The sequence below is a fragment of the Nylanderia fulva genome, unplaced genomic scaffold (assembly GCF_048542155.1).
Source record: "Nylanderia fulva isolate GAGA-0341 unplaced genomic scaffold, ASM4854215v1 Scaffold13, whole genome shotgun sequence".
Taxonomy (NCBI): domain Eukaryota; kingdom Metazoa; phylum Arthropoda; class Insecta; order Hymenoptera; family Formicidae; genus Nylanderia; species Nylanderia fulva.
This window is the reverse complement of record NW_028189518.1, coordinates 5,582,600-5,726,340: the sequence shown is the minus strand read 5'-3', so window position 1 is coordinate 5,726,340 and position 143,741 is coordinate 5,582,600. Positions and strand designations below refer to the sequence as shown.

The 143,741-nt window shown below is 29.7% G+C and overlaps 16 protein-coding genes and 2 non-coding genes across 28 annotated transcripts; 10 read left to right on the top strand and 8 right to left on the bottom strand.

Moving 5' to 3' along the window:
• Positions 1-44,006: 44,006 nt before the first annotated feature.
• On the bottom strand, positions 44,007-48,410 carry CSN8 (COP9 signalosome subunit 8). 3 transcript variants are annotated; one of them, XM_029320849.2, is made up of 5 exons: positions 48,351-48,410; positions 47,567-47,618; positions 46,862-46,932; positions 45,765-45,943; positions 44,007-44,991 (listed from the first exon to the last, which is right to left on the bottom strand). In XM_029320849.2, exons 3-5 carry the CDS (start codon positions 46,897-46,899, stop codon positions 44,735-44,737), a joined length of 474 nt encoding a protein of 157 aa, XP_029176682.1. In that variant the 5' UTR covers positions 46,900-46,932; positions 47,567-47,618; positions 48,351-48,410; the 3' UTR covers positions 44,007-44,734. The 3 variants fall into 3 exon arrangements, with proteins under 3 accessions (XP_029176682.1, XP_029176683.1, XP_029176681.1); XM_029320850.2 differs by lacking the exon at positions 48,351-48,410 and adding an exon at positions 47,720-48,288; XM_029320848.2 differs by lacking the exons at positions 47,567-47,618; positions 48,351-48,410 and adding an exon at positions 47,239-47,458.
• Positions 48,411-48,963: 553 nt separating this feature from the next.
• On the top strand, positions 48,964-62,702 carry mbc (dedicator of cytokinesis protein myoblast city). Of its 7 annotated transcripts, none has more exons than XM_029320839.2 (23): positions 48,964-49,219; positions 50,042-50,283; positions 50,381-51,129; positions 51,278-51,431; positions 51,539-51,709; positions 51,802-52,182; positions 52,281-52,496; positions 52,590-52,912; positions 53,077-53,425; positions 54,527-54,625; positions 54,979-55,169; positions 55,266-55,616; positions 55,819-56,095; positions 56,210-56,457; positions 56,640-56,771; positions 56,879-57,158; positions 57,248-57,471; positions 57,590-57,889; positions 58,023-58,332; positions 58,411-58,520; positions 58,905-59,030; positions 60,228-60,486; positions 60,580-62,702. In XM_029320839.2, exons 1-23 carry the CDS (start codon positions 49,177-49,179, stop codon positions 61,057-61,059), a joined length of 6,015 nt encoding a protein of 2,004 aa, XP_029176672.1. In that variant the 5' UTR covers positions 48,964-49,176; the 3' UTR covers positions 61,060-62,702. The 7 variants fall into 7 exon arrangements, with proteins under 7 accessions (XP_029176672.1, XP_085335983.1, XP_085335982.1 ...); XM_085479857.1 differs by having other exon boundaries at positions 51,275-51,431; positions 58,923-59,030; XM_085479856.1 differs by having other exon boundaries at positions 51,275-51,431.
• A 1,142-nt stretch (positions 62,703-63,844) lies between these two features.
• On the bottom strand, positions 63,845-79,503 carry Gpat4 (Glycerol-3-phosphate acyltransferase 4). Its single transcript, XM_029320851.2, has 9 exons — positions 79,332-79,503; positions 68,248-68,523; positions 68,007-68,147; positions 67,746-67,880; positions 66,352-66,585; positions 65,702-65,817; positions 65,477-65,618; positions 65,180-65,388; positions 63,845-65,089 (listed from the first exon to the last, which is right to left on the bottom strand). Exons 1-9 carry the CDS (start codon positions 79,482-79,484, stop codon positions 65,002-65,004), a joined length of 1,494 nt encoding a protein of 497 aa, XP_029176684.1. The 5' UTR covers positions 79,485-79,503; the 3' UTR covers positions 63,845-65,001.
• A 615-nt stretch (positions 79,504-80,118) lies between these two features.
• ATPsynE (ATP synthase, subunit E) lies at positions 80,119-81,403 on the top strand. Its single transcript, XM_029320852.2, has 3 exons — positions 80,119-80,203; positions 80,659-80,815; positions 81,180-81,403. Exons 1-3 carry the CDS (start codon positions 80,150-80,152, stop codon positions 81,227-81,229), a joined length of 261 nt encoding a protein of 86 aa, XP_029176685.1. The 5' UTR covers positions 80,119-80,149; the 3' UTR covers positions 81,230-81,403.
• A 248-nt stretch (positions 81,404-81,651) lies between these two features.
• TRNAK-UUU (transfer RNA lysine (anticodon UUU)) lies at positions 81,652-81,724 on the bottom strand. The gene has a single exon. It is a non-coding gene; the product is annotated as a tRNA-Lys (tRNA).
• A 671-nt stretch (positions 81,725-82,395) lies between these two features.
• On the bottom strand, positions 82,396-84,919 carry Dhpr (dihydropteridine reductase). Its single transcript, XM_029320847.2, has 5 exons — positions 84,676-84,919; positions 83,457-83,540; positions 83,133-83,379; positions 82,868-83,060; positions 82,396-82,789 (listed from the first exon to the last, which is right to left on the bottom strand). Exons 1-5 carry the CDS (start codon positions 84,763-84,765, stop codon positions 82,690-82,692), a joined length of 714 nt encoding a protein of 237 aa, XP_029176680.2. The 5' UTR covers positions 84,766-84,919; the 3' UTR covers positions 82,396-82,689.
• Positions 84,920-85,335: 416 nt separating this feature from the next.
• Positions 85,336-96,314, top strand: LOC114944804 (E3 ubiquitin-protein ligase KCMF1). The gene is made up of 8 exons (XM_029320846.2): positions 85,336-85,580; positions 87,637-87,804; positions 88,195-88,334; positions 88,487-88,683; positions 89,126-89,318; positions 90,744-90,961; positions 91,244-91,712; positions 92,205-96,314. The coding sequence occupies exons 1-8, from the start codon at positions 85,565-85,567 to the stop codon at positions 92,379-92,381; spliced, it is 1,578 nt and encodes a 525-aa protein (XP_029176679.1). The 5' UTR covers positions 85,336-85,564; the 3' UTR covers positions 92,382-96,314.
• Positions 96,315-96,863: 549 nt separating this feature from the next.
• Positions 96,864-98,809, top strand: Rpi (Ribose-5-phosphate isomerase). The gene is made up of 6 exons (XM_029320876.2): positions 96,864-97,063; positions 97,139-97,199; positions 97,869-97,984; positions 98,094-98,227; positions 98,298-98,439; positions 98,519-98,809. Exons 1-6 carry the CDS (start codon positions 96,935-96,937, stop codon positions 98,723-98,725), a joined length of 789 nt encoding a protein of 262 aa, XP_029176709.1. The 5' UTR covers positions 96,864-96,934; the 3' UTR covers positions 98,726-98,809.
• Positions 98,810-99,613: 804 nt separating this feature from the next.
• Positions 99,614-99,686, bottom strand: TRNAK-UUU (transfer RNA lysine (anticodon UUU)). The gene has a single exon. It is a non-coding gene; the product is annotated as a tRNA-Lys (tRNA).
• Positions 99,687-100,736: 1,050 nt separating this feature from the next.
• On the bottom strand, positions 100,737-111,136 carry LOC114944834 (TNF receptor-associated factor 6). 2 transcript variants are annotated; one of them, XM_029320889.2, is made up of 6 exons: positions 111,037-111,136; positions 110,189-110,323; positions 109,570-109,791; positions 107,848-108,092; positions 106,753-107,008; positions 100,737-101,276 (listed from the first exon to the last, which is right to left on the bottom strand). In XM_029320889.2, the coding sequence occupies exons 1-5, from the start codon at positions 111,134-111,136 to the stop codon at positions 106,754-106,756; spliced, it is 957 nt and encodes a 318-aa protein (XP_029176722.1). In that variant the 3' UTR covers positions 100,737-101,276; position 106,753. The 2 variants fall into 2 exon arrangements, with proteins under 2 accessions (XP_029176722.1, XP_029176721.1); XM_029320888.2 differs by lacking the exon at positions 100,737-101,276 and adding an exon at positions 106,048-106,397.
• Positions 103,400-106,387, top strand: LOC114944835 (cardioactive peptide). Its single transcript, XM_029320891.2, has 4 exons — positions 103,400-103,604; positions 105,006-105,083; positions 105,397-105,475; positions 105,683-106,387. Exons 1-4 carry the CDS (start codon positions 103,599-103,601, stop codon positions 105,895-105,897), a joined length of 378 nt encoding a protein of 125 aa, XP_029176724.1. The 5' UTR covers positions 103,400-103,598; the 3' UTR covers positions 105,898-106,387.
• A 1,647-nt stretch (positions 111,137-112,783) lies between the features above and the next one.
• Positions 112,784-114,510, top strand: LOC146724480 (nucleoporin Nup43-like). The gene is made up of 7 exons (XM_085479854.1): positions 112,784-112,977; positions 113,112-113,216; positions 113,302-113,426; positions 113,507-113,628; positions 113,721-113,872; positions 113,975-114,221; positions 114,299-114,510. The coding sequence occupies exons 1-7, from the start codon at positions 112,864-112,866 to the stop codon at positions 114,469-114,471; spliced, it is 1,038 nt and encodes a 345-aa protein (XP_085335980.1). The 5' UTR covers positions 112,784-112,863; the 3' UTR covers positions 114,472-114,510.
• A 409-nt stretch (positions 114,511-114,919) lies between these two features.
• Positions 114,920-119,867, top strand: LOC114932519 (putative pre-mRNA-splicing factor ATP-dependent RNA helicase PRP1). The gene is made up of 9 exons (XM_085479853.1): positions 114,920-115,085; positions 115,560-115,915; positions 116,163-116,857; positions 116,943-117,173; positions 117,329-117,548; positions 117,806-117,928; positions 118,001-118,191; positions 118,313-118,475; positions 118,580-119,867. Exons 1-9 carry the CDS (start codon positions 115,033-115,035, stop codon positions 118,705-118,707), a joined length of 2,160 nt encoding a protein of 719 aa, XP_085335979.1. The 5' UTR covers positions 114,920-115,032; the 3' UTR covers positions 118,708-119,867.
• Positions 119,868-120,424: 557 nt separating this feature from the next.
• RanGAP (Ran GTPase activating protein) lies at positions 120,425-122,963 on the top strand. The gene is made up of 5 exons (XM_029304670.2): positions 120,425-120,717; positions 120,976-121,395; positions 121,473-122,269; positions 122,356-122,583; positions 122,655-122,963. The coding sequence occupies exons 1-5, from the start codon at positions 120,612-120,614 to the stop codon at positions 122,874-122,876; spliced, it is 1,773 nt and encodes a 590-aa protein (XP_029160503.1). The 5' UTR covers positions 120,425-120,611; the 3' UTR covers positions 122,877-122,963.
• A 503-nt stretch (positions 122,964-123,466) lies between these two features.
• Positions 123,467-126,956, bottom strand: LOC114932465 (phosphatidylserine lipase ABHD16A). Its single transcript, XM_029304677.2, has 11 exons — positions 126,541-126,956; positions 126,397-126,450; positions 125,897-126,207; positions 125,436-125,620; positions 125,254-125,368; positions 125,046-125,181; positions 124,646-124,810; positions 124,440-124,567; positions 124,136-124,332; positions 123,891-124,042; positions 123,467-123,806 (listed from the first exon to the last, which is right to left on the bottom strand). The coding sequence occupies exons 1-11, from the start codon at positions 126,628-126,630 to the stop codon at positions 123,702-123,704; spliced, it is 1,638 nt and encodes a 545-aa protein (XP_029160510.1). The 5' UTR covers positions 126,631-126,956; the 3' UTR covers positions 123,467-123,701.
• A 475-nt stretch (positions 126,957-127,431) lies between these two features.
• mbf1 (multiprotein bridging factor 1) lies at positions 127,432-129,447 on the top strand. Of its 2 annotated transcripts, none has more exons than XM_029304678.2 (4): positions 127,432-127,837; positions 127,952-128,003; positions 128,639-128,802; positions 128,906-129,447. In XM_029304678.2, exons 1-4 carry the CDS (start codon positions 127,763-127,765, stop codon positions 129,059-129,061), a joined length of 447 nt encoding a protein of 148 aa, XP_029160511.1. In that variant the 5' UTR covers positions 127,432-127,762; the 3' UTR covers positions 129,062-129,447. The 2 variants fall into 2 exon arrangements, with proteins under 2 accessions (XP_029160511.1, XP_029160512.1); XM_029304679.2 differs by having other exon boundaries at positions 127,434-127,837; positions 128,642-128,802.
• Positions 129,448-129,598: 151 nt separating this feature from the next.
• On the bottom strand, positions 129,599-131,426 carry Prosbeta6 (proteasome beta6 subunit). The gene is made up of 4 exons (XM_029304676.2): positions 131,208-131,426; positions 130,856-131,045; positions 130,527-130,763; positions 129,599-130,013 (listed from the first exon to the last, which is right to left on the bottom strand). Exons 1-4 carry the CDS (start codon positions 131,303-131,305, stop codon positions 129,828-129,830), a joined length of 711 nt encoding a protein of 236 aa, XP_029160509.2. The 5' UTR covers positions 131,306-131,426; the 3' UTR covers positions 129,599-129,827.
• Positions 131,427-134,693: 3,267 nt separating this feature from the next.
• Positions 134,694-141,930, top strand: LOC114932444 (nose resistant to fluoxetine protein 6-like). The gene is made up of 11 exons (XM_085479851.1): positions 134,694-135,105; positions 136,644-136,873; positions 137,279-137,496; positions 137,852-138,122; positions 138,804-138,964; positions 139,125-139,293; positions 139,374-139,570; positions 139,741-139,879; positions 140,017-140,212; positions 141,304-141,446; positions 141,622-141,930. The coding sequence occupies exons 1-11, from the start codon at positions 134,778-134,780 to the stop codon at positions 141,754-141,756; spliced, it is 2,187 nt and encodes a 728-aa protein (XP_085335977.1). The 5' UTR covers positions 134,694-134,777; the 3' UTR covers positions 141,757-141,930.
• Positions 141,931-143,741: the final 1,811 nt, after the last annotated feature.

Sequence of the window (143,741 nt, the reverse complement as noted above, 5' to 3'; positions counted from 1 at the left end):
GATGTGAACTGTTTAATGATTTTTTAATAAACTTCCGGGCACTCTTTGTGCCACGTTCTGAAGATCGTTGTACCGTGTACGCACCAGAACCAACGCGGCGCATAATCTTTTATTACACTGTGTGATGACCTTTCCTTCGTGAGCTAGTAAAATGCGCTCTATCAGTATATATAAAAGGACGAGCACGACGATGCCAGTGAACCTCCTCTGCCCGCGTACTACCCTCGTATTCGCGCTCCTTCTCTCTTTCTCTCTCATTCTTTCGCAATGGAGAATTATTTTTTACGGCATTTATAGAACGTGACTCGCGCATTGCCTCGTATAGAGCGTAGAGTGCGATTAATAAATATAAATCAGCTGGCGTGTTTAAGAGGCATCCATTCTTGAACGCGACGGACAATGGAGGGACAAAAAAAAGATTCTCGTGAAAAACTATGCGCTGGAATTTTTCTCAACAATCATCCAATCGAACTGACCTCCGATTTCCCATCGGCGTGACACACGAGTGGATTCGTCAGAAGTGATGTCAAAACGCGCGACGCAGATTTTGTTTCGAATGTAACGTGATATAAATCAAAAACGAAACTATTTTTCACTTTTGCAACGATAAACGCGAAAACATATATAACAAAAAGCTATTATTTGGAGCTATTATTAGAAATTAGCATTATATACATATATGAGTGTACATGTGTGCAATTAAATATTATTACATGTGTAAATAAGCAGGTTAAATCGAATAGGAAAGTCTTCTATCATTTGCGAGCTTCGGATTTTTCTACTCTGTTTCAAAATCATTGGAATGTTAAATTATATGTACAAATATTTTAAAATATAGAAACTAATTATCTATTAGCCGATTAATGTATCACGAAACTTATTCTTATTTTATTTACTAAATTATGCGATTCAATTATTTTATTTGCACGTTCTCAATTCGAATTATATTTAAAATAATTTAGATCATCGAAAAATCGTAAACGATGAAATACCATATATGAACAAAATATATATTTGTCAAATATATAGTATATTCTAAATATATTTCACTCTGAATATTTTCAAGAAATAATTATAGACCGTAAAAATCGCAACAAAACGATAACTTATATCATTTTACTTCGATTCTTACTTGATTAAATGAATAAATTCGCGACAAATTCCTGTTGTCGTCATATATTTAATTACACATTACATATATAGTGACCATAGATCTCGAAACACATATTTTGCGTAATATAATATATTCATTTATCAAGTAAGATTCAAAGTGGCAGAAATCTAAATTATAAATTATAGTTTTGTAATGATTTTTACATAATAATTATTTCCTTAATGAGTGACAAATATATTTCGTCGAGGTTTTATCGTTCGATTTTTCGAAGATCTAAATATAATTCGAATTGAGAACACGTAGTGAAACAACTGAATCACAGAATCGAGTAAATAAAAGAAGAGACGCTGTGATGCATTAATTTAATGCTAATCAATAAATAATCTTTATACTTTAAAACACTTGTATAATTTAATATTCAGTATATACAATATATACAAACGATAAAGCTATATCTGTCAATGTTTGATACAGAGATTTAGCGAAGAGTTGAGGTTTCATATTTATTATGTCATTGTCACATATTCCAGCTATGTTTTATCCCCAATTTTACTATTTAATAAACTGAAGAAACGACAAGAATAGAATCGTAGTTACTTTCCATCTTATAGTCAAAAGAATTGAATGAAAATTCGATATCGCTACCAGTTTTTGACACGTGATGTTAACGAATCACGTGCCATGTCTATCTAATACTCGTATATATGCGTTGTCATCAAAAAATATTATTATCTATCGACTATTATTGCGATCTGTTTAAAATGATTTCGAAAGTCCAACGGTATTTTATTAGAAAGTAGTACGAATATGATACGATAGAATAAATAATACGATAAATAATGAATAAAACAAGACACTAAGCAGCTAATCCAAAATAGAAATAAAAAAAAAAAACATTTTTATTCTAAAGTGTTTCATCTCAAGAACTCATCTCTTCCAACTACTGTAACAATTATTTATGGAAGATGTCTAAGGCCTGAATTTAAAGTCAACTTTACCTTAGCGAAAATGATTAGTATCTTGTAGAGTGATTTTTTCAAGAGATCTCTCAAAATATCACATCAATATTGTGTAAAAGAAATTATTCTAAATATATAATATTATATTAATATCATTATAATTTCAGAATATTATCGACAAATAGTCACCTCGATTTCTCAGGTGACAAAATTGTCATCATACTTTTATAAAATATTTAGCGTCGTAAATAATTAATTATCATAAATAATAAATAATTGGCATTTATTAGAAAGTCCGTTTAAACTCAACTTGGAGATATACGTATACTAATTAAAAATGACATGTCGATCACTATCGCAATTATTGATTAAATATTGTCTATGAGTATATGAAAAGAAATATATTGTTCTATCGCTCATTAATGTCTTATATTTTATCGCAACTTGTAAAGAATAATTGCGTTTGGAGAGGTAATACAATGATAATAACAGGTCGTCTTGTACTACTAGCATCTGTCTCGAGTCTCATTGTGCGAACAATAACAAGACGAATGCGCATAAACGTCAGTGCGTATCAACATTAGCACTGCGCTCGTCTTAATTATTATCATTCGTATTACGGAAGTCGAGATAGAACCTCTTAGCCAACAGTACGAGACAATCCGTTGTTGCATTATCTGAGAATTAATTATTAGATCGTATGATTAATTATCTCTTATCACTAATAATTTATAATCATATCAAAGCAAATGCCATTCGTTAATTGTATATTAAATGTTTTATTCGCTTGAACTAGAAATTGAAACAATTATAAATAATAATGATTTGAGATTGTTTTCTTTCGATCTTAGCTATATGTAAAGTTACAACTTAATCTTCCTATACTTTAATTCTTCAATTATTCGCCGTAAAAACGTTCGCCTTATTGTCATTCGTAAAGTGTTATTTTTTTCGCCAATTTCACCATTTAAGTTTATGCTTAAAAAAATACCATGAATCATGCTTCATTTCACGTAAAGATATTTTTATTGAAGAATTTTGTTTCGTAAATATATAAGTATTTATATATATTTTTTCTATTGTTTTTTCTTCATTTTCGATTTCTTATAAAGAAGTTATATAATAATTATTAAGGATAATATAAACACAACGCTCGTACAAAAAATGCATGACATATTTATATAATAATATGTATATAAGCTCTCTAAATTTTGAGAAAATTAAAATTGTAATGTTTAAAAATTACAAGTTAAAAGTAGCCACTTGTTCTCCATATTTTCGCGAGAAAGAAGGAAGTAACGATTGTGCGTACCAGGACTCGGTAATGGAGAAGGACGAAGAGAAAGAGAAAAGGAACCGGTTGCCGTTTCTCGCACAATCAGGAAGAACCGGGCGAGGGTGAGAGGCCGATATTATGCAATCGCATGCAAGTCACAAGTCGCGGGTTGCGCGACGAAAGGCGACTGTCGCACGAGCAAAAACACATATTTATGCAAGTCATATTAAGAAATATGCATATACATATAATAATATGTAATATGTAATTTTAATATTATAATATTACTCTATAATTATATGTACATATATTTCTGTATTATTATATAATATAGTATATGTAATATTAATATTAATTTTAAGTAGATATAAAGAGAGAAGAAAAGAGTCGAAATCCAATATACGTTAAAAATGATTTCAATTAGCAGAAATATATTTGTATTAATTAAGTATAAGTTACGACATTCTAGTATAAAATATCAATATACTCTATATTTCATAAGTTGATTTCAATAAACTTTTAATTGCATATACATGAATGTGTATATGGAAAACGTTGATTTAATTAGACAGAATGCGAGCAGTTAATTTGAAAAAAAGCTTGAAAATGCAGAAGATTATTACTAGTTCATCCTGTCACAGATTATCCTAATGACACACATACGGATATATGTAATTACAGTTCTATTGCACACTGTAATAACTTTAATTGCAATCTGAAATCTTTTATTGCCGCGCTAATTACGATAAGGTAGCCGTTACACGTGTTCTTGTAATAACTTTAAAAATGGTAGACTTTTAATTACTCGACACGGCACGTATTTATCAGAGTACTCAACCGCTAATAATTGCATTGTGTAACATTCAACTGCCACATAATACTCGTGATCTATCAATAACAATATTCACATAGTTTTAAATAATGAACGACCAAGATCGCCATAATTATGGAAGATAGAAAAAATATAAAATAAAAATAATAACTTGCAAAAATTTTAATTTCGTTCTTAAAAATCTTTTTCCATGTTATATAGTATCATATAACCGATAGGCCAGTTGTTGAACCGTCACTATTATCTAATAAAAATATTTTAAATATATATACATATAACAAATGAAGCAAAAATATGCGAACAAAGTAAATTAGTATTATAATTAATATATACTATGTATATTTTTACTGTAAAAAAATAATAGTATCCAGTCTAACTTTAATTTCTTATTAAAAGAAAGATATTTTATCCCCTACATCGAATATTTATTAAAGGCTCCTCAGATATTATCGTATCTAATTTGTGCTAATAAGAAATCCCTAATTACGCCTATATGTTGAAACTAGATGCGTTGCGTATATATACACTTTTGTAAATAAGATTATAAGCGTTCCTCTCACACAAAATATGTATAATAAGTACATAATTCCGAGATGCAGCATATGAGAGCGTAATTTCCCTTTCAGCGTGAATGAGATTAAAGCGTGGTGCTGAATACGTGGGCTGCTTTTCTATAATGGAATCGCGGCGCGTGTCAGTGAATCGATCTAAGAGGGTAACTTTTCTTTTTTTTCATCGTCGCGTTAATAAAAAGCAGCTACATATTATCATCGATTATTATAGTATCTCTATTTTATACTAGTATTTAAAAGCGTACCTAATCGGAACTAGTGAACGATGTGTATGCGTGAATAGTAAAGAGTATCAAGCTTATAATATCTATATTAATCAGTTGTGGTAGCATCTATTCTAAACATCGAGTATGGTCTTTTAATAAGAAACATAATAGAAATCGTTCGATCTAACGATACATTAAATATAAACATTTCGTTTATTTAAAAATCACGATTATTTGTCAGAAGAATTTTTAAATAGTTAATAAAAAATATTACAAACAAGATGTCTTAAAATTGACAGCGAAAAAATCATAATTGATTTATTTTGATAAAGAAACTTTTCAAATTCATAGTATAATATATCCTTGCAATAATATATCAAATCAATTAATTAAACGGGTCGTATTGTTAATTATTTGCCAAAAATAAGAGAGATATACGCACGTAATTTAATATATTCTATAATATATATTCTATATATATATATATTCACATATTTCCTATTATTTCTAATATATAGTAATTTTATACAATCTCAACAATATGCATGTATATGCTTGTACCTTTGATATTTGAAAAGCACCTTGTGTTGAAGCCAAAATATCTATTGTTCCGAACAATATAGTTCAGTTGAGAGAGAGAGAGAGAGAGAGAGAGAGAGAGAACCACTTTCAAAACTATTGTAACAATTTACAATCACGGATTTAATTAAATAAATTGAATTTAATTGATTATAATTTTTAAGTTTGATTCTCTCTCTCTCGTACGTACATAATTCAAATTTACGTTTCTACAAAAATGATGAACAATAATGTTAAATGTATTAAAAAGTTATACATGTGTATGTGTGGGGCGGAAGAGAAAAAAAGAGAGAGAGAGAGAGAGAGAGAGAGAGAGAAATGATTATAAAAAAATAACATAAAATTATACAATTTACAAATGTTATGTATATATATTGATCTATGATAGAGAAAAGTTTACATAAATAATCGAGTAAAAATTCTTCGCTGTCAATTAATAAAAATAATTTCCCATCATTTATTATAAAAATAATAAATCCGTACAACGTCGTAATTGCAATTTTCTATTTTTATCGGTGATCTTAAAGAAGCATCTCGTGGTGTAGTTAAAGACTTTCACAGCTGACTGAAAAATCACAGAGATATCGAGTGCTAGGAGTTTAATCGACCGAATAAGATCACGAAACGAGCATTAACGACGATCCCGTTGTCGCGTATATGTGTAAGATTAACAAAACGTCGATTAACAAATCGAGTGGGCGTTCGTGTCACATCGTGGGTGTCGATTGAATTGCCGTGCACATGAAACCGTGCGGGTGGTATGCAAAGTCATTCCGCGGAATGGAAATCGGATAACTGTCGCTTTCATGCGACTTTGATCGGCGATTATTCGCGCCGGAAAACTATCCGCCATAAAACGACCAGGGTTTTTAATCTACGGTCAACCATATAGTCGCGACCCGCCGACTTTTCATTCATACCCCACGACGCGAATTTATTCATCAAAATGTCGAATCGTAATAGATTTTATTAACGAGTGTTAAATAACAACATATCATGCTCATGAATCCATTGACAAATACTTGAAAATGACAAACCAACGAGTTAAACGGATCGTATTGTTAATTGTTCGCGAAGAGTAGGATTTGATAAAAACAATCTCAAATTTGAATTTCAATAAAGTTGATTTTCACGATTCATAAAAAATAACAAATGATCCAGTAAATACTTCACATTAATATGTATTAAAAAAGCTCTTAATATATGACTTTTATTTGACTTTTATAGCATAGAACTTATGGACTTAAAAATACACGTATTTTTATTCTTAGATTGGTTTTTCTAAATTACTACATTATATGGTCGGCTTTAAAGGATTAACCTTTAACAGGATTAACCCAGGTCTATATAATATCGTTTACTTGGTTTATTTTTCATTCCGATTGTTGTTGAATGTCATTTAAAAGAGCATTCAGCTCGTTTCGAGTTAGGATATTGTATCTCTATTGATGAATATATTTACATTTTCTGCATGGAAAAATTTAGCTATTATATCTAAATTTCAGTTATTCCTTTATTAAACGTGAAATTTAGTTATTATGTTATTATGTGCTAAATTTTAGTTAATATTTTTTAGCTAATATTTTATAGCATTCTTCGTTAAACTATAGCTAAAAATATTAGTTATCATAGCAAAGAATGATGATAACTAAAAGAGTTGTAATATAGGGACAGTTAAAATTGAACTATGGTAGCTCATTTTTCTCCGCGTGCATTAAAAATATAAAATGATAAAATAAATCAACTCGCTATAATTAAGGATTAATAATAATAAACCCAACCAAATCAGTTATTCCAAAAAGGAAAACAATAATCCATAAATTCTCATTCGAAAAATACAAGAGATATTTTATTATATAATTGCATAAAAGCATTTTATTATCAGTATTTTTATATACTGATCGAATAGTGATAGGAATAGAACCTTAACAAACACAAATAGGAATCTAAATAAAAGGCTATCATATAGTAAAAATCTATTTCAGAGATTTTTAAAATAAAGTTCTCCCTAAGGTCAACGATTTAATTAATCTTACATGTGTTTTCTGATCGTTATCGTCATATCTAATAACTGTTTTCGGTCGTGCTAAATAAATGAACAGTTGAAAATCCTGTTTCCACCTTCCCACGAGTAAGGTGTGACGCCAGGTGCCGCAAAGTTCTCCGTGTCCGAAACGAAAGGAAACGCACGGTCGATGGTGTGACATGATTTAACTGTGCTCGAGCGTTATGTTTCTTGTATTATCTCTCGTATAGGCGGCAGTCCCCTTGCCTAATATAATTCATAGTATCTCGAAGAAAGTTGACGCATCCGCCAAGTCGCATTTTTGATCGCGAACTGCTATCGACGTGTAACTTCCCACGTATATACATATAGAGAATAATGCAAAAATATTTTAGAATAAATTAGATGCATATTTAGTGAATATTGTGTATAAGATACTTATAATGTCTCACATTCACTAAACGCGTCCAATTGATCTAAAAATATTTGTGCGTTATTCATAATAAAGAAATGCGCAACATTGAACAATAATTGACAGCTAGCGTTGACCGATCGCAAGATTAAGGGAAATATAATGATTCTTCTTTTAACTAAAGAGTACTTTGTATACTGGCTTTGCAGACTCTTACTCTTTCAGAAAATTTCTAAGCAACACCGCGTGTCTGTATACTTAAAAAATGATGATTCTTAATATATAAATCTTAAAGTCTTCTAGAGCCTTTATCTATTATCTCCTTCTCTCTTTCTGTGTTTTATCGCTCTCGCTTTTTCTCTCTCGCCGGCTCGATAGATCAGAGAACGATGGGCGATTAGCGCCGCGTGTGAAAGGGAAAGCGAGCGGTCGACTTCACGGAGGAGGACGATCGACCCGACAGCATGGCGCGGTACACGAGCTCGAGAAACGACTCTCTCCTCAGTACGTAATGCGCGCTCGCAGTCTCTCCAGAATCCATCCGTGTCTCTCTCTCTCTCTCTCTCCTTCTTTCTCTCTTTCTCTTTCGATCATTTCCATCACTCTTTTTCTCTCGCTAACCCGCAACCACCCTCTCTTCCTGCCGCGCATCTGTTGATGAATTTTGTGGCATTTCGTGGCACAATTCGAAAATCCATGAATAGGGATAACTTGTCAACAATTTCAAACAGAATAATTTATTTAGTAGAATTTGAGATTTTTTATGTTAAAATGGATAATAAATATTCAGATATTTGTAAAAGTCAAAATACAAATAAATTTTGACATTCTAATGCAAGCAATAAATTTTGATACTTTATATTAAACGATAAATTTAAATATTTAAATACAAATCAACAACTCAATTAACAACTCATCATTGCATAAAAGTGATGATTTTATCGTCATCACACGAATAATTGTAGACAATCAGTTTTACTATATTTCTACAAAAATATTTTATAAAATTTAAATTTACTAAAATTATACAATCCTAATTTAAATATGAAGACTTATTAAGACATTAAAATATTGAAATTTTTTTTGTGCATGTTTTTATTTTTTATAATTATTCAAAAGATTGATAGAGTAAATAATTGTTGATTTTAAAGTCATAATTATATATAGTTGCTTCCTTAAAAGCTTTATATTTTATTCGTAAACTTTACATCAATATTTAATGCTTGTAGTTATAAAATATATATATACATACATACATATATATCACGGAAAAAAAGAATTAGCTACCATAGCTAAATTTTTTTTCCGTGTATATATATATATCAGTAATATTCAAAATTGTTATGTGAAAACCTATTAAGTAGCACACACACACACATAAAAAATATATAATTGGTAAAAAGTTAGAAAGAAGATAATATAACATAGAATATAATACGAAAAAATAAACTAATTTAAGTATTTTACATTAAAAAATAAAAGCCTACTGTTTATATGTCTAAATAATATAAATTAAAAAAAAAATGCAGAAGTGCAAATTATTTTAATACTTTTATCGCAATTTTACCGTGCGTAATATTGTTAGAATGAGAGAAAATAAAGAAAAATAATGAATGAGAGAAAATTTGCCGTAATTATAAGGTTATGATTTTATGGATCGAATTACCATACTTGCGTTATGTAGAACTATGCAAATATTAGGAGAAGTCATTCATTATAATTGGCTTTGCTATGATTAATGGATGATATTACGGGGTGAAGAATTGTCAGATTCATTGTAGCTCATAATCAGTCAGTATACACTTTCATAATATATACAGTTGCAACATTATCATAGTCGTAAACTTCTCTTTCTAGTATATCTCTCAAGTATATTAATACGCTATATTAATACACTATCGAATGCTCATGATAAACAAAAATTTCCCTACATATTTTTCTCTTCAATTTTTTTAACTGTACGTATGCTAATCAGAGAGAACCAAATAAAAGTATTATGTACACAACTCTGTGTTAAATTTGTAAAAAGTTCGAAAAATCAATATTTTCTGTCTTTTAAATTTATAAATATGTATATATACGAAAGAAAACATTTCTCATCTTTTTTTGTGCGTAAGAGATATATTGCACGTCATAATGTATTTTTATCTTTAATTTTATATTAAAATTAAAATGTTAATTTTTCTCCGATGTCGCGAACACTCGTCGCGTATATACCGGACGTACATATACATATATTCATTTGGTGCTTATGCGGAAAATGGGAAATTCTGCATGGAAGAGCTATTATTTACATTGCGCGAGGCGCACGTCTCGACGTTTTCTATAATTTGCCTCGCGACGCTATCTCCATTGACGATCGATCGATCTCGCGACGTGCACACGCACCGGAGATCGCAATTGCTCATACACGGATGTACGAGTATGTCGACATACGTGCGCGGCACGCATACACGCGTGTGCGCGAGAAGAGCTGCAAGGATGAGAGTACATGCATCTCTATGTTTCCGCGTTGCTATGCTAATGAGAGAGCGTCCCGATCTTCGATCAACTATCCTTGGACGGATTTCTAACTTGTAACGTCAAGATTCGAGCTTCGATCGTACCGAAATCGGTATAGGATTTAAGATGTTCTTAACGAAAATATAGAGCAAGCACGATTCCCTCTTTTAATGTAGAATGTTTATCGAATAAAAAATTACAATGGTCAAATTTTGACACAATTGTCACGCACGGAAAATATATGTATGTTAAGTTTATTGAAGGATCTTTTTATCCTTCTAAATAAAGTCTAGTTCTTTAATCAAGGATTTCTTTTATGGATAGTTTATAAATTTGTTAATGACCAGATGGAACTTGCGAAACATTCAACGTGATGAAATTATGCGAATAAATCGAGCCCATGTCGAGAAATAGAAATTTCGCGATACCGTTAGCTTGAATAGGGTTGACCACTTTTGATTTCAATCAGCAATGTTGCAAAACCGGAATGGACTACCTGCGGGATCCTCAAAACAACTTGATCTTATACTGGTTCTCTGTTTCATAGAAATTTACTACTTTTCTATATGGTAACTATGCTAATGTGAGAGCATCTCCCAAAGATTGGAGATATCCTTGAACGAGATTCGTAGTAGAACACGACGACTAGAGTTTTGTTTCCATTAAAATCGAAATTTCATCGACCAAAAAGGAACGAAAAAATTTCTTCTAACAATAAGTAAAAACAAATCGCGCTAAACATGATATAACATGACACAATACGCGTAAAAAAAAATAATATATAGCGTAATATTTCACTTATGTAGATAAGTAGTAAACAAAATAAATAAAATTTTTTAGGTGAATTATTTTTAGATAAAACCTACTAACTCTCTTGATTAAATTTTGACAAATTAATAAAAAGCACATAATAACGTAAAATTTTTCTATTTAAATTTAGAAAATCTAATAAAATGTAAAGATACCATAAATTAAACATAATAACATAAGCTTGTACACTTCACCTTGCATACTTTAAAAGAAAGAGTGCAGTTGCAAAAATTATATAGCAAAACTATCTATCATATTTTGTATACCTTTTTTCGACAGTAGATTAAGATATCTAAATAATTTTTTTTCACTTTTCTTATATATTTTAATCACAATGTATTTTGCTAAATAAATTTCTCTTTCTAAATTTTTATGATGAGTTTAAATAAAGTCAATTTTTGGCGACTTTAATTGTTCGTAACTTTTGATAAAATAAAAATTTTCTACTTATACCGGTCAAATTATAATTTATTCATTCCTGGACAGATGAAAAAATGATAATTGAACGAATAATTAAAGGTTTTAACACCATTTTTAAATGCTGAATATTTTTTCACTACTTAGATATATTCAAAAATCATTTTATATTTCATATATCTTAGAATATTCAATAAATTATTAATTTTTGAAATAAAAAAAAAATTAAATATTTTAATTATTTTCAAGAACGCACTCTTTAAATAATATATAACTATATTAAATACTTAAATACTTATAGCTTATTAGCTTATTAAATTCTTTTATGAATATCTGAGAGGCATATATTATGAGATAAGTGAGTCTTAAGTATTCCACTTGATGAGAACTAAGATGACACTAGAGATGAATAAATACCTCGCTATATGTATTAAAATCTCCTGTGAGTGTAATAAACAGAATCGTGGATACATTTAATCCGATCAAACAACATTAGTAATATATTAAATATTTTGTTATATCTATCTAATGCAGCATTATTTTTATCAATGTAACTTAATTTTGTTACACATTTGAAGAGACTTTATTACATATATCACTTTTAGAAAGACTTGTTTAATTCTATTGAAAAAATTACTTCCAATTTCTGCTCGTTAAATTGATTTAAAATTTTGGGAAATGACGAATAAAAGTAAAATTAGCAAAATTTATTTATAATAGAAATTTTTAAAAATAAACTCAAAGATTATTTAATATAAAGTTTGATTTAATTTTCGTTTTTTCTTAAAAATAGAAAGCATAAAGTCTATTATTTTAGACTATTTATTAATAAATTTTGCATCACGTTTCATTAAAATATAAAATCGAAAATATCTGCTTTTGAAGAATAATTTTAATAAATTGTAGACTTTGAATCCACAATATAATATATTACATATACATATATACGCAATGATATTTCGCATGAAATATCCACTTGTACGAGTTTATGCATAAAGGAAGATGAAAGAGGTATAACTTCCGGATTTTGACACGCAATCGAACATCGAATCTCGATATTGCTCGCGCGAGTGTTTTACTTAGCGTCGATTTTCTCTCTAGAAACGGTCTTGCTTCCCGGTAGGCAGCGCGATCACGATTATAATGCCATACAGAGAATCGACGTCGAGTCGTGGGGTCACACGCGGGGTCATCGTCGGGTTGTAAACCCTCGTCGGGTGCGACCCGCGAGAGAAGTATAAGAAAGAAGAATATACGCTCCCTCTTTCTCTCGTCTTCTTCCTTCTTCTCCTCCACTTTTGACCCGAACTCCCACCCTCTATCGTTTCGTGGGATAGTCTATATACGACCTGCAAACAGCGTCTCCGATCTGCACAAAGTCGTTAACGAGTCTCCTCGTTATCTTTAGCGCTTAGTTTTATGTACGTATATATGTGTAAATATATGTATACGTGGTGTGTGTGCTCACCTAGGCGGTCTGTGTTACAAGAAAATGGCGAAAAGTGGGAGAAACGGGGAAAAAGAGAGAGATGCACCTAGACGTGAGGCTGGGAAGGTCGTTCTTTCCCTACCTCCGTTTCTTCCCTCTCTATTACACCTTCTCTCATCCCACCATTACCTATCCGCGAAGACACACAGGTACTTTCTCCCAGTTTTTCGGTGCCGCCTTTGGCTTGGCATGTACAGAGATCGACAACGACAAACGGCGACGTCGTAACACCTGTACAAGTCACTCATCACTTGCGACTTGCGAATTGTTTACGGATTGTAGAATCTTATTTGTCGTCCGATATATATATATAACTCAAGGCCGAGAAGTCATAATTTATGTGGTAACGCGGACGAAAAAAACCCGGAAGAATTTTTCATTTTTTTGTCAATAAACAATTTCTTCGGATTAATGCACAACAAAGAAATATATTGAATAATAAATAATATAAAATAATAGAGAAGAGGAAATGCAATATATATACTCATGAAAAATACAAATATTTTATCCTTAAATATTGTATAAAAAAAATATCAGCTAAATTATTAAAAAAAGTCATATATGGAATTTTTATTATACGATGATTTTGAAATATTACCCATAAACAAATAGGAATATAGTATATTAACATAAAATTCTAAAAAAAAATGAGCACTATTTTATGAATTATTACACCCGGAAGAATTTTTCATTTTTTTGTCAATAAACAATTTCTTCGGATTAATGCACAACAAAGAAATATATTGAATAATAAATAATATAAAATAATAGAGAAGAGGAAATGCAATACATATACTCATGAAAAATACAAATATTTTATCCTTAAATATTGTATAAAAAAAATATCAGCTAAATTATTAAAAAAAGTCATATATGGAATTTTTATTATACGATGATTTTGAAATATTACCCATAAACAAATAGGAATATAGTATATTAACATAAAATTCTAAAAAAAAATGAGCACTATTTTATGAATTATTACACGACTGGAATTAAAATTGCATTGTCTATAATAGTGAAGGAAAAAGAATCAACTCGTAAATATTTCGATGAATATTTTTCGATGAATATTTTTCGAAGAATCTTTTTTTAGCATTTACAAGCCATCAAACTGATCTATACGATAGGATTATTGGCGTCAGTCGATATATACGGTTCTGATTTATGTAATGTATGTAAATACGCAATTTATGTCCGATTTGTCGCTCAAGGTGAACGCATTGTAATCTACGCGGATATTGCGTGTGATTTTTAAAGGTATCATTCGTAAAAACATAATTGATTCCGCGCATTTTTTAAATTCAACAAATGAATTATGCACTTCGTAACTTGTTTTTAACCCTAGGCCAATTTCAGCAATCAAAATTGCACGCAAATAATGTAACTTATTTTTAGATCTCGTAGGTTTCTTTTATTTTAGGCAAATATCGATACGAGCAAACTTCGGCTTTCAATAACGGAGTTTATTTATATACGAAATAATGCAGTTGCACCTTCATTTGACACATGACATGACACGTTATATTTTCATCGCAAAATCACATTAGAGCAAAGTAACAATAATACTGCTTTCAAAACAGCACTGACACAATGTTCAAAATTGATAATTAATATAAAATAACATTTACGTATGTGTTAAATCTTTACAGGACAAAAAATAACTCGTGTGCAAAATACGTTATTAAGTACATTGCAATATTTAAAATGATGTTGATTTCGTCACTTATTCCTACAACTGTGGGAAATAACTGTAGATAGCAATAACAAATTACTGAGCAGAAATAATGCTACAATCCAAATTTTATGCGTTGCGCAAAGCACCTCTGTTAGCGAATTTTTTTTCAAAAGGGGAAGGCGTTTGAAAATTTCGTTACGCCATCGTGTAATTTCACTGATTTATGATCCCTACTCTCTATCGTTCATATGACCGATCATCTAACGAAGAACAAAAGGATCTCTACTACATGGCCGTTACTATTAGCTGGAGAAAAGCGATGGAGAACGCAGGCAGTTGTCTATTATTATTTGTGTGAAATCATATACGGATATACATATAATATGCATTTACAAAATTTTAATTTTTCAAAGACTTATATAATGGATTTAGAAATTTATCGATGCATTATATTATATACAAAAACGTCAAATTTTTAATAAGATCTCTCTAGTGAAATTTTCAACTATGTAGAAAAATGTTTATTATTGCAAGTATAAAAATGAGAGAGAAAAATATTGCGTGAATGTGAGGAATAAAAATATTAAATTTTTCAAAGGCATGTAATGGATTTAAAAAATCGATCTATTATATTAATATGGAAACGTCAAATTTTTAATAAGATCTCTCATCTAGTAAAATTTTTAACTTTATAGAAAAATATTTATTATTGCAAGTATAAAAATGAGAGAGAGAGAGAGAAATATTGCGTGAATACGGGGAATAAAAATATTAAATTTTTCAAAGACTCTGATATAATAGATTTAGAAATTTATCGATACATATTAATATAGAAACGTCAAATTTCTTAAAAAATCTCCCTAATAAAATTTACAACTATGTAGAAAAATATTCGTGATTGCAAATACAAAAATGAGAGAGAAAGAGAGAAATATTGCGTGAATGCGCCGGGAATAAAAATAAAGCTTATGAGAGGCTGCACGCCCGCACGTAATATGGGCTTCATGGGTGTTTGACAGATGACTAATGCAGAATCACCGCGATGGACGTACGGGCACCGGTTGAAAGCCGAGACTACAAAGTCGTTAACAACGTTACTTGGCCTTGGTCAGGAGTCGTTGGTTAACGGGTCGAAGGATTTTTTTCCCAGATCCCATATCTGCTTCCTGCTATTTACTTTGTGGCTGCTATATGCGCTTTATCATTGTCCTCGTGACGCTTTATCTCGCATATATCGGGCATATATTAATAATCTTCCGCGTCTTTCTTTCTCTAACCGTTTAAACGCGTGTCGAGACCTCTGCAAATTTTTTCACTCCGATCCTTTATCGATCGTGTGATTTATTTTCGCGCGAATTTCATATAGAAATTTTATACTCGCCTTCTAAATGCAAAAACATCTCTGTCAACGCATTCTATCGTGCGGCTGGAAAATGTTATTTTTACAAAAATATGTTAATAAAATACGTTGTCACTTGAATTTATATAACATACTCTCTAAATTTCTTGGAGTGAAAACTGAACAATCTCATTCCAAAAGAGTGCAATTCTACTCCAAAAGAGTGGAATCTCACTCTTTTGGAATAAAATTCCACTCTTTTGGAATGAGATTGTTCAGTTTTCACTAGAAGAAATTTAGAGAGTATACAGTGAATCAATGTATTTTCTATATAAAGATTCTGCGACACTAAAAAACACATTTGACACACTTTAACAATTATATAAATTTTTCAGTAATACTTTAATATTCGTAATATTTGATATGACAAATATCTGGAAATAATTGCTACTATATTAATCATGAAATACAGTAAAGTTTGTACGAAAAATAATGATAAATAGCGACAGTAATAATAAATTGTAAACAAAGACAATTCATTAAGTTATATTCACTTTTTCAAAGCAATCGCAATAATTAAAAAAAAAAGATGCACACGTGTAATTATACACCGAATGAAAAAATTTTATCGTGCCGTTTAAGGACTGCGCTTTCCAGGAGAAACGTCATTTGTACGGAAATATTATACAGCATTAAAAATAGAAAACGCTTGCAACTGTTTTTATGTTAGAGGACAGGTTCTTAATAGTACTTTCTTGAGTACAGAATGTCTGCATAAAGCAGATAAGATGTCAATGTACGTTTATTAATTCCGCTCATAAACACCGATGGGAAAACAAATGTATAAAAAAAAGATTGTTCAAGTTGCGCGTTCTCTCACTTGCACGATAGTTTGCGTTGACGTGTAGATATTCCGGGGGAGTATGTGTTTTCGCAACAAACGTGTCAATTATCTTATCGATTTATCGTACATAAGTCATGCGGCGGCCGATTAGAACTAATTACACTTCTACTTGACGAGCAGCTCCAAAAAAAGCCGTGTAATTAATTCACACTTGAATAAATCTCGCTTATGAAGCTTGATTGGAACCATATTACAAGGTGCAAAAAGCGCGTTTATCTCTATTTGTTATATATTTATTTTTAATTGAAAAAATAATGACGCGTAAAGCTACGAAATTATTAGAAAAATGTGGATACTTTATTAAAGCATCCTCATTTTTCCGTAATTGATTATAAAAATAGATACAAATAAATCGATTCAATCTCACTTATAACGACGAACGTCAAACGATTGAAATACAAATCGATTCAAGTGACGGCGTCGGTGGCAACAGTTACATTAAGTAACATTACTCGTTCCCGCGACGCCAATTATTTACGTTAAGTAATCGTATAAGATTCCTATTTACCGGCTTCTGATCCTGCCGACGTGGAGACAAGCGGTAATTATGCGTTTACGAGGACGTATACGCACATTTATAACCACTTTCGCCTCTCTAATTACGAAGGAAGATAGTCCCTGCTGTGCCATCATTTGGATTTGAATTTAATGAAACGAACAGTACGTAGTCATATCGATTTTAGTCTTCTTTTTTTTAAAAAGTCTAGAATAAAAAGTACATATTATGCTCGATTTTTCTTTTTTCTTTTTTTTTAGTTTTAGACGCAGAAAATTTATATGCATTGGTTGTTGATTTGAGATGCGTGAACGATTGCATATTTTTGCCCAGAATGTTATGAAATCCATATTTATACGCTCGTAATGGTGTGAGTGACGCGCATATTAATGCATTAAACTATCTGCTGTGTCTAAACCTTCGTGTCGTTGCCTTTGGCGTGTTGCTGCTAAAAAAAGAATTTTTATCCGCTGATAGAAATGTTAATGGGGAGGGAAGTACTGTGCGTGTTTTCTTAGCCAATCGTGCGAAACATATTATTACTAAATTCCTGAGATTAAATGCGAAAAATCAAAAGCTTCGATTCATTCTTCAACTTATTCCTTCTCTCTTTTTCTCGCTTTTCTATATTCATTATTGCTCTATAATAAACGTTTCGTGTATACACATCTCAAAACAAAAGAATTGAAATAGAAACTTCTGTCATATGCACAAAAAGTATTCATCTATTATCACGATATTTAATATACTCTTCTTTTTATAAAAAAAATCGAATTGTTCAAATTTTTTTTTAATGTTATTTATTTTATTAAACTTTCTATCTTATAAAATTCGAAAAGTCGCACTTTGTACAGGGAGGGTGCAACCTCTAAAAGTATATATAAATGACATCTCGGGGTCTAATTTCGCGCTCGCGTCGATCACGAACGCGTTCCGATATTCCGATCGCGATCGGTTTCTCCTCGACATTCCCATCAGAGGAGAAGAGCCTCTCGATTGAGTATCTCTCCTTTTCTACGGAATTAGGTATCCTCGGCGAATGGTGCGCGCGACCTCGCTGTCCTGCGCGTATAGGTCGTTTCACCTGTCACCTGCGCAGAAACGAAAGAGAGAGGACGATCGCTGCGGGCGAAAAAGGAAAGGACGAGCGAGCGGGCAAGTAGTCGCGCAAACATCCCGATTGACCGGAATCGAACGCCTGGCTATGCGAGACCCATTGGCTCTTCCGATAGCCGATTTTAATCGTGACCGACTAAAAAAACGAGGTCACAGGCCTGCTTCGAAGTAACAAGCAGGTCGATACACGTGCACGTCAATCGAAAATTCTCCAGAAATACTTTTGCACAGTATCACTTATTTTCTGTACAAAAAAAGAGAAAAGGAAACACAGGATGTCCAGCAGACTCGATGAACAAAATTCCCTGACTTTTTTCGATTTTCCAAGACCAGAATCTAATTTCTTCCCCTTTAAGTATTATTTTGTAGACTTATTTAGACTTTTTAGTATTATTTTTTCCAAATATATTTTGTATTATATATATCTATATGATAAATCAATTAAATGTTAAATCATGAAATCCTTGATATATTTTTGTCAACAAAAACAAAGTTTGGAAGTTAAAACAAAAATTTAAATCAATTATAGAATCTGCGTTATGTGCGATAATCGAAACAAACATGTCACTATAAACTATTTCACCCTTTTTATTAATATTACATCAAATTTTTTAGTTTTGTCTCTATCGAACACATTGAAATAAAATAACACGACGATAAAAATATAAATTAACGAACACGCTAGAGGAGTCGATTTTTAACAACACAGAACATTAGCATGCTGGGAGTTAAATTTATTTAATAAAAAATTTCAAATATTATTGAGACAAATGTAGAATAATGTAAAAAAATCCAGATAAATAGTAAAATTTCCTGACTTTTTTCCCTGACAATTCCAGATTTTTTAAATTCCCTGACAATGCCCGGTTTTCCAGATTTCCCTGACCGCTAGACATCCTGACTTTTGCATAGTATCACTTATTTTCTGTGGGGCAGAGAGGGAAGGAAACATCCTGCTAATTATCTCTTAGGATATTAGCTCGAACATATTCGACATAATTCGCATATCAAATAATGTTAGGCGTTCTAATTTCAGTATTATTAAAGCTGGTGGTACTTGTGCGTTGCAACTTATTATGAAGTTAAAAAATATTATTTTTATATAAGGGATGAAAGGTCAGCGGTAATCGAGTGATGTGCCCGAGTTTACTCGCATAAAGCGAAAAAAAAAACACGCCGAAGGCGGACATGTACATGGCGAAATAGCATTCTACACATAATCCGCGCGAGTTCGATGAAGAGCGGTATTCTGCATTTCGATGTTGCTCTTTACCCGCAGCGTGAACACGAGCTTGCCTCACGTGGGCGTGGAAGATCGCGGTCATTAAATCGCCACTGGAAATCTAGCGGGACGCGAGTGGAAGATAGCGATATTCAAATGAATGCAAAACTTTTGCTTAATGATAAAACTTAATTTTTTCAAAAAATTACAGCGACATTGGAAGTTAAAAGGAAAAGTTAAAAGTTTGTGGCTGTATTAAATACATCGGTAAAGATTGAGTAAATTAAAAAAAATGATTGAGGAAATTTAAACAAATAATACGGAGAAGAAAACAATCTAAAAATAATTCTATAAAAAAATAAGCAGGAAATGTACACAGAGAAAATTTTCTTTTATTTACTCTGAAAATCATAGTAATCGCATGGGACAATATGGTATAGTATTGGAAGAATTTTATAAGAGTTTCTCTGATTAAATATTTACCACGATAAAAAATATTAATATCTCTACCACAATAAGATATGAAATATGTTTGATTAAATTTATTATGTGCATATTAATATTTTTATCGTAGCGAATATTTACTCAGAGAAACTTTTATAAAATTAAAAAATATCAATTAAATTACGCGAAAGCAGATAATCAAAATCGCGATATTTCGAGAATTCATTTTTATATGTCTTATGACATGAACATTCTCTTTTCGGTTGCTTCATCAATCACATTAATGTATCTAAAAATTAATATTTCTATCTGTCAAAAAAAAAAAAAAAAAAAAAAAAAAGAAATTATTTTTCGTTTAACATGGTGTTATTTGTAAAAAAAAAAACCTTTCCTAATGAAATTCCTGGAGCGATTGATTTGATTATTCTCATCGGTGAATAATTCACGCGATTTACAGTAACGGTTAGTGCACCCAGGAAGTGAGTTCCATATGCAACTTTCTTCATATATCTAAATCGGACGCCAGCAGCCGGCCACGAGACTCGTCTCTCTCTCGTATAAGAGAGAAGATCATGGTGTTCCGGAATGGGCGAGAGATGGATGGTGCCGGGCAGAGTAAAAGCGCGTTATAACGACGACGAATAAATATTGGAGTAGGTACACGAGCGGCATTACCATACAATACGCATACCGCGTAGAGTCGTTCTAAGGGTGCGACGCTCGCTGTTGTCGCGCTCCTAGAACCGTTTTCTGCCCAGGATATTTATATGTGTATGACGTTTCTCTCTCTCGCTCCCTCTCTATTTATTCCTCTCCTTCTCTCTTTTCAATCTCCTCTCTTTAATAGCCATTAATCATCGCGATCTTCCACCTAGTCCCACGCAGCCACAACGTCAGATACATTGCGTATATGCGAGATATCGAAATGCTATAGAGAAGGAGAGGCCTTCCCTTGGTTAACTGCGGAATAGGATATCGCTGGATATCGCTTATCTCGTATTGCGCACTGATCTATATCGACCTCTCGGCTGCGGGACCATACAGAGTTTCACGATCGTTTAATGCGCACGAATATAATGCACACTGAAAAAAAATTTGTTAACTTGACTAAACCTTTCAACTGAATATTTTGTTAATTGAACATATAAAAATATTTAAATAAAATGTAACATGTTAAATCTAACAAAACCTATATTTGACTTAAATACTAATATACGTTCAATGAACAAAATAGTAATTCAGTTGAAAGGTTTCGTCAAGTTAACAAATGTTGTTGCACTGTAGTGCACTAATGAAGGATCACTTAAAAAAATGAAGGATCAAATTTGGATTGACTTTGATTTTAATATATTACAGTTATTTCAATATTCAGGTATAAATATTAATTAACGGATTATATCCTTGCGCGCGGATAATATTAGCGTTTGATAATAATCATAATTATTCTATATTAGGAAGATAAATATACGATAAATATGCGTATGCCCTCAATTTACATCGTTAATCGTCTGCCTTCATAATTATCACCTTCACCACTAATTAAATATCTATGAAATATTCATATTAAATATCATCCCGTGACCTGACTTTTAAGTTCCTCTCGGAACAGCTATTTCCGTAAACAGCTATTACCTGTATGATCATGCTAAACTTTTACATAGATTAAAGCAGCTATTTCCGTGAAACCCTACATTCGCGCGAAACTTTTATCGATCAAAAGCAAGTTCGAATATATCTTGCACAAATTGTGCGATTACGTCATGAGCGCGCATCCTATATATATATATATACAAATAGTCAACCGTAAAGATCATCTAACGAAAGAAAAAGTGTTTGAATAATTCCGCGACACAAGAGATTGAAATAAAATGTCCGATCTCGAAAGAACCTCACGATCGGAGTTCACGCACGCGTAGCGGCTGGTCTTTAAGGACGAGCGTATATAAGTCTCCAAGTTTCCAAGTGTTTGCGAGCGAGCCGAGAGCGATCGCGAGTCGTTAGATCCTGTTGGCCTGCTGTCTCGGAGAGGAACGTAACGTAAGCTTGCATCCCGCCGACGCCGAACGCGACGGAGACGCGACGACGTCGGGGCGACCGTGTCGGACAAGGATGAGACAAGACGGAGAGGAGATCTCGGGAGATCGAGAGTAAGAGCCTAGAACCGCGGATAGACGGGACCAGGAGGAGAGTGGGTGAGCCGACCTCTGACCCGACGAGGACGGCGAGGGAACGACCGGGGACCGTGGCGCATAGCTTAGGCATAGCTCGGGCATAAAGCAGCGCGACTCGCCCGCCTTTCACTTCGCAAGAGGAGATGAAGGCAAGAGACGTAGATAGAGACGCGAGGAGTGCCAGTCTATACGCTATTATCATATTACGGCGGATTTACCGTCGCCGCGACGCTGGCGTCGGATCCAACCGTGACAGACCCTTCGCCGTCTCTCTCTTCGTTTCGCTCGTAAATCAGAAAATATTAATTATCAGAGAAATCAAGCGGATCGAAAAATAAGAGTTACTTTACAAAAAATTATTTTAAAAATTATTTCAAAGAAATAACCGTAAATATAATCGTATGAAAATTTTTCTGTGGATCCTTCATTCTGAATGATTTAGCTAACTAATGCAGAAAAAATGTGTACTCGTAAAAAAAGTAATTTATATTAATTCAGAGGAAGAAGATAACTCTTCAAAATTTTAATTTTTAATGAAGTGTCTAGAACAACTACAATGACAGTTTGAGCAATCCTTTCTTCCTTCATGAGTTTCTCGCTGTCAACGCGTTTTACGATAGGATTATCATACGACGCGATCACGGGACGATGTTTCACATTTGAATTGCGCAAGAAATAGTGTCGAGGCGTATACCTTCTTAAGTCGTGTTCTACCGCTTAATTTTTATTCCGTTGAGAGAAAAAAATAAAAAAATTGCGCCTCTATCGCTGCGAAAGCGCGATTGACGCGCATGATCTCGCGCGAGACGAAAGTATACGATATCGTTGCGCTGCGAACACGGGACGTTTATTATTTTTCTTTTATCGCGCTTTAATCCTTTTTCCCGCGCGCGATTCGCTCTCGTAACTGCCGCGCGATTATTTCTACAAACTCTCAAGCGTGACGGCATAATTATAATTTATTAAATAATTATAGTAGTAATTTTTGTACTAGTATATAGTAATGTGTATGTAATAGAAATAAGGTTGTTGCTCCTTTTCTGACAATGAGAATATAGTATAAATACCATATCTCTCAGAAAATTTTTATAAAAGAAGATCATTGTGAAATAAAGATATCAAAAAAATAATTAAATTTGCAGGACCAAAAAAAATGATAAAATTAATTCGTGATAAGAAACATCGTCCTGAGTTCACCAACTTAAAAGCATCTTTCTTTTATGCGGTATTATTGATGTAACGGTGAATAATAAAACTTATAGGTATTTTCGTACAACAGTTTAATGTTGAATATATCCCAAACTAATATTGAGAAAAAATCGAAGTCGATTATGAGAATTGTTCACCCCAGCGAGCGCGAGATTGACGGGATAATCGCGAAGCAAGACGCAAGTGATTTCGACGCGTGGTAGATGGGACATTTGTTACTGTCTTCATTAATTTGCGTGTTTTGCTTCTTTTACTTCGCCGTACAAATGGTGGAAGTGCAATTAACGATGTTTTCGCTATTGGCAAAAAAAGGAGAAATGCTATCTTCTTTTATCATATAGATAACCTGTTGTTCGTACAATTGTAAATAAATGTGATTAACTCAAATGTGGATATATATAAGCTGCACGTTGCAAAAAAAGACTTTAGAAGTTACTTTTAGAACCAATTTGTGGAAATTTTGACAGTATTTAAATACAAATCTAGAATCAAAGTTTTTATGACTTAATTACATTGCAATTTTAGATGCTAGAGAAGAGAAAGAGAGATAAATACAATAGTTCTTTGCTTTCTAATTTATTTCAAATTTGATTTTAGACAAATTTTCAATTGATTATCAAATAGTTAAAGTTACTATGTCAAAATTTGTAAAATAAAGCTGTCCAATTATATTTAAAAAATAATTAATTATAATTTTGTTCTGTAACAAAATATAAAAATATTTAACTAAATCCTATGTACTCTAGGCTTCGCACAATACTGTGTATAACACATCCCTATATAATTATATTATTTCTACGACTATATATAATCAATAATTGGTTTGATATCCCCGATGCAATCTGATCGGAGAATAATCGAGTAACGGCAAAGAATTCACTTTCGTGCCTCTCATTCCAGCACCAGCTAGCGGAACCACAAAATCACTTTCGTCGCGTCTCCACGCCTGCTAATCGCGAAGATGGTGCGATACCGGAGGTCGCGCCAGCTCATTCGACCCCGGTACTTCGCGTGGCAGCGAGGACACCGGTCGCTACTCTAACGTAAACGCGGAAAGACACGTTGTGAGAAGAAGAAATAGTGACCAGAACAAAATAGAGAGAGAGAGAGGCGAGGCCGAAGAGTACCGGTGAGAGTGCACGGCCGTAACATACAGTACGATACGGTCGTGCCGGCATTCCTGTAGGTCGACCCGTAGTGCCGCGCGACGTGTAATTATCATCTCCCAAGGGCCTATCCCACGCTATCCAAGTTAAGTGGGACACAACCGATTACTGCGTGAGCGATTAGAAGAGAGAGACGCGAGGAGAGCGCAAAGGAAGGGGCCCGGCTGTGGAAGAGGTTGGCTTCGGGTTTCTTCCCCGGAGAAGAATGCAAATTCATTCACGGGTGTTAAAATGCCCTCTCGCTAACGCCGATTAATTCATGTTAATTCATCAGTTTTGTGTGTCTCTATTACCGCGGCGTTTAGCGTAAAGATTGGGTGATTTAGTATATTGATGTCAAAATAAATTTTGACATTTTAATATGCAACTAGACTACTTAAATTTTCATATATAGCGATTCATGATTGACTTATATTACACAATGATAATATTCACTTACCGTACTTTCTAAAGAGATAATTAAAGTCTATTAGTCTGCAGCAGCGAGATTATGAATTCTCAAGCGCTCATTAAATCAAATGAATGAAAGCAAATTGTTTTGCGAACTGATAAATGGAAATTGATACACCTGACTTTTACCGATTGACCTCTACTACTTTTTGCCTTATTTATAAATGTCTATTGAAATTTAAAATCATGATTCATATAAATATGTCGATCAATAAAGTACTAAACTTTCGTAATTATTAAAAATGTGAATAATTGTCATAAATATTTGAAATTTTTTTAATTATGGAAAATGTTATTTAAAAATAATACAATAAGATTTCTGATAATTATTTTATAGCGACAATTTTTAAAAAGATATTCTACGTACTAATAAATTATTTTAATCTTTTAAAATTATATTCTCTAAAAATCCTTTCTGTGATTAGCGAAAAGTGTAATATATAATATAATATTTTTATTTCTTTAGATTTGTGTATGCGCTTGTATATGAAAACTAATTTTTATATACATCCATGCAGGAGATTAAATTTACGTTTATTAATCTCGTCCATCCTATTCATTTTAAGACAATGGAGTTGTGAGATATATAATATTTATCTATGTATAACATTCTTGTAATTTTAACTTCTCCAAATTTCTCTATAAAATATATAACTACACAGAGTAAATAACAAATTTAAATATCAATTATTCGTGATAAAAATAAATACTGTACTATTGTATTTTTATTATTACAAATGCAAGTTTTTACATAGTAATAATTATCAGAAAAGCTTTTATTTTTTTGTTCTCCTCTAATTTTTTATTTCAGATTTTATACATATATATTATACGTTTTTCACAAAATCCATTATCTCTAAAATTGAAAATAAATTATTATTCGACTCACCAACACACGATGCGCAGGGGTTGTAATACACTGCGATCTGTAACACACAAACATATATCTAGATTATAGCGATATATTTACATTAAAATTAAATTTTTTAATAAATATTTAAAATTAAACTCGTTTTCTTGAAATTATTAATAAATAATAGCTTTCGCGGATAATATGCATTATCTCGTTAACGCTCTTGTGATTTTACTTCGAAATAATTATCAGTCCGAATGCATTATAGATTATGTTAATTGTTATGTGTAAGCAGGAAAAGAGTGCTGTTTGTAATATCAAAGTTCTTGCCGAGCGAAAAGAGACATGATTAAATTAGACGCAGCGCAGCTGATCGCCGTGTGAATGATTAGAACGGAGAAGGATGTCAGTGGAAGAGGAAGGATTAGCTCGGCCGATGATTGATTCGTGTTTCTCCTGTCGGAGAACGAGAAGGAAATGAACCTGTCCGCGTTAACGCGGCCGCTGCTACTTATCATTTCACCATGCACAATTGCGCAATATAATGACTATCCTCGATTATAATAATTATATAAAAGATCTAAAAGTACGAAATATTTCTCACAGAAATTTAATGCGAATATAATTGACTGATAATTTAAAATAAAATTTAATCTTGCCAATACAATGCACTGAAAAAAATTATTAAATTAATAAATATTTAATCAATATTATTATATAGTTGCAAATAAATGATTTATTTGGCAGTATTGAAATAAATACTTATTAGAATTAAATAAATTTTTTTCAGTGTATAATACATAATAATTTAATTTTGGTAATATAATATAATACATAATAATTTAAACAAGTTATAAATAAATAATATGTACATTTTTTAAAAGTTTTTAGAAGCCAATTTTTATTTATATTTGTTCTTTTCGTAAATATGTGGCTATAATAATGATAATTTTATAAAATAATTAATATTAATAAATTGCGCTTATTATACTCGTTCTAAATATATCAATGTCTATATAAATAATGTTTTTTTAAATGTTATCTACATTTTAAGTTACTCGTTCATTAAAATTATATTTTACTAATCTTCGTTGATATTTACGAATTACTGCGATATTAAGCCAAATTAATATGAATATACGTACATATGAATTGATTATTTCAATGATTATTTCTAGAAATATTTAAGCCGAATTAGAATATAATATATATATTATTTTAATGTAAAATATTAAGATAATTGACTCGATGTAGCTATACTGTCGACGATTATGTCGACATTGTACGGTGAATTATTTGTATCGCCGACAAATTTCGTTCATGCAAACGAGCACGAAACGACTCAAGCAAGGAAGGACGAATTTCCGAATAATTCGCTAATTTCTCAACCTAAACAAGTGTCCTTGTTTTTAATTGCGTGCTCAGACCCGCCAAAATTTAATTCTCCGATCATGGAGATAACATGAACGCACTTGCGAACAAAATGCGCGCGAATAAAGCTGCAAAATATGTTAAGATATTATGTAATTGCGACGTTTACAAATTTATATGCTTATACTACGATTCTAGTATATATTGCAATTCTCACGCGCCTGAGCAAGTGATAGTTTACGTAACTTCGAAATTATTCAAAAAAACGATACAACTCAGAAACCTATAAATATCTAATTATACGTATACGTATAATATTTTGCAATTTTCCTTGTTGATGTTTTACATGTTTGCAAATCATTATGTACAATAACAGATTAATATCATAGAATTTTAATTACTTAATTAATATATTGCATATAAAGTAGCTGTCCAGAAATTTTTTTCTTAGAATCGTAAAATAAGGATTGGACGAATAAAATCGATTAGGGCTCGATTAGTCGTGACTGTCTCGATGCTTCGAGAGAAGACAATAGATCGTTCGGGAATTAAGCGCAACGAAAGAGGGCGGAACGCAAAGTCGCGTCGACGGCGGGCGAAGCATGATCGTTCGCGCTAGAGACCTAACGGTTCTTTCTTTCCGAGGACTAACGTCATCGGAGAGGTGTACTTTCGACGTCTATAACTCTTTAAAATTTACGTAAGTACATTGATGATAGGCGTACCGCACGGCGAGATCGAGTGCGCCGACAACGCTCCGGAGATATTCCGGAGAAGAGAAATACTCCCACGCGCGTAAATCGTTATTGACATTGACCAGTTTCCGCGTGGTACGTACACAAACGCATTGATTGTTCAAAATATTGCATTCCCGAGGAAGTAGAAAGTCTTAGCTCTAATGAGCGTGCTCTATCGTTGGCAGAATAATTATCCTCCGAATGCGAAATGAAAGGGAAAATCGGTAGGCAAATGTGACAATTTTTCTTTTTTTAGATTCTATTACTTTCTAAAATACAGAATAATATTATATTTATTAAATAAATGTCACTGAATATATATTATATATGTACATAAAAGACATTTAAAAATTCTGAATATATTCTGCGCATTTGTAATTTCAAGGAATTTTGATTAATACTATATTTTTTATATTAATTGATGATCCTGCGGACATAAAAATCTCGTTAGGAGGGAAACACGTGGCCTCAATTCTCTCGTCGTCGCTTGCCTCGATTTCGCTAATACGAATATCGTGTCTAATTACAAGCACGGTAGTACGGTACGATTGTTAAAGAACGGTGACAGCGATACATTTAAAGGCGACTCGACCTCGCTACGACCACGGTAGGTGGGAACCATCGGGAGAAAAGTCGTGCGCGACGTTGGTGGCCGCCACCCGGAAACAGACGACGTCTATATGGAGTCATCAGATTCCCTTGCACTCCATTCATCTAAAATCCATTGTCGTCGTTATCGTTAATAACGCGAGACGAATCGCGATGACGTGCGCGATACCGCTAAATGTACACCGATCAAATCGTTCGCGACTCATCCAGAATGTCCAGCTTTTTTATCAAATATTCATATGTACATAAACAGAGAGAATTTTCTCTTAGAATTTAGCCTGAAAATCATGTATGTATATAGTAAAATTAATATTCATAATAAGATATTAAATTAATTGAACATATATTTTATATCTCATTATGAATATCAATATTTTTTATTGCGGTGTAAATAAAATAAAATTCTTCCAATACCATAAATTCTATGATAATTTATCGTATTAGGATAGTGGATAAATTTATATGGAATAAAAAAAATAAAATATGTCATGCTCTTGAAACAAATTATGCACTGGAACGGTGTATGACATTGCTTTGACGATACTACTAACAAGTCACCGGATGTCGTTAGTTGTTTTAATTTAATGTCAAGTTACATGTAATGCAATAAGTCAATAAGTCAATGAAATATTGAGTAAGTCATCAATGAAATAATGAAGCTTTTTACATATATATATATATATTATAGATATGTCTCATATATAATGCAATACTATACAATATTAAGAGATTCTGAATAAATGATTACCGCGAATCAACTTTTTTACATATATCTATATGTAAAATATGTATATATTTGTTATATAATGTAATACATATTAATTTTCTCTTGCACATAAATTTATGAATATTCATAATATTCATAAATTTTCAACTTTGTATTACGAATCAAGAATAATATTCACATTTAACAAAAATGTTGCATTATCTGGCAATGTCTTTCTAACCGATCATTCTGACAAAGCAGTTACTCTAGAATACAATAGATAGATCGTTGGATATTACTTAAAGGAAAAGGGGGAATATCAGCTTTCTCTATACTTTCTATACGAATCAAGCAATAAGATTGATAGAGACCGCAATTAGGAATCGTATAATCTCAAAATCACATGAAAAGCGTAAGTGACGATTATTGTGATCTCCGAGATTTGATAGATGCATCGCGCGCATATTTGCAACATTGGTTACATCGTTACAAGAAACGATCGGTGCTCATCTCGCCTCGTTTCGTGCGCAACAAAAAAATCATCGATAAACGATGTCTAATCGTCCCTGGTGCCTACAAATTGGAAATATGCGAGAGGATGGAGCCTGACGTCATTCAATCTAACGAGATTAGAACGCATTTCGTCAGCTCCGACAACCCGTTAAAAAAAAGAGAAAAAAGCGTATTCTCTATTCAATACATTACGTGTGCAAAAAAGCAATGGTTCTCACGATATCGTTCCTGAAATGTTTAGTTTGTACTTTATTATTTGTCAGCAGACTAATATAACAATGTGTAATACTTTATAACAATTTCGACAACAAATATAATAATATAGTGACTACGCAAAATATTCTAAATACAAACATAAAAAAAAATAACTTAATTATCTTAAAATATAATTACTGATGAATGATCAATTTGAAAGAGTTTCATTATCAATTAGCAATATTGAAGCTCAACTCGTCACTCTGTAATCTTTAATATTAAAAAGCTTTTTCTGATTTCGACTGAAGTAGTTGCTAAGACAAGTTTCAAATTCGAGACATGTGTCCTACAATGTGCTAGAGTGCCAGAGTGTATACATATATATTTTACAAAGTCATTAAAATACAAAACTTTTTTAAATGGAGACTGGAAGCACAGATCGATCGCATAAGAATTAAATGAACTTTCGTAATCACGACTTTATCAATTAGTAATTAAAATATCAGTAATCTATATACACACATGTATGGATGTATATATGTATACAATATAGCTATGTATTCTTATTGACAGTGTTTGCTGTTCTAAATAAAATTATATAGATAATCATCTAGATGAAACTTTGGCGTCATCTTATCTTTATATGGATAATAAAAATATGTATCATCTGCATCTTAGATGAAAAAAAATATTATCTTTACTAAATTATCTAGAATAATTTTCAGATCATTTTGGTTTAGAATCGTAGCACATAAAAATACTTAACTTAAGTGGTAGAACTTAGAGATGTGCGAATTATTCGAATTCGAATCGATGTAGTTCGAAATCGAAAGATTCGATAACGTCGAATCACTGCAATTCGAATTCGAATCAAAGAACCGCGTAAGAAGACTTAAAACCCGTTTAATTCTATCGTTTAATTCTATACGCGTTGATTCGATTCGAATTCAAAATATGGATGATTCGATTCGATTCGGCGATATTTTTGTCGATTCAATTCGATTCGATTCGAGTTGTTTTTTTTGCAAATTCGATTCGATTCGATTCGAATTAGAAAATCTTGATTCGCACATCTCTAGTAGAACTTAAGCAGTAAGCGATACAAATTTATAAATTAAAAATACGAATATACAATACATGTATTTTTATATCCCTTTTATAATTTACATTTTTTTGTACCTCTGCTTACATGTAAGCAGTGGTAAAAATAATTATCTAGAAAATATCTAGATGAATCGCCATATAATTTAAATTTGATCTTTTATCTAGATATATTTCAAACAAAATTATCTTCATTTTACCTAAGATAAATTTACAAATTTTGATCTCATCTTTATCTAGCTAATTTTCAAATCATCTAAACACAACACTGATTCTTATTGATCGTCGCGCCGCTAGTGCACCTTTCTCTCAAGGAAACGGTGCATCCCGCGGGTGAGAAAGGGTCGGCGGGCTCTATACACCGTAGGCAAATCGCGTCCTTTTTCCCGGAGCACGAAAGCTGAGACAATGGATACGTGGGCGCAGCATCGCGAACCCTAACCCCGGGTGATCCCATATTCTCCGTTCTCTCTCTTTCTCCTCTCACTGTCTAGTCTTAGCGAACACTCTTCTCCGCTCTATCAACTAATATAGCCTCTATCTTCGGGTCGTTGCGGAGCTTCGCCGACCCTCTCCGAACCGCGAAGCAATATATATATATACTCTTTCTCTCTTTTTCTCTCTCTCTCTCGATTTCACCTGTATCTTCTCAGGTGTTTCTCCTTATCCCGGCCTCGGAGAGTGCCGTCGAGCGCTTGCGAAATCCCAGAAGTCGCGCGCATGCAACCACCTTCTGCCATCGAAGCGCATAGAGGGGATTTTATCTAAGAAATGATTCTCGAAAAAGCTCGTGTAATTTTTTTTTTTTTTTTTTTTTTTTTTGAGACAAGAATTTCGCATTCAAATTTTTTCAGGAAGTATAGAATGATAAAGATGCATAAAGTATTTTTATGGAAACGTACACGGTAACATTCGTGTAGGATTTGATCATTTTATATTATAAATTTTTGTAATTTGTGCTTTTAAAACTCATTAATTACTTACGATACTATTAATATAAAATACAAAATTTTTAGTTCTTTCAAAATTAATTAACAAATTAACAAAAAATCGTTAATTAATTTTGAAAGAACTAAAAAAATGTTTTGTTGTGTCTTCCAAAAAAATAGCAGATATTTAAGTACAAGGAAAATATCATTTTTCTTTCTATATATTTGCTTTAGAATAATGTTGCATTATTTCTTATACATTTTTATAATATTATTTTTTTTGTTATACAGATTTAAAGTTTTATAGCATAATAATGTCTTTAGAAAACTTCTATAAAACAGAATAAATTTATTCTTCCAGAACGCATCGTCACAAAATATAATTTTAAATTTGCATTCTGGTAAAAAATTCATAGTGTATTCGAAATGGCAAGATTAAAGATCCTGTGTTGAAAAGAACGAAAAGAAAAGTGGGTAACGGGGTTAAAAGTTTCTATATATATTCCGACACCCTATTTCTTTTTTCCGAGCAATTGCAAAATCTCAAAAGTTTCGGATAATTCTGTTTGACGGGACACGAGGATGCTGCGTACAAGAAGCAAAGATTTCGCGTAGCATCCAAAACTTCCGAAGGAAGGGTTTTACTTCTAGCGGGTGGTCACGTTGCGGACAATGTTGCGAACAACACGAACGGTTTTATCGGGTCAGTAATCGTGGCCTGAGAAGAGAGCTTAGTCGTGTTTATTTTTCGACGGGCACTAATTTTGCGCGACAAATGCCGTGCAAGAACAAGAAGACTCGTCGAGAAAGAAGAGCAACTCTGGCTGTGCACGTTCCGGACGAACTTCCTTACTTCGTGATTAGGAACAAAGGATGCGACATAGCGGATCCGCCGCTTTCTTTTAAACATCACGTACCGTTAACTCTCTGCAGCAAAATGCGAAACTGCAAAGTAATATATCGAATTGTTCGTTTTCTAAGGTTAAATTTAAACAATTAAGAATTAATAAGACTATTTTTAAATTTTCATTTTATTTTAAAACATAAAAGTTAAATAAATTTTTTAAAAACAGTTATTATGTACAATATATGATAAATAAAAGCAAGAAAAAAAATGGTATCACTTTCGTTTAATAATTTTTGATGAGAGAAATCATAGAACCTTCTTGAGATTTTTTTTCGAAGAAAAGCATTTTGTCTCTGCAGAGGGTCAAGATATCTTTGCGATTGAATAACCGTGCCTCTCGATAATCGATCGTTATTGTTATCGTACGCGAAGGTGTTCTCAAGGCGCGAATCAAGAGCGCGGGAAAAGCAATATTACGAGCATTCAATTTCGGGGTGGGTCGAGATTATCTCGCTATCATATTCCCAGGATTGGAAGAGCGCCGTTTTGCAACAATGCACAAAATATTTTTTCGTTATGCAACACGACGCGTATTTGTTCGTATCATTAAATGGCCACAAAATTTCTACGATCTATTCTACATACTTATTACGATCGCTTCTAGATCAAGCTATTTAGGTATCCGAGTAAAATAATGTAAATCCGAGTAAATTTGCTAAAGTATTTTTACATCAAATAATCTTTATTAGACACAATCATTTATTGTAATATTTTATCTATTATTTTTTGCAATAAAATTCTTCTCATTAAATAATTAAATTCCAATATCTCGAACATTTCGAACGATTATCGAGAACTCTCAGTTCTTAGAATTTAGAATGATCATAGGCTTCTAAAAGATTATCTTTCATATTTTCTGTCCTCGGGTTCGCCAGACGAATCAATGACTTTGAGGAGCGATTCAGGACGTTTGATTCGAAGGATCTCTTTCGAGGCAAACGTCGATCGACTCGTCTCGTCTCTGATGACGAGTGTTACACAGATGTTACATCGCTCGGAATGCTACGAAACGTTCGATTAGAGAAGGAGAGCGAGCCGACATAGAGGAACAACGACGGGGTCGGAGTATAGAAGATACAATTGAATGTTGGCGGATTCGTGGGCGGGACACAGTTCGATTGTTTCTTTATCGCGATCATCCACGTTCTCTCTCCTGCGACGGCAATAGCGATCTCACCCGGCATAGTGTTACCGTAGATTTATATAGGGTGTCCTTTCGATTATATATTTCGCAACAAACTGCGATGTCGTGGTATCACGATAGTCATCATTTTTAATGTTAAAGACTTTCAATTAGAATCGTAATCCTTATATAATAAATTCAAGTCGCGCTCATTTACAAAATCTCGATATTTAATTACTCAGAGCTATACATAATTCATCAACAGATTATGTAATTCAATCAAGCATCATTAGAAGATCTATTATTTTTTTATTGTCAATTTAACCACTATTAATAAAAAATAAGGCTTCACCATCATCCATATACAATTCCAAGGATTAATATTCAAAGCTTGTCAATATTGATCGAACAAAATAATTGCGCAATGTATTCTCGGCTCTTAAGGCTATAAAGAATTATAATTTTCGAAAATGTATAACCGAAAGCACATATCCGGTACACAGTGGTGGGACACCCTATAGATCGCGGCTTTGTCCCCGTTCGAGCTGGCCGATGCTGGTCGATGGTACTCTGGTGGGTGCGCTCAGAATGCGCCTTCTCTGTGTGCGCGGCATACCATCAGAGAAAAGAAAACCGATCGTTACCTTTGCACAATTGCATCCCGTGCACGCGGAACGTATGCGCGATCGAACAACGAGGGGATCATCGATTCGTCTCGGGCTCGAACTCCCCCATACGCTTTCGATTATCGGTGAAGACGGAAAGTCTTCTTACTATCTTCGCAGGTAAACGCCGCAACCTGCATCCACACTTATTTGCGAATAAGGAAGTCGTCCAAGAATGTCTAATTCTCCTCAACAGATCTTTACATTGTGCATGGAAAATTTCAATTAATTTTTAATTTAATAATTTTTTTCTATATGTGAGTTCAAATTATATATATGATTCATTTTAATTGAAATTTTATCTAATCTTGCATCTGAAATTTGTACATTATCATAAGACAAGACACAATTAGCATGGTTCGCTTTCTTGTAATTACCGAAAATGTAAAATATAAAATGCTCGAAAAAAAGAGATATTTCGCGTATAGAAAAGCATATATATGATAAAGAATGTGTTGTTTGCTTTAGAATTAATTTAATCTGCCATTTGCTCCGCATGTTTTTATTCGCCGATTTAAACAGATCCGACTAGATTTTATAAATGTACACAGAGAGAATTTTCTCTTAGAATTTATCCTGAAAATCATAGTAATCGTGGGACAATATAGTATTGGAAGAATTTTATAAGAGTTTCTCTGATTAATATTTATCACAATAAAAAATATTAATATCTATTATAATAAGATATAAAATATATTCGATTAATTTTATTATGTCCACATTAATATTTTTATTGTGATAAATATTAATCAAAGAAAATTTTATGAAATTCACCAATACTATATTGTCCCACAATTATCGTGATTTTCGGGATAAAAATTCCAAGAGAAAAATCTCTCCGTATGTTAATGTATATAGATATTAATGAAAAAACAAACATACATATAATTTAATAAAATAAAATTTTATGTTGCTGGAAAAAAATTAAAAGACTTTATATTACTTTTATGACATTGCATTAAAATAATTAATAATGCAAAGAACAATGTTCCCATATATTTCTTCTGTAATCTAATATAAGTTAAATATGCATACCACAGTTTCTATATTTGATTTTATTAACGACATATACAAACTGAAAAATTATTAATACGTTTCAATATATCATAATTATATCTTCATATATTTTTGTAAATGATATGATATAATTTTTATAGTCAAGAATAATAATATATAGCTTTATTAAATTAATTTTATTTGAAAACTGACAAGTTATTTCACAGAATAATTCTAAGATTCTCGGGTCTTTGGAAATAATGACTAAGAAATTCGAGTGTGAAAAAATGTTGAAACCACTACTATCCCTATGATAAACTCAGTATGTTCACCGAACAAAGCTAGTGTTTTTGGTATCGATATCACTTATTATTTAAGACGCGCGTCAGCAATAAGTATAATGACACATGACCGACACGGTATTTTGTTCAATAATGATAGATTCTCTGATGACCTAAGATCGACGGGGAAGAAATGATACGATCTGCTTGGAACCTAACGAAAGGGATGACGTCGCCGATCAAAGAAGGAGGATCTTTGGAATTATCATCAGAATGCAAACTCTTGTGAAGTGGATTGCTTGATTACGCAATGAGGAGGTTGGATAACTGAATGCGAGAAGACGTAGCATGTCCGTTTTGAATTGACAAAGAAAGAGTGTGATCGTGCAGATTGAGACTGAATTTTTATTATTCTCCATCGACAATTGCAAAGGTATTGTAAATGAAATGTTTCGATTGCTTCATTTGTAAATTTTCAATTAATTTTAAATGCAATAAAATCTCCAATTTTTTAAAAGCGCAACAAATCGTTTCACGTAAATTAAAAATTTAAAACATCGTGAGTTGTATAAAAGAATAAAACATAAATATAGTACTTGTTGGTATTATATTATACAAGCATTTGTGCAAATATAATTTAGATATGTATCAATACTTTATATATATATATATATATATATATATATATATATATATATTCTCAATTCCTTTAAAACTGAGAAAATAATGAAGAATGTGACTATCGAATAAATCTATTACAATTGAAACATATACTATTATTGAATCTCGAGACATTTAACAATCAGTAAATAAGTATGACTATATACCAACACACTATTCTTCCATCAACAGTTCGGATTACATTTTCCTACCTTAATAGGATAAGGGTAAGGATAATAAAAAGAACGCGAGCGCAATGCCTGAAATTGCTTAACTTACATAATCCCTCTCGCTCCCCTCAACTTAATATTTCTTATAGCTTCTAGCAGCTATGGGTTCTTCATCGAAGCTGCAAATCTAAAACACGAGCGACGTTAGATAGGCCGTGATTGGACGCCTCGGAGTTGCGTCGCGACTCCCCGAACCACGCTCGCGTTCTCCGATTAGATGAAAAATCCGCGTCGCGCGCGGATAATGCGACGCAGATTCTTATCGATCACATCATTTAGAGGCAAGTGCAAGTGGCGTCCCGAGCGATAAAAATACCCAGTAATGGTATCAAGAAGAAAAGGTCACTCTGAAACCTGGGCGCCCTTTTCTCCGCACGTGTCTAACAAACCGCCGTCGCAAACACCATCGGCTTCTAATTCTCGAAAATTCGCGACCCCTCAGGAGGTCTTCGCAGACACCCTGGACCCGCGAGATCAGAAGAGGCAGAAAAGGGGGCGGATAAAAAGGAAGAGTCGCGGCCTTCCACTTCGTCTTCTTCTCTTCATCATTATCATCATCTCCACTCCTCGACGGCTCTCTTCCGTCGCAACCGTGTATGCGCGATGGGGACTTACGAAATCGCGCGCGTTCGTTCGATTCGTGCCGCTCGCTCGCGCGGAGAACATCGGCGTTTTCCGCGACGCGCAAAGGTCACCGCAGGCGAGCGCGAGCTCGGGAAAGAAGACGCGAGTCACCGGCGCGTACTCTTACGAGGGGAGGTCAGCTGAGGTAACCCGGCTTGGCTCTTCCCTCTCGCCTCTCACCTTCGCTTCGTTTAATGTTGCAAACGATGCTGGCTTGTCTTCGTTAATACTCCGCGTCGCGTCGCGTTGCACCGAGATAATCATGCGGAGTCTGGAGAACGTCTAATGAGATTTCGGAATTCGGACCTGATACACGGAGAGAGAATTTTCTCTTATTGTTAGACTTTACCCTGAAAATCATGCACGGTAATCATTGGAGTATGAGGCATTGGAAGAATTTTATAAGAGTTTCTCTGATTAATATTTTGTATCGCAATAACAAATATTATTATACATATACATTGGACAAAAAATTTATTGAATTCGAGTAAAAATATTTATTTCAATACTGCCTTATAAATCATTTATTTGAAACTAATAAAATATTGATGATGATGAAAAATATTTATTTAATATAAGAAAATCCTTTTCAAAACAGATAAATATTTATTTGTTTTAAATAAATAATTTATAAAGCAGTATTGAAATAAATATTTACTAATTTAATCGGTTCTTTTCAGTGTACATAGTAAATAGTTAATCAAACATAGTTGATCAAACATATTTTACATCTTATTGTAGTAGATTAATATTTTTTATTATCAATCAGAGGTAGATATCAATCAGAGAAACTCATAAAATTCTTTCTATCATATATTGTCCCTCGATTACCATGATTTTCAGGATAAATTCTAAGAGAAAACTCTTTCTGTGTACTATAAATTTTGCCTCAAACAGAGATGCCCTTACTAGAAGAGATGTGCTATTTAAATATATTATTCGGAAAAAGTTTAATTTACTCGTATGTGTATCTTTATATCTTCTTGTATTTTAATATACATATAAGTCTTATACATATCTTTTTTCTTTCATATAATTATTTGATGTAAATCTTGAAAACAATTTGCAATTTTTTAAAAATAATTTTGCTTACTTTTCATTGTATAATTCTAAACTTTTAATAATCTTTTGATCTTTTTACTTTTGACTAACTTATGGCCTTTGTATAAATTTGTTTTAAGACACATCAAATCCGCTGTCAAATTTAAATATTCTGATTGACGTGAATGTACAATTATTGAAATAGGGTTGTTTACCCTATTACATGCCACGAAATTATCGATGATGGACGATCGAACGGATGCAAGAAGATCCACCCGCTAATGTCTGTATTCGCGGCGACTCATGGCAAAGATTCTGAATCAGTGTGTTCTTTCACTGCTTGATAGTTACTTCGATTACATCGCCGTAGGGCAAATAAATTACATCCTCGTAAATCACCGAGGTTGCAATTTCATTCTCCACGTCGAAGAAAATTCAGTATAAAAGCTATATATTACGTTAATTCCATATACATACATCTCTTTCACAAAATATCAAAGTAATTACTTCTAATTCTTTCTATATTTCTCTGCATAATGTGTGGTCTCTTCTAATTAAAAAAAAAAAAAAAAGGATTTTGATCACATTTTTATTTACGTTTCCTCATCATATGTGCTTAACGGATTTAATTTATCTTTAACACTCTGTGTGCAATACCTCTCTCGGCTCTGTCATACTTATAATTCTATGTCAGTTATATCTTTACTTGTATTAATTATAATCTGACATTGAGAAATAATGTTTTAAATAGCCTTAGCCTGCTCGGATTTATAAATATGCGTGACGAAATTAACATATAAACTTGGAATCATGACGTATATAACTTTTATAAGGAACATCCGTCTGTTCTGTTATTTCGCTATATCGAGGATCCAACTCAATCAGTCGGCGCGGTCAAAACAAATTCCCCGCACGAGCGTAGTTTCACCGAAAGGTTAACGAAGACCGATAGAGAGCCGCGAAACGTTCGACAATCCGCGAGCGAGGCGCGAACACGAGGCAAGAAGAGTTCGCGTGGTTCGTGATCGTTCTTTCTCCTCGTCGCCCGCCTCGGCATAGAATAATAATAATAATAAAAAAAAAGAGTATCGGCCGGCGCGATATCGCGATGCAATCATCTCTCCGGATGAATCTGCATTATTCAACGAACGGCGTTGAAAAGGCGCTCGCACGCGCGCGAGAGGAGTCTCGTGTTGTTCCGCGCGCGTATACAAGTACGAGTACAACGGGGGTCGGGTCCCGTCATCGGAGGCCTTGTCTGGGCGCTCTGCAACCCCCTGCTGATCTCACGAGAACGGCTTTTTCGTTACCGATTATTATTGCCGTCGATATATTCCCGATACGGAGCGGCGCGTCTAGGATAGGCTTCGTCGTACCTACATATGTATATATTATACGAGAGCGCGTGGGAACACCGCCTTCCTTTTCCGCATGTTCGATGGGTTGGACGCTTTTCTACGAGCATTATTCTCACACGAATTAGCGGGCGAAAATTAGCCTACGTTATGGGATGATTCGATCGGGATATACAACGCCCAACTCCTGTTTTAATGACTTCCTGAATACGCTTGACGCGAAGAAGAGTCTTGGATTAAGGAATCTTACGTGCAATATCGAGGTGAATTATAGAAAATCATTTATGTGAGAATTTTTGATATTCCTATTGAAATATTGGATTATTGCCTATAATAAAATCTACGAGAGACCAGGAGAAAATATGTGAAAAATTCATCCGGATTCATGTATTGAATTTTAATTCTTTATGATCTCGTGATAAAATTTAATGTAAAATTGTAAAAGAAAACTCGTCATTAATATAGATTGTTCGATAGTAATAAAATTAAATGTATAATGTATAAGTGATTCAATGTCTCTTTACGGAATTATAATATCCTGATAAAATCAATAATTGTCGACCAATATAATAACTGTAACATCTTTCAAAAAATGAAAAAGATAATGTTTACATTCAACATTCTTACATACTATTTATGAATATCCAATAATTATTCTTTTTAATTATGCACAATTAAATATTAATATCATATTTGCACAATCAAGCATTAATGTCATAATTATTCATGCGTATTAAAATGTTACACCGAATATATACCTGCTTATATATTTGCTGTATTCAATATTGTTCTGTTGCAAAAAGATTATATATTTCTAACAAGTCATATATTTCACTTACTATATTTTATGAACAAGATTTCTTTTTATCCAAGCGAGGAAGCACGAACGGTCACAAATGAATACATCAAGAGAAAAATGCAAAGAAGGCTGTTAATCATTTTTTTTATTATTTTATTGTTAGTAAAATATTTTTAATATAAAAAAATATTTTTATATAAAAAATATTTTATAAAAAAATAATTAAATAATTAAATAAGGCTTCTTCACTAATATTCCCTGATATTCGTTCGTGTTCGTTCGCTTGCTCCGGACTTGGCTCGAGAAATCTGATAAAAAAAATATTCCGTAAAAACATACATATTTCAATCTGTTCCACAGAAAAGAGGCAGTACTACAAAGGCTTTCACCTCCGTGACTCTGGAGGGTACAGAAGTATATGATATGCATTCTATCCCGCATAATAGAAGCGATCCAACGAGCGACGACGAGAGCGTTTCAACTTCTCTCGTTAGCATGCATATTCCTCACGAAATATCCGCGATCCACGCGCGGTCGGATCGAATAATGCATCGCGCCACGAACCGCGGAGATCGAAACAATCGTTCGCGAGCAAAAACGAACGCGGTAGATTTCCGTGGCGATTCTCACGTTTCTCGAACGCTTGCTCGAAGCCGAGATCATACAGGTGTGAGAATCTGACGGAGGCGTGCTGTACAGAGGCTGTTGAAAAGCTACATAAATCAACTTCATTTTAGTTAACTTCTCTTTATTAAAGAGATTTCATTTACCTATTGTCTATTAATTCTATTATGTAATATTTTCCAATACTTTTACTAAATATTTAATTTATACACGGAGAGAATTTTTTCTTAGAATTTACTCTGAAAATCATGGTAATCGTAGAGCAATATATTGAAAGAATTTTATAAGCGTTTCTCCGATTAATATTTACCACATTAAAAAATATTAATATGTATATAGTAAAATTAATCGAACCTATTTTATATTTTATTGTGATAGATATTAATATTTTTATTGTGGTAAAAATTAATCAGAGAAACTTACAAAATTCTTCCAATATAAACATTTAATAATTAAATATTTTTATAATTATGTGAAAATTTATATTTCGCAAAATATAATTTAATATAAGAATTTGTCATCTATTTGCGCTTAAAATGAAAAAATTGCTGTCAATTGCTTATAAATAAAAGAGCTTTTTTCAATTTATGCATTTGTGAAGTAAATGCTTTCTTTATTCATTTTATATCCTTGACATAGTCTGAAAGTTTGCATAGTCAAAACGAATTCTCAATTTAAACTAACAAGTTGTTAATTTATTGCTTCTTAATAAAAATGCAGAAAAGTTGTCTGAGGTTCGCAATCGAATTTATAATGTCCCAAAAATTTCACTAAAAATGACTCTGAAGGACAGCTTTAAATGAAATATAAAATACTATATATATATGCACGTGTATCTGCTTTAAACAGGAATCCGCTATTAATATTTTATTAATCATTCTTAGCTTTCAACTTTGCATATGCACATGTACATATACATATATAAATTCGTAATATAGGTTTCGCTACAAGGATACGCTCATCTCGACGCAATGTAGCTTTTCAGCACCTCATGTGTAGAAATGTAGACGAGATGCGGATTAGCGACGCGCGCGCGTACGATCGCGTGTTTTCGCGCGCGTGTAGAACTAGCGATACTGGTGCAACAACTTTCTAGAGTAATGGTGCAGGCCCTCCCCCTCTGAAAAAAGAAGCAAAGAGTATCGCCTCGGTGCCGACGAAAGACCGCGAGCTACCTGCCCCAGGTTTCGTCGAGAATACCCATTGCGGAATTGCGTAATGGCGGCACAACAATGCCGATCATGCCCGGCCCGTAGAAATCGATTTCGTAGAGAATTATTGCGTCGCTCCGAAACGTACTGTTATATGCACTTACCTCGTTCGTACCCCCTGGCCGCCTCGTAGCACCCGCGCTGCCTTTTCCGAGGAACGAGGATTCGATTTGCGTGTCGTAACTCGCCCGTTGTGAATTATTTCCGCGAGCGCGAAACTTTTGGCGCGCGCGACTTTTGCGCGCCAATTGCGAAGACGTCGCGTCGGGCGCTGCGTCATTCGAGATATATCGCGCGACTCGAAATATCGATCGTCTCGCGTGAATCGAAATATCGATTGTTTTTCCACGCAAATACAATTTACCGCGATTTTCGAAATTGTTTCGCGTCAAGTAGTTTGACGACCGAATTCATTTCGGAATGTTAATTAAGTTTGATCTTGTTAATCCTTTTTTTCTTTCAGCTTTAAATGTACACGGAGAGAATTTTCTCATAAAATTTACTCTGAAAATCATGATAATCGCGAGATATGATAAAAGTTTCTCTGATTAATATTTAGCATAATAAAAAATATTAATATGTACATATTTTATATCTTATTGTGGTAGATAATTTTTATTGTGGTATATTAATCAGAAAAATTTTTATAAAATTATTCCAATATTATATTGTCCCACAATTACAATAATTTTCAGGGTAAATTCTAAGAGAAATTCTTTGTGTAAAAAATGAAAAATCGATTAAGCTTAAATTGAAATAGAGCAAAAAAAATAAATAAAATTGATATCTACAAAAATCCATAATATTAATTAAATATTATATTATTTTTTAACATAGTTACAATTCGTAAAGAAACTGTCAAATTGCTTTTATTTTTAAATAATCATCAAAAATAAATAAATAATCCATTTATTCTTTTTTAATTTTTAAAAAGAATTGCAGAAAAAAAGATTTAATTACGAGAACGTAATATTTCTAATGTATTTTCGTTGTAAACGACTATTATAGAAACTAGAAACGCATATATTTACATCAGGAGGAATATTGCGAGGATAATGGTAAACGGGAAAAATTCAAGTGAATAAGACAAAATATAAAAAACACTCACTTGCTGTTATAACACACTTTATCAAAATCTAATGAAGCACGCCAGTTTGAAACAGTTCCAGTCTTTTTTTTCTCCTTCCGCTTCTTCTTCTTCTGGATACCACGAAGAATCACGCGTGAGATAATTCGCGCGTCGCACACGTGTTCATCGCCAAAGAGAGAGACACGTTGTCATCGTTGTCGTCGTGAGGAACGTTAACGGCTACCTGCCCGATTCTTACTGCGGCGATCCACTTTGATAATTACAGCGATGCGAAGTGGTTGCGAACAGTGTGTATTTTCAGAGGATCCACATCGAGTAGGCGAGTTAGAATATGGTGGCAGGGAGGAGACGAGGAGAGAAAAAGAAGCTCCTGCCGGTGGATACCGTTCTGCAAATGCCAGTCCGCCCTCTCGCGCACGCACAGCTGATTATCGATTAATATAGTTGTTGATTCCACGCTTGCGAGGAGCTTCATTGAATTATCCTTCCGATTGAACGAACAAATCGCGTGGGTAGTTGCTTTCTGTCTCTATCTCTGTCAGTACTCCCTCTCCCTCTCCGTCTATCGTAAGGTATCCTTTTTTTACGAGCACGAACATCGATGATGTTACCTTCGGCGCGTACTTCCTCCTTTATATAATAGAATTACGAAGCGAGATTGCGAAAGGAGGTTCGAGTCCGTCATCGAGATCGATGTTTTGAATCCACACAAGTTGGGATTAGGGAGATGAATCGACGAAGATCCCTCAATTTTCCAAGAAGGAGACAAATTGTGTGAGCTTCTCCAGCTGCTCCTCCGTCAAACAGATCTTGTCCGATTGAAATATTTCCTCGTGGATCTGTGTGTACGGTTGCACTATGGTACCGTCGACGCTCCAGCCTCTGTCAATGGCTGCTTGTCGGGCTTCGTCCAACGACATTCCGCTCATCGTCGCCATGGTCGCCAAGTTCAACGAGGAGTACGCTTTCGATATCAGCCTCATCACTCGTTCTCGAACGTTGTCTGTAAAAATCGGGAAAGTGAATCGGAGATTCCATTAGCGAAGAAATTCTCTTGCCTAACAAAGAGCAAGAAGTTTGAGTAAGGAACTTCAACGACTCTGTAGATTCTGCTCGAATAATCGATTATCGATTGGCGTTGTAAGTGATAATTATGTATAGACGGTGAGTTTAATAACAATTGATTGTCGTTAATTATAATAAGGTACATATTTAGTCTTTGCCTCTACAGATGTAGGGCGCTAAATAAAGAAAAAACAACTCATCGTACTTAACATAAAACATAAAGAGATGACGGTATCATATTTATCAAAATATCAAATATTTTCTAAAATGTATACTTACTAAATAATAACTGCAATGAGAGATTTAGAATTTAGATTATTTAAATGTGATAGTAGATTCCAATTATTGCTATTTTTTAATAATTTTCCATTATTATTATTATTATTATTATTATTGTATCATGAATGATCTGTGTGGATGAGCAATCGCGTTTCACTATATTTTTTTTCAATTTTCTTTCATGACATTATGTTTTAAAAATTCTTGACAATGGTATACAACAAAGAAATAATTTATTTGACCTATTTTACACCGATTATTCTTATTGTCTAATATTAATTACTATTTTATTAAAAAATGTGAGGAAAATTTCGATATTTTTCACATATATTAATCTTTTTAATTATATAATTATTTATTATTACTATTCTTTTTAATGATTTAATTATTATTAATTATTTTATAAAACTTATTGTTTTATTATTAACTTACCTTTTAGAGCTGTCATAATGTCCTTGACGTCTTCACTCCATTCTATATTGAGGGCTGCATGCACCGCAGGCCAATTGCGTTGCCACATGCGTTGCCCTACGGTCCATATTCGCTTGAGCTCTTCATGGGCGGCTTTCACATCCGAGGGAATTCGTTTCCAGAGGAATTTCGCGTTGGATCTGTGATCGGTCGCGTTTTATTCAAATAAAAAAAGAATTGTGGGCTGATCGATAAGGCCCAACGCGCTCTCGAACATATCATGCGTGATGCACCGTGTAAAAATAAAATCGGTCGTGAATAGCCGATTTAGCGCTGCATGCTGCTTTACAAAATTATTTTATGTGATGCAAAACATTGCTCCATTTTGTATAAATTTTAGTGTTAGGATAAACAAGATACTTTGCAATACTGGACCAATAGTCCAAAAGAGAAAAAAAGCACAATGCAAAGGGATAGGAAATAGTGTCATCACATACATTTTATAAGTCTCTTAAGAATTCCAAAAATATAATAATAAATGAAAGAATATTCCTATGGTCTCTCGTGACAGACATATGTAGATGTGAGAATAAGATACAAAGAAATATTCATTTTATAAAATAGAGCGTCTCAAAAAAGTGAGATACAAAAACTTTTAAAAATATTCCAAAAAAAAAGAAGATATATTATAAAGACATATTATAAAGTTTTAGCAATTATTCGAATATTCTTGTAAATTCAAATACTTAATGATAATCATATAATAATATAATATAAAGTCAATATAATGAGTTGTTTAATCAACCCATCAACCCTATATAATATATAAACTCAGGAATATGTTTTACTATTATTTTTTTTTCCATTATTATTTTGTACTTGATTAAATTATAATATAGATGTATATTCAATATTATAATATCAAAAATTCTCACACATCAAAAATATAGATTGAATATTGATTTGCGCATATGTACTAATTCATGTATATAAGTTGTAAGTACTGTCTGACTTTGTTATTAAATAAGTAATGAAACACAGTAATAAGAAAAATTGTTAAGGCACTCAAAAACAAAACATACAATACCGTTCACAAGAAATAAATTGCATGTACTCACAGATCATTCTGATAGAGATAGATAGCCAGTAGTCGCATGTAAGATTGTGCAGTTATAACTCCAGCAGTGGGCTGAAATGAGTGATTAATCGAAATTATTTTCAATATTTGTCTTCAATTATAAAATAACAATTCCATGAAAAATGTAATTTAACATTGACTAAGTTCAGCAGAAAAAATAGTTTTGCAACTGTTGTAAAATTTGTGAATCTGATTGGTGTATGCTCTTGATCTTAGCTGAATCTAAGAGCATGCACTAATTAGATTCACGAATTTCACAACAGTTGTCGTTTTTTTGCTGAATGCAAGCACATAAGATTGAATATAAATAAACGACATAACCTATAAGTGCGCTTTCGCGTTTACTAAAAAACTCACCTCCAATTCGCTTATTTCTAACTCGTTCATCAATCTGTTGAGTTCGGCCGTACAATTGGGCACCATGATTAGATAATTTCGTCTACTATTTCGGCGATAATAATAATACAAAATCTCAAAAATATGCCGACATAAAAATCACCAAACACAACCGCGAACACAAGATGAATACAGAGGACAGAGTGAAGTTAGTCGATAATTATTATCATGCCAATATTACAGATTACAACCTTATCGAAGGAGGATACCAAATCTTTTTATCGACAATATTTGCAAATATCCTATTTTGGTAAATAATAATGAAAAATAAATAATTAATTCGACTCACATTTCAATTATTTTTCTTCTTGGGGTATTTTGGATTTTACTCGCCATTTTTCCTGTAATTAATTTAAACATTTTTTAAAAGATAAACCAATAAGTAAATATTTAATTATAAACATAAAGAATAATAAATAAAATAAATAAAAAAATAATTTACCATGTAGTTGCTCCGCCGTTACCCGATGCCACCCTGGGCCTACTCCTACACTTTTTTCGTTCGCGACGCCCGGATTTTAGATATCACATTTTCGACACACATTTTGCGATAAAAAAAACACCGAATTACGGGAGCTTATTCGCACGCGAATAGGACCGATATGCTCCATCTTCTTTTTTTTTTTCACTTATATCGAAGGGTCTCATCGAACGACGACTTTTGTCAGATATTTCCGACTCGACAATTCGCGAAAAAAATATTGAAAACACTATGGCAGTGCAATTTTAATTAGTAGTCGATCTTGACGATTTTTACGAAAGTTATGAGTTTAATTCGTCGCGTAATGGTACTTCGACGCGAAAGTACGACTGGAAACGCACAAAACTGCGGAGATTTTCGCGTCGAAAGCACCCGGTGATTCTCGCGATCCGCCCTCGTAAAGTCGCGCGCGCGAACTTTTGGCTGTGACGTCACGCGGCTTCGAGGGAACCGAGAACTCCGAGAGATTCGCGGCCAACAAAATCGATCTCATCTCGCGCGTACGATCGCGATACATACTTATACGATAATTGGAGAAGTGCGTAAAGACGATTAATTAATATTTTTGATATAATACAAGTAATTAACTCACATTCGTGTATTTTTGCGGAGCAGCGATGTAGACGCGCGAACTTAATCGCGAACGAGTCGAAAGTGAAGATGGCGGATGGCGGTATTCTAGATTGTGTTCGAAAATGTGTTCGCTTAGGGCGAAGCGCGCGATCGACCAATCAGAGTGAAGAGATCCTCGCTCTCCGATTGGTCGAACACATTTTGCACTTTGACTGACAGATTTCTGAACGCAACTCTGAAGTTTCTTTTGATCACGTAATTTGACGTCTTTTACGAATCACTTGAGTTATTCATTTCTATGAGTAAATTACTTTATTTGTCGAATTATCGTTGTAATATTTATGTAATATATTAATATTTATATTTTGAGATGTTCTACTTGAAATAAGAGTATTATTTCAAAATTACAATATAACGAAAGAAGAGAGCGATTATAATTTGCAGATTCATGTTTTATATGCGTAAAAATACATATAATAATTATAGAGTTTCGATGAAATCAGAAACGATAGAGCTCTCCACTTGATTATTTTCTCTTTATATCGATTGATGTGATAATTTGAATAAAATTAAGAGGACGAACATTTTTCACTTGCGTTTTCCTCTCTACGTTTACGTCAATTTTTCTACATTTCATGACATGTTTGTTCCCTCTAGCCTCGACTCTCCCGTCCATTCTCTCATCACTGCAGCAATAGAGCAAAGAAGTGTAACATCCTGTTTCGAAGCGTTGTAATAATAGATGACACGGTAAAACGACAATATTTTGTCCCCTCTAACGAGATGTGAATCGCGAGATGTAATTAATGTAATAATATCCTGGAAGTGCTAAGTATCGGGATAAAATGACAATGACATGGAAGCGAATTAATGAGCAGTTAGGAGTAGGTGAGGAACTAATACATCAGTTTGTGTGTAAGCAGATTAATAACCCTCTGTACTGCGAAATATTCTGACATCCTGGGAGGTGCCCCTGAGAGTTCAGATAAAATTTTTGTTACATCGTATCTGACAATCGAGTGGGCCTTTCTGTAATTTGACACAAGAATCGTACAAGATAGAATTTGTGATGTATTTTACGCCTGTGATTATTCGTACATTTTTTTTATATTTATGACATTACGTCAATCAATGTATAAATGTAATTGTAATAATATAAATATATGTAATATAATACATAATATAATATATAATTATGTATAATATCATATATATATATACGAATATCATATATAATTATATATAATATTATTATATATAATATTGTAATACTTTATTATATAAATATAATCATGTTTGATATAGAGGATTTTATGTAGATTGATGTAGAATAAATCGCGTTATTACCATAAATATTAAAATAACATATATACATTGATTTCAATGTTATACAAACTTTACATACATGTGTTAATTATCTATAATAAAAGAATGTTATTTATCATTGCATTGCACATTCTTGTATGTTCTATATATATATATTAGTTTTAGAATATTTATATATTTTAAATGATAAGAATGTATTTAAGTTATTAAGACATACATAAAATTGAACAGATAATTTATCATATTTTGTTGAATTTATTTAAAGTTTAAAAAAAATTATAATTTTGAAATTATCAATGAAAATTTTGAGATGTTCCAAAGCATGCAATGTCTCTGAAAAACATTAAAATGCCAAAATAAAATCTATTTTATTATTTTATTTAGCCATTCATAACTTTGCACATCCAAATCCGCACACAATACGTTTAACAGTGGGAGAAGTTCTCCAAATAACTGAGGAGTGTGGAGATTGGTATTATGGCCGCAGCAAGTTTAAAGGGACATGTGGAATTTTTCCAAAATCCTATACACATATCTTACAGAAGTCAACATATACGGATAACTTAGTACATGAAATTACTAATGTTCTAAGAGAATGGGGACATCATTGGAAGCATTTATATATAGTATGTATATATTTTTTATTATATAGCTTAAATATGTCTTTCTAGAAATAAAAATATATAGATATAATTTTACATAATTCTTTTTATGCATATATAGACACACTCCGAGCACTTCAGGACAATGCAACAACAAATTTTGGATGCAATAGGATACAGAAGCAAGATCTTGAGCGGTACTTTAACAGTAGATGAACTGAAGGATATGAAAAGATTAGCAACAGCAAGGATAGACACTGGAAATCAATTATTGGGTTTGGATATGGTAGTTCGAGATGAGCATGGAAATATTTTAAATCCCGAAGAAACGAGCGCGATTCAATTATACTATCATCATGAGACTGCTGCAGAAAGGATAAGAAAGGCGTCCAATGACACCAAAAAAAAGTCCCACAAGCCACAAGTACCTGTATATTCACATATCTTCTTTGTCAGTGTAAGAAATTTTGTATGTAAAATGACAGAGGATGTAGAGCTACTATTAACTTTATATGACGGCAGAGAGATGAAAGCTATCACGGAGAATTACGTGGTATCGTGGAGCAAAGAGGGACTTGCAAGGGATATTGATCAGTTGCACAATCTTAGAGTGTTGTTCACGGATCTTGGTTCCAGAGATTTGACAAGAGACAAAGTTTATTTAGCCTGTTATGTAATTAGAGTAGGCGGTATGGAAGCCAAAGAACCGGATCATCGTCGTTCGAGCGTTGCACAAAATAATCAGAACAAATCCAAGAATACGGAAAATATGAGAAGACCATTCGGTGTAGCTGCGATGGATATCACATTATTTATTACCGGCAAACTCGAGGGAGATGTTGAACAACATCATTTTATACCTTTTATACAGTAAGTACATATTTAAGATGGTATCTTGGTCTATTCAAAGGTTCAATGCTGTGACATTCATGGTTGAAGCATCAAAGGAAAGATTATAGTAATTCTTGCAAAAATTAAGACAGAGTTTTGTTGGTTTCCCTGTTTTTTGTTTCAGATGTTGTGAGAAAGATAGTCTTGATGGTATATTACGTAGAATTATAGCACAAAAAGAAGGAAATATCCAGAGACATATCAATGGCAATATTACCAATATCACAGGTGGACAAGGATTGTGGACGAGTTTAAAATTGTTAAGAGGTGACCCAAAGCAAGTGAGTCGTGAAATAAAGTTATTTTTCTATATAATTGTATAACTTTTTGTATTGTTATATATTTTATATAAAAAAAATTATTTCTAATTTTGAGCATTTATATATAGGTACGTGACGAAAATCCACATCTAGTTCTCGGGAACGTTGCAATTGCGCGTAAAATGGGATTTCCAGAAGTTATTTTGCCAGGTGACGTACGCAATGATCTCTATCTGACTTTAATTAATGGTGAATTTAGCAAGGGGTCAAAATCTACAGACAAAAATGTGGAAGTAACGGTTAGTATTTAAATAGAAAATAAAAATTGTTTTTCTTTTTTTTTTTTTTTTTTATAAAAATATAAAAGTACTTATAACATGATTTTTAACAGGTTAAAGTATGTAATGAGCATGGCATAGCAATTCCTGGAGTCATGACATTAGGTGGCGGTGCGTCCCCAATTGACGAGTATCATAGTGTTATTTATTATCACGAAGATAAGCCTAGATGGTGTGAAACATTCAAGATTGCCATACCTATAGAAGAATTCAAGCAGGCTCATTTGAAGTTTACATTCAAGCATCGCAGTTCTAACGAAGCGAAAGATAAGTCTGAAAAACCATTCGCGTTAAGTTATGTTCGATTAATGCAACGCAATGGCACAACTCTGCAAGACATACAACACGAATTGCTGGTTTATAAATTAGAACAAAAAAAGTATGAGGAAAGTGATATATCTTACTTTAAATTGCCATCAACACGCGGAGAATTGGTACGTATATATATATATTGAAAAGATAAAAGAAATTTTATATATTTTTAAATATAACATTTTAATATTGTATCTTTTCTTTACTTTATGTGGTTTAGGCTGAATTAAACATTGAGAAGAAACCAAGTTCAGGACCATTAACATTAAGCAGCAAAGATAGTTTTTTGATAGCAACCAACATTTGCTCAACTAAATTAACTCAGAATGTAGATTTATTAGGCTTACTTAATTGGACATCACAAAATACTGGCCTAAAAGAATCTTTAGCTGCTTTGATGAAGGTTGATGGGGAAGAAATAGTGAAATTTCTACAGGTAAAATAAAATCTGATATCGAGGAAGATTACATATAAATAAAATTATGTTTATATGAGAATAATTTATATTGAGTAACATTATTTTTTACAGGATGTTTTAGATGCTTTATTTAACATCTTAATGAATAATTCGGACAGTGATGTCTATGATGACATGGTTTTTGAGTGCCTTTTATATATTATTGGGCTCGTGTCTGATAGAAAGTATCAGCACTTTCAACCAGTATTAGATTTATACATTTCTGAAAGTTTTTCTGCGACTCTTGCATATAAGAAATTAATTGCGGTATTGCGTAAGCGTATAGACAACGTCGGCAACAATGATGGTCAAGAACGTGATTTATTGCTTAAGACAATGAAAAGTCTGCAGTACTGCATGAGGTTTATTGTCGAATCTCGTCTTTTATTTACCGAGTATGTTTTATTTATTATTACATATATAGTAACAAATTATAATTACAAAATTATACATTTTTTATTTATCTAAATGACAATATAATAAATATAAGTATGATATATTTATTCTTTAAAAGAGAAGTATATATGATTTTAACAAATATTTTAATTTTGTTTTAAAGATTAAATCAAGATGAAGAAGAATTTTCACAAACATTAACGGATCTATTACGATCTATTGTCAACCTTATGAGTCATGAAACAGATGGAACTTTGTTGGTTCAAGGAGCTTGCCTCAAGTATTTACCCACAACGATACCTCATTTATTAAGGGTCTACAGCGGCATGCAATTGAGTACAATTCTAACAGATTTACTCGTGACTCTACCAACAGGTAGATTAACTAAACAGAAAATGATGACAGTCAATGATATCGTTCATAGTCCACTTTTTCTAAATGTGGAGTGTAGAGCGATTTTATTGCCGAGAATTACCATACTCGTGAGGGACTTATTGGAAGCTAAAGAAGAGGTGAGATGTTATAAAGTTTGCTATATTTCCTAATGCTACAAATTCCTAATCTAGTATAGTTTAAACAAATTAGAATGTTCACATTATTCTTATCTATATTTCACAAGAAATAATGTTAATTCATCACGTTGATATATTCTCGCAATACTTTTCATAGAATTTTCTAACTATACATTTGCATATAACTAAATTTTATTGAACATATAAATTTTTACTTGCATTTAATATCGTGATGTGTATGATAAATGTCATTTATTCGTGCTTTCCGTGCAGCCTGCGATCCTTCCGCCACGCATCTTTCTACATAAATCTTATCAAACTTCTTTTTCGTAGAGGATGTCTTTTCGTTTGTTTCATTTATTAAATAATAACTTGTTTGGCTATTATAATAAATGTTATTATTAAACTCTCAATCAAATTTTTATATTATTTTTATTATTATTGCACATATTAATTTTACATTAAAGAAATAAATAAGAAGAAAGAAATAATATTGCACTTAACTGTATTTTTTTAAAGTGTACAATAATAATAAGAATTGTTATTTGAAAATAATATATTGAAAGAGACATCCTTTTTACTTACTCTTTCAGTAGAGCATGTAAGAATAAATGCATATTTATTGAAATAATAGAACTTTGAATGTGGCATGTGTTTGTCCAGTAATATGTTACTGCATAATGTTCATTCTGCATTTTACAACATTTAGGCATTTAGATATAAAACTATTTAATTCGTGATATCTTTTTCAATTTCTTACTTTTTTGTTACAATAGAACTGTTAGAATATTTTATAATTTATGTGTAGTTAATGAACAGTATGAGCATACAAAATATATATTCATGATACTGTGAAAAAAAATAATGATTAGACGAAAGTATCAATTTTTTTTTTTTATTTATTATACATACTCTTGTTATTATTAATACTGCTTCTTAGTGAGAAACTGCATCTTTACTGCATGCAGTTCTACATTCACATTGGTGTCGGGAATTTTCAGAAATATATATGTCTTTAGAAAATGGTATTTTTTTCCTAACTAACAAGGGTTATTTCATTTTTTTTGTGTTCGGTTTGGTTTTGGTAAATGGCGTTTAAAGGGTCTATCGAGTACGCCTGGAAAGAGCGTGGCGAAGGTAGCCAGGCTGCTCGGCGAAAATCGGCATCGACTCAACCAACATCGCGGCTACTCCGAAGAGGTAATTTTTGCGATAAAAATGCAGGAAATTCCAAAATCTTCTACGCAAATAAATAGTGCGTTTTTCAGGGCGTTATAGGATATATTTTGAAATTGTTTAACACAAAAGTTGCATTTATGCCTGTGTGTTGTGTTGTATTATATTTTATTATTTATTAGGATCAGTGATTCGCGTTATTATGTGAATTTTAATTTTTTTGTGTGAATGTATAGATTGCAGAGAGTGTACGCTCATATCACGCACTAATTTAGATATATGGATTTACGTAATTTCTACTAATTTCTATACTTTATAGAAATAGATGTATTAAAGCAATCTATTCTACTTTTTAAATCTATTCTTTATGTTCCTAGGTGGAATTATGTGTCAAGATATTGTCTGACATTCTGGAACTGACTTTTAGAAAAGATATAGGTAGCACAGTTTCAGATGTTAAGGAGATAATGTTAACTGCATTACGCACTATTATACAAACTGTTATATCAATGGATAGGGAAAATCCCTTAGTTGGAAATTTAGTTTCAGTCATGTTGGCGATATTCAGGTATTTTTAAGATTTTAAAGTAATTGTAAAAAAAAGATATATATTTGAAAGGGAAGAATAAGGTGAGAGTTCTATCCTTTTTGCAATATTTTTCAGACAAATGACACAACATCATTATGAAGTATACATCAATCACTTTGGAACGAGAATTGATTTGCTTGATTTTCTTATGGAAATATTATTAGTGTTTAAAGATTTAGTTTCTAGAAGCGTGTTTCCAGGAGATTGGTGCGAAATGATTATGCTTCAAAATAGCGTTGTTCTAAAATCATTACGATATTTCTCAGGCACAATTAGAGATTATTTTTTTACCGATTTTGAGCAACAAGCATGGTCAAATTTCTTTCATTGTGCTATTGCTTTTTTAACTCAACCTGCTCTACAGTTGGAGACATTCACACCAGCAAAACGGAATCGCATTATTGCGCGTTATAACGACATGCGTAGGTATGTTTAGAAAATATAATAAAATTGCGCAAATTTCGAAACTATCGCAGAAAATAGATTCAAATAGAAAGAATGATACTTAAACAAAAGCATGAGATTTTTAATTATACAACACATTCTATAATAAATATTTTTATTAAATAATATGGTATAAATCGATAAAATAAAAGTAATGTTACATCTCTGTTTCCTTTGTTTACAGAGAAACTGCATTTGAGATCCGATCAATGTGGTTTAATTTGGGACAACATAAAATACTCTTTGTGCCTACTTTAGTTGGCTCAATCCTCGAAATGGCATTAATACCTGAAACTGAATTGAGAAAAGCTACAATACCTATTTTCTTTGATATGATGCAATGTGAATATTACAGTTCACGTATAGTGGAAGGATATGGCGATACCAAACGTGATCCTGCTCATATCAAAGCTAATTTTATAGAATATGAAAATGAGATGATTGCAAAACTGGATATCTTGGTACAGTTTTTTTACATCATTCTATGTATTCAAAAGTAGTCGTATAATTTAAATTTGTTTCATTAATATTATACCAATCAAAAATTATACTTGATCAAAGTATCTTTTCTATAGGTGGAAGGAGGCAGAGGTGACGAGCAATTTCGTGCTCTTTGGACTCATGTTATGGGTTCTTTGTGCGAAAAACATTCCACAATGCGAGAACAAGGATCACGGTTTGTAGACACTATCGCTAAACTCATGGAACGCTTGTTGCAATATCGAGATATTATTCATGCAGAATCCCAAGAACATCGCATGCTTTGCACTGTAAATTTATTAGAATTCTATTCCGAGATTAATAGGAAGGAAATGTATATCAGGTAAAAGCAAAAAAAATGTAATATATTTTTATAATTAAATATTTTAATCTTTTATTTTAAGGAATGAATTGCCTGATTAAATTAGTATAATAAAAACCTAATTCTTTTATGTATTATATCTAATATAATATAAATATCTATATTTTTTGAAATATATATATAAAGTTTTCTTTATTATACAGATATGTGAACAAGCTGTGTGAATTACATTTAGAATGCGATAATTATACAGAAGCAGCATATTCTCTGAAGCTCCATAGTCAATTATTAGCATGGAGTGACCAACCTTTGCCACCTTTGTTGAAATCTCACAGGTAGCATAATTAATCTTAAAATTAAATAACAGAATATTTTCACACAATTAAACTTATTACGATACTTAATACAATAAATATTAAATTATTATATTATTTTTTTCTAGATATCGATCATGTCAAACACATCGTGAATTGAAAGAGGCACTATATAATGATGTCATCGATTATTTTGATAAGGGAAGAATGTGGGAATGCGCTCTTAGCGTTTGCAAAGAATTAATATCGCAATATGAAGAAGAAACATTTGATTATTTGCAACTATCTGTATTATTAAGGCGCATGGCAAAGTTTTATGATTGCATAGTGAAGCAGTTAAGACCTGAACCAGAATACTTTAGAGTTGCATATTATGGCAAAGGACATCCTGCTTTTCTTCAGAATAAGGTATTTTGACATGTTGAAACATCTCTTTCTTTTTGATGATATTTTATATTCACTTTTATTCTTTTAACAAAATAATGCATTTGTCATAGGTATTTGTCTATCGAGGAAAGGAATATGAACGACTTAGTGATTTTTGCACAAGAACTTTAAATCAGTTACCAAATGCAGAGCAAATGAACAAATTATCTCCGCCCACCACAGAAATGCTGGAATCCAATCATCAATATGTGCAAATCAATAAGGTAGAGCCATTGATGGATGAAAAGAGGCATCGTCTAAGTGGTAAACCAGTTACTGCAGAAGCAGTTTTAAGGTATTCAATATTATATTAATGTAATTAAATATAAGACAGTTTATTAATTTGCTTTTATTGCTTTAATTATATTTTCATATAATTATTATTTTTACATTTTAATCTAATCTAATTTTAGATATCATCGTGTGAATGACGTGCAACGCTTCAGATTTTCAAGACCCGCACCGAGAAAAGAAATCATTGCGACAGCTAGTGATAAAGAAAAGGAAGTAAATGCTAGCATTAATAGTAACAATGAATTTGCTTCGTTATGGTTAGAAAGAACAGTGCTTGTAACAAGCTATCCATTGCCGGGAATTCTTCGATGGTTTCCTGTGACGTCTAGTGAGACATATTTAGTCAGTCCATTGAGGAATGCGATTGAAACTATGGAAGCTACGAATACAGCACTACGAGATCTCATTATTGCTCACAGGTTTGCTTTAACTTTTTATAACTGTAATAGAATAACAAAGTGTGACGAGCATAATTATTCTCTTTTATTTATTATATATTTATTACTTGCATTACGAATTTTTACACAACTACTATTTCCTTCATTATTACAGGAGCGATCCTAGTCTTCCGTTAAACCCTTTAAGCATGAAATTGAATGGTATACTGGATCCAGCTGTTATGGGTGGTATTGATAACTACGAAAAAGCTTTTCTGAATACAGAATACAAAGATAGTCATCTGGAAGAGAGTTCGGATCTTCTTAAATTAGAAGGACTTATCGCGGAACAAATTCCTTTGCTTAGTATAGGTCTTCAGTTACACAAAGCACGAGCGCCCACTGAATTGACACCGTTTCATCAACGTTTAGAACAATGTTTCGTGTCGATGCGCAATCAAGTAGAAGCTAAATACGGAAAGAGGGTAAGCTAATCTAATTATTCGTTAGTATTTATATACGCAGTTTTTCGAAATTAATAATTTTTTTATTTTATAACATAGACATGCGATTTACAAATTGAAAGCTTAACACAGACCGTAACTATGCGAAGACCACCGACATCAAGAGGGGATAATCACTGTCTGTCTGAGTCAAATATGAATAATTCAGAGTAAGTTATTCTGTTAATTATCGCATAAACGCATGCTCATTTTATTAACGAGTTCCTCGTGACTAACAAGAAAATAATAGCATGCTATAGATCGTCACTATTGAAACGAGGCAATATTTCAAAACATGTTACTAATTTATTTAAGCTTTTATAAAAAGCTACATTTTATTTAAATATAAATATTTAAAATATTACCTTTATTTTTGTGAAATTACAAAACAACGCAAATATCCTAACATATTCCTAAGTAGCATTTATTATAAGTAAAAACAATATGTGTAAATGGTGCGCGCTGTATTCAGGATGTCCAGATTCAAATACGATCGATCTGTGTCATCCTGTGTCAGTTTTAAAATAGTTACATCTTGCAATTACCCCGTTCAGCTGTACAACTCACTCCAGGGTATCCTCACTTACAAGATCCCAAGTTGCAACGTTCAAGTCACTTGCATCGTTCAATTTTAACAACAGCACATCCCCCAGTGGTGCTCAAAACGTCAATTTGTCAAGGTAAAGTCATACCCCAGTGTTTCACTTAGCTACAGCACTAACTAAGAATTGAATCAGTTATTTCTCTATGTAGATGAGTTAATATATAATCTTCTCTAAAAATCCTCTTCTAAAAGAAAAATTTCAATAAATTTCTATTAATCGTTTAGATGCACGAATTTATTTAGTATATTTATCATAAGATCACATTTTATATGTCTAAAGAGAGTAATATAAAATGCCGTTTTAGAGCACGTGATAGAAAAGAATGCAATATGATTTCAGGAATATCGCTGTTGGACCTGATAAACTTTCGCATAATGCCTTATTATCCTTTCTTCGCACTTAACATTCCTGTTATATATATATGTTTGTTTTTTTATTTAATTTAATATTTAAGTTTCCCAGTTATTTCATTTGTTTATATTTTTATACAGTACAGGAAATGTTAATTTGTATATATTTTCCCCCTATATGCATTAAGTAATCTATGTTACTTTTCATACATGTGTTTGTGAGGGTGGTACATTTATTCATTCAAAACTAAAATTAACCAGAAATAACTAAAAAAATTTAGAAACAGCATGAAAAAATATATTTGAAATACAGGCTACAATTTTGCATTACATCTTTACTTCTGCAAAATACAGATAAAACGAGACAATAAGAAAATTTTTTAAATATGGGCTATATTTCTTTATGCGATAGAAATTATATATACATCACGTGAAAATAGAGTAGTTTTAGATGTATACGAAAAATGCATTGATTTCTTTAGATTAACATCTTTACATCTTCTATATTTTTATTTATTCTGCTTCTCATTTGCATGATTCTGTTTCTGTTTTTCACAATATCATCATAAATGTTCCTGGAATATATATCTCCTTCAACTGGCAATCTGCTAAACTTCCTAAGTCTACAATAACTACGATAGGTAATGAAAAAATGCACTTGTTACAGACTTGTTGCAAAAAGCTTGAATGCGATTATTATGATTATTACATTTTTCTTATCTCAGAGACTAATATCTTAATATCTTTATATATATATATATATATATATATATATATATATAATCGTTTATCAATTAAATCTTATCTATTTATAATAACGAGTTATATTTCTTTCGCTGGTGTAGATATGGTTCACTTTTATCTGTCTCTGATTTTACAAACAAAGGCGTCGCCTTTAATCGTAAATATTTTCAATTTATAGGAACAACTCCATGCGTTCGCATATTTTGTCAACGGCCTCTTTGCAAAAGGCATTGGGAAGCCCAAGTCCAGGAACGTATAAAAAGAAGGATACAAAACGTAGAAGTTCGCGAAAGAGCGATTCCGCCACGGTGACGAAAAACGATCAACCGACCAGCCAGTGGTACACCACAGCCGAGATATCTCACAGTTCAGTATCGTCCATTACGTCATTAATATCTAATTTACATTCGACACCTGTATTCGAACTACGACAAGAGGTACGGACAAGTTTAGATGGGTATTTAACAATCGTCATCTTTTTTGCTCTTTGTAATATTAAAATGGAAAAATACGTGCCTGTTTATACACAGCTCACACCAAAACGTCCTCTGAGATCGGAAGTGGACAAAGAACGTAGAATAAGTAATCGCTGGTCCGGTCAGTCCCAGCACTATCTAAGGAACATCAATAACGAATTGGAACCAAGCGGTTTAGGAAAGGGCAATAGAGATAGCGTCGGCACGACCGACAGTACAGCATCCGAAGATGATCCACCTCCGCCTCTGCCTATTAAAATGCGCGAGGCCGATTATTGTAATCTCCCGGAGGAGTTGTCCTCCAATCAGTGTCCAGCTAGCCCTGCCCCAGGTACTTTGAATAATCTGAATAAATCTTCAGGACAGTGGAAGAACAAGCTGCCGACACCTACCGATGATGACAGTCCAGACTGCCATTCTAATAAACCGCCGACGCCTCCACCAAAACCGAAAAGACCGATTCATAGTTTGCATAAGATCGTTCTGGCCTCCAACGATGTCGAAACCTCGCATGAGGATTCGTCGACCGCGTAACGTAACGTAAAATCTTGCAGACGTCTTATTGATCTTGCCAAGAGTTATGACCATAACAAGTATCCATCCACATCCACGTATATAATACGCGCGCTTTCTTGTTATTCGCGATCATTTTCGCATTAATTTCTGTACCGTCGATCTTTAGAAGAGTTACCATTCTCTTAAAGTTAGCGTTCTAATATATTTCTTTGTGCCTTTTTTTCGCAATTTAGGATAAGTGAGTTTAGTATACGCTTCATTACAATACGAAATAACTTTAACAGTAGAACAGATGTTGCTCTATTCGTATTGATAGTGAGCAATTATTGATAAAAAAATTGAAAAATTAGTATGAATTTACGAAAGATAACATTTTATAATTTTGCAGTGCATATATATGACAAAAACTATAATGACAAGTCGTAAATTATTATAATATATCAATGTATTTACTTTATTTTTATTGTAGTATGCAGTATAAAGCTTTGCGATTTATTCAAGAAATTCAATGTTTTTGTAACATTAGTAATGAAAGAAAAGTTTTACTTATAAGGCTAAAACTTACAAAAGTTGCTTTTAATAATTATTTACTTTATATGAGCATATTTTTTCGAACATTTAAATATTGTTTGATTACATTTCACATGCTTTATAATATCTATTAGAAGGCTTAATGTGCTAGTGTAATGTCCACTTTTTCAATCTAAAACTTTATTATCATGTGGCTTTGGACATATTTATGACAAATATATATTTTTATAGATTTTTATATAAAACATATACACATATATAGCTTTAATTGTAGTGAAAACTTTGGGAACCTTTTATATTTTATACTAAGGCAATTTTTGAATGAATTTATGCTAATACTATAATATGGAACATTAATATTCGATATAACGAAAGCGGTTAATTTTTTGCATATCTATATATTTGATACACTATTTAAACTTATTTCACGATTTTTATAAAATAATTATGAGTAGTTATAGTTTATATAACCGCAACATAGTTATTATTTAAATACCAAGCCATTGTGATCTAGTGGTAAAAAAAATTTATATGAGTTACTGTATTTATATAAGTCATTCATACATATACTTGTTAACAACGAGACTATAGTCTTATGTGTTAACTTATTTTTAATATATACAAAAAGACATTGGTTTATACAAAATATATTCAATAAGAATAAGTATGCAGCAAATAATACTGCATATGATATTGCATGTTTGTTTCATAATCCAAATAAATTATTTACTTATAATATTGATATATGATCATAGGGTATAATTAGTGCTATATTGTGACAAACTGCTTCCTAATTTGAGCATAAAATCAGAATAAAAATTTAAATGGATTATGAAGATTATAATCTTATATAAAGAGACACTTTATAATCATGTTGATTTGCATTGTCTTTTAATTATAGCAAATTCTACAAACATTAGAAGAAGCCATATAACTACAATACAAAAGCTACTTATTGTGTTTTTCATCGTCACTTGAGTCTCATACCAAAGAGATTAGTGCTTTATTTATTAAGAGCTTTAGAAAATCATATGTGATGCTGAAGAAACAAATATGATGTAATATATATTGAATATATTAATACTTGCATCTAATGAACGATAAACAAAATAAATTAAAATATAAGTGAATTCTTGATATATCATTCATTACTTATGATAATTAATATAGCAAAGATCTGTATTCAGTTCAAAATTATTCTTATATTATTCTTTATTTGTTTAGTAAAATTCCAAAAATACATAAATACATACACATATTTATGTATATTTGATTAGAACAGAGTATGAATACAGTTCTTAGCTTTGCAACTAATTTTGTTATGTAATAGAAAAAATTGACAATATTATTGAGCTTAAAGAAATTAAGAAATTTAATGTAGTGCCATTTGTTTTTCGTTATATATATATATATATATATATATATATAACTATTTTTTATGTTTAGGTACTAATGTATACCATCTTGTTATTTAATTTAAAACAATTTTGTTTTTTTTTTACTTTTGCATATAATATATTAATTTTCACACACATACAAAATAATATTTATTTAATATATGCTACATCCACATATCGACAAAATCTTAATTATAAATGAGTGCCATTAACATTATTATTGAACTCATACACTATATGATACATTTCTTGCATATGAGCTAAATGTATATACATACTCTATAATCTATAATAAATCAATTTTATTTATAAAAGATGAAGTAATCTTACATAATTATATGAATCTTTACTTTTTAATATAAGTGACATAATTACATTTTTATATATTACATATTGACTAATAATTTACTACAAAAATATATTTTATATAGACCGTTTCTTTAAAAAAAATTACGACACATTATAAATAGCAGAAGAGAGGTGGAAGTGAGAGATAAAGCAATCAATAAATTTAATTTAAAAAAAAACAATGGATTTATGTTTTATAATTACAATATATATTATATATGATATAAATGAGTTCACAAAAAGTAATTTAATTTTCTGCAATTTACTCTTTCTATGTATATCTTTCTATATATAATTGTTTGTTACTGACATTTATTACAATTGATAGTAATTTTTTATTTTAATTTTTTTGAAAAATTTCCCTTTAAAATATGCTTAATAATTTATTTCTGCAATTAAATTTCTCTCTGAGCCAACGCCGATTTAGAAAAGAACAATTATTAAAATCGATATAAAACTTGTCAATTATAAATATATTCATTTTCCTAGTTAGCAGGAATTAGGCCAAATTAATGAAATACAGTACGTAGATATATAGAAGTATCATCTTCATTAATTTAATAGGAGTGTAATAAGTTAATTACAGTAATGCCATCGATAGCAAAATAGCACTTATTGTAAACTTGCTATTTAACTTTGGTTGGAAGTGAGAAAATAAATTTCTTGATACTTATATATCTATTTTTTCTCTTTTCCTTGTTCTTAAGAGATGGTCTTTTGAATTGAAGATTTACAGATACGATATATTAGTATTTAAATTTATATTAATTCATAACTATATTATATGTACTGTTATATTGACATGCATTGCAATATAGAGCACTAAAGTTGACATTCTATATTATTTATATGTAAAATATAAAAGTAGAAAATATATATTCAAGATGTTATTCGTGATTTTAATAGAAAAATAACATAATGCATAGTGTTTCTAAAGAATAATTAATATCTGAAGTGTTGTAATTGCGCTATATTCTGCTGTCTTTATCAGAAAAATAAATAAATATTTATTTTTTTGTGTTAAAAATATTTTACAGCAGAAAACTATGATATTTTCCTTTACTATTCTTGTACTATAGAAAATTAATGCATTGTTTTTAATTGTCCAGTAATTTCGAGGTACGTATGAATTAATTAGAAAAGTTTTTGATGCTATACATACATTCATACATGCAGAACATCACACACTTTAACATAATTACACATTTATAACATATATAAATAATTCGTAATGCCTTTGCAATCATTGAACCTTATTAACAATAAAAATTAGCAAATATCACATTTGCACTTCTTTAAATGAGCCTTCTTCAAATCTGTCAACGAATTTAAGCCTAACATATCGCATACCCGTCTAAAAATTAAATTAAAGTTACATTTATATAATTATAAATGTACATATATAATATTACGTTACCTCACGCAAGTTAGAATTACCAATCTGTTCGCATTTAGAAATTTGGCAAAAAAAAAGTACAAACTCATATCTGCGAAAAGTTCTACATCTAAAACTTTATGATGTAGATCTTTGATACAGATTAATGGAACATTTCTTCGATGATTATGATGAATGCAAAAAACAATGTGTAACAGACGAACCAATTGAATGAAATGATTTTGTTTTAATAAACAAATATCACACAATATGCGAATTATGAAATGTGACTAGAAACAATGAATTTATTTATTCAACTTTTAATCGTTTACTGAATTCCTCTTGCTGCTTTTCCCTCCATTCCTTCTTTGGCTTCATCCTCTTCAATTGACCATCCCTATCATTCATAAAAGAAATATGCGTATAATTATTTGACGAATATATATAAATAATATTTTCATTTCTTATAAATTAATATCAAATATACCATTGCAGATCGACGAGACCACCTTGCCGCGCTACCACAGATTTTACCCGGTTCGCAAAATCGATGGCACTCTCTCCTTCCTTTCTATACATTGGAGGGAGATACCACACATCGCAGACTATCGCCCAGCTTGACATCATCATGTATAAATATTGTATCATCGAATATCGACTGCTGTTCCAAAATGCATCGCCGAATCTTGGATCATACTATATATTTAAAAAATAAAAAATTCAAATTAAAAAAAACATCATGGACATATATTTGAAACATTGTGCGTTTAAAACGAGAAATTACTTTTATAGCCACAGGATAAATAACGCTGTCCACTTCGAAACTGCCCTTTTTAAATTGCATAACCGATGTATTGTTGATACATGTACCTTCCGGAAAGATGAGTATCGGTGGATTATTGGGATCTGATACATGCTTCTTTAATCTGCATCAAACATAATAACATATTAATAATTACGTTATACATATTGATATGAAATATGAACAACAAAATGTAAATGACTGTACCTTTTTGTAACCGCTTCTCTGTCTTTGACTTCAGAGCGTTCGAACCATATATGAGGAGAGGCACGGGCGAGGGCTCTTTGTAATATTCCTAAGAAACCACCGTGTCTCTGACCTATCTATAATAAGAAATGTAAATAAGGTGAGCAGAACTATATTTGAAAAATTATCATTGCATTTCAGAAGCTGTACACTGCTTTTGAATTACAGATATTGAAGTGAACATTAATAATGAAAATTATTTTAATTAATTAAAATCATTTAAAAATACAGAAAAATAAAATCTTATCTTTAACAATTATAAAGTGAAATTTAATATTTAATTTCATTTAAAATTTGATCTTTTGTACATCTAATATTACAACAAATGTTGATTTTTCATTTAATTTCCACTAAGAAAAATTGATTCCAACGATTTTATCAAGTGTACAATTTCTGAAACATTTTAACACTATACACAAAATAATAATATAAGTAATAAAATTGTAAAGGAACAAGTTACGCGAGCATATTTTCGCAGTTATGAAACAAAGATCGTTCTAAGAATGCTTATAAAAATATGACGATAAACAAAGAAAAAAAGATTGATCATATATGCGTTAAAAAAACAAAGATAAATGATGTAAGATTTATAACCGAAGAATAATACATACCAATGAATAACAATTATCACACATAAGTACGAGTACATCAATGGGAGACGTGTGATTAGCAACACATATTCCTCTGACAGGTCGATTCTCTGGGTTGTTGTACGTGATGACTGAAGACAGAGCACTGGATAAGACAGCAAAGCACATTAGGGAGACTTTGTAGTTCAGCCACCGTTTGAAGCTACCCTCAGGAACATAGCCCACTACTGCAGTGCACATTGTCAGCCACATCACCTGTAAACCACAAGCTTTGCACCTGAGAAACGTGGATTCCTTTCTCTTTCTCTTCTCTCTCTCTCTCTCTCTCTCTCTCTCTCTCTCTCTCTCTCTCTCTCTCTATTGCTATCTCTCTCTATCGTTGCTGAGTAGGTACTACCTGTAAACCAAAGTTACAGGACACGTTACCTGTAACATTTATCAGTAATGCGCAACAATATTTCTGTAATACTAATAATAAACTCGATTTTCAGTTGTTGCAAAAACAAATTGATTAAAATCATGTTGTTTTGTTATGCAATAATGCAATATAGGAATTATAAATATTATAGAATATTACAAGATTTCCCAAATATAATAAAATGATAAAATTGAAACAAACGCATTATAAATATGATAGACGAGAAGTATATTCGGCATAATAAAAATGTGAATACAATGTAACAAGTTGCTTAAACCTTCCGATGTGATGGGCATATGATTCGCCACGCACATTCCTCCGATTTTTTATTTGTACTATGAATTGTGGATTATAATCATATTCAAAATAGAACGTGACATTATTTTGAACGCAATAAGGGAGATCTGATTCAATAAGTACAACAAAAGAAGGCCTTAAGAGCCATACGCGAATGTTCTTAAATATATTCCACCAAAAATAAGTTTTTCGATGGAAATAAACAAATGTGCACAAAGCACTTACTATTCTTGGTGTACTACCAAGACTTGATAATTAGAAATAATCCCTTACTTGAGATTTAATTTCTTTAAAACCCCTCCAATAACCTGATTGTGTAATAAGGAAAATCTGATTGTTCACCCAATGTTTTACGCGGCCGTTCGGCAGAGAGCCGATTAAATGTTACCAGATATAGTACCTAAGAAGCTTTGATATTAGTATGTATAGTAGCTTTGAATTTGTGTTTAATAATACACATCTTAATAAATTCTACAGTGTCTTAAACTTAAAACGTGCATCTAAAAATGAGAAAACATTAATTATCTTGCATGTTTTTGCAAAAAATTACGAAAATTTTTATTTTTACTCTAAATTTTGTATTATAACTTACGTTGTTAAGATAAACAGAATTCTTATTTTTTAAAGCTACTTACTATATATTTATTATTATTATATTTAGTTATATAGCGCATAATATACAGAATAGTATTGCACTTACCCCTATAAAGCAAATAAATATCCTTAAGGGCAGAAGGAAGCAATAACGCATAACGAATCCGAACATCCACATGAAAGTTAACTTCCAGGAAATAAATTCATAATATCTATTCGTTCGCGTTAATAGATTCCAGTTCTACACAAAAATATATTGACAAATTATTCAAAGGCATATATAAATTGAATGTGTATTAATCTCTCGATTTAGCTATTATATAAAATATTAATTGATTTTTTTAAGCACAATCGAATAAAGGATTACCTTGAGTTCTTCTGCTTCAAATCGTGACGTCACATCATCTTCTATAATAGCTTCAACACCTGCTCTGATATAATCCAAACAGCTTGAAGGTGCAAATCCGGCTTTTAGTGTTTCAAAAGAATTTTTTTGATTAAGGTTGTCCTAAAACATACGTAAGAATAATTGATAAAATTTCCAATTTGCATAAGATTTCCCAAAAGTACACATAATTTGTTTTTTTTTACTCTATAAATTTACTTACCTCATTGATCGTTGATGGTTCTTGTTGATCGTTTTTCAAATTCGATTCATCAACGTGATTCTTGTGATTGTGCATTTCTGGTTCCGGGACCAAGATGAAGTTCTTCGATCTGGCTATCACCGTGTTGCCTGCACATCCGTTTTGTGCTTTTGTCGAAGTTATTGTTGAATTCTTTTCCATGATAGTCAGCGACTCGCATTCCTCTTCTATACTGAGATTCTCTACATCCCGAGTACCATTTCTTTTCCTTACACTTTCTATATTTTGTCTGCCGTACTGTGACACAAGAAATGCATGGTCGTAAAAATATGTATGTACTACGTCGATTATTTCTTGCATCATTAATGAGGTTTTTTTTAATGGACAATTATAGTTTAAAGGTCACAAAAAAGCATTTACATCATTGTTAGTCCTGATAAGTTCCCCTTATTTTTAGAAATTTTTAGCCTACGCGATGTATCGTTATTGTTACTCAAGAAACCGAGATCGATTTGATCGGTTAAAATTGATAGAATTGAAGTATCACAATTTAAAAACTAAGTAGATTGAAGAAAAAATTATAAATCAAAAAAATTCCTCTGAGTTTATATGCCTTTAAAAATATGAGATATTATTCATAATAATATGCATTTGATCTCATTATTGTATGTATCCGCAATTCAAGGAGGAATAAGCCAAGGAGAAGTCACTCTATGGAAACATTACGTAATATGAAAATACTTCGTTATTGCGAGAGATAGGGGAAAACAGATGCACGCGATGTTAATCTATACATGCGCTTCGGAATAGCATATGTTATCGAAGATACTTCATAATTACATATCATATATGTAGCTATCGAGACTTTGATCTTCGGTTCGCTCATTATAATGACAGATTGACTTCGTAATGAATGACGTTTTCTAGATATCCATTCCAAAAAAATAATTAAATGCGTGAACATCACGTGCCAATTGAATATTAATCATTTTGTTCTATAATATCTTGCAGATTATCATGATCGATTATCGTGCTATTTTTAATAATGTGACACAAATATTTTGATACTTCGTTAGAATAAGAATTTGATCAATTAACGGTCAATTATTTCGAAACTATACTAAATTATTTTCTATCAAACTAATTATTAGCAAATATTTATTGAATATTCATTAAACATTCGATAATTAAATGTTTTTTATGTCTTTTATTAGGAAAATATAATACTTGCTCGTGTATCAATATGAAGAAATTAAAAATTGTATTTTAGACTATTAACTACACAAAAAAGCTTTTATAAAGTAATATTTATAAAACCAAAAAAAATTAAATTATTACAATACAAAAAATAAATTTACTTTTCGTTATAAATCTCTAAAATTTACCACTAAATTTTGATTTCAAAGCCAAAAACGCATTGGCACGAATGACATGCAATTATTCAGCATGAGTGCACTATATTGAATATTTATATACATAGTAACTTTTGATACAAATAATACCGAGTCACTTTTGCTTGTTACGTTCACTGAACTCGCATTTGTTCAATGCATTTGTACCGGAGGTAATGATACGATCATTATTCCGCATCATATCGCCTCAATCCACAAATGGTTATATTAATGAAATATAACTTTTTAATTTAAAATGTAAGAGTAATTGATTTTAACTATATTTTTGTAATTTGATCAGCGAGTTCGCATTACATGCGAAAATTTAAAAAAAAAATATATCAAGCAATGCTTAATATTTTTCCATACAAATTGCTGTATAATGTAATCATTTATTGAAGTGACAGACTTGACAGTCATGCACCAGTGTTTTTCAACAAGAACTGATGCAATGATTATTACCATCGTAATACTAATAAGCTGTTAAATTAATGTAAAGTTATTTAATAATTCAGTCATTTCATTATTTAAAAAAACTTGTTAACATTTTAGTTCGAGTTAATTTTAAAAAATTTGAAGAATGAAGTAAAATGTGAGCTTTTCTAAGTAATAATAACGTTTTACAGTCAATATATTCTCTCACATTTTGTGGAAAAAATTTTTTTTTAAATTTTAAAATATAAAAATCGCAAAAAGGCAAGGAAAACAGATAAGAAGAGAAACGCTGTTTACTAAGAATGCCTGAATTTCCAAATGATTGTAGTTTAGTTTATCAATATTACGTAATGAGATATCTTTGAGAAGTGGTGTGATGTTTTACTTTTGTTACCAAAAAATTTGATATCGGAATTTCAGTTACATTAAAAATATCAGAGTGTACGTGATTGCAAATAACAAGCAACATTTACGTTTGACGCTAATTATATGAATCATTTTTGTATCATCGATATTTTTTATGAGAAAAGATTAACTCCAAATTCCTCAGTATATTTGTCATTAATTGAAATAACGCGAAATATATATGCTTGTATTTATTATAAAACTTTCCGTAATATAATTTTATTATTAATGTGGCTCATTTAATATAAGCAATTTCTTTACATTAGTTAACGTTAATTATCACATGTTGATTATTCATATTTCTGCTACCACATGTCGTATATATTTTGATTGATGTATACATATAATAGGTCAGTGTTATACATATGTAACATAATAATTGATATATATCGCATAAAAGATAAACATAATCAAATAAAAGTTTTATACAACGTTTTAAAAAACATTATAAAGGCTATACGTGATATTTACATCCAGTGCTTCTTTTACCATCTTTATTGATAATAACGTATATTTTATATAGCCTATATAGCTACTGCACAGATTGGATGTAAATAATTTGTAAAAGAAATAATGCGAGTTATTTAATCGCACGTTAATCGATATACTTCTCACATGTTTCAGCGCGCGAATCGCAGCTTCAATATTATATCTGATGATTGGCGGCACGTGATATCAACGTGTGAAAGAGCACCCAGATCACGCGGCAATATGTTTTCTCTCTGTCATACACACATGGGCTTTCTCTTGAGAGAAGTACACGAAGTCTCTCACTAGTAATCGAAAACGGAAATATACCGATGATTTGTAATTGTCGACGCTGCAGACGAGCATATTAGAATTTTTATTTGTATACATTTCTCAAAATTTTTGCTTTGTAACTTCAAGATGCAAATAAAAAAAATTATATTTCATGTAAAATACTGTGCATTTTAAACTATTAAAGTTCTAATCAATATTTTATAATTTTATTTTACAATAAAAAATTGATCGAAGACGACCTGTATACAAAAAAAATTTAAAGCATATTTTGAAAGTTTTCACTTTCATAGCAATTGAAATGTTCTTACTAGCATACATACTTAAGAGGCAAGAGGATTCGGAGAAAGTTTAATAAAAGATTCAAGAAAGCGACGACATATTTAAGAATGCATGCATGCTTAAAATAGCAATGTTAATTTGACATGAAATTTGAATGTGTGTTGTTTTTAGTAAATGTTTAACTTTAATTTAAGAAAAATATTTAAAAAATAATTTTGATTTGTGACTTTCTTTTTTTTTAGATTTTTATAAAATGTCAAAATATCAATATCTTTGAAAAATGTATTTCAAAATGCTTATTTAACCAATCGTTACGCACTTTTGATTTAAAAAATAATGACTTGTTCAGCAGATACATATATTATACATATAACATTGTTCAAACACGTGTCAAGGTTTCCTTGTTATAACAGATAACTCAAATTTAATTTAAATTTCAAATAATTCACGTACACAAAAATTCTAGAATATTTTCATAGTAACAAAAGACATTGAAAATATTATCGCAAAAGATATTTTATAGAAATGATAATTAATGCTTTTTTATATATATAAAATGACAAAATAATCAAAATTATAGAATAATTGTAATATAAATTATTGACTATTTAATATCGGTTCAGTTAATAAATCTGCGAAAATTAATTAATAAATGGTTTGATGATTAATTTCTCGAACAATTGATCAATTATACAATTAATAATCTATCATTCTGTTGAGCGAACTTTGAACTGATCATAATCATTTGATGAGTATATATTAGATATTGTTTTCTTATCGGCTCTTAATATATTTATAAAATTTCAACACTAAAAGGGTCAAAGATCTCACATACATATAATGTATAATATTAGAGATGTAAGATTTTTCTATTTTTTTTATTCAATTAATTTCTAAGTCCAATCAATTATGCCGTGATGGACTTTAATAATGTATCCTCTATCAATATTATTACAGCTACAATTAAAAGAAGAAAAATATATAATTATACAATTATTTGCATTGTTTGCATGCAAATAAAATTATTTTGTCATATTGTGTTTTTTATATAACACAATTTACATATTTTCACAATTCACTATTGTGATCAATTTTGTCAGAAATTTAAGATAATAAGTTATTAAATAAATAAATCTTACAAACATTAAAATACTTCATAAAGTAGACATAAACTATATATTAATGATAGAAAACGCGGAAGTTTAGGCGAATCTAAGTTACATCTTACACTTTATAAATCAAAACAGAACGATCATGTAAATGTAAATCCGTGCATAGATTTTGTAGACAAGAATAGTCTCTATTTTCGGTAACACTATGCATATGTTTATCTATTCAGAATCATAATCCCGAAATATAATCACGCTTCATATATTATTCATAAGAGATCAATAACTCATTTGAATTCTAATCTAATATAAGACTTTTGTGCATCCCAATAAAGAAACTTTTTTACGATTTTATACACTAAGAATGAGAGCTGACAATCTGAATATTTTAAATAATTCAGAGTAAAAATGTTATATCAATATCGGTTTAATTCTCACTCATTATAGAGATATATCGATCTCTACTAAATAAAAAAGCAAAAAACATGGAATGAGATAATAGAAAGATGATCTTATATTAAAGTTCTAATTCATTATTTTATTTTAATTAAAAATATTAAGATCATTTTGCAGTTATATACATATATATAGAGCTTTATATGTAAAGGAGCTTTAAGAGCTTCAAAAGTGAAAGCAAGAAAATCAATTCATCTCTATTCTTCAATTACGCTTAATTTTGGGGAACTAAGAACTTTACACTTGGCTGAATTTCGGTTATCATAAAATCAAACTGATAACACGATTGCGATAAACAAAGGTCATAAGGTACAGTAATCATATAAAAATAATACGTTGTTTGTGACGATGAACGTCTACACATAGCAAATTTGAGATGAAGATTGCATCGGTATTTTCCTCAAGAATACATAGTCTGATAACGAAAAGTTTACTAAATAAGGCTGAAAATAAACTGTATCGAGCGTTGCTCCGTTTATCACGATAAAAAAACGATTTTGCAATTCAGGAAAGATCGCACATTGATTTTTCAGATGTTGTTGGCGAAACTCTTGGCAATTTTTTTTTTTCAAGATAAGCTTTAATTGAACAATCCATATAATTCTGATGGATTGATTCATGCATCACATATCAAGTTTTATCTTTTTCTTATCAATTCGACAAAAGATGAAATCGAATAAGAAGAAAAATAATTTTCTATAATTAAAGAATAATAAATAGCATTGGTTTTATGTATATTTCGAAATAATATTGTCACCTAATTTATAACAGGCTAAATAGATTTATATTGTATAATTATATTTTTAAATAAATTATCATTTTTTTAATATAAAACTGCTTTTTTATTCCATGTTATATATACATATATGTGTATATTTATATTATATATACATATATGTATATATTTGCATCGTAATTCAATTAAGATTCAAGACTCGAATAGGAATTTGTAACGTAACGGTTACGGAATTCAAAGATGATGTCGTTTAGTCACTCTCTTTACTATTTATAAAACCATAAAAAATTAAAAATAGAATAAATAATTTTAGATCTTTTTATTAAAGAATCTGATATATTAAAAGAGAGATTTCCTTAAATTCTTTATTAATCTTAAAGAAAGCTTATCATATTAAATCAAAATTAAAAAACAAATTTAAGAACGCAAAATTCTGTATATTTTATCCACGCTATCTTTTGACTAATTTGTGCCGATATTCGGCTATAAATTTAAATGTCTATATTTGTTATATATGTATAGACGATACGTGAAGTTTACCATTCAAACTTTACAAATCGACCTTTCATCGAAACCAGGATAATCAATGACGAAAAATGATTCTACTTGTGCTTTCATCGCTTCTGACATCATAGTACAAGAAGTCAGACTAAGGTTCAAAGTACTGTAGATTCTTCGAATGATTTCACATCAAGAGATATCACACATGTTAAATGTTTCTTCGTTCTTATAAAATTGTATAATTTTAATTTAATTGAACAAATCATACAAATATTTAATACACCGGAAAAAATGACTAAATTAATAAATATTTATTTCAATACTGCTTAATAAATCATTTATTATTTGAAACAAATAAATATTATTTGTTTTGAAAAAGATTTTCTTATATCAAATAAATATTTTTTACATCAAATCAATATTATCAGTTTCCAATAAATGATTTATTTGGCAGTACTAAAATATTTGCCGAATATATACTTAATACGTATTTTCTGCACGTACATAATTTCGCAAGCATTTCACTTTAGACCTTGCGAAATACACGTGTAATTGAAATTACTTTTTCAATAAACTTCATCATAAAAATGTATAAACTATGTAGTATTCTCATTTCATGGCTTGTTATAAACAATATGCTTGTTTTTTATATTTTACATTACTTATTAAAATAATACAAATACTACAATTCTTAATCATTATATTAATACCAATAATTTTTAGTAAAAATATTTTGCGTTGTTTAATTCAGTATATAAAATTTTACATAAAATTAATGCATGTTTATTTCATAATGTTGCTGCTGAGCATTTTTATACATGTACCATGTATTGCAACACACTTTTACTGCACCTAATTACAAATTGCATATTACATTTTATATTTGTAACTAAGAATATAAATAAAAAGTAAATAATTAAAATTCCTATAATAAAAAAAAAGAATTATATATGATGAAATTAATTACAATATTAAATTATAATATTCGATTATAATTTTTACCTGTTATTTTTTCTTCCTATTTGCAAATTTATGATAAATGAAAGTAAAGATGCTATTAATTGCACTGTGTTATAAGCTATCGCGGACAGTTATATCGATTTTAGACTTTAGATATGTACTTTACACGGTCAATACATGAGACATACATTAAAAATTAGGTAAGTTTGTTCACTATACACAAGTGAATGATTATATAAATATCTCAAATCCCAAAAATTCCAAAAAATTCCATAATTTAATACTTTTGATTCTTTAATAACATCATATTAAATTATGAAACGAAAAAGTAAATTTTTTTTAAAATACGTTGTAAAAAAATATTTTTTGTACGTCATCACACTCTCACACACATTCGACAGAATAAATTGATCAAATATACCTAATAAGATTTTCTGTTTAGTTCGTGAATTAATAATTAAATGTTAATAAATTATTATAATTGTCACATTTTTACTGGAAATATCAGGTAGATACTAACTGAGTTATACGTGTATTTGTCTAATACAGACTAATGAAAGGAAATTTTGCGATATTTTTTACAAATTCGTACTATTAAACGCAAATTATAAAGACATGGAAAAAATAATTTATCTAAATGTATTTCACAAAATAAAATTCACACATGATTTTTCGCTTCCAACCTATCATAATCTAATATGAGTGTAATGAAAAAAAAAACAGAAGACTTAAGTAAGCGTTCAAAATACAAATTACATTCAAGTATTCAAGTTTGTAGGTTTTCCTATCCCCTTGCACTCCTCTGGCATTCGATTTATTTAATGTCAACAAGTTATTTCTGTGTGATTCTCGTAGTTATCTTGGCAGATTTCGTTTACTAACTTATTTCTGATTTTAGGTAACTATCTTAAGGCATAAATCGCATGCTTATATCGAATAAAATACAGAAAGTTACTATCACAAAGTCATGCCGGAAATACACACGATGTGTTTTCATTAATGGTAATTGAGTGTTTATAAACCAAGTCATACGAGTATATTAATAATGATGATGATATTTGCCTGATTCGTTTATCAAAGATAGTTTGAGCACTATTTTGTAATATCAGCCAGTTGATTTATAAGAGCTGACTCGCACGTATCCGGTTAAATTTTAGAAAATTTCCGTAAATGCAATTTGATTTGATATTTCTCTCGCAGCAGACTCTGATATTAAGTCATGGTTGATCGTAATCTGTCGGTTCAACTTTCCTTCATCTCTTTCATATTTCATCTTCATTTATAATATAACCATTGTGCTTCAATAACAGAGTCAATATCTAGGTCATGAATATCTAGCTCTTGTGTAATTTTGGTTATATTGATAATGTAATCATTTGCAATTTTGAAATGATAAAAAGGGACGTATTTAATAAAAGCAAATATATGATCAATAATCGTAATTTCCACTATAATTGTATTTATGTATTAAAAATTAAATTAATTTAAAAATAATTATTGTAATTAGTAGTAAAGAAAAATTCAAATAATAGAGTTATCATAAGATAAATAATCAATTGTTAAGTCAATAAGGTTAATAAGGGAGAAGTCATATGTGTAGAAAATAAAGGCAAATAGAAATGATATGTGTCAATACGCTTATGAATGAACGAATCAGACACGTGTGATATATAAACATCTTATAATACCTACTTTCAATATTAGCAAACACATTAGAGATACCTGAAAATATAAATGACTCATCGAGCCCTATAATTTTTTTACTAAATGAGTAAATGTAAGAATTAAGAATAAAAAGAGTAAAAAGAAATAAAAACTTTTATTAAAATAATATAATATAATTTAATTAAATATATTTTATTAGAATTAAATATTTTTCAATGTTATAATTATATTAGTAATAAAAATAATAAAAAATTAAAATCCTTATAAAGCCAACTCTCAATTAAATCAAAAATAATTATACAATTTTTTTTTAATTTAATGCATAAGAAATCTTTAGTTTTAAAGATCTTAAATTATTTCTTATTGGAAAAAGAAAACTTTATTTTTTAAATATAAATTTAAAGATATAAGACAGGCAGTAAGAGCCAACTCGCGGATGACAGTGCGTTATCCTAACGAAACTAAATTTTTCGTTAGGATTAAGTATCTGTGCACAAGGCATATTTACTTATTTCCGTAGGGGGGTGAAAGGGTTATTGAAATTAAATCTCAAATATGAGATTATTTCATATTTTAAATCTTGGCCGTGACCAAGTAAAATATTTGGTGCCTTGTGCACAGATACTTAATCCTAACGAAAAATTTAGTTTCGTTAGGATAACGCACTGTCATCCGCGAGTTGGCTCTTACTGCCTGTCTTATATCTTTAAATTTATATTTATATTACAGAGCCTTGTTAAACTCTTAATTTTATTTTTTACTTATTTTTAATATTTCTAAATTTACTATTCTAAAAAAGTCTAATAATACTACAGTGAATTAAGCTTTCTGTATTTTATTGAAGTTATCACACAATGAAAAGAATTTTTTATTATAATTTATAGCTTCTATAAATGTATGTAATTAAAAGAAAATGCACAATATTCGGTAATCTTTGTTCGAGAGAGTGTGCTTCTAGATATCATTTTTTTATATCTAAAGTCATTCAAAATCACTATATTCAATATACTTTTTAAATACAAGAGAGAGAAATAACGTAGAACACATTTGTTAATAATTTGTAGATCAAGAAGATTTACTTTATATAATTATTTTATACAATATATTATTAATATAATATATAATATCTAATTTAGAAACCTTATTATTTTCTATATTGTAACAAGTAATTATTTATTTTTATATCATTTTCAATGTGTTTTAAAATATTATGAATTTTAATGAGAGGCTGACAATGAGCTTTTAAGTGACTGTTAAAATTAAGATATTTATTTTTAGAAAATTTAATGTTTCATGTAATAATAATTCGGATATGTTAACAGACTTCATTAATGAAAATAGTTTCAAAGGTCAGTCTTAAAATAATTTTTGTCAACAACTACTTTATTCGCACACTTATTATTACGTGCTCAAATCTGCCGAATCAACTGTGTTACAGAATGAGATTTAGAATAGAAACCTCAACACAATTTTAGATGTTACGGATTTAATTATAAGATTTCAAGATCGATTTATGATCCTACTTTAATTACATCATATGAATTAGAATTTAATATATAATTTTTGCACTTTTGTTATCAATATAAAAAATGTCTTATAAAATAAAGAATATTTTTCTAATATTTAAAATTACGTTTATGCATTTTTTTAAATTTGTCTATTCTCTAACATCGTTTTATTGTGTGTGAATTAAAATATCTACTTATTATTATTAATATTCATATGTATGTATATACATATAACAATTACAAATTAACTGTTTGATAGCAAAAATTCATATCCTTTCACGTACCGATCTTTGTCTAAAAATAAATCGAGCCCACGTAACATTGAATAGAATTTCTATTTCATTCATTTACATATTTTTCGATATTTTTTCACGTCATATTTTAAAGTTGCAATTACAAGATAAATACATACGAAGTATGAAAAAACGCGTATGACGCGCGCTAATTAAGTAAAACTACCACAAGTCTACCGTTGCGTCTGTGCGATTAAAACTGTATGAGAAAAAACATCATAGTTGAATTATAAATACGATAAATGATTCAGTCAAAAAAACTGCTCGGAAGACAATTTTATTTCATGAGTTGCAAAATTTCAATATTTTGTGATTATTATTAATTATACGTGTTCGATGTGCGTAAAAACGATAAATTTACGCATATCAACGTCACGCGCGGAAGGTTATAAACCGACTCGCATTCGACACACGTGTTTCTAAAGTACCGATACAGGAAACGCTCTTCCGGCGAGGAGGAGCGATTTTACGAACCGGGAGTTCGCTGGATGACGGCACCTTCTCGAATGTCGCGAAAAACGCACTTTATACGTCGCCGATGCAATTTCGGGGACTCGGGGATGCCGGTTGTAAATTCGAAATTTTCACCAGAATATCAGACTCACCTCGAAGAGGGCCAGCAGCAGCTTGATGTACAGCCTACGTACACCGAGGGACTTGCCGATGGAAGCGAGGAATACAATCGCCAGCAACAGCATGAGGAAGGGTGTCAGTAGCAAGGAAAACGCGAACGACATCACCGTCCATAACGACGCCATTTTACTTACTGCCGAGAGCTTCGAACGCGATGCCTCTCTTCCCCATCGACCTGGGTGCGCGCGATTTTCTAGATGGGACGCTCGACAATTTCGCGCGCGAAACTGCGCGACGCGCCATCTGCAAGCAATATCCCGAACTACGTACAATATTCGCATCGAGGATAAAGAAATTTTATTATATATTTTTTTTATTTGCAATAATATTCTTAGACTGTTTAATATATTTGATATTTTAATATTTGCTACAACAAGTTTATAATTATTCTCCAAAAATAAGATACTGTATTAATAACAAAAGTACGACACGAATTTTGTGCATGAAAGAAAAGTTGAAGAAAAATAATCATATTTTATATAAATTAATAGAAGATAAATAATAAATAATAAAAGATTCTAGAAAATATCACATTTATTTCATAAAAGGAAATATTATGGTTATAATTAGTTTTTTTATATATCTAAGAATAATTTCGTGAATATTATATTTTGTTTAAATATATATTTTCATCGTTGATAATTGTCGTTACTTACAATCAGTTCAAATTATTCAATTCGACGTGCAATCGTAATTAATTCCGCTTGCAATCGAAATATCCGCGTGTTTTCGCTGACATGAGCAGAAGCAGACTTACGAATACGTCAAGTGATCGTTATCCGCGAACAAGATGTCGACCGCCGAACTGAATCCGAGACCTCTGCGGGTTTCTCCTTTTATTAAAGTAAGACAGACAATTTTTCGAAATATTCCGTTATCGTATATATTACTCTGTATCTTCATATATTTTATTTTACGATAAGGTATATTTTTTATTTGTGATTATCCTAATGAAATCTCGGTACCTTCTGCCTCTACCAAACATTGATTTCATTACATAATTTTTCTGTCGTTTTATAAAAATATATAAAAATGATAAATATGTATAAAAAATGATAATAGTGATTTTAATGTTGTCACAGCAATTTGTAGCTCCGATATTAATTAAAGTAAAATTTATCTAGTAATCATTAATTTTCTAACCTCTGAAATAAACTTGAAGTGTCTACATGAAAATTTGTTGAAATATATAAAATTATATGAAACTTTTATTAATATTATATCTAATGTTTTTCATAAAATTTTGTTACCTTTATTTAGTTATTTAATGTATTAACAAGTGTATATTTTAATTTATAGTTTTGCCGCTGGAGTTTGCTTCTTACTGGAATCGTTTATGGTGCGTATCATCAGCGTAGATTAAGTAGAAGAGAAAATGCTCGTAGAGAAGAGGAGTTGAAGCTTAAACCTGTTCGCGATGCCCAACTAGCGGAGGAAAGAAAACGAGCTTTAATAGGTAAAATACATCTAATTATGTAGATCTAATATGTAAAATATACATCTAATATATAATATATAATAAAGTTACATTAAAAATATTATATAGAATGTTCTACACTATCAAAATGTCTTAAGTTTCTTTGTAAGAATTAATTTTTATTTTCGAGAATAATTATGATTGAAAGTATTTTATGCAAAGCTTTATTCAGATATTAATTTTATATTTGCAAAATGTGTATTAATTAAAAAAGGATCTGATTTTAGGATATATTGTGTAAATATACTGTACTTTATAATATGTTATAAATATAGCTTATGTTCAAATAGCTATATTATGAAGATGGCTTATAAATGTTATAAATATAATTTTTTCTTTTTAGCGGAACAAAAAATGTTTGATGAAATGTTCAATCCACCCAAAGCAACATGAACTTAATTTGTTAGACAGTATATATATATTCATAAAATGTTGATTGATTTATGTATCTATAAAACTAGTCGACATATTGCTCCGACATCATTTTATCACACAATTATAGGTGGTAAACTCTACATTGTATAAAAGTATAAATAAAAATTATGAAAATAATGTATATCTAATGAATTACATACTTGTGTATTATTTTTTAGAAATCTTGTAAAATATTGCAATCATTATAAATTATATATATTGAAAAGAAATAATCTCTATATCATTAAAAAAACTTAAAATATATCTATTATTAGAGAAGAAAAAATAGAATTGTATTACAAATAACATGCTTTAATTATATATATATATATATATATATATAAAATATAATAAGCAACGTTTATCATGTATACATATATATTCTTTCGTACAAAAAAAAACGCCCGAACAGGGACTCGAACCCTGGACCCTCAGATTAAAAGTCTGATGCTCTACCGGCTGAGCTATCCGGGCTGCTATCTGACATTTGTTAAATGTATTACTTACTCTGGACACACACTTTATTTGTAATATTAACAATTTTTTTCTTTTTTTTTATTGAAAATAGATATATTTTAATTTTTTTAATGATATAAAAATTATTTTCTAAATATACAATTTATGATTGCAATATTTTATAAGATTTCTAAAAAATTATTATTTAAAATTATATATACATTAATATTTTTATATAGATTCTAAAGAAAAATTAAAATAAAATAAATCAAAATTTTGTACAATAATATTACCAATACTATTTAGATATTGAAACAATATATATATTCTTAGTTTTTCTTTTTATAATTTAGCTAATTACTATTTGTATTTAGCAAATTTGAGAATATATAGTTTTTCATATTCTAGATAAATAACATATAAGCAATATTATATTTTACAATCAGAGTATCATATAAAATTTAAGTAATATTATATTATTATATATTTTACAATTTACTCATAAATTGTTCTGTTATCAAGATAATTATCAATTATATTATCTTTCTATTTCTATTAAATTTACATTTATGTACATAAATAGGAAAATAAATCTATATAAAAATATGTGATGCATTAACTATTCTTTTTTTTTCTTTTTTCTTTTGCCATATTCAATATAGTATACATATATTTACATATCACATTGATAACATATAAAATAAGGATGTATATTATGTAAACAATTATTTGTTTAAAAAAATTATCTATACAACATTATAACAATATACAAAAATATATAATCCTGAAGTAAACACTTGTAGATAATAAGAAATTACATTAATTTTTGATATAAAAATAAGGATGTGTTTAGGAGGACTTGCCTCTGAACATATATGTGATTCTTTATGCAACAATAGACAGCGAGATATATGTATTATTATATGTATTGTCATAAATGCTTTGAGATTCTTGTTCCCACGAATTTTATTTGTTCGACATCTTTAAGCAACAGTCAGCTCTGTTTTATTGTCTTTAGTAACGAGTTGCAGGAGAGAACCATTAGTAGGCCGATCTTGATTTTGAGACCATTTCCAAAACAGACTGCAGACAAAGATAAGTTTATAAATTTCAAATTACACAAGATATCTATTTTTTTGATGTGAGAAAGTTTTATCTTACTTTGATACAAACTCAAGTGGAGTCCATGTAGAGGTATCAGCTTTTGGCATCCATTTTCTATTCATTGGTGTATCCAAAGTAACTGGAAGGATACAAGCTACCAAACTATTGGAAGGAAGACCGCTATCTTTAGCTGCTAGAGACTTTGTCAACTGATGAACTGCTGCTTTTGCCATACCATAGCCAATCATACCTGGTCAAATAAAATTGATTTTTAGTGTAAAATGTAAAAAGACTATATATGCTATATTATTTAGCAAAAGACCTGGTGTTTCTCCCAATGCTGCCTTTGCACCAGTTAATGAAAGGAATCCTCCCTCTTTCAAATATTGAGTTGCAATGCTAGCGGCTATAGTGGAACTCCAAATACTTTGTTTCCACATTAAATCACTATTCTTTATAAAATCTTTATGTGCTGCATTGCCACCAGCCCATCCTCCAGCTACGCAAATAATTCCATCAACTTTTTCATCTTTCAGAGTAGTTTTAATCTGGGTCAGAATTTCTGTTTGCTACACAATAAAAAAATAATGTCTATTATTTTAATATATTAATGATATAAGATTGCATATATACAATAAAAAATTACCTGTTGCTGCCAATCATTATCAGGATTTACAAGTACATTTGCATCAGCCTGTTCATTTGGTTTCATATCAATAGAGCCAACCCACTAAAATTATAACACAATATAATATCAGAAACTAATATTAGAATTATTATAAGAAATATTTTTTTATAAGAAATATTATTATACAGTATAAAATATATTTTTCTTACAAATGTGATTAATGTGATATAAAAAAATTTTATTAATTATCCAATTTAATTCAAATATATTGAGTAATTTTATTTAATAATAACATAAATAAAATGATATAAATGACACTTTTATGAAAATAATTAGTATGTAATAATTGTGCTTTAAGCATAAAATAAGTGATTTATCTAAATGTATATTCATTATCATTACAGTAACAATCTGTAGAAGGAGTGGCTGTGAAAGGTCTTATTTAATATACAGTAACCTTGGTACACAAAGTTTTTATCTTATGACCTCCATATCTTCTAGATATAGGTATGTACTTTTTTGCATATATTTAAGAAAAAGATACATTACAGAAGTATATATATAACATTTAATTAAAATCTCTAATTATATTAAGATATTATCTCTAATTATCTCTAATAATAAAATTAATAATTATATTAAGAAATATCAGTATTATTATTATAATATAATATATCACAGCAATTACACATATATAGAATGCTTATTAATATATCAATTTTGTTCAGATATATATATTAAATTGAAAAAGTCTAGCTACCATATTTGAATTTTGTATTATTATGCAAAATATCTAATGTTATTAAAAGTTAATCAAATCATGGGAAAATTGAGAAGAGTTTATTTCATTTAGAATTATTTCATTAAATCATATGATATATCATTCATACACACATTGGCTTATAAACATCACACAATTAATACAACATAGAAAAAAATTAGTTCTATCTTTATTGTAAATGTTTTATGACGAGAAAGACTAAAATGTGCACTTATCAAGCCATTATTTATATTATTATTGAGGATAAAAATGATATATGACTTCTGTGCAGCTTTGTTTCAGTTTATTTGACGTTGATCATATTATTTAATAATGTATATATTTTCATTTTTGTAATATTATTTAATATAGAATATTGAAGTGTATTTATAAAACGTCTACCGATAAGACATAATCACGCGATTAATTCAAGATTAATACGAGACTATTAAAACATTCGTGAATTTTGTTACTCACCCAATTTTGCGCTTTAAATTGCGATACGCAAACCGATCCGTGGGCACCTTTGCCTCCGTATATAATTACACGTCCGAGTACAGTGGCCATTGTTCGATAAATGTGTGTGTGATACGATTTCGCGAGATCTGATAATCCGAATCCGAACCCCCAAAATTCTGCGACTGATGACAAAATGACACGAACGCTCACGGAGCAGCTGTCGCAAAAAGTGATAGCTAGACTGCTAGATTACCAGATATTTCCATGAACTGTGCATTTATAGATTGTCATCTGAATATTTTATATATAAAATAATACAATAATAATAATAATAATAATATTGTATTATTATTATTATTATTATTATTATTATTATATATGTAATAATAATCATATAATATATAATATAATAATAATAATATAATAATATATTTTATATATAAAATTTATATTTTGTGAAAAGCGATCGAATGATAATTTCGGTAGAAACGTGATAAAAATAAATAAAGATTGCTCATCGACAGAGATGACAGTTGTGAAACCTGTATAAATATATTCGAAGATTGAACATTTCGAAAAATATACGAATTGTAATTTCGAATTTCCCGCCAAAATGGCGGCAAGCTGCGCAGTAGGCTGCGCGCGCATATGCGTCTTGGGCAAGGGTAGGTAGGTAGGTCGGTCTAACGTGACGTCACGTTCGTCAGCCTAGTTGGGTTAGGTTTTACGCTGGATATTCTAACGAGAAATTTTTTGTTTGACGATTGATGTTTTCTCCGTGTCCGCCGTAATTGTACGACGCTGAGTATACGCGCAGTGACAGCTGGAGAGCGGTCGCGTTTCGCAGAGCGTACGATCGCGAGGGGCTCGCGGACCATTTCGGCGTATATGAGATTTTAAACGGAAAATGAGTCGACATGAAGGTACGTACGTGAGAGCTCCGTGCGCTCTCTGACTCAGCCCGCGGGCGGACGGGGCCCGCGGAAAATACGCGGGACCGTCTCGTTTTGCGGATTATATCTCCGGAAACGTGTCCGGGCATGTTTCACCGGGAGTCCCGGGCGGACGGTATCGCGGATCGAGCCACGGGGACGTTCCTTCTCGAACACGTAGGACACGTCCCGCGAGCTCCCAAATAGCCAAGAGCGGACCTAATGTCAGAGGCCAGATGGCAGCACGCGGACTATGAAAATTTCTGTCGCGAATTTCTGCGAATTTCTACGACATTTTTCCCCGGATGATCTCGCAAAATTCGCGACGACGTCCGATATTCGTTCACCCCAACTTGTCCTTCGATCCTCGAGCGACGCGTTTCGTCAGCTGTCACACAGTTCTTTCGCCTCGGTCGAGTCCTCTTTTCAGTAACACCTCCAGCCCTTTTCCTGCTGTTGATGATGATGAATTTTTCCCTTGCAGAACATATTGCAAGCTTTTTTCAATGTTTTCGCAGTTGCCTCGCGTCAGACTACTTGTACAAGTGGTTGATAAAAGTTTTATGTAGCGAAACATGCCTTTGTGAGGACTCCTTGTCTGTTATTTTCTTGACATCGTAACATTGCTGGTTAATGTGTGTCATAAAAATAATGCCCCTATATAAGTCACGATGCTTTTAAATTTCTGGCCTTTGGGATTATAATGTAAATCTGGAATTATATTTTCTATATTACGTTTATAATATGGAAACAAATACGTGTAAAGATCTAAAGTGTAAATAATGTAAGAACTCGTACTTTGAAAGGTACAATGTATGTGTTATATTTGTTATATAATTATCATATCTGATATATATAAAGATGATAAATCAAATTGAACTAGAAACTTAGGAATTTTAACATTTATGATGTATCATTAATTTTATGTAGAGCATTTTTTATAAATCAGATCATATATATTACACATATATATAGATTTTAGTCGCTATTGTGAATAAATGTGAATATTTGTAACAATTATTTTATACCATTTTATAAAATGTGAATTAGTTATATTCACATGTGTATTTATCACAATTAAGCATATATATATATATATGTGTGTGTGTGTGTGTGTATGTCTGAAATCTTGTTTTCCATTGTTACAAGACTATGACTCGCTTTGCTACACATTGCTATTTATAGTTTTATAGTCATCTGACTTTTAATTCTTGATTGAAAAGTTAAAAGTGTTCTCAAGTTGCATACGATTAGAATAAACTTTGTTAAGAATGTTAAATATAATTTATTTTTATTATAATAGTATAATATAAAATTACTCAAAATACACATATAATCTCAAATATTTAAGTTGTAGAAATAGCCACAGAAATTTTTCTTGAAGATATTATTTATAAATAATTTTATTGATTAGTATATCCAAATGTTACATTAACTTTCTCTTTTAATCCTTTGTCTCGTTTATTCGCATATATTTCTTGTTACACATACACACATACATTCTGCCTCTTTCAAAGGCAGTTTAAAATTATTATTATTTATTATTTACTATACATACTGCTGAACTAAAAATACGTAATATTATATATTAATAAAGCAATAGTAGTTTACACATATAAATACATTGTAATACATTAAGTTTTATAATATGTGATAGAAATTCTAATACTGTATATAGATTTTAACGCAGATTTTTAAAAAAATTATTTGGCATTGATTTTTTCTACTAAAATTTCTCATTAGCTTTTAAAGTGAAATACAAAATTAACAAATTTTTATGACATACTTTATAACTTTACATGCTATTATTATATTTTTTATTTATTATTATAAAAAATAATAGAAATTAGAATTTTTTATATATATATATATATATATATTATATATATTATATATAACAATAAATTTGTAAAAATAAATAAGTTTATAAAAAATATTGAATGTAATGATAAATTAAAAATAAAGTAATATTTTAAAATTGTGAAACTTTATATGATATATTTTATGCAGTACTTTTCTATGTATTAATTTAATATATTTATTTTAGGGGTAAGCTGTGATTCCTGCTTGAAGGGAAATTTTCGAGGTCGTAGATACAAGTGCCTTGTATGCTACGATTATGATCTATGTGCCAGCTGCTTTGAAGGAGGTGCTAGTACCACACGTCACCTCACAGATCATCCTATGCAATGCATACTTACTAGAGTTGATTATGGTAAGGCATTTATCAAGATATAATATTAAATTTATTGAATAAATTTATTCAATTTAATGAATATTTTACAAGTATTATTCCATATTTCTATACACATATATTAGCAAATTAAGAAAGATTATTTCAATAAATATATTAAATGTTAATAATTGATTAAATAATGGAAAAACGAAAAATAATAGAAGTTTTTTTAGTAATGTAATTAAATAAAATTTATTTATGTAATTATTTTAACTTTGCTCATTAATTTTACTTTAAGAATATTGAGATTTGTAAATATAAAAACATTCTGCCTCAAGTTTTTCAAGCAATTTATATAGAGAAATGGGAGGCAATTATCAATTTTTAATTATCAAACATTTAATTTATTTTTAAACGACTTTCAAATAGAATTATACTATGGTGGTGAAGGAGTGAGTGTGGAGCAGCCTCAATCTTTAACTTGTCCTTATTGTGCGAAAATGGGTTTTACTGAAGCTACATTACAAGAGCATGTTGCTGCTGAGCATCCTGATACTTCGTTTGAAGTTGTATGTATATATATCTTTACTTAAAGTACGTGCATTTATATATTTTTAAAGAGAAATACAAATATTTTATTATATAATATTTATGAACGATTGTAATAATTATATACAAGATTATATGTAAGTATAATAAAACTTGTGCACTTTTATCACAGGTTTGTCCAGTATGTGCAGCAGTGCCAGGTGGAGATCCTAATCATGTAACTGATGATTTTGCTGGCCACTTGACACTAGAGCATCGTAGCGGACCAAGGGACCTGATCTCCTTCCTGGATGAACCATCTGCAAGTAGGCATGGAGTTAGACGGATACCTCATCCGTCTAGAGCTGTTGGAGCACCGCGCGCACGTCGGTATGTAATAAACATTACGGATATATTTTTAAATAATTGTGATTTATTTATCAATATGTTTAATTTATTATATCAGTATATTTATCGAATATTTTTATCAAATAGTACTATAGTAAATTATAAATTAGGATAAAATTTCATGTGATTACTGCTCATCATTATGATTATTATTTGTAAAAACTCTTATAATTTATAATTTTGTTTTACAAGTTTTTATAATAATTGTTATTAGATCTTCTTTACGAATTTTTATATACAAACTATTCCAGTTTTTTAAATATCGTATGTTGTTTGAAAATGCAATTGTGTAATTAACTTTAAATATTTTTTCTTTGATAAAAATTTAACAAGCTACTATATGATTAGCAAGTATAGTTTTTATCATTATTTTATCATCACCACATCTTAGATAATGTTCATTCGACTATCATTGGACCTGCAGGTCCAATATGCATTTCAGTTCATCTGGAGGATTGAGCCCGAGTAATCGGGAAGGTATAGATCCAATTGCGGAATTGCTGTCCCAATTGTCAGGAGTACGTAGAAGCGGAGGTGGAAGTGGACAAAGTTCATCGGCACCTTCGCAACTACAGCAATTACAAATGCAATTGCAATTAGAACGACAACAAGTCCGGGTATAAACAAATTTATTTTTTATCATAACAAAAATTAATATGCATGTTTTTACAATATTTATTCAAATATATACAATTTACATCATACATATCCTTTATATCTAATATTGTGTCTTTTGGATTGAATGCATTAAGCTTGATTATTAAATTCGTAATAGAATGCATCATAATCAAACATTAAAACATATTAGGACTTAGAGCTGTGCATTTTAATAGTTATAAATGTTTATCACAAAAAACAAGAAAACATTAAACATAAAAGAAAATTAACAGAAATTATGAAGTATTAAATCAACCGCGATAAAAAATAATTTTGATAATTGCTCTCACAATCATATTCAGAATATATAGAACTTATTCCTTCATATGTACTTATTGTCAATTTAAATTTTTCCATTGATATGATATTATTTCTATCAAGTATTGTTCTAAATGCGAGAGTAGATGTTTATAAATAGGCAGGGCAAATAAAGAAAAATAGAAAAAACAAAATTATAACAGGCTATAATCATAAACTGTTAAGAATTCTGATTAATTTTTACTTCAACTTTGATTGAACTAATCTAAACAAGAATGAGAAATAATTTTGACAATAATAAGCGAAATATAATAGTGCATTAATAATTTAATAATTTTTGGCAATCTACATTTTCCATTACGGTAAGATATTGATGATTAATGCGTGTGATTGTATTAGTTAATGTGATTTAGATATATTCTACATATATATAATTATATATAATTTATATATAATATATATATATGTGTGTGTGTGTGTGTGTATAATGCAATAAATAAAAATAATACAAGACCAACTTACGAGCAAACGAATAGGTGTGATATAATAAATTCAAATTTATTTATAAATCATGAACTTAAATTCTTACATAAAATTAAAATTTGAACTTAAATTCTTTACATAATCTTAAGGTAAACGTTTTGACTTACTTAGTCTTCCTTAGTATAATAATACAAACTATCCCCACATAAACTAAATTAATTAATACGGTATATTAAAAATAGCGATCATGACGAGCAAACTATCAATACATGTTCTAACAATAGTGTAATTTTCAAGAAGCCACCAAGAAGTAAGTCGAAACGTTTACCTTAAGATTATGTAAAGAATTTAAGTTCAAATACTTTTATGTAAGAATTTAAGTTTATGATATATAAAAAATATATATATATATATATATATATATATAATTTTTTTCATAATTTTTATCTATGTTTGATGAATTTTCTGTATAATTATTATTTATATTCTAATGAGCCCTTGTTTTTTTATGCAAGAAAAAAAAGAGATCAGCCTTCAGAGATAAAAATCACTTTTTTATATTTGTCCAATATTCTTTATAGTGGAAGAATTAATAACTTTTTACAAATTAAGCAACAAAATTAAATAAAATATTACTTCTTTAGGCTGCTAGACAACAACTCGAGCGATTACCTAGTAGAAGACAGACACAAGTGATTGGTTCCGTGAGTGGTGGCAGTGGAGGTGCTAGTGGTGGTACCGGTGGTCATTCTACTGCTATGGGGGCATCAAATACCAGTAGTAATAATAATGCGACTAATGCGGCCAATCCACCTGGTATATCTTCTATTAATTCACAGAACATTATGTTCCTGTTACCCAGGTATGTTTTCCTCTTTTTATATTTATATTTTTAAATACACATCTATGTTTCCAAGTTGTAATACAATATAATGTTTTACTATCTATTACACTAATATTACTAAATGTTATTTAATATCTATATTAATTTATAAATAATTTTAAATAAGTATGTAAAATTAAATATACCCATAAACAGCAAAAAATATATGTATATATTTAGCAAATTGCTGTTAATAAGTATTGTAAAATTTGGTTATTGTTATACTTGATAATTACACTGTTCTTTTTCACATTTGTGTAGATGCATTACGACTACGCTGTCTGATTCACAATTGCAAAGTATTGAACGCGAGAGTGCAAATAGGAGTCTTTTTGCACGTGAACTTATTGTTGCAACGCTTTCCCAAACATTGCCAGAGTTGATGCAACAGCAATGTACTGTGCAAACGCCGGCATCAAATGCGACTACTGCCACGACCAGCCCTGAAACACCAAATGCCAATACTTCCATTGTCCCCACGAAGAAATCAAGTTTAGCTCAGGAAGCAAAGAGGGAACAAGCTACAAGTAAACACATGACAACATCTGTGCAACAAAAAGAATCACATATTCTGCAGGCTGCTGCTGCTGCTACTACAACAACTAGTAGCATGGGCTCAAGTCTGCAAAATCAGGGCTTACCCCTGAATCCTAATAGCATTGCAACGCAAAATTCAACTATAGTTCAAACATTGATACAAAGTTCTCTGTTACCTCCACAGCCTCCATTGGTAAGCATTCATTTTTCTGGCATTTAATATATGTACAGCTTAAAATATTTACTGTTTTAATTTATTAAAAAATGTATGAAGAATGAAAGTAATATATGTAATATATTGGGAACTCAATGTAGCTATATCTAATATTTATCTTTCCCATACTTTATATCTTTCAGTTAATTCTGTTTTAATTTATTAAAAAATGTATGAAGAATGAAAGTAATATATATATGATATATTTGGAACTTGATGTAGCTATATCTAATATTTATCTTTCTAATAATTACCTATTTAAGATTTGTTATATATATATATATATATATATATATATATATATATATATATATAATGCTGGCCATAGAATGTTCCTCTTATTTCATTGGCATGCTATATCTAGTTCTAGATATAGTATGTCAAAACAATAACTAATACAATACAATAGAAAATCACAATGTGATACACAAATAGTAACGTCGAGTCCTTATAGAATTTCGTGTAATGTAGGTACTGCAGCCACCACTGCCGCCACCAATTAGGAATACTGGTACTGGAACTATCAGGGAACCGATAGCAGCTCCGGCGCCTGCTTATGTCAGAGGTGGAGTAGGTTCTTCGCGTAGGAAGCCGGTTAGGGCTGTAGATGGAAGAAACCAATCTACGGAGCCACCACCCCCACACTAACCCCTTCTTAGCCTGTATACCCACCCATCCTGATTCCTCACACAGGACCCTCTAGCACTAGTCCTAGCACTGTTTAGAACACCTCATCATTGTTATTATTATAATATATATTAATAATTATTCGAAACGCCCTCTCCTCCCTTCTTTCTCCTTTTTCTCCTCATCCTCATCCTCTTGTGCCCTGCTACTATTACTACTTTTCCGAACTTTAATCTCGCCATCTTTGTTGTTATGTGACATGGAATAAGGGCAAGAACTGATTTGTGCTGGCCATTGTGGCATATCTGTGGAATAATAATGTACATAACTCACTTCTTGCAGTCATTCTTGGAATATATATAATTCGTTCGTGGATATTATTCTTCGAACGAATCTTGCCACGTTCTTCCACACTGACATTCTACTACATGATACGGCGTTATCTCTTATTCCCGTTGGAGAGCAGGTGTTGACGAATAAACGTGCTGTAAAAAGAAAGACCTTACGAAGACAGCGACATTAGCGTTCACTATTCAGTTATCAAAGTATCGAAAGAATAGGGATGAATACACGAGAATATGTATTGTGACCTAGCAAATCTAGACGAATATGTACAGGAATGAAATTTTTCAAAATTACATTATGTACATTATATATGTTTGCTGTTACAATATAAGAAAAAATGCTAACAACTTTGTTAATTTATATACGCGGCATAAATTCTATCGAACGATCGACTGCTAATGTGCTATGTACTTTAAAACACGATATGCATTCTCTTTTTCAAGTAAAAATATATGAACGCCTGGGTTGGTCCGTAATATTAACGCTTTTAAATTGTTAAAAACTAATCTTCAGATAACTTCTCCGGCGCACTAATAGTGAAAGATTAATACACAAAACTATTGTAGAGATAAATAAATGAATTGTCACGAATGGTATAACAATGCAGAACAATGTTACTGCATATTTTTCAGATGACTACATAGATTTAAACCTCGTTATAATAGAGAGAGACTCCTCTGTATGCTTTACAATCAATAAATCATTGGTATAATGTATAAGAAAATATTATTTATATATATAGTCTACAATTATTATTTGTAGCTTAAATTATAAATTTCCGTTATTTCTCAATTTGTTTTAAATAAAATTTACTTGTTGCAGCACTTTGTACATGTCAAAAAAGCGAAAAGTTTACGAAAAAAAATGGATAAAGATATGCTGATAAAATTTTATATACTAGACTGTCTTAATTAAACAGATGTTTAATCGAATTAAATTTGTTTAATAAATCGCGGACCATCCCTTGGCAATTATACAAGGCATAAGAAGATGATGTCATAAAGTGGAGAGAGATTACATTTATTTGTCATAAATTATTATCTTACGGTAATTTTATAAATTAATATCTCGAGATAGTTTAGCCTTTGGCGCTCTTATTAAACGGTATTAAATGTTTTATTAATATTTAATTAAATGCTTTATTAGAGATCATTGTTTTTCGGATTATTGTAAATTATGTAATTGTACATCATAATTCGATATAGTTGTGGAATAAAGTTTCTTTTAAAATTAAATACTCCATTTTAAGGCATTAAAAAATATAATTGTAATATTTAAAAAATAATTGTTTTCTCTTAAAGCTATACTTGGGATATATATCTAATACATATTTAAGAAGCATAGAATAAAATGTTTTATTGTGAATCAATCGCGGTAATGGAAAAACATTTTTTAATTTTTTTTCAAAGTTTTTTGAAAGCAAGAGAAGCATAATCTCACAAGTATATATATAATATTTTTCATATAAATATATTTGTTTCTTTTATTTTTTCAACACAACAAAGAGACATCGGTAATATATTCTATCAAAGTATGCATGTGATGCATTTGTAAAATTTTTACTCACAATCAGAGTAGATTTCGAAAATATTTGTATACATAAGCATTATTTGTTTTCCTCAAATTTTTATTGCTTTCTCATATTTTACTGCCCTTTTTCTTGCATGCTCATTGTCGCATACATAATTTTCTGTCCTGTCATTAATTTTGTTAATTTTTAAATTATATCTTTCGCCTAATATCCCGTGTGAGCGTGTATCAGTAAGATGTGGTGGTTCTGCAAAGCGTGTAACATTTTATAAAAAAATGTGCAAAAATTATATATACACGCATCGTGTAGAGATCCGTAAAAAAAAGAGTTAAAATATTTAGTGTGTGAATCTATATTATGATAGTGTGAACTTCAGAGCTTGATCATCTTATTTTCTGTGCGCGAGATATTGAGAAACTTCGAAACTAAAAATTTAAAAAAAATTAGGAAGACAAATTGTGTATGCAAGGAACACATGTTTAACTTTTTAATTACCGTTTCTTTGATGTATTCTAATCTTCCTGAATGTTTTGCTTATCTCTTTATCTATATTCGACATGTGTGTACACTTTAAACGAGTGTTATTTCGGATAGCTATTCACACTCCTGTACTTCATGCTGTGTAATTAGTTGCAGTTTACGAAGAAATAGATCCGAAACAAATTAAACGGGATGCACTGAATTGCCTTAATGCAGGATGCCTGAGAAATTAATGAGAGAGATCGACTACCCTCTTTAAGAGATGGATGTGTCTGCATTGCGAAAATCTTGCGCATGATGCTCCAATGAAGTTAATACTGTACTGAGCTAATCTTAATTAATAAACATATGCATACGTAAAATTATCAAATAGCGAATATTTGAGCGGATTTATTATATTATTATATTTTTGACCGAATCAATTCTAATTGAATTTTCTTAACAATTCATGTCTAAACTGTGGAAGTCTCTGTATTCAGAAATAGAAAAAACTCCAAATTAATTTTATTTTATTTTTAGTTTATTTTCAGAGTGATTAATATTTTCCATTTAATAGACATTAAATTCCTTTTTTTTTTTTTATTAAATTCAAATGTGACACATTGCGTATTTTATTTATATTCGAGAAATTGTGGTCTCTCTTATATATATTACATAAAATAATGTTTAAAAAGTTTAGATTTTATAAAAGCTATTTCAGCATTTTTTCCTAATTATATTTTCTTTCCTTTATTATGTACCATTGTCATATAAATGGATTATATATTTATAAATATATATATATGTTATTACTATAAATTTGATTGAATTTGGCAGTTATGACAATTATATAATATACATGCGATATAACTAATAATACTTGATATATTTGATCTAATAACTATATATATATATAAAATATAAAATTATATAATTTTATGAATCTTATTTATGTAAGATTGTAAGATTGCCGATTTGAATTAATGAAATTTATAATTATTTTTGTATTGATAATTATGCATAATAACCAATTATAATCATATTTATACAATAACATATACGTAAGAGACAGATGATGCTTGTGATAGCATATCGTTTATGAGTATACATCATACAATATATTATGTTTACGCACGTGTCGAAGTAAATTTGAAATAATACAGTTGTATATGTGTAGATGATAATACAATAGATATGTGATGGAATTCAAAAGAAAGTAGAGAGCTTATAAAGAGAATATTAAAACAAAATCTAAAATCCTTTGTCAAATCTTTAAATTTAATATAATGTTTGTTTTACATTCTTTATTATTAATATATGTTTCTTTTCTAATGTTATAAAATCAATAATTAATAATCTATAGTAATCTTAAGATTTGTGTATATCTTATTGATGGCTCAACATGGGATGCCTGATTGTAATATATTAGACAATTATCAATCGCTTTAAAATAATGAAGGGAATGTCGTGTCGGCGTTGTAATATTGCGTTGTCAATGTGTATGAGTGGAGATAAAGCGAATTTAACTCATGCTCATTCGCAATAATTATATATTATATATAAATATAAACGTGAGAACACATAGTTCTTATATAATACACATATCCTTTTTGTTGAAATGAGTTATTTGACGTATATATTTATGTTATAGCGCAATATATGTATTTTTATTATCAGAGTATGTATAGAATATGAGAGAAAATCTCAATATCCAGAAATTAGGAATTTTTGTGTTTGTTTATAACAATTAGAACCTGAGTATAAAAAATTGAAATTAATATACTATTACAAAAATGAACAGTAAGGAAAATAAAACAAATACTACGGAAAATATTTATTTATCTATATTAATAATTTATATATTTTTTATTGAAACAATTAACAATTTCTTTTGCAATATTTTCTTATCATTAATTATATATACGTTCTACTTTATATATATGTCTTCATGAAATCTCAAAATTATTTAGAAAAATCCATTCGCAAATAAATACAAATTTCAAAAATCGATTTTTTTTAAAGAACAATTTTTCTCGATACTTTGAACAATCGATTTAATAATAATCGAATACTTATGCATGCAGGTTTGCACATAATTCGTATAATAATAATAATAATATAATATAAAAAAATATGATGCGCTTTTATAGCCATCACTCTTTATTATTATTGTGCTTATAAGTGCTTATATGAGATAATAGAGATAATTTAATGGACATTTGTGTTCACATCAGTTTACATGGTTCATTCGCCCATTCAAATAGCCGCCAGATTATGGCATGGTATACCGAGAAGTTTATTAAAGATGGGTCCGCTCGAAAGTGCTAAGAAAATTGCGGCTTACAAAGCTGTGAACGAATATGTCCAGGCAAGCTGATTTATTTAAAAAGATTTATATATAACTGTTCAAGTGAGGTTATATTAATATTCCAACCTTTTTCAGAATAATACTGTGGTCGGAATCGGTAGCGGATCTACTGTAGTTTATGCCGTTCATAGACTTGGTAATGTGATGACGTTTCTTTTTTATTTATTTCATATTAATTATTTGGAAATTATTTTATTCGAGAATAATATAATATACATTTGGAACATTACAAATATTCAATCGGTAGTTATCAAACAGTTTTAAGAAAACATTTAGTTGTCAGTAAAACTGTATATAAAAGAGCATTTTTTCATAATTAAATATCAAATTTTCTGTGCATCAATATATGATGTCCTTATAAAGAAAAACATGTATACAGGAAAAATCCATTTTCTTAATATAAAATAATTTTTAAAATAAATGATTAATAACGTATATTGTGATGCGTTGGTTCATAGCTGTGATAGAAGATTATTTTCCTACTTTTAACTTAATTTAATTTTAAAATTTAAACTCTGATATTACAGTATATTTTATGCATTATTCTCTGAATTGTTTTATTGAAATGCAAATGGCTAAATTAACATTTGACCTTTTCATCAATCAACGTCAACATATTTTTTTATTCTTATTACATCATTTTATTCTTATTGCATAAAATTACTTGTTAGATTGAGTTTCCCATATAATTTGTAATAATATTTTATTCTTTTAGTAAAATATTTTAATAATATATATATTACACTTAATTATTTTGTAAATTTAATAGATTTCGCAAATGTGCTTACAAGATTTCTGCTTTCAGCTGAACGTGTCAAAGAAGAAGGACTCAATGTAGTCTGTATTCCTACATCATTTCAAGCTCGTCAACTTATATTAGATAATCATCTAACTTTAGGTGACTTGGAAACTTATCCAAAGGTAATTCTGAAATGTTCTTTTTATACATTATATTTTTTATTATACTATATATTTAACTTGTTATATATTTTACTATATATTTATATACATGATTTTAATATGATTGCAGGTAGACTGTGCAATCGATGGAGCAGATGAAGTTGATGCCGAATTGAATCTCATCAAAGGTGGTGGAGCATGTTTATTGCAAGAAAAGATTGTTGCTTCTTGTGCTCAACAGTTTCTTGTCATAGCAGACTATACGTAAGTATAATCTTTACTTTAATATTAACTCCAGACATTATATAATTTCTTTACATATTTAACATTTCAGAAAAAATTCACAAAAATTTGGCGAGCAGTATAAAAAAGGAATTCCTATTGAAGTAGTTCCTATGGCATATGTGCCGATTCAGCAGAGAATTGAAAGAATATATGGAGGGACTGCAAAAATTAGAATGGCTCTGGCCAAAGCTGTAAGCATATTTTCATTATTTAAATTATCATTAAATGAACATAAATAATATATAGGTAACTTATATATTTTATTTACAGGGTCCAGTAATAACTGATAATGGTAATTTTATTTTGGACTGGCACTTTCCGCAAGATTTAACTAATTGGAATAAAATTAATGAGGAAATATTGCTAATACCTGGAGTTGTAGAAACTGGTCTATTTATAAATATGGCTGAAAAAGCTTTTTTTGGTATGCCAGATGGTAGTGTAAAGGAACAAAGTTTAAATATTCAAAAGACTTAATACATATCAGTGTGCAAATTACATTTTCTATCATTGGGAAATAATATATCTACATATATCAAATATAAAGAATCTTATAGATAATATTATATCAGCAAAGCTTTTGATTAACTTTTCTTTCGAATATTAATTTTCAGTTTATTATGCATTATTTTATATTGTCACTTTTTTATATTCCTATTTTTATGTTCCTTTGAATTGTTTATATATATAATTTATATAAAGATACATAATAATTATATAATTTTATATATATAATTATTTAATTTTGTAATATTTTTCTTTACTGTTGTATAAATAAATTGTAATTATTTTTATAATTAATTAAAACTTATGTCTTCAAAATAAACTGCTCAATATTCTTAAAAATATGTTTTGTAGCAGTAAAATAAGCAAACATTGTTATGTATGAAATATATAAAAAAGACTCGCCTCAAAGTATAACATGTAATTATAAAATGAAAAGCTTCAAATAAAAATACATATATATTTTTACAAAATACATTTCTAATTTTATATATTTAAAGAAAAATAATGCATTTTATGAGAGATGTAAAAAAGAAAGATTTATTTTTTTTCGTATAGTTTATATATTTTATATATATATATATTTCTTTAAATTATCTCTTAGTTTATATATATATATATATATATATATATATATAAAATTTTTGAAACATTAAATTGAATAGATGAAAAACTAAGATATGCTAATTGTGTTATGATGGATTAAGCAAAGAGAAATAAATTTTAATATATTATCTTATTAAGTATTATTATATGTAAAACATCTACAAAAAATATTAAATATTGCAGAGGAAGAAAGTAAATAGTTGTGTGTGTGTGTGTATGTATATATATAAATTACGAATCGCAAACAAAAAAAATCGCCCGAACAGGGACTCGAACCCTGGACCCTCAGATTAAAAGTCTGATGCTCTACCGACTGAGCTATCCGGGCGAATTAGATAACTGTGTCGTCAATATTGTATTGCTATTTCGCTTACAATTAGTTATAGATAAAAAATATATATGTATATAGATACACATATATATATGCATAAAACCATGATAACTAATATTGAACTCTCTAAATGATATATATTATGCCATAATGTATAATAATAATTGATAATATAAAATTTAAAAAAAAATAATATTATATATACATATATATGTTTTCATTGATATTTTTTATATTAATGATATACACGGTTAAATATTTTTCATATTCTGTTTTTTTTACGTAAAACTAAATTTAACAAAAATTAATAGCACAATTTTTGTTTTATTAAATTATAAATTTCTAGTTTTTGAAATCAGAAATTGTTTTTAAAATTTTGCTATTTATATTTATTTTAATTATCTAAAATTGAAAAAAAATTAATTTTCTCTGAGAAGTAAAAAATTTAATATTTTATTTAAAAGATTAATATTTTTGTTTAAAATTGCATAGTATTTTTAATTCACTATTTCAATAATGGTTATCAGTAAACGTTTTGAGAATGGTCTTGTGAGTATTTAACATATAATGCAGACTGCTATAAATATATGTATTTATTTGCTCCTTTATGTGAGACAGCTATACTTATATATATTCAATATTTTGCATAAGACGCATCTCTTATTCATAAGTGATCTATTATCCAGTAACTGCAAGGATCAGGATAATGATTATACTTGAGTTAACTTTATTGTTAGTAGCGCTTATATTCAGCAGTTATTTCTCATAAAATTAAAGATCGCTATTTATTTGAAAAAACAATAACTTTTCACATTGTTTAACCCCATAAAAAATTATATATATATAATTATATACAATATAACAATATAAAACTATATAGAAATATATAAAATTCTATATAAGTTACGTATAATTATATATATATATATATATATATATATATATATATATATAACTATATACATAATAACTTACATAGAATTTTATATATTTCTATATAATTTTATATTTTATATATGATATATTATACAAAAAATTTTTTACCGAGAAGCATTAACCATGGTTATTATTACATATATATGTATATATTTTTTCTATATAAATATTATTTTTATTTTTATTACGTATATTTATTTGTTATTATATATAAATAGAGCCCTAAATATATATATTGCGCATATATGTGATTGAAATGAGTATATAATCTTTGATCTTGGACGATTGTTTAGTTCGTCGGTCCATCTTTTGCAGTTTCCAAATATTTATTGTCACGTCAGATAAGCATGTAGTCGAAAATTTCAACGAAAAAAAAAGAAAAAATGTACAACCACTGGCGAACTAGGTTGAACGATCTAATCGTTAACTCAGCGGGCTCTGATGTGGGAACGATGTAAGTACTTAAGCTCGACTATTTTTTCTACGATTTTTACACGAAGACTCTTACCCGACCTGTTATACTTCGCTTCCTGGCATCGATTTAATCAATACTAATCCTCAGTTCCAATCACTTCATTTTGATCTTTTTGCATAATCCAAGTCCTCATTTATTGTTGTATACATATATTAAAATCGTAGGTATGCAAAACGCTAAAAAGAAGATAATGCATTTATATTTAATTCCTTGTATGCTAAACGCTAAAAAGAAGATAATGCATTTATATTTAATTCATATAAAATTTAAGTAAAATATTTCTTATTATCTTATCAATATTGAGATATTATTACATCTTTTATTTTTAATTTGCCTATAATTATGTATAAATTATATTATTGTATAGATAATATATAATAAATAGTTTGAGTATATATATATATATATATATATATATATATATATATATATTACATAAGTATAACAATTAAATAAAGTATAAAATATAATTGCTTGAAAGTGTAGTTTGTAAAATTTATGTCACGAAATTGATATATCTCTGTTTATGATGCAGTCTGTATAACACGTTGCAATATAATTAACGTTGGTACATAGACAGAATTAATCCAAATTTAAAAATTCGTAAACTAACATTTCACTTTAACGTAAATTTTTCGTAAGAGAGTGACTTCGTTATTTATGATGTTGTTTATACATGATGCGCATACGTGATGCTTCGTTTTTACTGTAAATTTTAATGACAATCTCTTTGATAATTTCAAGTGAATTTTTGTGAACGAAATGTTCTTCCTTTTTAAGAGAAGCTTCATTTTGACCTTTTTGTTATTTGCGCGATGCAATTTTTTAACTCACAACTCATTAAATATGTTCGCAATTAAATATGAAATTAAAATTGTATTAATGCAACGCATTTACTTGAATATGTAAATTAAAAATAGGATTTTGTTATCTGCTGACGCGTGTAAAGTATCATTTACAAAAATGCTTTTTTCTTTTAAATACAAGTCTATAAACTATTAATGTCTTGAAATTTTTAGAAAGTATTAATATTAAATTAATCAAAGAATTTTATATGAAAATTCATTGCAATCAAAAAAAATATGTTATATATTTGATCGAGTATTTACACTTAATAAAAAGTCAGTTGTAAAAAATAAATTAAAGATAGAGATCGAATCGAGATTAAAATTGATTAAATCAATAATAACGTAACATTTTAAAATAACGTTTAAAATTAAATCATAAAACAATTAATACGTTATATACACTGACGCTTGTTATTTGTAACGTACACCCTCAACAATTTATACAATATACATCGATTTTTATTTCCTACATTCTTTCAGCATATAATTCAATTTTTATAGATTACGCGCTATATAAAAAAATCTAAAAAAATCACTCGTTATTGTATTTCAATAGTTTTAAACGCTCTGTATTAAATATTGCTTTATAATATACAATCAAATAGTATAGTGTCATAACAAAGAGTGAGAACGAGTTCTCTCACAGATATGCAGTAAAATATAGTAGAATATAGTTATGAAACTTCTGTTAAATTGTGTAATCCATAACTTAATGATCCGTGAATCTTAAGGAGCAACATGTACGAGATCTGCCTAAGGAACTGTATAAGATGCATACCCCGTGAATAGTCACGAATATTATAGATAACGGAAAATTATGCGAACTAGAAAATCATGTAAATGTCTTCTGACAAAAGGAAATTGAAAATAATTTAATATCTTTAAGAAAATAAATATTAAAAGTTTTATAGGCTTTTTAATACTGAAAAGAAAATATATCTTTCCTTAGAGAAAAATATGGATTACAATTAGATGCAGCTAATTATTTAATATTTAAATGTATTAGAAAAATAGAATAAAAATTTAATTTATAAATATAAATAATAATATAAATAATTTTTTCTTAATAGAAATAATAAGAGAGAGAGAAAGATAATTAATATAGTCTGATACTTAAAACGTTATTATAATATTATAATATTACTATGTACATTTTATTTTATTTTCCTTTCTAATTTCTAACTGCATTTCTGTGCAAAACTCTTATATGCATCCCTAGTAGAATTCAACAAAAGGAGGATTCTTTTGGAATTAAACTGTAATTGTAAGAGTACATTAGCAAGTCATCTACAAAGTCTAGGTGCAGCCTTGATAAAAGAGTATTTTGAGGTATCAAATATAATCATCACCTGCGCTTTTGCGGTCATGCGTTCTCCAGGCTTGGATTCACCCCCGCAGCGCTTATCGCAATGGAGGGGGTTTAACGGGGTTTGTATTTGAAGAGCCGTCGCGCGATTTTACCCCACAAACGTGAGGAAGAAGCCACGGTTTCTACCGCGTGTGACAGCCTCTTTGCAAACGTGAAATCCGTACTGACCGTAGTAGATCAAGATCATAATTTTTATTGAAAAGGCATCGTTTCAGGAGTGCACTTCAGAATCTTGAAGAATTTTGAAGTTTTGAAAACTTCTCTGCTAAGAAGACTGCAATATGAAGGTAATATTATATTTATAATCTTTTTGTTATTATGAATGTTTTCGTAACAATGATATAAATTATTAAATTCAATTTTATATATACATATATACAACTTAAGATGCATGTATATATAGATATATGTATAAGATATATATATATATATATATATATATATATATATATGTAAAAGTATTTATACAAATTTATTTCTTATTTATAAAGATTCTACAAATCTATTTTATTATAGATAAAAATAATGTATTATAAATAGAATATTATAATACTTTTTATATAATTAATAATTGAAAATAATTTTTATAAAGAACTTATTTTTATTTGAAAAATTTATTTTTTAATTGATTTTATACCTATAAAAAACTTGATAATAAACTTGCGTGTTTACAAAATAATTTAGAATTTAGTTTAAATGTGTGAATTCTTTCATGTTTTTTACGAATGCAATATCTGCAGTATTTTCATTGTTAAGTTATTATTTTTGTAAAATATATATATATAAATTTAAACATTTATATACAATAGCACAAATTATTTAAATAAATATACTTGCAATAATATTTGATGTTTTTATCGAGTATATAAATCTATAAAACAACTTTCAGTTTAGTAAATACAAATATGCAAGATCATATTTCTGATTAAATTAAAGAGATGTATTTTTAAATATATATAGACAGCCAGATAAAATAAAAGAGATATTATCTTCTCTAAGATTATTTCTCTAAAGAAATTATATTTTCAATAATTTAAGAAAAGTTTCACTTTTTAACAAAAAATTTAATTTAATAATTTATTTAATACATTTAACATTAAGATTTAAAAAATAATAATATGCGATGTACTTCAATAATATATTATAATTATAAATAAAAGAAAATTATCTCTAAAAAATACGCAAATGTTGAAACAAAAATGTTACGAATATATCTATTATTGGAATAATGTTAATAAATAATGGCTGTCAACACTTCCACTGGAAAATTGGAACAAAAATTTTTTTAAATTAAACAAAAATAGCTGTATATCGAGTACTATAAATAATAATGAAATTATTTTTTCACTCTATTAAGATATATTTCTGCAAAAAAACTATTATCGATTATCTTCGCTAAGTTAATTAAACCAAATCAAATGCATTTTATATGGCGTGTCAAATAATGCCATAGCTACGCTAATTGTTAATTAAACATTGTGTAAATTAATCTAGAATGCCTAAGCGGCTTAAGAGTCGGATTTACGGGCTATGATGTTTATATAACGTAAATATTTGTTGCAAACGAATCACAAAAATGCACCGTTTGTGTGTGTGTCTGTTATTTTTTTAATTACATTATTCATAATACTATTATAAAATATATTGAAATAGTTTTGAATTTATTGATCCCTTTTTTTGTTTCACAGATTACCGAATATCTTTGTTGCACGCTGGTTTGCATGTGTCTACTGCAAGTGGCAAATACTGAGGTTTCAAGAGATAAGGTGAGACAGATTTTAACGAATAATTTTTTCAATTTAATTGTTTGCTCAATGCATATTAATATATCTTGTTTTTAAATATAATTATTATAAATATAAAAAATCTTTTAAAATTTAGTAGAATATGACAGAAATATTGCAATAGTACAATCTTTTGTTTTACGTAAAATATATACATACATCTTGGTCATATATAAATAAATTAATCGAATCTGGAAAACATTCTGCATATTGAAAACTCGAATTTAATATTTCAAAAAAAAAATAAATAAATAAATAAAAACTGCGTTAATAAGAATGCGATTAACTTCTGCAGTTTGACCGACAGCTTCTAAACGCTCTTATGATGGAGAACACAATCAAACCAAAGAGACCGTTTTGCAATGCTTTTACGGGTAAGAAGTAATTTTCATTTTTTAGCATTTATAATAAGAAATTATAATTTTGTAGTATAATACAAATATTATTATAATATTAAAAATTTTTTACAACTAAAATTCTTAGCTAAGTTTTGTAAGAACTATACTGATATAGAATGATAAAACGCAATGCTTTCAAATTTTAATAAATAAAATTTTAATAATCGAATACTTTTTCTTCAGGATGTGGCAGATTTGTTTCGGAGGAAAAAAGAGGAGAAGAGAAGAAAGAACCACGTATTTCTGCGCTGCTTCAATTATTCAGAACTCTTCTGAATACCGCTAAACAAAATACTTGGAACGCGATCGATCGTGAGGAATACAATTATCAATTACAGCAGATGCCGCGAGTGTATGTCTCAAATCAGATACCTCTACGTAACAGACAGGAAAGTTAATTTTGACGGACACAACCTGACACACGTTTGAGCGCCGCCAGTATTTCAATCTTAACAGACGAATGTGCATATACATATATTTTTATTTTTAAGTGTATATTATCATATTAATTTATATTTAATTAATTAATAATATCAATACCAAACAGATTTAATAAGAATTATGTTATTGAAATTATATTATTTGATTTTATACATATTATAAATCAAAACTAGAAAGTGATTAAAAAAAACTGGCAGAACGTAGTTGTATTCTCTTGCATTCACTTTACAACACTTACGTTTTGATATGTTTGACTTAATATTTATTATAATTATTATACTTTTGCTTATTGCTTCGTAATTAAACAAATGTAAATGTAATTGAGAGAATTATATAATTATGCAATTACTTTTTATTTTATACACAACTTTCAGGGCAATTTTAACGCTACAAATGTATTGTCCACGAAGAAAGCATGTAAAATATAAACATGTAATCAGCATAATATTGGTGCTAGCTAGAATAGAATTAGAAATATTTATTTATTTATAGGGATATCTTGATCGATGGCTATGCATTTATTTATGTGTACCTTTATCCCTTCTCAAATATAAAATCTTAATTAATTTGTTAATATAAAAGCCAGATATTTTTGAAATAATTGTTAAATTGGATCTGGTTTGTAATTCAATAAATTTTACAAAATCCATTATCTGGTCAATTAGTATTTAATATAATGATGTGATTTAATTCGTTCTTTCTCTTTGTTTTTTTAAAATAAATCATAATACATATATTTTATTCAATAATAACAAAGTATATTTTTTGCAAAAGAGAAATACTGCTTTTTGATAATTAATTAAATAGCTTACCTTAAATAATTTGTAGATAAACATTAAGTTTTATTAGCACACTTCCATTCCACATATATCTTGTAGTTCTCAAATTTTGTTGAGATATGATTGATAATGATTTTGATCGAATAACACGTCTAGAAATACTCAATCCGACGCACTCTGGATTATCTTTCACGGGCTTACCCCAAAAATTTTCTGTACAAAGTGTAGCTGGATCCCAAATTCGAGATCGTCGATTTTCGCGTATTCCTTCCAGAGAATGATCTAATACCTGTCGAATCACATAAATTATTATAGATAATCGTTTAATTAATTAATTTAATTTCAATATTAATTAGTATGAAAAATATGTCACATCTATAGAATACAGATAGAATATTTGGAAATCAAAGTTTTCTAAAAAATTATCATTAACTTTACGCTTATATTTTGAATAATTATTCTGAAAAAAATACTTAAAAAACATTTTATATTAAAAAAATACATACATATAGATCATTTTTTGAACGTCGAGGAATATATACATATAGTGTTCCATTATATCTCCTAATATATTTCTTGACGTTCAAAAGTTGGTCTATCCTATTTATAATATTATAAAAAATAATAAAATACGTCATATGTAGTCGCAACTTAATAACTTCTTTTGAAATCATTCTATCGCATTAGAAAGTTTCGCCTGAGCTTGTTTCTCCCCAGACAACATCAAGTCTAAAATTGGCGCATATCATTATTAAGAAATTTTTAAGACAGCTTTAAAAAATCTCTTATGATATGATATCAAAAAGACATCTTAAAGATATCTTAAAAAGATATATCTTATGCACTAATTTTGAACTTGGTGTTGCCTGGATCAATATAGTCTTTCGTACGCAAAACTGTGGATGAGAATTCAGTACGACATCTCGGCGCTCTTCTTTTTTTCCCTATCGAAAGGCCACCCGCCCGCAGGCCCTTTCTCTTTTGTCCCTTACACAATTGTATTACTCGCACAATTCGAAAATCCCTTGTGACATCTTATTTTACTTGGGCGTGTTACCGATTTATTTTCGAAGACTTATTTCTTCACCCGACTCGGAGAACTTTCATCGTTGTGCCTTTTATACATACCTCGAGGCGAATTTTTTGCGAAAAGGGCCATGTGAGAACGGCATCGAAACGGCCACGTGTCAATCCAACTCCTACAAAAATCGTGCCGTCTGGAAAATATTTCGGCGTGATTTTTAGATACATAGCATAACCACTCTGACCCGTGTAAAAAGTAGGGCTGCGCATTGATCGACCGGTTTGCCAGCTCGTCAGCATCTCGTCGAAGTTTTTTATCTGCCAATAATAAACAAATGCACTCGCAGTACCTGTAAATAATTATATATACTTGTTAGTTTTGAATTTTAGTCTTTAACAATCTATATAATTTATATATTAACGTAATATTTAACCATTTTCTTCTCTTGATGCATTATTCTTTTTATTTAATGGAAATTTTTATGATTATTATTATATTATCAAATAATGTATCCTTTAATGTATATCTCTAAAAGTTGTCTTTTTTAGCAAGAGTTTGATGAGAAAGCTTTAATTGTGAAGCTAATTAAAGAATCGAAAATCACTATGTAATAAAAGTTGCGACTATAACATAATATAATTATATTTAACAGTAATTGTATTGTAGCTTTTATAGATTCCACAGTGAATTACACGATATTTTTATTATGTGTATAAACGTAACTGAGATATAAGTAGAGTTAATCATATATTGTAACGCGAATAAATCTGGGTACTTTGTTGCACCATTCATTTCGATTGAATCATGTTTATCCCGACTTAAGCTTTAGCTTTGTCACGTGCGCGTTCCATGGACAAGGCGAACTTTCCACAACGCACCTCCAACAGATCTACATTTGCATGAAACCACATTTCTCTTACATACAAATACTTAGCTTAGACTAGGAAGTAACAATGCATATTATGCATATTATGCAAGAAATGCAAGAATTCTACACACGCAAAATCCGCATTATATTTTTGATCATTATTCTAGAATGACATTTACATTATTATGCGGTAACGCATACGAAGTTAAAATATAATATGTTTTGTGCGTTTAATTTTAGGTTCTTAAAGAAACTGAAATATACATTTTCATTTTAATTATAAGCAATTGAAAATAAAGTTAATTTAATTTTTTGCTACTAAGCTTTTGGAATCAAATTATAAAAACATATTTGTTCAAAATTTTAACTCAAGTTTTAATCATATAACATTTCATATTAAATATTAAATTTTGCATTAAATAATAGCTTGATTCATATTTAAGAAAAATTTCATTTAAAAAATTACAAATGTATTCTGCAATGTATAAACATATTGAAGAAATTAATTTCAATAATCAATATAAAATATAAAAATTTGTTTTTAGTTCTTACTTTTTTGAGATACATATTATTATACTACACATTTAATTGCAGTCACTGTAAAATTGTTTTTTAACCAACAATAAGTACAACTAATATCATTCAAATATGTCTTGCAAATTGTTATATAATAGCAGAAGCACTTGCAAAGTTTTGAGAACTTTAGACTTACTATTAGTTGCTGAAGAACTAAAATACTCTCTGTTTAGCTGAGAGCATAAAGTTAACTTTAGACTACTGCTATTATGAACTAATAAATAAACGTGTTAACTACTGCTATTATGAACTAATAAATAAACACGTTTATTTTTGTTGTTATCAGAAATTTGCAAAAATTTATATATAATTTATACATATATAATAACTTTTTTACTTTGAAATGTATACTCTAGAATTAATTCATGATGCTTGCACTAACCATTTGATGTAGATAAATTTTGTACAGTATTGTTGAATTTATTGATCTCATCTTGCCTTGGCGACAAATAATCATCAGATATTCCATCATAAAGATTAGCGTTTTGTACAGTTTTTAGATAATCCGGTTGTTGCTCCAAAATGTTGTACAGTAACCATTTAATATCCGCGAATTCTTTGATTAATTTTTTTTCTAATCTTGCAAACTTTTCATCCATCGCCTCTGGAAGTATACATGTTATAAAATTACAATTAATTTTTTATGTACTAAAGCAAAATTATCTATATATATATATATATATATATATATATATATATATATATATATATATATATCTTGGAATAAAAAAAAATTTAATTTGGCATTGAATCGAAAATGATTGTCTCTTTATTTAAATTTATAAAATTGAGATATTTTTTTTTATTATAGATACCAAAAATTTAATTAAAAAAGATTTTTTTACGTGTGCAATTATTATTTTATCATTTTTATCCAATATCATATATATGAAAATCAATTTAGAAAATCTTAAAATTTTTAATGCAATGCATGAAGTAAATACGTCTAGTATACTAATAATATAAAATTATATTTAATATTAATTTTGATTTTTGCTCACTTGCTTTACAAGCTCCAGTAAGTACTGTTGTAACAGTAGCACGTGCGTTTGCTACCACATCCTCCGTTGCAATCTTACAAATGGTATGCTGCGTTTCCGTGACATCGTCGTTGGTGACATTGGCCTCAATCGCGGCTAAAAATTACAGTAAGATGCATCTCAGATAGATCTATATTTACTAAATAACGAGCAATGCACAAAATAACTTTATAAAAAAATTAATTTGTAAGAAAAAGAAGTTATTTATATATATATAGAAATTGATTTTTTTTAATTATAAATTTTTCTGTATTTTAAAATTAGAGATTGCAATTGTGAAAATATATTAATACAATATTTCATTGCTATTATTTTTTCAATTTAATATATATTTTCTTCTATTTTTAGCCACTTTTATTTTAAATTCTCTTGATAAATCAAACAAAATTTTATTATTTAATATAAAAGATATGTATATATTGTATAATTATGAATATATATATATATATATATATATATATATATATATATATATATATACCATACACTCTTTTTCATAATAAAATCTGTATTCAAATCATTCATGCAAAAGATAAATATAAGAACTAAAACTTTATAATAAATATGCCTGTAATATTTTTGTAATTCTATTATTGGTATCAACTTTTAATTTAACTTTGTAAATTGAAAATTTAATTATGTGCCAATATTTAAATTTTATTTATTTATTTTTCAATTTTATTTATAAATAGTTTTGTCGATAGCTAATATTAAAAAAAAAATTTAATCGTTTTGATCATGTCAAGTTTAACTAGAAATGATGCAAAATATATATTGTAAAATATATAAATAATATATTTCACACTTACGTATTTTTCGCAAAGATTCGCTTAAACCACTGCATGATAAATAGAACGTACTGAGGTAAAATAACAATAATGATATAATGTAATGTATAATTGTCGACATACTTGTCGCGCGCGCGTAAACAGCACACGTTGTGAGTTCGTCTTCGTGTGATCGAATAAATTAAAATCCGCTTGAATGCTCCGAACGATGATGGCTTCAACTCACTCTCAAAAATAGATTTTATCGTCTTTTTTCTTGTCCTTTTCCTTGTCCAATGGAAGCGCAATGTAGAAATATAAAATTAATAAATCATTAATAAAACATATATGTTTTAATAAAAATTAAACGAGATTTATATATAAATTGTATATTTTTTCAAATAATAAAAGCATAAATTTTCTCAATAATAATAAAATATATTGTTTTATATGTTTATATATAATGTCTCAATATTATATATATATATATATATATATATATATATATATATATATATATTATTATACATATATATACACACTTTTAATATTAAATAAAAAAATATTTATTTTATATATATATATTAATATTATTATAAGTAAAGTTGAATAAATATTTTATATGCAAAAAATATTTTCTATATTAATTTTATATAAATGTAATTTAATAAAAATTATAGAAAAAAGAATAAATATTTGATATAATAGATGAAAAATAAAAAAATCATTGTTGCATATATAAAAAATATTAAATATCAAAAATAAAAATAAGTGTACATGTGTGTGTGCGTGTGTGTATATATATGTGTATGTGTGTGTATATGTATGTGTATGTGTGTATATGTGCATGCGTATATATGCATATATGTGTGTAAGGAATGCAATATCTTTTCTTAATTAACATTCTTTAATAAATATATATATATATATATATATATATATATATATATATATATATATATATTATAATGCGCGAATTTGGGTTACTTTTACTTCGTTATACTCTAATACTCATGTATTAAATTCTATAATATATTGATATAATATATATATATATATATATATATATATATATGTTGCTTTTATTTTCACGATATGTATTCAACAGAATTACATATTAATTATCTATTTTATTATATAGTCAAAATATATATACTTACATTATGCTTTGCTGTTTTTTACAATTAACAAGTTTCATGTACAGCAGCTGAGAGTATGTAGGAGTAATGCAATTTCCTAAATAATGGGTACGTTTCGTTTGACGCTACGAAAATTTCAAAACGTTGATTGGACCAATTAGAAGTCAATATTGATTGGTCGATCAATAGTACGTTCTTATTTAAGACATTTGTGACATAATGCAAGGTCTATAATAGGAGTTGTAAAGTCGTAAATCGTCAAAATTGATCAATCACAGTTGAAGTTCAGGAGAATAATCGACTGTGATTAGTCGGTAGTTAATGGCGTATGGGCATGCTCTAAAGCTGAAGCCCAACCAGCCATAAAGAGAAGAAGAAGAAGACTGTGATTAGTCAATTTCTATAACTTACGACTCTGTGGGCGGTATTCATAGTCCATTCTTATAATTAAGATCGTCTTAAAACCTCGTTTAACCAGTCAACCAATCAAAAGACGCTATGCGGCCATTTGATTGCTTCTTAGAACATATCTATGTATTCTAAGAATTGCTTGAACGAGGCCTTAAGACGATCTGAAATATGAGAACCAACTGTGAATGACTGCGTAAACTCATCTTAAATTAGAACATATTCATGCGCATGCGCAATGGTAATGTTTTGGCGGGCAATTCAGTCAGCTGATTCAAGTGTGAGCTACTTGACTCTTGTTTTACTCTGATTTTATCCAGAAATGGGCGAGAACGTACAAGGAACATTCGTATCAGAGAAAATTTCCAAAATAAGATGGCAACATAGAGATTTTACAGAAGCAAAGAATTTCTTAACTGGCAGCTGGGATAATCCTGTAAGCCAATATATGATATACTTAACCTCTAAATTAAACTTTTATCCTCATTTAGTTTTATTCAGTAATTAGATAAATCAAGTTATTTTATTCAGTAAGCTCAAATAATTTTGTTTGTCAATTTTATTTTATAGGTAAATAAAATAACGTATTGGACATTTAGGACAAATTATGATGAAGAACCATCACCTGTAGTCTTGTCATCATACTCATTCCTTGGAGATGTTACTGAATTGAAGGTGATATATCATTTTTTTAAGATATAGATAATAATTTAACTTGTGCATTAAAAATTCTAATAAAATGTTCTAATACATTTTTTAGTTTATCAGCAACGATTTCTTTGTGGCTTCTTCATCTTTAGGTTCTGTAAGATTACTGCAAGTGTACGAAGATACTTGTACTGAATTTAAGGAGCACATGGCATGGGAGTTTATACATAATTTTAAGTAAGTGAAAAATTTAAAAGTGGTTTTGTTCAAGCTAAAATATTATTAAATAAATATTATGTTTTTAATTATTTTTACAGAACATCAGATTATGCCTCTTGTACTGCATTATCTACTTTTGAACAGGACATAGCTTCTGTGGGAGAAGATGGAAAGCTTAATCTTCTTACATCTATAGAAAAAAAGCCAGTTAGAATTATTGGTAAATGATACATGTTCAAAAATATCTGCTAATATAGTATAATCATAATCCAATTATTATATATTAAAAAGCAAAACATTATCTTTTATCAGAAAGTGCTGATAGTTGTTCCATATATTGCGTTAACTTTTTAAAACACAATGAAGTACTTACGGGAAATTCAAGAGGCCACATGAAAGTTTGGGATTTAAGAAATGATCGAGATATACCTGCATCCACTTTTATGCTTTCTGATCAAGTTAAAGTAAGTTAGAAAAATTTTATATTATTTTTAATAACTTTTTTAATGTACAAGTCTCTTTAAATAGCTTAAAGTAATATTTTAAATATGAAAACGTTTTTATAGACAGCAGCTACAAGTATTACGCATCATCCTACTCAAAGGCATATTGTAGTCGCTGGTGGAGATGATGGCAGTTTAACTGTATGGGATTTAAGGCAAAATACTTATCCAATGTCGCAACTCAATGCACATGCCAAAGCTGTTAGTGAAATACTTTTTCATCAAGACAGACCTGACAATCTTTTCACTTGTTCTATCAGTGGAGAATTGTGGCATTGGAACAATGCACAAAGTTCAAAACTAAAACTTGGTGAGTTGTAATTAATTATTAATGTTACACATAAAAAAAGCTGATTTTAACATTCTGTTTTTTGTGATATGACTCAGATACTGCAGATACACATTGGTTAAATACAATTAGTGCGAATGGAAAAGTTAATGTGACATCATTATGTGCTGCTATGCACAAACCGATAAACAGTATTGATATTAACAGGTCAACGTTACTTTTTGGATGTGACAATGAAGCAATGTATATTGTAAAAAATGTACTTGTATAACAAGAATCTGTGTGAATATATATTGGTTTTATATCTTCATATTATGCTTAATAAACAATTACACATATACAACCTATTCTTTTATAAAAATTGTTTTTTCCAGATATACATGATGCACATATATAAAATTATTTTATCTAAGAAGTTGATTTTATCTTGTTAAAAGTTTAATTGAATCTTTAAATTTTGAAAAATTAATTAGATCTATTTTGAATTTTTTAAATTTTTGTTATTGTTAAAAGCTATTTATGTACATAATAAATTTACTTGATGTTTATTTAGGGAACAGCATTTATCTAATTTATTTATAAAATTTATTTATAATAGACATGATTTATTAAATTAATTTTTTTAGAAATTGCTTTCTTTTTACTTTTGTATGCGCGCCCAAAAAAAATCGCTGATCGCATCGCCATCTGCTGTCACCTACCATTACCACAAAGACAAGAAAGCTTCGGAACCGCTGCTGGCGCTTGCTTGCCATTTTGACTGACGCCTTGCCTGAAATTTCGTAAACAGTTTTAGCTTCTGCTCGACTAGGTTTGAGGTGACGAGAACGCTATGTCGAAGCGTAGGATCGAAGTCGTGGACCCTTATGTCAAACGAAAAGCTACGTAAGTGCGCCAGCGTGTTTTTCCTTATTTCGACCGACGCGACGACGGATCCGTCGACAGTCCCCATTTGCCATGTGCAATTATTCGCGGCATTATTGGGCTGTGCAACATTCACGTCAATTTATATCAGTACCATTTATGTGTTTACACACGCGTAGATATTGTTTATAAATTATAGCGAGTCGAGATCTTTCTGATCATTCGGCGACAAGGACTCCTTGCTCCTTAATGGGTCTTAATTTTGTGTCTCGCTTCGTGATTTTGCAATTGTAAAAGACAAAAGAGACACAGCTTTAATCACCTCGTCGATCAGTGCGTACCAAGAATTTTGTACGCTTTATCAGAATTCTGTCATTAACTTCGTACACCTTTATATCGCAAAACAAAAGCAATATTTTTTCGATGCGTTTATTGGGAAAAAATACAGATGATCATTCATGTATTTAGAAAAATGTCAATATAATCATTTTACAGGGATAGCTCAACATCCAACAATGCGACAACCACAGCATCCACAGCGACAAAGAGTCAAGTGCAGTTCAATCCATACACTATGCTGCCATACACACCGAGATACTATGAGCTTTACAAGAAAAGGATAACTCTGCCTGTATTCGAATATCGTGCGGATTTTGTGAGATTATTATCTCAGCATCAATGTATTGTTCTTGTCGGAGAGACAGGTTCTGGTAAAACTACACAGATACCACAATGGTGTGTGGAGTATTCAAGAAGTATCGGAAACAAAGGAGTTGCCTGTACATCGCCAAGGAGAGTAGCAGCTATGAGTGTAGCTCAAAGAGTTTCAGAAGAAATGGACGTTGCCTTAGGTAATATGTGTCCATATATAATTTTATATATATATAATTAGGTATTATATTAAAAATTAAAAAATAAATGTTTTTACTTTTTATTTTGTTATATTTACAATATATACATTAAAATGTTTACAAAGGTGCTAAATAATTTTGATATTTTTCTTTCAAGTTTATTTGATCTTTGATAAGAATTGTATAATATTATATCAGAAACAATACAGTGCAATAAGAAATTAAAATATATATAATTTATAAACAGGCCAAGAAGTAGGATACAGTATCCGTTTTGAAGATTGTAGTTCACCAAGGACTGTGCTAAAATACATGACTGATGGTATGTTACTTCGTGAAGGCATGTCTGATCCTATGCTGGATGCATACCAAGTGATACTACTCGATGAAGCTCATGAAAGAACATTAGCTACCGACTTACTTATGGGTGTTTTGAAAGAAGTGATCAAGCAAAGACCAGATTTGAAACTTGTGATTATGAGTGCCACTTTGGACGCTGGAAAGTTTCAACAATATTTTGACAATGCACCACTTATGAATGTACCTGGTAGAACACATCCAGTTGAGATATTTTATACACCCGAGCCAGAAAGGGATTATTTGGAAGCTGCAATTAGAACTGTCATTCAAATTCAAATGTGTGAAGAAATTGCTGGGGATCTTTTATTGTTTTTAACTGGTCAAGAGGAAATTGAGGAAGCTTGCAAGAGAATTAAAAGAGAAATGGACAACTTGGGACCCGAAGTCGGTGAATTAAAGTGTATACCACTATATTCGACGCTACCACCGAATCTTCAACAGAGAATATTCGAACCTGCTCCGCCTACGAAACCTAATGGTGCTATAGGTCGTAAAGTCGTAGTCTCGACTAATATTGCAGAAACATCGTTGACTATCGATGGGGTTGTTTTTGTGATAGATCCTGGTTTTGCCAAACAAAAAGTAAATATATTTTTATTTTTTCATTGAGAATTTTATTATATTATTATAAGTTTATTATTAATATCAAAATATTTTTTGTTGATAGGTATACAATCCCAGAATTCGTGTCGAGTCTCTTTTAGTATCGCCTATTAGTAAAGCTTCAGCACAACAACGAGCCGGTCGTGCTGGAAGAACAAGGCCTGGAAAATGTTTCAGATTGTACACAGAAAAAGCATACAAAAATGAAATGCAGGATAATACCTATCCTGAGATTTTACGTTCCAATCTTGGGAGTGTTGTATTGCAATTGAAGAAACTTGGTATCGATGATCTGGTATGTTTTATTAATAGTATTGTATTATTAAATATTGTATGTATGGTATGTATTATTATTAAGTATTGTATGTATGGTAGATTCATTATTTTGATTAAGGAAAACAATTTTATATTCTTTATATATTACTAATTTTATCATATATGATTTTACAGGTACATTTTGATTTTATGGATCCACCTGCACCTGAAACCCTCATGAGAGCTTTGGAACTTCTAAATTATTTGGCTGCTCTTGATGATGATGGAAATTTGACAGATCTCGGCGCAGTGATGGCGGAATTTCCATTGGATCCTCAATTGGCAAAAATGCTTATAGCTTCTTGCAATCATAATTGCAGCAATGAAATACTCAGCATTACTGCTATGCTCTCAGGTAACGTATCGAGGTTTGCTGTAAGCGATAATATCCGTATAACCATTTAATTAGTCTAATAATATTTATTTTTTGCTATGTTAATATTTTTATCTTAATATTCTATTTTAAAAATTGAAATATAGTTTTAATCATTCTCAATCTTGTTATAAAAATTATATGTAAAATATATGAGAACTTTAAAAAAGTAAAGTATAATAGAGTTCGAATCGTGGTAAGATAACATGGTAGTATATTGATGATTGACGTGGTATTAGTCCCACAGTGTTTTGTGAGACCAAACGAATCAAAGAAGGCTGCGGATGATGCAAAAATGAAATTTGCACATATTGATGGTGATCATTTGACGCTACTTAATGTATATCATTCCTTCAAACAACGTGAGTATATTTGTTATTATTTTATGAGATATGTCAGTATTTTATAATATTTCTACATATTTTTGTGTACAGATATGGATGATGTCCAATGGTGTTACGATAATTACGTCAATTATCGATCATTAAAGAGCGGAGATAATGTAAGACAACAATTGAGCAGAATAATGGACAGATTTGTATTAAAACGCACTTCAACCGACTTCAACTCAAAAGATTATTACATTAATATCAGGAAAGCTCTTGTTAATGGGTTTTTCATGCAGGTAATTTAATATGGTAACAATTTAAAACAAATATATACAATCATAATTTAATATTAGATTGTGTATTAATTTCTCTTTATCTTATACTCTATTTTATATTTTATTTTTATTATATGAACAGGTAGCACATTTAGAGAGAACAGGACATTATCTAACTATTAAGGATAATCAAGTAGTGCAGCTTCATCCAAGCAGTTGTCTGGATCACAAACCAGAGTGGGTTATCTATAATGAATTCGTGCTTACTACTAAAAATTATATCAGAACTGTTACTGACATTAAACGTAAGTTTTCTTATTATATAATTGTTATACCAAATGCATATTTACGTTTTATTACTTGATTGACTTAAGATAATTTTTCTTATTAAATTTTTGTTTTTTTACAGCTGATTGGTTGCTCATGATAGCACCGCAATATTATGATCTACAAAATTTCCCTCAGTGTGAAGCAAAACGGCAATTAGAAATGATTCAGGCAAAACTAGATTCAAAGCAGTATCAGGAAGGCTTCTAACCTCTATATACTTTAGACATGTTTGAAAACTGTCGAGAGTATTCAGTCAATCTGCTTCTGTCATGCATAATGAACTTTGGCACTTTTTCACACATCAAAGTTACATCACATAAAATATTGTGAGAAGTCACTCTCTATTCTTCATTTAAGATACAGAAGAAATATATTAAAACATTTAAGTTTTTATACAAACTTAAGAGTAGCTTGTTTGATGTAAAATTGAATATTTGAATACTTTCAATGCTTAAGCTCGAAAAAAAGCATTAAACATGGACAATTAGCTTGAGACACAGCAAAAAATCATAGTTAATCAATAAAAAGATTATTTATGTACATTTAAGAGAAAATTTAGTTTTTAAGTAATTTTTAATATAGTAGAATTTACAGTAATCTACATTCGGACGCATTTGGAATGTCGCTATTAATAGTTTAATTTACTATATAAATTTATTATATTTACATTTAAATGTAGATATAATAGGTAATTTTTGTATTAAATGTTGACTATATATTGTGAAGGAGTATAAAACGGCCACTTTAAAAATAGTTAAATAATTTTTTCATATTTGCTTGAAATCCTCTAAAAGAAAACTTCGACTTGTGCTAATATTAACATATTGTTCTCTCTCTTTATCTGTTTTGATATGCTAACAAATAGAACTTGAAACAAATAGAACTGTTTTCTATTCTCTTAATTTATTAAAAAATGTGTGCAACATATATAGCATTTCTGAATAAAATGAAAAAAAAATCATAGAGAATTCATATCAAGAGAGAAAATTGTATATGTTCATTATAAATTTTGATTTTACAACAAACTTTTATCTAAATTAGACAAAATAGAGAGAACCAAACTAAAGAGATAACAAAGAGAAGTATTTCTAAACACATTACCTAGATCTAAAAAAATCAAATCACAGAAAAAAACCTATTTATAATATATATTAGTATAATCAAAGCAAACATAAAAAAGAAAACCAATATGCTGTGGCCACAGATCATGAAAAATAACATTCAGTGTAATAAAACACTTTTATTAGCACCTGAAAAAGCGTGTGAATTTGATTCTATATGTTTATTGTTCATCATTGATATTCTACATATATTAACAATAAATATGTGGATTTTGTTTTAAAGAAGAAAATTCAAGTAATTCTCAATCGAATGTTTTGGATTCTCTATCATATATTAAATTCATATCAGTTATTATAATCAACAGCTGTTTTTTTTGCTGGGAATATCAAAATAGTTTTTTGATTTTGTATATAAATAAACGTGCGAAAAAATTAAAAGATCTTATGAAAGTCTGAAACTAATTAAATTAATGTTTTATTACAAATAAATTATTTTATTACAATGAATTGGAAATTTATATATATCGCACATTCTATCTTTTTTTTAATATGTATAAGAAACAAAATTTTTGAAAATTATCTCTGTAATATTATTAATGTATATATATATATATATATATAGTGTTTTACAATATTTAAATATATATTTATATATCTATTAGATAATTCAAAAAAGATGAATTTATAAAAATATGATATAAAAAAAACTATTCTCTAATAAATTTAATACACCAATCACAAAATGATACAAGAGAACAGAGTATACACCAATCACAAACAGCGAACAGCTGCTTGAATTGGCGCTTCTTTCTAGTTTTCTAACGATAGAAATTTTCTTTCCGATATGTTGGTAGAGGTTTCCCGCGCACATAGTTTACGTTACCATTGTTTACTACTTTCGGAGACGTGCGGTGCGTAATGATATGAAAGCGATATCAATAAGTAGATAAATTATCAGTACTTGTCACTGGTCACTGTTCGGCAGCATATATCGAGAGATTATTAATAAGGATCGTTTTATAAAATCTTGGTGATATATACACGGACAATATGTTCAGTCTGGGTGAAATTAGCGAACAACTGAAAGATGTCAGCCGAAAGTCGGTTGGCGTCTCCTTTGCCGGTCAATCGCTCGTATTAGATACTGCAAATGATGGTAAAATAATAGAATTTATTCTTATATCTATAATTTTCCGAATTTTTTTTACATACACATGTATATCTATACACATATAAAGCATGAGGTTATGTAAGCAATTATAAAAAAAAATTTTTTTTTTTTAATAGAATTTCTTTAACTTATAAAATACTACAACTGTTATTTGCCAAATTTTACTTTTCTACAAATGTCAATTCTAATATGTCGGTTCTTTGTAATATCAATAATACGCAATTTATCAATGGATTATTACAGCTCTTCAAGTGGTGGAAGCAATAAGGGCATGTCCATGCTTGAACTACTTGGATTTAGAGGGAAATACGTTGGGTACACCAGCTGCGGAGGCTATAGCCGAGGCATTAAAAGAGAAGGGAGCTCCATTAAAGGTAGCTTTATGGAAGGATATGTTCACTGGTCGTTTGAAAACAGAAATTCCAAAAGCATTGGAATATCTAGGAACAGCATTGTGTACAGCAGGTAGCTGGCTTACCGAACTTGATTTGAGTGACAATGCTTTTGGTCCAATTGGTATTCAGGGGCTAGCAAATCTGCTAACATCAAGTCCATGCTATACTCTTCAGGAATTACGATTGAACAACAATGGTCTTGGTATATCGGGTGGAAAAATGTTAGCTAAGGCATTGGAAAAGTGTCTCGAGAATAGCTCCAAGGAAGGTAATGAGATATTACAGAATATAAATGTATAATTATGAACATTCCACAATATATTCATGAAATGTATTTTATTATAGGTAGACCACTTGCATTGAAAGTTTTCATTGTTGGTAGAAATCGATTAGAAAATGAGGGTGCACAGGCATTAGCAGCTGTCTTTCAAAAACTAGAGACATTAGAGGAAGTTGTAATGCAACAAAATGGCATATACCACATAGGTATTGCGGCAATTGCTCAGGGATTAGCCGCCAATTCTAATTTGCGAGTATTAAATTTGAACGATAATACGATTGGATTGAAAGGGGCTAGAGCGCTCGCCAAGGTTTTACCAATTTTCCGAGGTCTCGAGGAACTAAATCTCGGAGATTGTTTACTAAAAACTAAAGGGGCTTTAGTTTTAGCAGAGACATTAGAGATTAACGGCAATCATACATCTCTTAAATATTTAGATTTAAGTAATAATGAACTACGTGCAGATGCTGGAAATGCTATTGCTAAAGCTACACATGATAAAACTCTTTTGACGAATTTACAGTTAGATGGAAATTGTTTTGGAACGGAAGGACGCGAAAATCTTCGACAAATTCTTACGAAGTTGGGAAGAATTGACGCATTAAATTCTTTAGATGAAGATTATACTGAAGATGAGGAAGAAGAGGATGAAGATGAGGAAGATAATGATGAAGAGAAAACGAGTGAAGAATGTGAGAGCGATAATAATGAGGATGAGACAAATGACAAAGATAAGAGTGTGCAAGATAATGTTGCACAAAGTACAGCGATAACAGTAGCAGAATTTTTGAAATCGCCAACAGGTGAAAAACTATTGCTACTGCAAGGTGATAATGTACAAGCTTTTGTTGATCATGCAACGGTATGTATTAATATGTATTAATATCAGTATATATTTCATCATATTTCTAATTGTAAAATTTATATTGTTAATCATATAAATTATAGAACTTGGCGAATCAGTCTAATGTGACTACAGAACAGAAATTTATAGAGGAATTTTTGCGGATAACCATGAAAGTATCAGCATTATGTGGTAGTGGTTACATGAATGTGAGAATAAAAGCAGAATTTTTATCAGATGCTTTGTATGCAAAACTATTTTCTCATGCAATAGAGAATAATCAAATCTTGAATTTGAATAATGGATTACTAGTAAATCTTGGCTTAATAAAAGTAAGCACAAATAATGAGAAATTATTATTCATATAAAGGAGACAAATAACAATTAAACAATCTATTTTTAGGGTGAAGATAAAAGCAGTGGTAAAATTGATTGGAATTTAGAAGGATGTTTTAAAGCTTTGGAAAAAATTACTCAGAGGGACTATTTTCTAGCACAAACAAGAAGCATGTTAAAAGTATTTCTAGAACGACCAGTGAAGACTGGTCGTGCAAATGTAATAGATCCATTTCAAGATTCTAAAGCTGATCTTAAAGCTATTCTGGACAATATTCAAGTTACATAAATTTATCTGGAATTATTTTATTGAGTATAATATATAGTTATTTATTTTTATACATTATATGGAAAATAGAATATTTTGTGTAATCAATTTGAATTAGGATGTCATTATGGAAATCCTGCAAAATCTATAGGTAAATAATCTTGATGATTTTAAAACATTTTGTAATTTTAATATTAAATTTTTTAGTACAAATATGGCTTGTAACTTTTACCATCTTTATATTATAGTTCTACCTTTTTTATTAAAAAATTAAATAGTTATATATAATTAAATAATAGTTATATAATAAAATTATGATTGAAATTAAAAATACATTTATTATATCTTACATGATGTATATTAATTTCAGAGTTCTATAATTCTCCATTTAATAATAAAGTAATACATTATTGTATATTTAATATTGTATAGCTATTTTTTAAAATAGTGTGAAGAAACATATCAAAATTCAATTTATAAATTTTAATATTTATATTGTAATAAAAAATTATAATATTTATATTGTAATAAAAATAATTTTTTATACATAGTAATATTTGGTGATGTGCAACTTCAACATTTTGTATAATTAATTTGAAAAATGCAAGTAATCACTAAGTAAGAATGTTTTATTGTGAATGAAAAATGAGATATCTATATGTAACATTTTTTTCAACAATTTGCCAAAGATTGAATATATTAATATGAAATAAATAATGCTTATGTATGTGTGTTAATTAAAACTTGATAAAATGCACTGAGGATTGTTTTGCTCGTTTGTACGATACTATAAGAATAAGAATCTCTTGAAAAGCTTCTGACTCTTAGGACATAATATCAAGAAATCTACTTTACAGTGATTGTGGATGCTGGGTCCCAACCTGGATGAAAAAGATCAACAGTTAACGGGATGCAGTGCGATGATGATTGGTCTTTCATGTACATTGTTGCCTAGAAAACACGAAATAATAGATTCAAATTACAATATTGCTCTTTTTTTTATTTTAAATTTATCTTTGCATATATAATACGTACAAGAAAAAGAACCAACTGCAATTTTGTGTTAATATTACAGTCTTGTCCTAAAGTAGATGGATAATTTATCACCCCATCATTTTTTCTTATATCAGCTGCTATCAGCTCTAAACAACGTTTTTCATCCACTCTTGACGATTCTAATATCGATGCTACAAAAAATATAAAAATCGACTTAATAATACATTTTTTTCAATCAAGATTCACTTACAATTAAACAGCATTGCTATTATTCAATTTCTTACCTCTATCAGAAGCTTCAGCAGATAAGAACCTCGATAGAACAGTTCCAGATTCAGAGGTTTCAGAAAATAAATGTGGATAACGTCTAAGAAGTAGTTTTGTCAGTAACATATTGCCGCGATTTCCAGCTAAACTATTGTCAGGTATACAAATAATCTCGTCGTCTGTTCTTCTCACCAACAATACAGTTCCATTATATCTATCAATTAAAAAAAAAATACAATGCATAAAAATATATATATATATATATATATATATATATATATATCTACTAATACTTATACTAATATTTATTGAAGAATATACCTGTTTAATTGTTCTGCTATATTCAAGTTAAAGTAACTTCTGATTACGTTGCGGACTAAACCTTTTAGGGACGGTGACATTGTTTTAATAGCTAATGGAAGTACATCATCAAATGTAGCATCTAAAACCTGCAGCATATAATTTATTAATTTATAGAATTATGCATGTAAAATCAAATGTAATAATATTACTAAATATAATATTACCAGGCTATGAATATTAGGATAATTCATAGCAGTCCAGGTAGCGGTATATCCTCCGATGCTCCATCCATACAGGATAATACGTTCCTCAGGAAACTTTAGGCGCTCGATTGCAAAGCGCATTATACAATCGACAGCATTTTCTTCTTGGTCTGGATATGGTGCACCCTTTGTGGTCATTATTTACTGTTACTGTTATACGACATATAATCAATCCCGAAGGAAAAGACTTGCCATTATTCCATACATAACTTTGCACATTTACTGTCTTATATGAATAATAATAACTGCAAAATTTTATTGTTACAATAATAAACTTTTATGACTATTACAGAGTAACAGCAATTCTTTCCTTCAGATTGTAAAATATACATAAAATTTACTTGTCTATGTATATACTTACAGTACTGTTACCAAAACCCGGATGATTCCAGCCTAATACCGAGTAACCCTTATTTAAAGGAGTGGATATAATACCTGTTTCATAGAAACCACAGTTTCCTTCGCAAGATATGACTAATATATCGCCATTAGCATTTCTGCAAAAACTACACATTAGAAAACGATTTGTAAGATACAATAGTTACTGATAAAATTATTGTTTACATTACTTGTTGCGTCGATCGACGAACACTGTATCAATTTGATTTTTATCAATTGTCATCAGCTTGAATCTTTCTCCACCCTGTTTTATTAAATCTATTCTTCCCTTCATTAATGTAGAGCCTTTAACATAATGATAAGTAGTATATAATTAGCATATAAGATACACATAGTAGTAATAATATTTTACCGAGTGCCCAGCTGATAAAAGATACACTGCCAGGATAAATCACCTTGATTGCAAAAGTATGTGCTACTACATAAGAAAGTAATTTACATGGTATAGCAAATAAGAAATCTTTGCCGCTTTGACGTCTCAGACGTTCACTAGCGTTTGCAATCTTTTCTAGTGTCAATTTGTCTGTAATTTTATCACTAAAACAAATATAGATTATATATTATAATATAGATCACATGTAAGCTGTCTTAAAATCTCTTAGTTTTAATTTTAAAAAATTTAGAGTCAACATAATAAAATTAAATAAAATATTTTAAACTACTAAAAGCTTGTAGAAGCTAAAAATGGCACCAAAAGTTGTTGCACAATATATATATATTCATTTAAAAAATTCATGAAATTAAAAATTGAAATAAAAGTTTGAGATTCTAGAACATCCTGCATAGTTTTTATTAAAAAGATATGTGTCTAACCCTTTTAACTCCAAAATATCAAAATCTACAGGCCATGCCCAAAATTCAAAGTCATATTTATGAAGCTCTTGTTTTGTCCTTTCATTATACTGTAATTGAGCCTCATTTAAGGTCTCCATAAATTTTACGTAACAGGGGTTGTTTGCTCTGGAGTAACCACGTGCAGCTAACGAAGCAATGAGAAGCGCACCAACACTAGCTGCCAATTTACTCAAACAGAAGATGTTGTCTGTCAAGGAATAACTACGATGATACAAAAACGTAGCAATGACAGGTACAGCGTAAAGACTTATGGACCATATTGCTGCAAACTGTAACAATGCAAAAACAAATTTGTAAGCTCCTTAGAATCTAATATAATTCATATGACTACACTAATACAGAAATACGATTAAATTATGAGTGAAACTTGAAGAGAGATTCGCACATTGATATCCAAAAGATTTTCCAGTAAATTTTCAATAAGACCGTCTGAAACAATTTGTTTGCAAAACACTTACGGAAATCACAATTTGATCGCCCCATCGCTCCAAGTTCTTCGGCTCGTAGGATTTCTGTAATTCAATTTACATATACGCATAACCTCGATATTTGAACTCTGCGAGAACGATGAATAAGTGTACACTTTACGTAGGTGTACTTACGTCAACCAGATGACCGATCCATGTAACTTCGTATATCTTGAAGAGCCGCGGACTGAATGTACATTTCCATAGAGATCTTATTAAGGACATTTCGCGCGATTTTCACGCAATCGGTTCGATCCCCTCGTATATACAAATATATATGTTATACTGCGGAGTCGCGATGCGGATTAAATATTATCAGGCCGTACACATGACACAAGAAAAGCATGAAATATATCTGACTTCTGCCACGTCCGTCGAACAAGCACCTTAGCTAGATAGACGACGGATTTTAGGCTCGCGAAAGAAATTTTTACTCCTTTTTCACAAAGTTGCAGTTGAATCTATCCTTTTTTTTAAGTGCAATTTTAGTAGCACACGATCTGCGTGTTACTGCAAATTTGCCAAGAAATCAAGTGGCATTTTACATATGATCGATACCGTAAGATATGTATATATATATATATTTATATATATATATGTAGAATCTCTTTAGTTGCCTTTATTTTTTTCAGGAAATATGACATATGTATACTATTTCCTCAAACGTCAAAATTGGAAAATGTCAAGATTATCATAAACCTTAAATTGATGAATGATAAATTCGTTCTCTACTTTTATTCATTCGCTAGAATTTCATTCGTTATCTCTACTTTTATTCGTAAGTTCACTAGAATTTAATTTTTACGTCAATTTATGTATAAATATAATGAAATTCAAGATCGGAGTAAATTGCAACAATTCGTTCTCTATTGTATAGAGGAATTTCAAACAGTTGGACGTTCTAGGGTTGAAATGAGTTTGATATTATTTTTCTTACACGATTATCAGGGTAAATGTCAGAATTTTAATCTCAAATTTCGCGGTCGGCAGAGCTCGAAGATTCCACGGAAAACGATCTATCGAGCGGCACGCATATCACATGGAAAATAGCGACGTGAACGTGAAGGTGAACGTAAAAATTGGACGAAAGTACGTGCGGAACTGATCTCCTTCAGGGCGCGATCTGATGTTCGCGAAATTGCGGCTTCGCGCCGGTCGATCGAGCGGCCGCGTTGCATGACTTTCGGAACTCGGAACGTCCGCGCGAGGCGGAGAGGAAGAGGAACCTGCTGGAAAGAGCGCAACACGACCGAGCACAGCCGGAGAGCGTAGACTACAGAGCCAAGCGGTGATCGTAGCTATATACTTGGGAGAAACAGTTTTAACGCGATAAACACGCCGACCACGTTTTTACAACATGTCAGATTGGGACACCGCGCCTATCACGTTGCGGAAACGCGCTCCTAAATCGTCCACGCTCAAAACCGAGAAGGTACACAATATAAAATACGAAGCGCGAAAAAATCGCGAGTCTTCTCCCCCGGCTCTCCGTATTTGCGTCGTATTATCGCACGCAATCTCTTAACCACGCGTTTATTATTTACAGGCGGTGAACGATGCGCGACGACAGGGTTTCACCGTCGAGACGCAAGCGAAATGTGAGTACGAGATTGGATTTTCTCTTCCCGGCCGTTTCGCCGAAATTATTCGTTGCGATGTAAACAAAACGCTTTGCTCGCCACATGGATAGTTTTGCGTATTATTGCGTATATATTCTTATCAATGATAACAGCAATTTCAAGTTACATCACAGCTTTTTAAGAATACAATAGGATTTTGCAAAAAGAAATGATTATTTGTTATGTGTGTTATTTCTCTCTTTTTTTTAATGAATATTTATATTTTATTGGATTTTCCTTTCTTGTTTCTTTTTTTTTTTTTTTATTATTAAATAAGTATGTCATCAGAATTATTGTCATGTCATCATCTACACATTATGTCATATAGATAAAAAAACTCAAGTTAATTTAAAATTGACATGTTTTATGTACAAATAAATATACACAAGCATGCAGTATTTATTTCAGAGAACAAGTTGATATTATTTTATGTAAATAACTGGAAGATAGAAAAACAGAAGACATCAAACTTTAAATGAAATATTTTATCACATTCCGATATTAGAAATAGAATAATATACTTGAAATTTTACTTAGTAGAGTAAGATTAATTTTATCTTTTAATTTTTCTTAATTTGATTAAAAATATAACAATTTTGATTAACCTATATGAGTAGGGGGAGGCGGTGCTAATAGACAGCATGTAACTACGAAAAACACAGCTAAATTAGATCGTGAGACAGAAGAGTTAAAACATGATCAAATTCCACTTGAACTTGGTAAACTCATCCAACAAGGACGGCAAAACAAAGGATTATCCCAAAAGGATTTAGCTACAGTAAAGTATTTGTGTCTTAATAACGGGATTATTTATTATTAGAGAATTAAAAAATACAAACATTTATGATTATTATTTATAATTTTCATATCTTTTTTTGCAGAAAGTAAATGAAAAGGCACAAGTGATTAATGACTACGAAGCAGGACGTGGAATACCAAATCAAATGGTTATTGGCAAAATCGAACGAGTACTTGGAATTAAATTGCGCGGTAAAGATCGTGGAAAACCGTTAACGACCCCCGGGACGAAGAAGTGAATCTCGGGGGGAAACTCTACTTTCGATCCTTACATACTTCCCAAGAAAGAACTATGATGAAAGATGGTAGAATGGAATGCAACAAACAAACCCCTACTCTTCTTTCCTTTGGTTACATTGATATTGAATGATAAAAATGGGTTATAATTAACTTGCCTTTATGGTAAAAGAAAGATATTTTAGGATATCACATGTATGCGAAGTAACATACAATGTATACAGTAATATAGTGTAACATTAAACAAGGCTTATTGAGTTACCTTCGCATAATCGTTTATATATTATAGATTTTCAAGTGTACATTACTAATACTAATTATGAAATAATTATGAAATAAGAGCGAAATATGTTTGAGTGGCAGAATAAAATTCTTAATTTATGATAAAGGACCCGATATTTGTTCATTGAGCACCATAGTACAGAGAAGTTTGTAATGCAAGATTTATTAAAAATCTATAAAATAAGTACTGCTAAGATATCTATATATATAAAGTAGAAATAATTGTGTATAAATATATATAAAGAACGCCTATCAAGTATATATAACACTGTGTATTTGTATCTTTTACACTTTGATGTTTTTTTACATTGATCTTTTTTAATCATTTAATAATTAGATCTTTCCTCTTTTTCTCTTTATTTCACCAAGCATATTTTATATCTTTTGAAGAATTAAAAGAAAAGTTTATAAAAAAAGTGTTCACAGATACTGTAATAACTTTATTTGTGCTATACATAAGAAATAAATGCTTTTTTTATTTTCTATTTAATCTCTCCTCAAGGCAAAATAAGTATCTTTAATTCCATCCTTGGTAATAATTTTAATAGTTATTCCATCACCTGTATAAATATCTCTCTCAGCTGCAGAAGTGAAAACATCTTTCAAGATTGATACAGCTTTTTCTTTAGTCAAAACTGCCGGAGTAATTCCTTCTTGATTCTTGTATCCAATCTAAAGAATAAAAACCATACTATCTTGCTAATTTCTCTCAAATATTTTTGTACATGTACACAAATATTTTTAAATATGATTTTAAAAAGGATAAATTAATAGATCAAAAAGGCATTAATATAAAATGATATAAAAGGACAAAATCCTCAGGAACAGATTAAATGCAATAAAATTATTTTTAAATTTCTCTACATTTATTTTGAACACTGATCCTTTCTTTGAACCATTCTTAGTATATCAGAGATAGAGATGAATGTCCTGATCACCACAATAAACAAATATAATATCCTTTTCAATATTATTTGTTCATTGCGGAGGTCAGGACGTTTGTTCCTGTTTTTCTCTTCCCTCCTTTAATATATCGAGCATGGTCTATAGGACTAAAATGTTCAAAATAAGTATAGAGAAATTTAAAAATTTAATTTTATCTAATATTTATGCCTGTCTCTCACTAGCCTTTTATACTGTATTTTGTAAAGATTAATTATATTTATGTCACATTAAAACATATACCTGATTATCGAGAAGTGGTTGCAAAAGTGCACCTGCTGAACCACCGGCTCTATATGTAGTTTTTTCACAATGTCCAATTGGATCATAACTATATATGCATCCCTTCCCATTCTCATCTAATCCAGCAAGTATATTACTGACGTAATAAGGAAAGAATCTTTTATGATACAGCATTATGGAGAGCATCTGTGCTGCTGCTGGAGTTGTCATTTCTTTTTGATGTTCATGTTGATACATCTAAAGCAAGGATTATATAATATTGTATCTGTATAATTTATGATCATATATCTATATAATTGATTTATATTTAGTCTTAAACAAGTTTGTACCTGCATACGAGCGGACAAGAGACGAGTTAAAGTCAAAGTATCGCACCAGCAACCAGAGCATCCTAAAATGGTGGTGTTTGACAAAGAGAATAATTTGTCCTGTTCTCGAGTGTAAATCGAAAATCCTGTACTAAGACGTGTATCAGCAGCTATAACACAGAAATCATCTCCTGCGAGAGCCACTACACTCCTAAGGATCAAATTACATTCTTCATAATATTTTTCAAGAGTACAATGCACTTCGTACGAAGAAATATAAGAAAATGAAAATTAAAAATATCAATTAATAGTAATTGCTCGGTAATATAATAATGAAAATCAGAAAAATAAAGGTTACTTTAATTTGACTCACCCTCCATTGTCAGAATAAGGACTGAAGCTCACTTTTCTTGCTCCCTGTACTTCATAATCAGGCAAACCTCCTTTTGCATTTTCTGTTAAAAGAGCCATCGCTGTATCTTGATTACAAAATTTTAACTTGTTCACCGTCACGTAAAATTCAATGACTCCACAATTTCAACAGGATACAACAACTCCGAAGTGAAGTTGTCAGCGAAGGATGGAGGGGATAATCGAACGTCATGTTTTTTTTTAAGCCAGGTTCATCTCGCTGTGAGTGAATTGACCAATCCCGATGGGCCGACCTGACCAATCAGGGCAAAGGATTTTTTATTCTCATTGGTCGATCAAATGCTTTCAGAATTGACAGCGTCAAGCCAAACGAGGCTTTAATATTATAAACTGCCGGATTTGAATTCTACGGCAAATTTCTCGATATTGCGGAAGGACGAGGAGGAAGGAGTCGAGAAGAAGAAATACTTGCATCTTCTTCGACAAGTGTTTTCCTGATGTTATAAGTTTAATCGTGAATAATTGTAAACAAAGAAGGGCTATAAGAGCTATTAAACATAACCAAGTTGTCAGTTGATATTAAAAAACTTCATTTGAACGGAACGAGAAATAAATAAGAAGTGATCATTTATTCACATTTAAACGAAATAATATATACATAAGAAATACACATTAAAGCGAACGTTTCGGCTGACATTTCGAGCCTTCCTCAGCGCAATATAAATATTATATAAATTAAAATGTAATATTGAACATTAAAGACGGCAATTAACGATGTCAAGATAATAAAAAGTCAGTTTTTTGTCTCATTTATATTGCGCTGAGGAAGGCTCGAAATGTCAGCCGAAACGTTCGCTTTAATGTGTATTTCTTATGTATATATTATTTTGTTTAAATATGAATAAATGATCACTTCTTATTTATTTCTCGTTCCGTTCAAATGAAGTTTTTTAATATCAACTGACAACTTGGTTATGTTTAATAGCTCTTATAGCCCTTCTTTGTTTACAATTATTAATTTAACAGAGCTAATTACTAATTTTATTTAATCGTGAAGTTTAAAGCCGTAAGTTATTTTCATCTTTTAATTTCTTTTTACCTTTTGCGGAAATATATTTTTCGCTAATAAGTTTGGTGATTTTTTAAAAGGTTATAAACAATGAGAACACACACGTACATACAGGGTAGTCAAAAAGTATCGGACCCCCCCAATATTTCCGTTCCCTTGCATTTTACAAGAAAATGTTTCAGACAAAAGTTGTAGGGTTTAAAAAGATCTATTTACTGATCTTATTAGTTTGACCTTGGATGGCGTCGCCAAGGTCAGATCGAAATTACATTAACTTTTTTAAACGGAACACCTAACTTTTTATTGCATATTCTTGTAGCTTATCTCGAGACCTTTCCAAAACACTACAAGAAAGTTTATTTTCGTTGAGTACTTTCCGAGTTGTGAGGCTTGAAAGCTACAGTGTACTGTAGTGTGGGTCCAGCCAATTAAGGCAAGAGTGGCGTGTGGGTCCGGCCAGTTAAGGCAAGTGTGGCGTGTGTCCAGCCAGTTAAGGCAAGAGTGGCGTGTGGGTCCAGCTGGCCGGACCCACACGCCACTCTTGCCTTAACTGGCTGGACCCACACTACAGTACACTGTAGCTTTCAAGCCTCACAACTCGGAAAGTACTCAACGAAAATAAACTTTCTTGTAGTGTTTTGGAAAGGTCTCGAGATAAGCTACAAGAATATGCAATAAAAAGTTAGGTGTTCCGTTTAAAAAAGTTAATGTAATTTCGATCTGACCTTGGCGACGCCATCCAAGGTCAAACTGATAAGATCAGTAAATAGATCTTTTTAAACCCTACAACTTTTGTCTGAAACATTTTCTTGTAAAATGCAAGGGAACGGAAATATTGGGGGGGTCCGATACTTTTTGACTACCCTGTATAAGATTTTGTAAGATACACTATTAAAAGATGCTAAATTAATGTTTTTTACAATTTATAATGTAAATATATCACATTTATTATTATAGGTTATTGAAAAATATGTTCTTAAAAGAGAGAATATAAGTAATTTTTTAGCTCACTTTCTCTCTCGCTCTCTCTTTCTTTAACATAATAATAGAGTAATATACATATAAAAGGCCATAAGAGCTAATTTATTTAGTTCTTTCATTAATATTTATTTGTGTGTAGGAAAAAGATTTATAACATAAAATATTAAACAAAAAGAAATTCGAACGTTTCGGTTGCTTTTTCAACCTTCTTCAGCGCATCATTTAAAATTAAAGATGAATAGAAATAAACTATATCAATTATTCATAATTACTGTCAATATAAGAAAACTTCTATATAGAATGACGAGGAATAGAATATATAAAAAAATGCTCAGGTTTAAAATTAATGCGTTGATTTCGTTAATTAAAAAACAGCTTGACGAAGTTTTATGCGAATAACTGTGTTTCTGTATAATTTTATTATATTGACAGTAATTATGAATAATTGATATAGTTTATTTCTATTCATCTTTAATTTTAAATGATGCGCTGAAGAAGGTTGAAAAAGCAACCGAAACGTTCGAATTTCTTTCTGTTTAATATTTTATATGTTATAAATCTTTTTCCCACAAATAAATATTAATAAAAGAACTAAATTAGCTCTTATGGTCTTTTATATATGTATATTAATTTTTTAAAAAGCGGTCACAAATTTTAATAATAATATTGAATAAAATATATAATTCCATTTTTGTATGAATGATTATTTTGAAAGATGCGAAATAAAATCATTGTCGTGCAATTACGATATGAATGGCAATTAATCTTATCATCTGAAAGAAATAATTTATTTATTTTTTAATAGTTTTATCGAGAGATATGTTTTATGAAAGCGAGAATATATATATATATATATATATATACATACAGGGTGTCCGGTAACTAACGGACCAACGATTAGAAATGGATTCTTTGGTCAATTTGGGAATTTGGGGATTTTTCCTCAGCGAAAATGTCGAAAAAGGTCATCATTTTTTACAACTTTCCAATATTTGTCATTATGTATCTTTATAACTAAGCCTCAAATTAAAATTTTATTATAGTAAACTCTACCTGAAATTAACTGAAGAATGTAATTATGTTAGACTTTTAACTCCAAAACGTTTAGTTTTCAAAAGACCCATTTTTTTCAATCGCTTATAACTCGAAAATTATTGACTTCTCAATATTTTTGCTAAGGAAAAATCGTCTCCAAATTAGCCAGAGAATCCGCTCTTAATCATTGGTCCGTTAGTTACCGGACACCCTGTATATATAGGTATAGCTTCTGACTCTCTAGGTTTGTTCGCGTCGCATGCCCCAACATGCTTCTTCTTACTCCAATGCGCTCGTATTGGTGCGCTCTTCGAATTGGACCAATACGAGCGCATTGAAGTAAAAAAAGCAAGTTGGGGCATGCGACGCGAACAAACCTTCTATTATGATGTAGTGGGGTAAGGTGAATAAATAAGTAGACATAACAAAGCTACAAGCTTTAGTTTATCGCTGTTCGTTCATCGTAGACAATCATTTTGTTTGATAATGTTCAAACAAACTGTGCTAATTTCCGTTAGCACATTATTGTTAAGAGTATCAAGCAGCTTTGCCGACCAAAGCCATGCCGCATCAGGACACTGGACATTTAATGAAAAAAATTCCTTCGATCAGGCAGACCTAAGCAATATTTTAAATACCGGTGGTTTTAATAACGAACAATGTTTTGCAAGTACGGAATCGTTAAATCCCATCAATCTACCGTTGTTACCTATCATCTTCGCTCAATCCGACGATTTGCCAGATGGAAAATGTAAAGAAGATGCACGACGATTTTTAAATGAATTGCAAAATGGTACTTTGTGGGCTGTGCAAAGTAAGTAAACTATCGAAAATTACAAAATTATTTAAAAACTTGGGTTTATAGATGATTATTATTTCAAAAGGAAGTATATCGAAATATATATATTCTTCTTTAATTTAAATATACGAAAAAAAGAGATATTAGTTTTATATTTAGTTAATATAAATAATTTGTATTGTACATTTTTGTACCTCGAATATCTGTTAAAAAAAAAATATATTTTAATTATAAATTATTTTATTATTGCTTACTTTTTTAATTTGTTTTCTTATTGCCTTATTTCATTGTGAGCAATTATTATATATATATTACAGAGATTTATATATATTTTGACAAATTTTTATATGGTATAATTTATGTGAATATAATTTATAGATTAATTATTGTGAATATAATTTGTGAGCAATTTTATTATTTAAAGACGAGGTTAATATTGATTAATTTGAACATATATATATTTTTTATTTTATATTAAACATATATATTATTCTGTTTTTCTTTTTTTGAATATTTTTTTATATAGATCCAGAATTATACAATTAAGAGCATTGAAGTCTTCCCATAAATGCAATCAAAATTTTTTGTAATATTTAAGAAACATATGTTATTGCTTATAAACATTATAGTTCAACTACTTCATCTTGTAAAAAAATCTGTAAACGGAAGGAATCTATAAACCGCATGTCATAAAGTCTCTGAGAATGCGGAAGGCATTATTATTCTCGCGTGTACCCACACAAGCACAATCAGGTGGTTTTAGTCTTAAATTTTAAGTAATAATCAAGATGTATGAGCGGACATGTTAGAAATTTACATTCCATTTTAATTTATGATGATTGTTATTGAAAATATGCGGTTACGTGATAACAACTAAAAAATTAGTATATCCACATATAACGAATTAAAGAACAAAATAAAAATATAAAAATAAAACAAAAATTATATCTACAAGATATAGAATCAGAATTAAAAATTTCAAATTTTTTATAAAAAAATAATTGAATTATATATATATATATATACATATGAGAAATTTACATCTAATTTTAATTTATGATGATTGCTATTGTCTATAGCTAAAAAGTATTACACACATAACTATATAACTAAAAAACAAAACATTAGTTGAATAATAAAAATATTAAATAAACTATAAAAATTAATAGAGTGATTGTTATGCGTACATTTATATGCGTATCTTTATGCATAATTATATACAATCTTTATTTTGGATCGTTCATAGACCTGATGAAGTGCTTTATTATTTTAATATTTTTAAGTTAGAATTTTTCGAAGAAGTACACAAAATATTTTGTTTAACTTTTGATATACATAGCAGTAAAATTTTATTCGAGGAATTATATTTTTTTTTATTATAAAAAAGAGTTATAAAACTTAACAAAAATTGTTTTGCTATTTGAATAATTGATTTTTTATTAGTTTTTACTAAACTTTTTTTTAAATATTATCTATATCAAAACAGGAATAAATGATCTGCATATAAAATAGGCACACGCATATAGACTTTATCATATAAAATTTCATTTTAGTGTTCGATTCTTCATCGAAATATCCTGATGGTGTATTATACGGTCATACAAAACATTTGGGTAATTTTGATGAATGTTACTATTTACAAACTGATGCCGGGGAAGTTGAAAATGCAGTTGCTGGTAGATATTGTTTAGTCGATCTTGAATATAAAAGGAAAGATGAATCGATTTCTCATAAACAAACCATGGAATATAATCCAAATGAGTCTTTTTGGGAAGCAGTAGAGGTAATATTAATTATATACATAATAGATTGCCGGGAGTTCTTTTGTTTACAATATTTTGTTAATAAAGACCAATAGGAAAAAATAAGACATAAAAAGAAAAAAGATTAGAAAAGATTTTTTTTTATTTGTGCTTACATAATCTTTTTAAAAACATTCTTTTCTGATTTTACTTTTTTCTTTTTTTCTCTTTCTCTATTATTCTTTATGCTATATATAAATTATTTATATATGCTATAATACTATGTATTATTTAAATTTACTATCAGTTTATATCAGTAAATTATTTAAATATATTATTAGTAAAATATTTTTTCCGTTGTAAAAATTTGCGTAATAATATATTAAATACTATTTTTTATTATTAAGTAATTAGTTTTATCTGTAGTAATGGTGATTTGTAAACAGGAACGAGGAAATACTCACCGTATTCGTCGCTATTTGGTGCAATTAGCTCTGTGTGTACCATCAACATGTAGTGCAGAAGATATAGAAACAGCTTTAAAAAGGCCTCTACAAAAGATCGGTGCAAATAATAATATTAATATAGAGACTGGCGTTCAGATAAATTTTTGCCAAACGCTTGATGAAGCGCCTAAATTTACTCTCGCTGCAACAATATATTGGTGAGTAATATTAAAAATGCGTGTTTAAGAGATTTGTCATATACGAATATATATTATTTTTGCTAAAAACGATTAAAAATAATATTTACATTTTTTCATAAGTTCTTATTTTTTGTTTTTCTTGGTCTTTTTTTAAAAATATTTTATCACATGTATATCTTTCGTACTAAAAGTATATTGTATAATAATATATTTTTGCATATAATAAAACTAAAAAAATATAATTTATTATACGTATTATAAAAATATAAAGTGAAAAAATTAATAATTTATATATAAATTTAATTTTGCTAAGTTATACATTTTAAAATATAATACTATATGTGTTGTGATATATCTCTATAATCTTTTCCAGTATTATACTACTGAGCTTGGTGATTGTGATACTCGTCAGTACTTGGTATGAAAATGAATTAAGTAGCGGAGGTACATCAACTTTCCGAAGTGCATTACTTTGTTTCTCACTTCGAAGAAATTTTAAAAGTGTTCTGCAAGTAAATTACTCAAATCCGGGGCTCGACAGCATACATTTTATACGATTTATCTTGTCATTAATTGTACTAAATGGACATCGTGTAATACAATATTATGCTAATCCGACAGTTAATGTCATAGATTTTGAAAGAGTAAGTATTGCATTTTTTAATGGATATAATATAATAGAAGCAATAATAGTTACTTCTATAATATTTTAATGTTTTATATTTATAGTATGTCGTTTTATTTTATCAATATTAAATAAAAGGCTAAAGTGTGCACGAAGAAAAATTATGATAATTATAATATATAAATAATATTATTTTCGAGATCGTCCTCGTTCAAAATTCATCGAAAAGAATTTTTTGTACACAAATTTTGTGTTCATGATTATATAATATTTAAATATTTATAATATAATAATATTAAAAATTATGTTTTATTATAACATTAATTATATTTTGCTTTATTGAACAAAAATATACTTGGCAAAATTGATTTCGACGTAACTAGCAATTTTATTCAATACTTTCACGACGTTTCTCACTTGATAAGGACCACAACCAAATGGTCGAAACGTCGTGAAAGTATTGAATAAAATTGCTGGTTACGTCGAAATCAATTTTGCCAAGTTTATTTTCACCACTAGCGTTTAATTTTGATTGATCTGAACAAAAATATATTTATATTTTCGATTTACTTTATTTGTAAATATCTCATTCGCTTTCAATTATTTGAAAAATCCTATAGCTTTTAATTATTAAAACATTTTATAGATTAATTTTTTTACTAAAGTTTAATTTGTAAATTTAATAATATCTTTTTTGTAGTTATTTTCTCTACCGGTAATAGTCTTTTATTTAAATGGAAAAGTTGTGATAGACGTGTTTTTTGCTTTGGGCGCTTTTTTAGTCACATATCATATGTTAGCGGATCTAGATCGAAGGAAGCAACTCAATTTTTTCAGTGATATTATAACGAGATATTTTAGGTAAAAATTAAGTTAATAATAAAATATTAAACATATATTAATATTAATAATTAAATAATAATTATAAATATTAAGATCGTAAATTTAACTCTTTAGATCTAAAGAACCATATCATTGCGTGATTCTATTAAAAAACATATTTTGATTTATAAATTAATAGATTAACACCATCCTATGCCATAATAATCTTCTTCCACGCTTGGATCTTACCGCTTCTTGGTTCGGGACCATTTTGGAAGCAAGAAATCATACAGGAGGGCAATGAATGTTCCACTAATTGGTGGGCAAATCTATTGTATATTAACAATTATGTAAAACCAACAGAAATGGTAAGATTTTTAATTTAAATTAATTAAACATATGGATAAAAAGAATTTGTGAACATTATCTGTCCTTTTTTTTGTTTTAGTGTATGTTTCAAACGTGGTATTTATCCGTCGATTTCCAGTTATTTATTCTTAGCCAATTTGTAATTTATGCATTTTGGTGTATGCCCCGTAAAATTGGATATTCTTTTCTCGGAGTGCTAACAATCATCAGCTGTGCTATACCGTTTTTCATAACATATTCATACGGTGTGCCGCCTGTTTTTCTATTTACGCTGCGGTAAGTTATGCATTTATTATTTACATATATAGCGTATTTTGTGAAATAGCGTATATATTTATAGCGTTATAAATTAAAAAAAAATATATATTTATATTTATTTATTAAAAGTTATGTATTTTTTATTAGATACAATGTCTATTTTGTTAAATTATAATTAATTCTTTTAGTGTGCAGCACTTCAGCGATGCACCGTATTTTGCGTCAAATTATATTCAGACATATATGCGCTTTATTGCATATCTTGTTGGTATAACCGCGGGTGCAATACTTCACGATCATAGAGGAATAAAACGGGAAATATCGCCGGTATGTTATTATACATATATATATACCATATATATATATATATATATATATATATATATATTATTTTGTATGAAAATTACAAAATTTACTTTGGAATCAATTACACATGTCGATTCATTATAATTTATATTTTACAGTTCTGGTCGCATGTATTGGTTTTAATATTGCCTCTAACTATGGCTGTCACATTTCAATTGTGGGCGCACAGATTTTTCATGCCATATTTCAAGTGGTCACCTTTAGAAGGTGGATTTTGTTCATTTTATCAGAAATTACTGTTTTCTGTTTGCATTAGTGCTACAATAGTTGTACTATCTCTTGACAGCCGTTTAAGTATGTATATATTTCGAAAACAGTTTAACTTTAATTAACAATAATTAATGAAAATCTCTCCTCCAATTTTAAAGTCGACCAGACTGGCAATAATTTATTTAAAAAATGATGGATGACGGACTTGCAACGATCATGAGTTCCGCTGGGATTCTCCTGTGATTCTGCATCAAGAAAAACAAACAAGAAAAAGAGAAATAGCAGAAATGTTCTATATAAAAAACCAAAGAAAGAGCATTAATTTACAAAAAGATACGGAGAATTTCAGTGGGATTTATGATCGCGTTCTTGAAGCTATTTAATATATTATATTGTCATATGTTACATATTTATTTATTTATTTATTTATTTATTTGACTTTGTATTGACGTTTTAAAAATTGCGAAAGACACAGTACTCTGGTTTTCTATTTTCTCAACGCGTTAGTGACTAAGTTTCCTGCTAACAGTCAACATCTATTTTTCTTCGTGCTCACTTCTGTCAGTTATACATTGTTCATCAAAACAATGGTTAATTTTGTCGGGGGTTTGCTGTAAATTTGATTTATTGTATTAATCTGGTATGTAAACATATATATTTTTGTAAATTTATAATTATTTGTATGATTAAGCGCATTAAGAGTATATTTATATGTATATAATTGTTCATAGATTACTTGAAAAGGGCTGCAATGACAGCCGAAACGTTGTAATTTAACTAATAATTTTTTAAATAAATTATTGCCAGTCTGGTCGACTTTAAAATTGGAGGAGAGATTTTCATTATTTATTACTGGCGACTCTTAAGGATTATCATTTAACAATAATTAACACTTTGTGAACTAAAGATGCTTAATTGTATTGAATTTACAGTAAGAAATATTATTGAAAAATATTATAATTATAATCTCAAGTCGATTTAAAAAATCACAATATTTATAAATAAGTATATGTATAATACATCACTAATTTTTTTCAAGGCAATTTATTGTATTATTAAAATTTATTTAACACATTTTTAGATATAAATATATGTATTTTCCTCGCAAAGTGTTAATTTTAACAGATAATTTTTTAATTTTAATATCTTTTTAATATATATTTCTTTTTTAATAGCATTTTACCACAAATTTTTGACACCTAGTTGGGCCCAAATATTAGGAAAATTAACTTATGGAGTTTTCCTTGTCAGTGATATATTTCACATTTATAACAATGGACGAAGAAGAAGTGCTAGGATGTTTTCAATTTATGATGTGGTATGTATATAAGGATACTCTTTTATAAGATTGCAATCGTATACTATATAATCATGTTTTTTTTTTGCATATTATCCATTTAAACATAATCTTACAAAAATAGCTGTTATTATTTTTATTATATATATATATATATATATGTATATGTATATTTAGAAAAATTTTCTTTATCTAGATATGGGATTCCATTCCAGACACAGTCTCTTCTTTTTTGGTTGCTTTAGTTCTTACATTATGTGTTGAAATACCGTTTAGAAAATTATCACAGGTATTTCTCCCTGGAAAAAAAGCTGCTCCGCAAAAAAAGTAAATAAATATTTATAATATCCGGATAATAAATAAAAGTATTTTATAATATATAAAAGTATTTTCTGATTTTTAAATAGTATGAAATATACTATACATACATGTAACTATGTATTATGCAATTATTATTAAACAGTTAAATGCTCCGATTAAATAATAAATTACTTACAATATCTTATGTGTAATGTGTATGATAATCTAGTAAATATTTTTTGTATCTAGCAATAATATAGATATTTCATTTTTGAGAATTTTCAGATGAAATAATAACTAGTAATACGCTAATTGTGCTGTTGTATTATTTTAATTTGCTTCATATAATATATTATTATAATAAATAATTTAATTTTAATTTAATTTTAATTAAAAATTTATGTTCTATAAAATTAAAAAATCAAGTAAAAACATATAATTGAAACAATGATAAATTATTAAATTAAGGCCATGTGTAACGAGCAATACGATATTATTTTATTATTGAGAAGAAAATTCTTAATTTGAAATAATAATTATACAAACGTTTCGAGCTCTACTTGCTCCTCTTCAGTGCGTATTTCGACATTCTAGAAGAAATATCGAATTTTTAGACTTATGTAAATGTTTATTTTGTGAGATCTGACACCTATTTATTCGACTTTTTAAAAGACTAGACAACAGTCAAGTACTAACAATAAGGCCAACAACAATTAGAAGCATCGTCATCTCAAGTTATTCGGAACAATTTGTAAGCATAAAGGTTCAATATTTTAGTAGTTAGTTAATTTATAATTTTAATCTTTTTTTCACATACCCATTAGTGGAATCCTATTTTACAATTAAATAAATTCTTTAAATTCAGTTAACAAATATCAAATAATTTGGAGAGGATGAACATAATCATTGCCAGATCGAGGGACTTTCGTCAAATAACGATAAGTGGTTCATTTGGAGTAATGTATAAGTGTCACTCCAAGTTTTTATTAATAATTCTAATATATTTTATGAATAACCGGACGAATCATTCTGCTTCTAATTGGGTTCTTACTTTGTTGAACTATTTTAATGGTCTCAATTCATTGTAAATATATTTTGCGTTTTAACTATGACTCAACTATATAACTTATATTGACTATGTATTGCGGATTTTTTATTAGAATTTTATGTATTTATTTATTATCGTTATTTATTATCACTATTTTTTTGCGCACTGAAGAGGAGCAAGTAGAGCTCGAAACGTTTGTATAATTATTATTTCAAATTAAGAATTTTCTTCTCAATAATAAAATAATATCGTATTGCTCGTTACACATGGCCTTAATTTAATAATTTATCATTGTTTTTATTGTCATACGAGCTTGAACATTGGTATGTGATGTTTTGATTAGGTATTAATTTTGCATATAATTGAAATTATATATTATCATATTAATAATATGAAATGTATATTTTATATTCGTGTAATATTTAATAATTAATCGTTTTATTGATATTTATGTAAAAGAATTTAATTTTAAATATCTAGCTATAAAATCTTTTTCGTAAATTATATCATATATGTATATAATTTTGAATGAAAATGAATCAGCTGGACAAATATATCGCACGAGCTGAAGTTAGGTGCCGAAAGGAAGATGCAAACAAATTTCCCTCCATTGCAGTGTTACCACTTTGCTTCTATGATTAAAAAGAACATTGTTGCCACATACTTCAGTCTTGTATTTTTGAGAACACTACATTATCAATTGTTAATTTTCATCGATGTCGATACTCTCTATCGCGTTTATCTGGAAATTTGCATAAGAAATATTTGGCTGTAAGACCTTGGAGAGAGAAAGAAAGAGAGAGCTCTTCCAGGAACTATGACGCAGCACATGCGCCAAACGTGTATGATGACAGATCGTTGAACTCCAAATGACTCCAACTGACGGGTTCAAGTAACCTTTTAATGTTTTCATTCGTCTTCACGATACGTAAAGATCGAATAGTTTCGAATTAATAAATCGTTATTTG

Excerpts from the sequence above, each read along its gene's own strand:
- Dhpr (XM_029320847.2), bottom strand. The coding sequence starts at position 84,765 with ATGGCCACTGTACTCGGACGTGTAATTATATACGGAGGCAAAGGTGCC. Across the intron at positions 83,541-84,675 it reads AATTTAAAGCGCAAAATTGG|TGGGTTGGCTCTATTGATAT; the intron begins GTGAGTAACAAA and ends TTATAATTTTAG. Across the intron at positions 82,790-82,867 it reads CCACTTGAGTTTGTATCAAA|TCTGTTTTGGAAATGGTCTC; the intron begins GTAAGATAAAAC and ends CTTTGTCTGCAG.
- LOC114944835 (XM_029320891.2), top strand. Across the intron at positions 105,084-105,396 it reads CTGAGGTTTCAAGAGATAAG|TTTGACCGACAGCTTCTAAA; the intron begins GTGAGACAGATT and ends TAACTTCTGCAG. Across the intron at positions 105,476-105,682 it reads GTTTTGCAATGCTTTTACGG|GATGTGGCAGATTTGTTTCG; the intron begins GTAAGAAGTAAT and ends CTTTTTCTTCAG.
- LOC114944834 (XM_029320889.2), bottom strand. The coding sequence starts at position 111,136 with ATGTCGACAATTATACATTACATTATATCATTATTGTTATTTTACCTC. Across the intron at positions 110,324-111,036 it reads CGAATCTTTGCGAAAAATAC|CCGCGATTGAGGCCAATGTC; the intron begins GTAAGTGTGAAA and ends TGTAATTTTTAG. Across the intron at positions 108,093-109,569 it reads AAATTTATCTACATCAAATG|GTACTGCGAGTGCATTTGTT; the intron begins GTTAGTGCAAGC and ends AATTATTTACAG.
- CSN8 (XM_029320848.2), bottom strand. The coding sequence starts at position 47,304 with ATGGTGCCCAATTGTACGGCCGAACTCAACAGATTGATGAACGAGTTA. Across the intron at positions 46,933-47,238 it reads TAGAAATAAGCGAATTGGAG|CCCACTGCTGGAGTTATAAC; the intron begins GTGAGTTTTTTA and ends CACTCATTTCAG. Across the intron at positions 45,944-46,861 it reads TATCTCTATCAGAATGATCT|ATCCAACGCGAAATTCCTCT; the intron begins GTGAGTACATGC and ends GACCGATCACAG.
- RanGAP (XM_029304670.2), top strand. The coding sequence starts at position 120,612 with ATGTTCAGTCTGGGTGAAATTAGCGAACAACTGAAAGATGTCAGCCGA. Across the intron at positions 121,396-121,472 it reads CGAGAATAGCTCCAAGGAAG|GTAGACCACTTGCATTGAAA; the intron begins GTAATGAGATAT and ends ATTTTATTATAG. Across the intron at positions 122,584-122,654 it reads TAAATCTTGGCTTAATAAAA|GGTGAAGATAAAAGCAGTGG; the intron begins GTAAGCACAAAT and ends ATCTATTTTTAG.
- ATPsynE (XM_029320852.2), top strand. The coding sequence starts at position 80,150 with ATGTCGACCGCCGAACTGAATCCGAGACCTCTGCGGGTTTCTCCTTTT. Across the intron at positions 80,204-80,658 it reads GGGTTTCTCCTTTTATTAAA|TTTTGCCGCTGGAGTTTGCT; the intron begins GTAAGACAGACA and ends TTTAATTTATAG. Across the intron at positions 80,816-81,179 it reads AAGAAAACGAGCTTTAATAG|CGGAACAAAAAATGTTTGAT; the intron begins GTAAAATACATC and ends TTTTCTTTTTAG.
- LOC114932519 (XM_085479853.1), top strand. The coding sequence starts at position 115,033 with ATGTCGAAGCGTAGGATCGAAGTCGTGGACCCTTATGTCAAACGAAAA. Across the intron at positions 115,086-115,559 it reads TATGTCAAACGAAAAGCTAC|GGATAGCTCAACATCCAACA; the intron begins GTAAGTGCGCCA and ends ATCATTTTACAG. Across the intron at positions 118,476-118,579 it reads AACTGTTACTGACATTAAAC|CTGATTGGTTGCTCATGATA; the intron begins GTAAGTTTTCTT and ends GTTTTTTTACAG.
- mbc (XM_085479855.1), top strand. The coding sequence starts at position 49,177 with ATGACAATGACATGGAAGCGAATTAATGAGCAGTTAGGAGTAG. Across the intron at positions 49,220-50,041 it reads TAATGAGCAGTTAGGAGTAG|CCATTCATAACTTTGCACAT; the intron begins GTGAGGAACTAA and ends TATTTTATTTAG. Across the intron at positions 56,772-56,878 it reads CCTTTGTTGAAATCTCACAG|ATATCGATCATGTCAAACAC; the intron begins GTAGCATAATTA and ends ATTTTTTTCTAG.
- LOC146724480 (XM_085479854.1), top strand. The coding sequence starts at position 112,864 with ATGGGCGAGAACGTACAAGGAACATTCGTATCAGAGAAAATTTCCAAA. Across the intron at positions 113,629-113,720 it reads AAAGCCAGTTAGAATTATTG|AAAGTGCTGATAGTTGTTCC; the intron begins GTAAATGATACA and ends ATCTTTTATCAG. Across the intron at positions 114,222-114,298 it reads AAGTTCAAAACTAAAACTTG|ATACTGCAGATACACATTGG; the intron begins GTGAGTTGTAAT and ends GATATGACTCAG.
- LOC114944804 (XM_029320846.2), top strand. Across the intron at positions 88,684-89,125 it reads GGAGCACCGCGCGCACGTCG|GTCCAATATGCATTTCAGTT; the intron begins GTATGTAATAAA and ends TTGGACCTGCAG. Across the intron at positions 90,962-91,243 it reads ATTATGTTCCTGTTACCCAG|ATGCATTACGACTACGCTGT; the intron begins GTATGTTTTCCT and ends ACATTTGTGTAG.
- LOC114932465 (XM_029304677.2), bottom strand. The coding sequence starts at position 126,630 with ATGTCCTTAATAAGATCTCTATGGAAATGTACATTCAGTCCGCGGCTC. Across the intron at positions 126,451-126,540 it reads GGATCGGTCATCTGGTTGAC|AAATCCTACGAGCCGAAGAA; the intron begins GTAAGTACACCT and ends ATTGAATTACAG. Across the intron at positions 124,811-125,045 it reads CGGGTTTTGGTAACAGTACT|GGTGCACCATATCCAGACCA; the intron begins GTAAGTATATAC and ends ATGACCACAAAG.
- Prosbeta6 (XM_029304676.2), bottom strand. The coding sequence starts at position 131,305 with ATGGCTCTTTTAACAGAAAATGCAAAAGGAGGTTTGCCTGATTATGAA. Across the intron at positions 131,046-131,207 it reads CCTTATTCTGACAATGGAGG|GAGTGTAGTGGCTCTCGCAG; the intron begins GTGAGTCAAATT and ends TTTGATCCTTAG. Across the intron at positions 130,014-130,526 it reads AACCACTTCTCGATAATCAG|ATTGGATACAAGAATCAAGA; the intron begins GTATATGTTTTA and ends TTTATTCTTTAG.
- mbf1 (XM_029304678.2), top strand. The coding sequence starts at position 127,763 with ATGTCAGATTGGGACACCGCGCCTATCACGTTGCGGAAACGCGCTCCT. Across the intron at positions 127,838-127,951 it reads CCACGCTCAAAACCGAGAAG|GCGGTGAACGATGCGCGACG; the intron begins GTACACAATATA and ends TATTATTTACAG. Across the intron at positions 128,004-128,638 it reads CGTCGAGACGCAAGCGAAAT|TAGGGGGAGGCGGTGCTAAT; the intron begins GTGAGTACGAGA and ends AACCTATATGAG.
- Gpat4 (XM_029320851.2), bottom strand. The coding sequence starts at position 79,484 with ATGGCGTCGTTATGGACGGTGATGTCGTTCGCGTTTTCCTTGCTACTG. Across the intron at positions 68,524-79,331 it reads TGCTGCTGGCCCTCTTCGAG|TACGGCAGACAAAATATAGA; the intron begins GTGAGTCTGATA and ends CTTGTGTCACAG. Across the intron at positions 65,818-66,351 it reads GTGATAATTGTTATTCATTG|ATAGGTCAGAGACACGGTGG; the intron begins GTATGTATTATT and ends TTCTTATTATAG.
- LOC114932444 (XM_085479851.1), top strand. The coding sequence starts at position 134,778 with ATGTTCAAACAAACTGTGCTAATTTCCGTTAGCACATTATTGTTAAGA. Across the intron at positions 138,123-138,803 it reads ATGTCATAGATTTTGAAAGA|TTATTTTCTCTACCGGTAAT; the intron begins GTAAGTATTGCA and ends TCTTTTTTGTAG. Across the intron at positions 138,965-139,124 it reads ATTATAACGAGATATTTTAG|ATTAACACCATCCTATGCCA; the intron begins GTAAAAATTAAG and ends ATAAATTAATAG.
- Rpi (XM_029320876.2), top strand. The coding sequence starts at position 96,935 with ATGGTTCATTCGCCCATTCAAATAGCCGCCAGATTATGGCATGGTATA. Across the intron at positions 97,064-97,138 it reads CTGTGAACGAATATGTCCAG|AATAATACTGTGGTCGGAAT; the intron begins GCAAGCTGATTT and ends AACCTTTTTCAG. Across the intron at positions 97,200-97,868 it reads TTATGCCGTTCATAGACTTG|CTGAACGTGTCAAAGAAGAA; the intron begins GTAATGTGATGA and ends TTCTGCTTTCAG.